At 42.8% G+C, this 144,179-nt stretch overlaps 2 protein-coding genes and 1 pseudogene across 10 annotated transcripts; all 3 read left to right on the forward strand.

Annotated features, from left to right (window-relative positions):
* The first annotated feature begins 937 nt into the window (after positions 1–937).
* On the forward strand, positions 938–119,484 carry SNCAIP (synuclein alpha interacting protein). Of its 9 annotated transcripts, none has more exons than XM_053407754.1 (13): positions 938–1,363; positions 27,661–27,746; positions 63,562–63,665; positions 70,723–70,795; positions 77,065–77,918; positions 81,019–81,198; positions 89,309–89,422; positions 94,969–95,094; positions 98,474–98,643; positions 104,763–104,855; positions 107,384–108,431; positions 111,221–111,291; positions 118,885–119,484. In XM_053407754.1, exons 3-13 carry the CDS (start codon positions 63,606–63,608, stop codon positions 118,967–118,969), a joined length of 2,874 nt encoding a protein of 957 aa, XP_053263729.1. In that variant the 5' UTR covers positions 938–1,363; positions 27,661–27,746; positions 63,562–63,605; the 3' UTR covers positions 118,970–119,484. The 9 variants fall into 9 exon arrangements, with proteins under 9 accessions (XP_053263729.1, XP_053263730.1, XP_053263733.1 ...); XM_053407755.1 differs by having other exon boundaries at positions 938–1,359; XM_053407757.1 differs by lacking the exon at positions 938–1,363 and adding an exon at positions 8,486–8,553.
* On the forward strand, positions 55,605–57,883 carry LOC128423056 (uncharacterized). Its single transcript, XM_053407764.1, has one exon. The coding sequence runs from the start codon at positions 56,048–56,050 to the stop codon at positions 57,089–57,091; it is 1,044 nt and encodes a 347-aa protein (XP_053263739.1). The 5' UTR covers positions 55,605–56,047; the 3' UTR covers positions 57,092–57,883.
* On the forward strand, positions 88,811–88,948 carry LOC128423792 (uncharacterized; annotated as a pseudogene).
* Positions 119,485–144,179: the final 24,695 nt, after the last annotated feature.

The raw sequence follows: 144,179 nt of genomic DNA on the forward strand, positions 1-144,179 counted from the left end.
CCGCCACAGCAGTATCTATTTATCTACTTGCACTTTGACGTGCTTTCGAACTGCTAGGTTGGCAGGAGCTGGGACCGAGCAACGGGAGCTCACCCCGTCGCGGGGATTTCAACCGCCGACCTTCTGATCGGCAAGTCCTAGGCTCTGTGGTTTAACCCACAGTGCCACCCGCGTCCTTAGTTCATATGTACTATAGCTCAATTTGTTGGAGCATGTGCTGATAATGCCAAGGTTACAGGTTCGATCCCCGTCTGGGACAGCTGCATATCCCTGCATTGCAGGACCTTGAGCTAGGTGATCCTCATGGTCCTTCCCGACTCTATGATTCTACGTTTTGCTATAACCAGGGTTTCCCAAACTTGGGTCTCCAGCTGTTTTCTTGGGACTACAAGTCCCATCATCCCTGACCACTGGCCCTGCTAGCCAGGGATGATGGGAGTTGTAATCCAACAACAGCTGGAGTACTAAGTTTGGGGTACCCTGCTATAACCTTTTAAGCTCCCCAAATATCATAAGTCCTAGCTACGGGCGTTGGAGAAAAGTCACCCCAAAGGTGAAGAAAGCCAAATTGCAGGGGGTGGCGGAAAAGAGGGATGGAGAGGCAGGAGTGTGAACAGAACAAGGGAGGATGGGGAAGAGCGGCGGCGACGAGAGAAAGTGTGTCGGATGGGCAAACATGGAAAGTGTTGCCAGAGGAAAATGACGGCGTGGGGGGGGGGCGTGAAGCAGAGAATCGGGAAAAGGAGAGCAAAGGAATGCGTGCCAAAGAACAGCAGAAGAACTGCGCGAAAGAGAGAGAGAAAGCTAACGTGTGTCGCGGAGGGGGGGGGTGGGGAGGCGACTGGGAGGGGGGGGGAGAAAAGCGAGCGCCAGACGAATGAGCAGGAGAGCCTGGGAGCGCGTGGCCGGCGAGGGGCGGCCGGGGGAGGGGGCTGCCAGGGGCTATTTCAGCATCCAGCGCCGGCCGAGCGGGGCAGCTCCAGACGCAGCGGCGAGCACGGCGGCAGCTTCCCATCCCGACCACCTTTCCCCACCTCGCCGTGCCTGCTCCTCTCCTTCTTCTTCTCCTTCTTCTTCCTCGTCCCCCCCCCCAGCTCAAGGCCTTCCTTTGAAGTCACGTGGAAACCCCCTCCCTCCCCCGCACCACGATCACAGCCCCCCGAATTCCCGGCGCGTAGGGGGGGACGGGGGACGGCCTCCGCTTCATTGTGACGCAAGCAGCCTGGAGAAGCCGGCGCTCGCGTCCCGCCAAGCCCGCGCGCTGCCGGAGCCAGACAGCGGCGAGGCGGGAGAGGAGAGGGAGCGAGCCGGAGTCCCCGGAGGCGTCGGCGGAGGGAGAGCCGAGAGCCGCGGACGGGGGTGGGTGAGTGCCAGCAGTTCCTCCTGCGCCCGAGGGGAGAAGAGCTGGAGGGTTGGAGAGGAGGGGAGCCACAAGTTTGCGCCCAGGGTCCCGCCCCTCTCCAAGCCGCTGGAGGCGCAGAAGGCGAGCCCGGCTGGCTCGGGACTCCCTCCGCCTTCGGGGGTCCGAGGGAGAGAGCTGCTCCTTCGCGGGGAGAGGAGCCACGGGCTCTCGGGACCCGGCGAGGTCCGAGCCAGAAGCGGCAAGAGCAGCAGGTCCCTCGTGCTGGCCGCCTCTCTGGCGCTTGTTCCGCCGCCTGCTCCCCGCCGAGCTCCTTGCGCGCACGAGGATCCCCGTCGCGGGACTGACACCCCACGCGCGTCAAGGAAGCGAGGGATGGAGAAGTGTGCAGGAGAGGGAGAGAGAGAGGACGGGGGATGCATAGGAGAGCCGATTCCTAGGGGGCCAAGGTCCTTTGGGCTCCCCCCCACCCCAATACAATATTGGCCAGGGCCACCCTGAAGTTGATGGGCATTGCCATTCAAATAGTGTCACGTGATCGACGGTATGGGGCGGGGGTTACCTGGAAAACACCCCCCCCCCCATTTTACTGAAGTTGACACACACACACACCTCCCGGAGAGAGATGTGACTGTGTCTGTAATCGCAAGCATCGCGCAGTCATCCGCTCGCTAAGGGTCTCGAGATGCTTTTGAATGCGCGTGGATCGGATGACATCAAGAACTAAGGGAGAGAGAGGGAGAGAGAGAGAGAGAGATCAATGGAGGGAGAGAAAACACACACAGAGAGAGAGAGGTGGAAGTGCTCACTTCTTCCCACCTCCGATTTATAAACTCTTGACATCTCCAAGGCACCATGATGTGGGGGGCAAGAGCTTCTCTGTTCCTGCAGCCTTTGCTGAAATCTCTCTCTCACTCACTCTCTCTCTCACACACACCCCTTTCTTCCCTGGTGGTGATTAAAAAAAAAATGTCTGCAAGGTGGTGAGCGGGGCAAACATTTCATTGTGGCCGTTGTAAAAGTGCCATGTTTCATTTTGCTTTTTGCCTTAAAAAATCATATAAAGGAAAAGCATCGGTGGCATGTCACCGGCAACAGCAGCGAAACTAGTTTCCACAGGAAATGCGAGCATTCTCTGCTGAACTCTTGTGTGCAGCGAAGAAGGGAGCCTTCAGAAATAACCATTGTTGACAATTTCCAATGTTACTTCGGCAAAACCCTCAGATATAATTGGTTTTTCCTGTTGTGCGTTTTGCTTGCATGAGGATAGCTGGTGAGAGGGGGCTGCCGTTGCCCTGATGTCGTTTTCTGCTTGCTGGGTTTCTGAAGTGAGCAACAAGGACCTAATCAGCCTGTGGTTGACAGGTATCCACAATAACAGGAGTGTTCAGGTTTCTAAAGAATAAAAGCCCAGTGTAGCATTTTTCATAAAGAGATCTGGACTGGATATGGATGGCTTTATTAGTAAAAAAAATTAACCACATGCATGATGTCAGATGTAAAGTGCCACTGCAAAATTCATTTCATTTCAATTTCTCTATGAAATATGAAGCCTAGCAAGTATCTTTCTGTTCTGAGCCAGGCATCCCATATGGGAAAATGACTTTACATGATGCATGAATTCAGCTTGCACATCTCAGAATTAAAAAGAGACTTGGAAATAGATTTCCTGTTGTCATTACTTGTAACAATATATTGGTGGAAAATCTCGGTTATAGTCTGGTGCCTAGTTCCTTATTGACTTCTGTGAGACAGTGTGTGTAACAGAGAGTACAGGATTGCAGCTATATCTCAGTGAAGCACTACTTTTTAGATTCCAGTTCAATCTATGACTTGTAATCTACATAGGAACTCAGTGTATTTCTGCTCATGTTTCCACTGGAGTGAAAAGTCCTACACATTAAGGAGTCAGCAGTGAATTCTCAAATGTCAGGAAGCAAAATGACACCTTTATGCCATTTGGAACAGAAATTGGATGTGTTCAGCAGGTTAGTTGTCATTTTAGACACTTCTACCCTCCTGTCATAAAGAGTATAGGCAAAGACCTTGGTCTTTCAGGTTATGTTTGATCCTATACTTGAGAAGTAATCTAATCTGTATTTGTTATCATCATCACAGAGCCGAAGAAGATAACTATTCCTAATTAATCCTGATTGAAAGAGTCTGAATTTGTGTATAAAGAGTTTAGTGCTTGCTTTGGATGGAGTTTTCTTCATGTTCAGGGTCTAAATTATTACTGGTTTTGGAATCAAGAGTTTTTAGACAAATCTGAGGGGCTTTCTTGTCTTCCTCCATTCTAGCATGCAGCATACATCACTTACATGAGTTACCTAGTTTAGTTATATACAGAATTACTTCTTGAATCATGAAGTACTGATATGTATCATGTTTCATCACTGATATTAGATGCATTTATTTTGTTCTTCTGCTAGCAGCACACTCTTGTCAGGCTAATGTTCAGCAGCTGTTGGCTGTAGGGAAGCTTTTCGTAGTATAGGGTACTGGGCTACATGATGTACAAATCCAATCTAGTATGACAATCCTTCATAATCAAATTGACAAGTCGTTGTTGTTTAGTCGTTTAGTCGTGTCCGACTCTTCGTGACCCCATGGACCAGAGCACGCCAGGCACGCCCGTCTTCCACTGCCTCCCGCAGTTTGGTCAAACTCATGTTCGTAGCTTGAAGAACACTGTCCAACCATCTCATGCTCTGTCGTCCCCTTCTCCTTGTGTCCTCAATCTTTCCCAACATCTGGGTCTTTTCCAGGGAGTCTTCTCTTCTCATGAGGTGGCCAAAGTATTGGAGCCTCAGCTTCATGATCTGTCCTTCCAGTGAGCACTCAGGGCTGATTTCCTTAAGAATGGAGAGGTTTGATCTTCTTGCAGTCCATGGGACTCTCAAGAGTCTCCTCCAACACCATAATTCAAAAGCATCAATTCTTCGACAAGTCACTATAGCCCTAAACCAAAGTTTCCCAAATTTGGATCTCCAGCTGTTTTTGGACTACAATTCCCATCATCCCTTGACACTGTTCCTGATAGCTAGGGAGTGTGGGAGTTGTAATCCAAAAACAGCTGGAGACCCAAGTTTGGGAAACTCTAAGTTTAGCAAGCTGAATAAAGTCACAGTCCAGTGGAGGGTGTTGGCCTTTCTCACTCCTGGACTCTATGGTAATAGAATCACATACTCATAGAGTTGGAAGGAATGCTGAGGGTCATCTGTTCCAACCACTGCGATGCAATGTTTTTGATGCAAGTTCCACACTGCATTTCTGCACATCAGGTTGTATGTGTTCACCCAGGGCAGTGTCCAGCTAAACAGTTCTGCTTGTGAAAACATTTTTGGCTGCCCTCTTCCTCTCCTCTCTCCGGGTGCCCCCTCATGCTTCCTAAATAGGTTCTGAGGGTTCCCCCAACCTCTGGAGCAGATCGATGTGGAGATGAACAGGAAGGGTAGAGGGAGGGAAAGGTTTGTTGTGCAGCCAAAAGTGCTTGTGCTAGCAGAATTGTTTAGTTGGATACCACCCTCAACCTTTACTCCTGATTTTGAACAACAAAATTCCTACAGAAGCAGCTTGCTGGATGGGGCAGAACTGCAACCTTAGCTTCCTGGAAGGTGGGTTGCTGTTGCTTGCTAGCAGGAAGACAAGCAAAGTGGTAGGGTGGTTGGTGCAACGCAAACACCATTAAGAGAACCAGGTTGGCTCTGCTGGTGAGTTTACACCATGCTGGCATCCCTGCCACCTTCCCCTTCCCCCTTTCTCCTCCAATAAACATCAATGATCCACCTGCTGCGGAGCTAGTGTATCTCTATGCAACACATCTATGTCTTACCAAAACTGTGAGGCGGTCAGGATGGGGGCACAATCCTAACTTGTCCCACCACCTGTTGATTCCCTGGCTTGCTGAAAGTGACCACAATCCTGAATGTGAGCTTAAGGATTATTTCTTAGTCTTAGGGTTATGTATTATTAAACAACATGCTGAGCTTCTTGGAAGAAAACAAGATACAGGTTTGCTGGAGAAGACTCTTGAGAGTCCCATGGACTGCAAGAAGATCAAACGCATCCATTCTTAAGGAAATCAGCCCTGAGTGCTCACTGGAAGGACAGATCGTGAAGCTGAGGCTCCAGTACTTTGGCCACCTCATGAGAAGAGAAGACTCCCTGGAGAAGACACTGATGCTGGGAAAGATGGAGGGCACAAGGAGAAGGGGGCGACAGAGGACGAGATGGTTGGATAGTGTTTTTGAGGTTACCAGCATGAGTTTGACCAAACTGCGGGAGGTAGTGGAGGACAGAGGTGCCTGGCGTGCTCTGGTCCATGGGGTCACGAAGAGTCGGACACGACTAAACGACTAAACAACAACAACAAAGTGTGACTTATTCAATGAACATGACTTATGGCATCTCCATGTGGTCACTATGAAGGTGTCCCAGCTATGCTTTTTAACCCAGGGGTCAGCAACCTTTTTCAGCCATGGGCTGGTCCACCATCCATCAGACCATGTGGTGGGCCAGGGTTCATTTGGGGGGTGGGGAATGAACAAATTCCTATTCCCCACAAATAACCCAGAGTTTTAAATAAAAGTACACATTCTACTCATGTAAAAACACCAGGCAGGCCCCACAAATAACCCAGAGATGCATTTTAAATAAAAGAAAACATTCTACTCATGTAAAAACACGCTGACCATCTGCGGGCCGGATTGAGAAGGCAATTGGGCCGCATCTGGTCCACGGACTTTAGGTTGCCTACCCCTGCTTTAACCATTACATTATAATTTAGCAACAATAAGATGCTATTTTTAGATTGGGAAACACACACACACACATACACACACACAAAAATTCTGCCCAACACATTGACACTGCCCTAAATGCAGATCATGTAGTCCAGGTGGTAGCTATAACATGAAAAACTTGTACCACATTGAACAACCTGTCAACTCACTCCACCCTCTGTGCCAATCTTTCCTAGTGGCATGGAAACTCTGTGATCAGTGTTACTTAAATAATATTGTGACTCTTATACACCATAAGCCTGTTGACTTGATCCATTGCCACTCGGAAGCACTCAAGCAACTTCCACAGAGCCATTATAGAAGAACAAGGCCTGAGTTATACAGTTTAATAGTGCACAATGGAGTGACATGCTTGCTCTAAAAAAAAATATCACATGAATTGCACAGCAAGGTACATGCAGTACTCAAAAATAATATTAAAACCCAAAATAGAAATGATTGAAATATTTCAGACTTGGCATGGCAAACCATCAAGTAATTAAAACAGGTAACAGGAACTTAAGTTCTGTCCAGTCTTGTTAATGATATAATAAAGATATATCCAGTAGGGTATACATACTTGTCTTAAATCTACAGTACATTCCACCAACAAATGTTTTATCTGAAGGAAATACCATATTTCCTGGTGTAAGATAGAATGTACTGACTGTTCAAAAAATGCAGATACTCCTCAGCACTATCAGCAAAAGCACTTTTATCGTAGAGCCACAAATATGCCTGCCAATTCACATCTTTTAGTCTTACAAGAACCCCAGCCCTTTCCCAAAGCCAGCAGAAGGGTGGGGCCTTTCCTTGATCTTGCCTGGACTTCAAAAAGGCTTGGGAAACTATGAGATGCCTTGCTATTTTATTTTCAGAACCTTTCTGAGGTTCAACACAACAGGAAACCACCCAAATCTCTGGAGAAGGATGAGCCTTACTGCCTCAGTTGTGCTAGGCTTTGAAGGGGCTTGGGTCAGTGATACGTCACAGTGTCAATGATATGTCACAATGTCAGTGATATGTCACAGTCAAGGCCTCACCTTTCCCCTTGGGAAACAGGCAGCACTGATGGCAAACAAAGGCCAACCAAAATTCATAGACCCTGATAATTACAAGGAAAGTTGTGCAGATTGCATATGTAGAATAGGAAACAGATATTTATTTATTTATTTATACATACATACATACATACATACATACCCTGCCCATCTGGCTGGGCTTCCCCAGCCACTCTGGGCAGCTCGCAGCAGAATATTAAAAATTGAATCAAACATTAAAAATTTCCCTAAACAGGGCTGCCTTCAGATGTCTTCTAAAAGCCAGTTGTTTATTTCCTTGACATCTGATGGGAGGGGGTTCCACAGGGTAGGCACCACTGCCAAGAAGGCTCCCTGCCTGGTTTCCTGTAACCTCACTTCTTGCAGTGAGAGAACTGCCAGAAGGCCCTCGGAGCTGGACCTCAGTGTCTGGGCTGAACTGTGGGGGTGGAGACACTCCTTCAGGTATACTGGGTCAAGGCCCTTTAGGGCTTGAAAGGTCAGCACCAACACTTTGAATTGTGATTGGAAATGTACTGGGAGCCAATTTAGGTCTTTCAGGACCAGTGTTATATGATCTCGGTGGCCACTCCCAGTCACCAGTCTTGCTGCCTCATTCTGCATTAGTTGTAGTTTCCAAATCACCTTCAAAGGTAGCCCCACATAGAGCACATTGCAGTAGTCCAAGTGGGAGATAACTACTAGAGCATGCACCACTCTGGCAAGACAGTCTGTGGGCAGGTAGGGTCTCAGCCTGTGTACCAGATGGAGCTGGTAGACAGCTGCCATGGACACAGAATTAACCTGTGCCTCCATGGACAGCTGTGAGTCCAAAATGACTCCCAGGCTGCGCACCTGGTCCTTCAGGGGCACAATTACCCCATTCAGGACCAGGGAGTCCTCCACACCAGCCCGCACCCTACTCCCCCAAAAAATTACTTCTGTCTTGTCAGAATTCAATCTCAATCTGTTAGCTGCCATCCACCCTCCAACCGCTTCCTGACACTCACACAGGACCTTCACCGCCTTCACTGGTTCTGATTTAAAAGAAAGGTAGATACAATCAGAAATTCCTTGGCAGCTTGTGGTATCAAGTGTTACTTGGAGGAGTCTTATTTCCAGAAACAGTTGTACCTTGGTTCTTGAAAGGAATCCATTTCGGAAGTCCGTTTGACTTCAAAAAACATTCAAAAACCAACCCACAGCTTCTGATTGGCTGCAGGAGCTTCCTGCACTCAATCGGAAGCTGAAGGCACGTTGGCTGTTTGGGTTCCAAAGAACGTTCGCAAAACAAACCAGAACACTAACTTCAGGGTTTATGGCATTCGGGAGCCAAAACGTTTGAGTCGCAAGGAGTTCAACAACCAAGGTATGACTGTGTATAGAGGTTGAGTGCTTAGGAATCAGCTAAGCACTGTTAAGATGAATTCAAATTCTCCTCCTACTAACTCTCATTCCAATTGGGCTTTATAGCCTTTTTTCATCCTTCAGGTGAGTGTGAACTGTTGTTGTTTAGTCGTTTAGTCATGTCCGACTCTTCGTGACCCCATGGACCAGAGCATGCCAGGCACTCCTGTCTTCCACTGCCTGCTGCAGTTTGGTCAAACTCATACTGGTAGCTTTGAGAACACTGTCCAACCATCTCGTCCTCGGTCATCCCCTTCTCCTTGTGCCCTCAATCTTTCCCAACATCAGGGTCTTTTCCAGGGAGTCTTCTCTTCTCGTGAGATGGTCAAAGTATTGGAGCCTCAGCTTAATGATCTGTCTTTCCAGTGAGCACTCAGGGCTGATTTCCTTCATAATGGATAGGTTTGATTTTCTTGTAGTCCATGGGACTCCAGCACGATAATTCAAAAGCATCAATTCTTTGGCGATCAGCCTTCTTTATGGTCCAACTCTCACTTCTATACATCACTACTGGGAAAACCATAGCTTTAACTATATGGACATTTGTCAGCAAGGTGATGTCTCTGCTTTTTTTGTGTGTGAACTAGCCATCCATTATTTAACATACAAAGTGTTGATAACCACACCGTGCCAAAGCTAAGGAGAGATTTTGCATAAGAGCCCTTTTCAGTTAGCTTTTCTGCATCAGCAGTTGATGGGTAGAAGAATCTGTTCTCAAGGCCATCAGTGAGAGCTAATGTATTACTTTTGGGCCCCTTATTTTGTACACACACACCCTCCACTGTGTGTAGGATTTACATCCTAAGTGACCTAGCTGTGTTTGAAGTGTAAATATGTGATATCAAAACATGCAGTCCCCTTGCAGCAACAACTTCTGGATAACAAAGGCACTCGCAAGTTTCCATAATCAGGAAAGTGACTGCAATGGAATTCTAAAGGTTCCTGGCTTACACATCACACTGCTATCATGAATAAGCAATTTGCTTGACAAAAGAAAAAGCTGTAAGCTGCTAATGTAATGTGCTAATCTGTCTTTCATAAGAAATAGTTAAACACTATATTAACTGATTTAGTGGTAGTCAGACAAAACAAAGTAACAAGGTGAATAGGTACATGGGTAAAATTGCATAAATCCTATATGTGTATTATAAGAAAATAAGATTCCAGTGGTCAAAAGAAGAGGGACAAACCAATAGCCAGGAGGAATAAAAATTTATCTTAAAACCCAATACAGTGGTACCTCGGGTTACATACACTTCAGGTTACATATGCTTCAGGTTACACACTCCACTAAGCCAGGAATAATACAGTAGACAATTATGTACAAAGTTTAGTGAGAAAGATACAGCTTGGTGTTGATGGGGCCAAATAAATTCATCTCCTTTACAGTTGATAGCTATCTCAGCTATATAATTTTTTCTCCTGTATTTGCATGTATATTCCTCCACTAAAGTCCTGTGGGGAACTGAGTTCATATTGGGAAAGACTTGACCAGCTACTCTTTTGCCCAACCCTCTGTTTGTCTTGGGGGGAGACGTCAATGCCTGCAGTATATTCCTGCAGTAAAGTCCTGTGGGGAACTGAGTTCCTTTTGGGAAAGACTTGACCAACTACTCAAAAGTACAGTGGTACCTCGGGTTGCATATGCTTCAGGTTACATACACTTCAGGTTTCAGATGCTTCTAACCCAGAAATAGTACCTCGGGTTAAGAACTTTGCTTCAGGATAAGAACAGAAATCAGGCTCCGGCGGCGTGGCGGCAGCAGGAGGCCCCATTAGCTAAAGTGGTGCTTCAGGTTAAGAACAGTTTCAGGTAAAGAACGGACCTCCGGAATGAATTAAGTACTTAACCCGAGGAACCACTGTAGTGTGAAAGCTTACATCTTTTTAATGAGATGCAGGCCCTTGCTTGGAGAGAAAAAAAAGAGCTGGAGTTGTGTTGCAAACTGCGCTGGCTCCTTGTACAAATACCAGCAGCAGATTGCATGAAAAATGGCTTGCTTAGATACACCCTAAGGTTGAATAAACTGATATCCTTTGGGTGTGGGTGTGCGATATTCATTCTCTGTTCTTGGAGAAAGCTGTTACACTCTTTCACTTGGAATGGGAAGGAGAAAGGCAGCCATCCACTCATCCATGGCTGTGATTTAGTTTATCTCCCATGACCAATTATTCCCAGAATGAAATTAATGCCCATCAGGTGACAGTCATGAAGACAAAATGAAGCTGCTTTGGAATCATTATCTTAATTTCTACGTGTGTGAGCTCTGTGTTAGGGTTGGTCGGAGTCTAGCTCTTTGATGTTAACTTTGGCTTGGAATTGTTGATTAATTGTTTTAATAACGTTTTAGAAAGAGCCAGGTTTTCCAGCTTTTATCCAACTATATCTTATGCAAGATAATTATGCTGAAATTCTTGGGTTTCAGCCATATTAGGAGTAAAAATCCAAGGGCATAATCCAGCCAGAGTTAATCAGTTTTAAGTCCCATTGATTCCACTGAAAGTATGTGCATAACTCTTCCATGGAAAGTAAAGGGACTTAGGCCAATTCAGATGTTTTGAATTCTTCCACACAGTACCGCCTGAATCCATTGGCAGCCGTCTGCCTTGAGAGACAATGGAAGAGTGTGCCATTGGTGATAAAGTCAAACCATTGGAGAGGTACAACACCTGCTGTGGCTCTAGAGACCAATACAGGAGAGTCATGTTTAATTGCAGCTGGGGCAAATGGTGGCGTCCTGTTTCTTTGCTACAGGTGCACTATGGAGTTTCTTCTCTTTGCACTCCTCCCAGCGGTCCTTTATCATCTGGTCACTGCTGTGGGTACACAACCTGACAGTCTGCCTCCAGGCACTGCGGTCATCTGCAAAGGATTCCCACAGGGCAGGGTTAATTTTGCCAGCCTTCATGTCATGTTTACAGACATTTTTGCAGACGTGTTCACCACATTGTGACTTGGGATAAGCACTGTCAGCAAGGGACTGTAATCTGTTGAGAACTACTTGCGTGAGGTCTTTTCCTGGTACCAAAGTGGCCCCTGTAGTTGCCCCATGTGTGATGATCGTCCCCAACTCTGGAACTGGACTCTTTCAGCAGTAATAGATGTTTTCAGGCTGGAACCCTTCTGACAGCCTGGTTTAGTTCCTTGCAGAACTAGTCTTCAATCTGCATGCCAGAGGTACTGCTTTACCAGAGGTACTGCCCCTCCCTTAGCATGACATACACCCCTGAATACAGGAGGAACATAAAAGGTAAAGGGACCCCTGACCCCTGGCCCAGTCGTGATCGACTCTGGGGTTGCGGCGCTCATCTCGCTTTATTGGCCGAGGGAGCCGGCGTACAGCTTCTGGGTCATGTGGCCAGCATGACTAAGCCGCTTCTGGTGAACCAGAGCAGCGCACGGAAACGGCGTTTACCTCCCCGCCGGAGCGGTACCTATTTATCTACTTGCATTTTGACATGCTTTTGAACTGCTAGGTTGGCAGGAGCAGGGACCGAGCAACAGGAGCTCACCCCGTCGCAGGGATTCGAACCGCCAACCTTCTGATCAACAAGTCCTAGGCTCTGTGGTTTAACATACACCCCTGAATACAGGAGGAACATTTTTAGGTGCTATTTTCTGGTGGACATTCATGCAAGCATGGTGTTTGTAAAATGTATTACAGTGGTACCTCGGGTTATGTACTTAATTCGTTCCTGAGGTCCGTTCTTAACCTGAAACTGTTCTTAACCTGAAGCACCACTTTAGCTAATGGGGCCTCCTGCTGCCGCCGTGCCGCCGGAGCACGATTTCTGTTCTCATCCTGAAGCAAAGTTCTTAACCTGAAGCAATATTTCTGAGTTAGCGGAGTCTGTAACCTGAAACGTATGTAACCTGAAGCGTATGTAACCCAAGGTACCACTGTACCATGCTTCCACAATGCCCCCTCACCAGGTCCGACGGCGGGCGAGGTTTGCAGCCCGGCACGCGGCCCTCCGCCCTCCCGAAGCCACGCCGCTCTGTGGGCCATTGTTGTCCCCCCCCCCTTGGTTGCCATGATGTCTTCTGGGTTCCTGCCAAACCTAATTTCAAATTGTCCAATCCGCTGCAGCCTGGGGGGCAGGGCCAGAGGAGCAGACCGTGACTGAGCAGGCTTCGCTCCGGTCCACTCCAAAGGTTGAAAACGGGGCCAGAGCTGATGCTTACAGCGAAGTCGGCCTGGAAGTGGTGCCTCTAATCATGGACAAAGGGCCAAGTTGTGTATTCTACATATCTTTGTTCTTCAGGCTACTTCTCCATATAGCGGGATCTCAAGTGCTAAACCTGTGCATTCGGCTCCATGTTAGGTTAAATGCATGTGTCTGAGATGCATGCCACACATGCACAGAAAAAGCAATCATTGTTGGATGAAGAAATGATTCCTATCTTCATATCTTGCAGATTCCTACCTTCCAGACAAATGCACTCTTACACCTTTTTGGTATTATGGTTGTTAATATTTGGCAATATTGACAATCCCTTTGTCATACCTCGTGTTGCGTTCCGCTCTTCTTACGGACTTTCAGCTTACGGATGCGGCAAACTCGTAAGTGTTTACTTCCGGGTTCGCTGCATGTGCAGATGCGATCTGCACTCTCTGTGCAAGCGCAGAAGTGCTCGATCGCGCCGCGCACACAGAAGAGGCGCTCTAGTTGTGGACTTTTCAGGGTGCAAAGACACCCACGAAACGGATTAAGTCTGCAACTAGAGGTACCACTGTACATAGAGGACTGGAAGCTAAGAACAGAATCAAATTGTTGAATAAATTAACATGAGCAGCTCATTTACTGACAGCTGTACATCAGGAGGCCCATTATAACTATTGCACTTGAGTAATGCAAGCCCATTGATTTCAATAGGTCAACTCCAAATCCAACTTAGTTGGGTGTAAACCTATGCATTATTATTAAATTAAATGTGTATATCGCCTTTCATTCAAAGATCTCAGGATGGTTCACAACAGTCTATGCATAACATATACTTCTGATTTAGAATTACAAAGAAACCTAATGTAACAGAGAAGTACAAACAATAAAATGTTTGCTGGTCATTTATCAAGTTGCTCACCTCTCAAAAGTAGCGCATTGTGATTTCACCATAACACTAGTTACACTTCCAACAACATATGGCTAAAATTACCCAAAAGCCAGTCACTTTGTATTTAGCCCATCATGGGTTTGCTACAGATATTCTTGTGGTGTTCACAACATACTGTTTCCTTGTTTTGATGACAATAGTAACAAGTTGTTTTGAATATTCCTTTGAGCGTAGTGTGAAGAGCATGATGACAATTTTTATATTGCACTTGGCAGTTTTTAATTTCAAACAATGAAAAAAAGAATTGTAAGTTTACCAGTTGTATCCCCCAAAGCACGCATGTAAATCTGTTGTTTTTGTATGCATGCTGGGCTGCTGGCATCTGCGGAACAATAAGGGTTCTACTGCTTTATAAATGGAACTCAAGTGAATTACATGGACATTTAAAATTCATGGACCGAAACACAGTTCTGTTTTGTTCTTTTTTAAAAAGACAACCACACTCTTAACATTTAGGGTTAAAATATTTTGAAAATTTTACATTGCAATTCTGTACATGCATATTCAGAAGGAATTCAACAGGACTTATTCCTAATAAATATGTGTATGAAAAGTTCCCTGTCTCCACCCAAGGTCCCTAAGTTTTTCAGAGACCTAGAGTGCGTCTCCATTCGCTGGTGAGTCTCTTACTCGGAAAGTTTGTGTTCTCTTTTCATCACTGGATCCTGTGTTTGTAATGCTTTCTCTTGAACATAGTTTTCCCTCTCCTGCACCTTGCATAGTTCAGCACCAGGCTTGCAAGCCTCAGATCCTGTTCTCTGTCTTTTGCCCGCTTCAAGCCACCATCTCCTTTATGCTACAGCTGTTTTCATTACCTCCTCTCCCTATCTTCTATCTTCCACAGCTCCAGACTCCCAGACCCTTTGTGCACAACCTGTGTCAGCAGTTTCCCTTTTATTCTGCCGACTTCCTCTTCTTGAGTCTGCACCTCTCATGTCACACCACTCTACTGCGTGTGATTTGTGCTGCAATCTCTTGACAGTGTGTATAGCATGAGTAGGCAAACTAAGGCCTGGGGGCCGGATCCGGCCAATCGCCTTCTAAATCCGGCCCCCAGACGGCCTGGGAATCAGCGTGTTTTTACATGAGTAGAATGTGTGCTTTTATTTAAAATGCATCTCTGGGTTATTTGTGGGGCATAGGAATTTGTTGATTCCCCCCCAAAAAAAATATAGTCTGCCCCCCCACAAGGTCTGAGGGACAGTGGACCGGCCCCCTGCTGAAAAAGTTTGCTGACCCCTGGTGTATAGGATTTGAGGCTTAGGGTGTATTATCAGTGTAAATAGGTACCGCTCCGGCAGGAAGGTAAACGCCGTTTCCGTGTGCTGCTTTGGTTCTCCAGAAGCGGCTTAGTCATGCTGGCCACATGTCCTGGAAGCTATAGGCTGGCTCCCTCGGCCAATAAAGTGAGATGAGCGCCGCAACCCCAGAATCGGTCACGACTGGACCTAATGCTCAGGGGTCACTTTACCTTTACCTTTTAATGCTATGGTTATTTTTTTCAGTCATGAGCTCAACCTCTAGGACTCCCCCATTTCTTTTGTAACCATTAGCTGGTCTTTCCTTAGTGGAATCTACACACATATTTTAAAAAATGCTGTGAAAGTGCTTTTTTTAAAAAAAAGTTTTGAAAAATACATTAAATTTGGCATAGCTCGCTATCACCATCCAGTGTCACATTTGTATATTGCACTGTACAACACATTTAAAACGTTTTATTTGCAGCTGTATAGATGAGTCCCTGACATTGTAGTGGAGCGTGTAGGTCAAGTGGGTTGATGGCCACCTTGGAAGCCAATAACTGGCTGCTCTGTTATCACAGTGGGGCCTGTGCAGTTTTTTGAAGGCCAGCCAGTTGAAAAAAAAACTAGACGCCTCCATCTTTGTGTAGACAAGGAAGTTTCAGCAGGTGGAGCTTGTAATGGGATGAATTGATGCTTAAGGACAGATGAACCCAATATTGCCATAAGCGGAGAAGCTTTGTTGGGAGTCCCACATGTGCATCAGATCGCTTTTTTTGAGCTTTGATGCAGGTCACATACTATTTCAGAGTATTAATCTTTCCATACAAAATGGAGCATGTCTTCACAAATAGTGGCACATTTTTGTAGAAGGTAGAGTCATACTCAAAAACCTAGTGTAACATGAAAGTGAGATCCCAGTGAGAATTACTTTTGGAGTGGCTCTGGATGTCCAAGATTAATTTGTCAGCATGATGAAAGTGCTAATGGAATTTATAGAAATGTTGTTGCCTTTCCCATTTTTTTAACCTTTAGAAACAGGGCAGTTCAAAATTAAAATAACTGCGCAGTGCTGTCACTCGGGTGACTAAGGTAACCTCAAATGAATTGCATTCATTTTGGCATATGTTCATAAGCAGGTTTAGGGTACAAGCGCCAGGCATATGTGCTGCTGATGCCCTTATTCCAATTTGCACTACACAAAACAGCAGCAAGAAGTTTAGAAACAGCAACTCTCATTCCAGTGGAATGAGTGGGATTTATATGCCTTAACATCTCTTTACGATTAGGGCTCAAGGCTGTAAAACACACAAAAAAGTGCTTGAGTAGGCAGCATCACGTTGAAGGATTAGACCGAATGTAAGCAAATGTGCATTACGGAACCCTCCAGTTCAAGCACAGCATAAACTCAGCGCAGTGGAATCTTTGTTGGTATCCACAATATATACTTGAATTAATGAGAGTTGAGCAATCAGAAGTCATCAAAGCAAGAAGGATTCCCAGTGGAAAACAAGAGCTTTTCAAGTGGTCGCTATCCTCACTCTTTCCATATTATTACATATATATATATATATATATATGCCATTTGCATGTGTGAAGGCTAGGCCAGGAATAGCCGGGTGGCATTACCAGGAACTGAGACTGGGATAAGCCGCTGTTGACTCAGAGCCACTAAGAGAGGAAAAGCTAGATCTAGTTGAGGGAAATAATCCACAGAGCACAGCATTGACTAGAAGAGGAGGCAGGCTCAAAAACCCCTCAGAAACAGGTCTTAGCTAGGAGGACAATCTGAAGTCTCTGAAGAAGAGGGGTGCAGCACAGAACAAGAACATGGACTGAAGAGACTGGAGCGGCTGAAGTAAGTGGTAAATTAGCAACACAGCCATTTGAGCTTGAAGGAGACTCTGGTCCTAAACACATTACTTCAAGATAACTTAACAAGCTAAATTCCAACCAGTCTTCTGCCTCTTTTCTCCCCAGACAATTTTGAGATTCAGGATTTGAAGAAATCCAATTCTCAGGGACGTTATACTAAGTTAGCTCAAGAAGGATGTGGAGATCTTTTAAGATGCAAATTACGATATAGGAATTTTACATTTGTCAGAAGAAGAGAACAAGTTCATGGAAGATGAATAATCTTGCCGTATTATTGTCCCAAAACTGTCAAATATTTTAATTAATAGGCTGTAGGTATGATGTGCTATTAAAAGGTGGATTAAAAGGTTAAGCCTGCTGAGCTGGGAGGTCGTGTGCATGTTTTAGCAATTTATACTGCTCTGTGAAAGATTTTTTTGATAGCTGGTGTTTTAGTCACTTCTCAACATGATCCATAGAGAACTATGCCCAGAGATGAGGCCAACCTGTTTTTATGATGGCCTTATCTTGTGTTGTGCTTAAAACATGATAGCCTTAGAGCTGATGTGTGCTATGCCTTTAAATATTATCATTTCCCACAGATCTCATGCTGTAGGAATATGCTAGTCTGAATCTACTTGGGAAGGGAAGAATCTGAAATTGGGGGTGTATGCAGATATAAAATTAACATATTATTTATTTTGGTTTTTTGACAAATTTATGCACCACTTGATGGTAAAAAAAAAACCCTCTCAAAGAGGTTTACAAAAGATAAAACAGTAAAATGAAGAAATAATCACAATCATACTTGAAACCAACAGGAAAAGCACTGTGCATTTATCTGCACGGTGTCACATGTGAGCCCAAATATTTCCTATAGTTTAGGACTTCACATGTGACAAGCTTTCATAAACTAGGAGCCAAACTAAATGTTACACCTCAGAAGTGTATAATGATAGCTGTTGGACTCTTGCAGGAGAGGAAAATCTCTATAGGATGCAGGGAAGGGAGTGCTTTAGTTAGCATTTATTAAGAATATTTTTAAACCCGTCTGCCATTACAGTGGATCCCAGAATGGGGGTGCAATGCATAATTACAATACACCTATTACATAAAAATCAATTACAGTTAGAATTGGAGGAGGGGTCTAGTGGCTTCTCCCGCCCAGGCTCAGAAATTCCTTGCCTAGGAAGGTCCATCTTGACTCCACTCTAATGACCTTCCCTTGAAAGGCAAATACTAGTTTTTCAAGAAAGATCTGTCAAGCTGACTTGGTAGGTGGGTGATTTTTTTCTGTGAATACAGTGAGTTGACCAGCTGGCTATTGTATTTGTTTATTGCTGTGTGCAGTGCCTTTTTTTCCTAAAAAAAATGTTTAGAGGTACTCTCATTTTGACTCAAGAAAAGAACCATTTTATAGTTCAAATCGGGGAAAATAAATACAGTAAATGGTCAAAAGTACAAAGATTAACAAGATGTTTAGGGGTATCCGTACCCCTGGGTCACCCCAGAAAAAAGCACTAAAGGTAAAGGGACCCCTGACAGTTAAGTCCAGTCGCAAATGACTCTGGGGTTGCGGCGCTCATCTCGCTTTACAGACCAAGGGAGCCGGCATTTGTCCACTTCCACAGACAGTTTTTCTGGGTCATGTGGCCAGCATGACTAAGCTGCTTCTGGCGAAGCCAGAGCAGTGCACGGAAACACCATTTACCTTCCCGTCGGAGTGGTACCTGTTTATCTACTTGCACTGCGTGCTTTTGAACTGCTAGGTTGGCAGAAGCTGGGACTGAACAACAGGAGCTTACCCCATCCCGGGGCCTTGAACCAGCGACCTTCCGATCAGCAAGTCCAAGCGGCACAGTGGTTTAAACCACAGCACCACCCGTGTCTCCCCAGAAAAAAAGCACAGGCTGTGTGTTATCTTCTGGGGGTTTTATATTGTTTTGATTATCTGTATTTAGTTCAGAATTTGACTTTACTGTTGTTAGTCACCATGGGCACTGTTTAACAGAAGGGTTAACTTTTTAGTAATAAATAGAAAGAGCCACAAGTTCAAAGACTCTGTGGGTATAGGGCCAAGTTGTATGATTCTTTGGATCCTCCATCCAGTACTGACTGTGAGTTATTTCAGCATCAATTTTTAATTAACATTTATGATGATGCTATCGTGCTGTTTTACCAAGTGGAAGTTGAAACGTAGCGCCATTCCTAAACCTAAGCTTGTGTAAGAGAGCATTTATGCAAATGCTCCATATGCTCTTCAAATATATTATGTGACAATTGTTAGCATAAATTTCAAAAATAAGCACTCAGATGCACCAAAGCATGCAGTTTTATGAAATAACACATGATTTAAAGGAGGGAAGTCGAATACAGTTTTGCAGCCATTGAAGCCCCATACTGCTGTTTTGTTCCAAGACAGGAGTTCAAAACTGTATTTTTTTTAATACCTGAATACTAGGAAATGAACAAATTGAGGATAATATGGGTGTGTCTCAGAATCCCTTGTCACCAAAAACTATTGTTGGGGTGGGAAGAGTGGATTGGTGGGGGGTGATTTTACTAATCTTTGGAGAGGTCAGTGCTGAAGGAAATGTACTTCTATATACGTTGCGATTTAGCTAGATATGCAGAATCATCCAAATCGATTGGCGCAGGGCCACTGACTATACTATTAGAGGATATGGCGATGATATAATTTAACTCTGTAAAGGAGAAGTGGTGGAAGCCAGGTATGATGACTCTGATCTAAGGATCCATCTGTTTAGAAGTGGGATTGTCTGTCACAATCTGTGAGTGGATACTGGCTAAATAATCAGGTCTCTACTCTCTGTTTTGACAGTACAGTACTAATCATCTTCTCATGGAGGAGGGCTGGTCTCAGGTGCCGTATTCCCTCCGACTCATACAAATGATTAACCATGCCAGAACTTTGATTCTCCATATGGCACACACATGTGGTCCAAATCCTGCAATCAGTGCTACACCCAGATTTAGCACATGCATTTCTTGCTTCTGTTCGGATATCGTCAATACTAAGTACATACAGTGGTACCTCGGGTTAAGAACTTAATTCGTTCTGGAGGTCCATTCTTAACCTGAAACTATTGTTAACCTGAGGTACCACTTTAGCTAATCGGGCCTGCCACTGCACCACCACCGCACAATTTCTGTTCTCATCCTGAAGCAAAGTTCTTAACCCAAGGTACTACTTCCGGGTTAGCGGAGTCTGTAACCTGAAGCGTCTGTAACCTGAGGTACCACTGTATATCCAAGTGTCATAACATCTTCCTAGGACAGTGAGGACCTGCTCCTGGTTCCATCCCCAAATTTGCACAGCTCCTCTGCCATAGTGCTGATGTTCACATGTAGACAGGGTTACCACCTATTCCTGGAAAAAACTTGATCCCTGTCGGACTTCAAATGGGACACCTTTTTCACGTATTCAAACTCCTCCTCAAAAATGCATAGGCAGAAGGTGGCTCTGGTTGAGGAGGAGAGCGAGAGCCTGAGTGGGAGTTTGTGCAGGCAGAGGTTGGGTCACGGAGAGTGAAGGAGCCTGGTCCATCCAGTGGAGGGTGGGTGGGAGGGAGAGCATTTTTGCATGGGCAGAGGCGGATGTGGGCAAGAGCACATTGCACTTTGGACAGGCCTAGGCCATCCGGTCTGGTGGAGAGGTTGCACAGGTGTTGAGGAGGAAGAACAGCCGGCTAAAGAGCAATATCAGAAGAAAAAGAAATCACAGCATAGCAGCTAAAATGCCAGGGCACTTGCCCCCCATAACTTACTCTACGTGGGGCTGCCCTTGAGACCGACCCAGAAACTCTAGCGGGTGCAGAATGCCGCGGCGAGACTCCTTATGGGGTCCTTGCCGCGGGATCGCATTCACCTGGTGCTATACTAGCTGCTCTGGCTCCCAGTGGAGCATAGGATCAGGTTTAAGGTGCTGGTTTTAACCTTTAAAGCCCTAGGACCCTCATACCTATGGGACCTCCTCTCCTGGTATGTCCCATGGAGGACCTTACGGTCTTCAAGCAAAAACTTCTTGGAGGTCCTGGACCACAGGGAGGTTAGGCTGGCCTCAACCAGAGCCAGGGCTTTTTCGGCTGTGGCCCCAAACTGGTGGAACGCTCTGTCACAAGAGACTAGGGCCCTGCGGGACTTGATGTCTTTCCGCAGGGCCTGCAAGACAGAGCTGTTCCACCAGGCCTTTGGCCAAGACACAGTCTGACCCCCTCCTCTGGTAATCCTCATAGAACTCTAGCCCAATGCTTGCCATTAATTTGATTCTGAATTGATTTTAGAATGAATTGATTTTGGAATGCTGTGTTACTTTTACTGTTGCTAGCCGCTCTGAGCCTGGCTTCAGCTGGGGAGAGCGGGATATAAATAAATTATTATTATTATTATTATTATTATTATTATTATTATTCCTCTTATGCAAAGGCGGTGGTGAGTCGGCTCAAATTCTTGCTCTCTGGTTGTATTTATGATATATATTTTGGAAAATGAGGTTTATGTAGGGGCATAATAGTTTCATTTCCAACCTGGCAATGTTTTTAAGTGCACTCTCAAAGTGCGCTTCCCCCCCCCCCATAGGGCTTTTGGGGTTTTTTGTTTCATATTGACTAAAGCACTGGAAACCATGTTTGCCATTGCAATGCATTTCTTTGAAGTCATTTCTGCACCAGGTAAAGTAAATTTTAACACACACATCCAATTGACCCCCCCCCAAAAAAAAACCTGTTCTGTATTTTGCCTGACCTGTCCCTTATTTTGCCTGACCAAAGGTGGCAAACCTACATGTAGAGAGAACAGAGATGTCTGCAAGCCGAAGCATGCAGATTTCTCTTGAATTGGGAACCACTGTTGGATGATTCTCCCAGCATGTTCATTTGGAGGTCCATATTTATTGCACCAATGACATATTTGGACGAGAGGACAGAAAGAACTTGGAGGCAGGTCCAAGCTATGATGCCTTATGATCCTACAAGACCCCTTCACATGGTTGATGCCTGAAGCGGGAGCATATGTTTGTTTGCTCTATTGGTGCACAAGTCTTCTGTGGTTCCGTGATATGACATATAAAATGTTTTACACACAAGAGATAGGAAGTGCTGCACATTTTAAACATTAAGCAGATAAAATTTGAGAGACATTGTAACAGTTGGAACACACATTATTACTTTTTTCATAATTAGGGATAATATGAAGCAAAGAGTGTCTTCACATTAAACGCAGGATATTCTTGTTGGCAAGCAGTCTTAGACCAATTACGCTAAATAAATTAAAGTGACTACCATCTGGCATTAGTCTCAAAGTGTTTTACAATAAGAAAGTAACTACACAATGCTCTGAGAGATTACAAAAGCACTGAAATTCTAATGGGCGATGATTTCATTTGAGCTGGGGAATATAACACAGAAGATCTACGCACCAAATTTCAGGAAACAGAAGCCAGGGATCCAAAGAACAGTGAAACTAGTTCTGTGGACCCAAGAGAGCTTAGATTTGTGGGGTTTTCCCCCACCTCAAGCATCAGCATCCTGTGCCACATGGCAAACTACTTTTGAAACGGAGGTAGCGATAGGTGGACTTCCTTCGGCTTAATTCAGAGTTGGGTCAGCAATTACAACCACCTTTGGAAAATCCTCTGCACACATGCCTGCCAACACTTCTAAACTGACTTGTGATGCTGGATGCATTGCATCATATATTGCTCTAACATTTCATCCACATTTTGTCAGAGCACTTGGCAGTCATTGCTACTCAGATAGAGCTATGCAGATCCCTCCAAAGGGGGATTTTTAATAGCTACAGTTCACTGTAGAAAGCCTAGAAAGATGCTCAAAGGCGGGAAGTAGCTACTCAGTCTCTATAGTGAAACATAGTGCAAGTTTATGGGTGTGGGAAATATTGCATTAAGCTTTCCTGATTATATTGCTAGCTCTTCTGCTCCATTTTCTAATGTTCCTTTCACACTGCAGTACCTGTTGCGTTCTGGAACTGTAGCTTTTTGACTGCTACACCAGCATATTGTACCAAATTTCATTCACACAAACGTTGTTTGACAATGTAACTGCTCCCTCACCCGTTCCACACAGATGTGCTTCTGTTCCCCCCGATTCCTGCATGAAAACAGGAGAAAAGAACTGTATGTCAGTATATGACCACAAACTTTGCCACTTTACTCTTGCAATTTTATGGGTTAAAAAAAAAAAGGTAAAGGACCCCTGACAGTAAAGTCCAGTCACGAATGACTCTGGGGTTGCAGAGGTCGTCTTGCTTTACTGGCCGAGGGAGCTGGCGCTTGTCCGCAGTTTTTCCGGGTCATGTGGCCAGCATGACTAAGCCACTTCTGGTGAACCAAAGCAGCGCACGGAAACGCCGTTTACCTTCCCGCCGGAGTGGGACCTACTTGCACTTTGATGTGCTTTCGAACTGCTAGGTTGGCAGGAGCTGGAACCAAGCAACGGGAACTCAGCTCGTCGCAGGGATTCAAACCGCCGACCTTCCGATCGGCAAGCCCAAGAGGCTCAGTGTTTTGCAAATGGTTGAAAGCTAAGTGCAAAATGTGCTTGGCGCTTGCCTAATTTCGAACAGTGCAATGCAACCTAGCACTCATTTCCAAATTATTTGGAAACAGGGTTTTTTCTGGAAGCAAACAACATAGAAATGAGTAGTAAACTTGTACTATATTGCAGCAGAGTTCCAGAAGTGGCTTTTATGTTGTGTGAAAGCTTAAATTATGGTTTCCATACGTCAGGAATTCCCTGGACATAGTCCATATTTTCACTATTTGACATATGGCATATGGCAACCCTAGCTTAAATATAATGCAGCCTCAGGCATACTAGAGCAGGGGTCCGCAAACTTTTTCAGCAGGGGGCCGGTCCACTGTCTCTCAGACCTTGTGGGGGGCCAGACTATATTTTGAAGAAAAAAAACTGAACGAATTCCTATTCCTCACAAATAACCCAGAGATGCATTTTAAATCAAAGGACACATTCTATTCATGTAAAAACACGCTGATTCCCGGACTGTCTATGGGCCGGATTTAGAAGCCAATTGGGCCGGATCCAACCCCCGGGCCTTAGTTTGCCTACCCCTGTACTAGAGTATTGCAGAATAATTGGGAACTTTATGGTTGTTGTTTTATTTTCAATTCATAACTAGCTTTGTTTTGAATTAGATATGAGGTTATTTGACAGTAACTGGTCTCCTCTGAATTGTGAAGTGAATCATCAATTATATCTTTCGATAAAGTAAGATATGCAGAGACATATATGGTCATAAAAGTTCATAAGTAATAGCTCCTGCGAGATTTCTTACAAGTGGTTTCAGTGCTGAGGTCAGAGCAGACACACACACACACACACACACACACACACAACTGTCTTTGAGGATTTGGCTTTGGAGCCCATGTAATTTTTGTTGAGAAGCAATTCATAAATGCCACATTTCCATGAACAAAATGTTTCCAAACTGGCTTACTGTTGAAGATGGAGATTTTCAAATTATCGTGAATAATTCACTGGGAATGTGGTAGAGTTCTTTAAAATAACGACAAAAAACTTGCACAGTCTTTTCTATCATAAATGCTGTAAATATAATATTAAAGGTGCATACTTCTTTCTGCCCCTGTTTTTAATATTTGTGCAGTACAATGATAATTTTACAGAACACTGACATGTAATCTGTGGATTTCTCTAATCTTAGTAAAGAACATTATTACAGGGAGCTCCCTCCCACCCCCAGGAACTGAAGTTTCTTATTCAGCATATTTAATCCCTACAAGCCACAGACCCCTTATAGGAAGAAACACTGGTCCCTTCCCCCACATTTCACTTACATGGCAGATAGTGACAAATTCTAGAAGAATAGCCATGTTAGCTTGTTTTTAGCAAAAGCATCATGGTGAACTGCGGCGCCGTAAACCAACAAATTTATCATAGCATAAGCGTCTAACAAAATAGACCTTAGTTCTTCTCAAGAGCTTTTTGTCAAAATAAATTATTCCACCAGGATTGCTCTCATGTTTTGGTAGGTGAGGAAATAGCTGCAAGGGACAGAGGTTAGATATGTGTCGTCTTGTCATTGAGCCATGCTTTCATCAGGCAGGCTGTAAAAAAGAGGTCATACATAATCGGGACTTAACTATCTATTACTATCCTGCTGTGACAGCTCTCTGGAATTATTTTGACAGTTGATTTAAGAGGCTGCACAGGGTTATCTTATTACCTTGTTTACATTAACAGGGTACTTCACATTTAAGGGACATTATAAGCTGATCTTGCTGTCATCTATTACTATAGTGTTGAGGAATACGCACACAAGTGGTAGCTGTATAATCTGGCCCACAGCCTGCTTTAAAACTGGGGTGGTGAACCATTTTTTGTCTGATGATATTTTTTAGGGCCATATGGCAGTGGTGGTTGTGGCCAATGTATACATGCAGACACACTCCACACACATAAGTAGTTTCAGCCCACACATGTGGTCTCCACACATAGGGACCACGCCTGCACACTCAACACAAATAGAGCACACACAGAGACACACATACAACACACACTCACTCACTGAATTTGCAGGTACGCAGACCTCTCTTTTTCTCCTGCATGTGTACGCATGCACGCGCATGCACGCACACACAGAGTTGTATATCCATGCATACACCATGCTGTCCGTCATTTCTCCAATGAAAATAAGGATGTCCTGTTCAACAACAAAAACGATCTTATTATTTATTCCCTGAGCATCTGACTGCGCTGCCCCAGCCATTTCTGGCGGCTTCCAACATATATAAAAAACATAATAGGCAGTCAGTCGGTCAAGTTTATTGCTTATAGCCAAAGGCTGCTGCAATGTATACAATGTCATTCAATAAAATATATACTAGTTTGATACAAAAACTTAAAACATTTACATTGTCAAAACATGACCTAATCTGCACAAAGCTATAGAAACTCCTTAATATACAAATTGACACATTAGACAATAAAATTTATAAGCTAAAATCACCGCGGGGCCACAAATATATTAAATAATATTAAATAATACAATAGACAATTATGTACAAAGTTTAGTGAGAAAGATACAGCTTGGTGTTGATGGGGTCAAAAAAATTCATCTCCTTTACAGTTGATAGCTATCTCGGCTATATAATTTTTTCTCCTGTATTTGCATGTATATTCCTCCACTAAAGTCCTGTGGGGGACTGAGTTCATATTGGGAAAGACTTGACCAGCTACTCGAAAGTATAGACTCTTTGTTGCCCAACCCTCTGTTTGTCTTGGGGGGAGACGTCAATGCCTGGATTGGCCTTGTCTCCCCACAAAATACAATATTATCTGGACTAAACTTGGAGGATGAATCCGAAATCTGCCAGAGGACACCACCTCTAACTACGCTGGGAAATACCTCTGAGAACTTATATAAAAAACTTAATAACACATTAAACATTTAAAAAACCTCCCTTCACAGGGCTGCCTTCAGATGTCTTCTAATGGTTACATATCTCCTTGGCTTGGGGGTTGCATAACTCCATACCATCCATCGTTTCTCCGATAAAAATAGGGACGTCCTAAGGAAAAGCAGGTCATTCTGGGATCAAATCAGAAACCAGGATTGCTTCTGTAAATCTGGAACTGTCCATGGAAAATAGGGACACTTGGAGGGTCTGGATATATTCTCTTGCCCAAGGCAGGCTGAGGGTTCTTACAAAATCATCCCCGATCCAGTGCTGGGGTGCAGGGAAATGCTGCCTTTTTGTTTTCACAGAACTATCTACAAAGAATAAAAGGCAGCCAGCTCAGGAACCCCTGTCACAGAAAGAAAAGGGGGGTGCTGCCTAACAGCGTAAACAGTACCCATGTATGCCAGATTGAGGTGGCAGCCATCCCACCACAGAGCTCTCCCAACTGAACTGGTCACCTACTACGGTTGTATCCCTGCTGCAAAGCACAAGCAGAGCGCTTTATCATCCAATCTCAGTGCAGAGCACCCCAGTTCTGAAACTGGAAAATAAAACTGGGAGGGGGCTGGGGGTTCCCTCCTATGTCTGGCCAGACTGAATCAAGGCTATGGGTTAGCCCCCTGTGCTTTAAAATAATGAAGGGAGCCGCAGGTAATTTCAGTGAGAACTTGTATGATATAATTCTTTCTGAGTTCCAGCTTGTAATCATGACATCCATATGTCTTTGGTACAGTCTCACATGTAATTATTTTATGGCCAATTCACAGAATTGTTGGACTGTACAAGTATATGTGTGTGTTTGGTGCAGTGTTCACTATATATTGCATATTTCTGCATTACAAATTGTTTTGGGTGTTTTAGTATTAAAAACAGATGACAGCACATATTTCAAGCATTCAGGCACATATGTTCAGAAGAGTAGAGTTACATCCAAAAGGGTGCATGTTCCAGGTCTCTGTATGCACCAGTTTCCCCCCTCACGGGTATTTCTTCCTTTAGCATCTTCTCTGACACACCCTTCTCTCCCTATCCCTGCCAAATTGGTATTTTCAACTCACCAAATGTAAAACCATCACAGGGAGTTACTAAAGAGGAACAGCTGGTAAAATCTGAATGTTTATTGCTCGCACGCACACAAATCACATCGCTGGATTATGGCCACATAGTATATATGCGTGTGAATACTAACTCTCACTCCAAGCTTCCTTTAACACTTCGAACTGCTCTTCCAAAGTAACAGCAGCGAGAATAATGGAAAAATATGTGCACTCAGCCAAATGTGTGCATGCATAATAAGTCAGCATCCTTCAGCATGTGTGTAACCATTAATTTTGTTCCTCTCAGCGTGGCTTGTAAATGTCTCTGAATTCTTCTTTGCAGATCTGGTGTTGTGGTGCTGCCTGTGTTAGACGAACGAATGTAGAACGCGACTTTGTGGAGGCTTGCAAAGACGTTGGAAGAATTAGGTAAATCAAATGGCAAGATCCACCTTCCTTCCTTCCTTCCTTCCTTCCTTTCTTTCTTTCTATCTTTCTTTCTATCTTTCTTTCTCCCCCCAGTTACATCTGCACACACATGGGCTTTCAGGATAAAACTCATTGGGAACCCTTCGTTCCTCCTCCGCAGCTTGCCCTTGGCTATGTGTACTGCAGCAGCTGGTCATTACTTTCAACAGGAAGCCTGCACGTGCCTCCCATATACACATCCAGCTGTCCCTCTCCTCCCCAGGGACCTTGCCTGCAAGTTTCTTAGGATTGCCTAGCCAAGGGCTAGCTGAGGGGAAGGAGGCAGGAAACGAAAGATCAGGCTCCAATGAGCCCTGTCCTGATCCTTCTGCTGCACGTGCAGCTGTGGTTACTGGGAGGAGGGGAGCACCTTGGTGTCCACAGTTTTTGTGGTTTAATTTGAGAACATTCATGTCACTTCCTTGGAAGCGTATAAACAAGAGGGTGAAATATGGGGTCGGTTTCAAACATTTTGGCATTTTGCAATATGCTGTTCTTACCGTTCTTGTTTGTTGTGCGATGGGAAATTGGTTTATCTTCTGTCACTGTCTAGAGGGGTCTCCGTACCAGATGGCTGGGTGAAATTGATAATAAAATAAACCAGGGGTCAGCAGTCTAAGGCCCATGGGCCATAAGTGGCCTACGGGGGTCATTTAACTGGCCCACAAGCCACCCCCAAACCAAGCCACCCGCTTGGTGAGTCCCCGCGAGCTGTGCTAAACTGGCACGGCGTGGGCACTCGCTTCCGTGGCGCCAAAAATTGCATCTGTGCATGTGCAGACGCTGGAAATTGCATCTGCGCAGACATAGACAATGGAAATCACGGGCACAATCCAGCCCACGAAGGGATCTCCGCTGCAGTGAACCGGCCCAGGCAAGGTAAAGCTTGCCGACCCCTGAAATAAACATTTAAGTTTTAGTCTTTGCAGTCCCTAAAGTAAGTTATTTTAGCAGCATGACCCAATGGCTGCTGTACCAGCCGTTGCAGCCGCGTGTGTTAACCACCATCGTATTCTTCCATTGCCATCCTTTCTGTGAGCTAGCTGTTCAGAGATGTATAGAAGCAGGCTTCTGCATGTATAGTCTTAGCTATACATACATACATACATACATACATACATACATACATACAGTTGCTGGGCACCCAGTCCCTCATCCCACTTCAGCAGCTGGTGCTGTGTTTGCCCATCCCACTTGCATATTCAGCGTTAGTTAGAAACAATTCCTATTGAAAGCAATGGGCCTTACTTCCAGGTAAGTGGTGTTAGGATTGCAGGCTTAGTAACTGAAGAAAGCGATGCAGGGAGCTGACAAATAGACACCTTCTATTTCTGTTAATCACAGATTGGGACTTCTATAGGCATAGCTGGATCAAAGTTCTCATTTTCACCAAATGGGCCCTTTGTTTTGTTAATGCACTCTCTGCTCGCCATCTTTTATTTGTTCCTTTCCCTTTGTAGAGAATGTGGACATGTCAATAGGGGTTAAGTTCCACCTGTTGCCACAGTTCATCGCTTGGTCAGTATGGGGCATAGAGTTGTCACGGTGTTCCTGCCCACGTTCTGTGGGAGGAGCTCGCACTTGGTATGAACTAGATGCCCTCACACGTCATATGGATGAAGAATTCCTGGATTCATGTTCTGCAGTTGCTGTGATATAGGGCGGCAAAGGGATGTCTCCCTGGTCTTGATAGGATTGCTTTTAGTGTTACTGCATTGCTGTCCTAATACTGCCCTGTCTGTCTAAGTACCATATCATGGGTTCCCTCGTGGTCTCCCATCTGAGCACCTCAGCAGACCCGCCAAGTGTCCCTATTTTCTAGGGACAACCCCAGATTTGCAGAAGCCATTGTGACACCTCCTTCTGCTGGCTCACTGGTCTCCAGAGTGCAAAAAGGCCTGGTGAGCTCCTATGGTTGGATCATTTCATGTTTGTTACAGAAAGAAGATAGACATGTAAGTAGTAGACATTCTGTGATGATAGTGAATTCCTCTTGAGCTTAGATGCTTGAATGCCAAAACCAGTTTAGGGACCTGGATCGGGAGATTACTAACTGTGGGCCCCATTTTTCTCTTTCTTTTCTAGGCTTTCTAAGCAACAGAGACACCCCATGCTTTGCAGCACCATTGCCCCAACACAGATGCCTTTGCATCTGATCCCATCCATTCTCCAAAGCAATTTTAAGCCTGCAGTTGTACACATAATCATATCTATATAATTCCCATTTAAATTCATAAGAATTATGCACGAGTTGCTCTGTATAATATTGCAGTTTTGGCATTGGGTAGCAGGCATAGAAAAGGTTCTTAACCGTTTGAAGCCTGCCTAGTTTTGCAGTTCTTACCTTTTCCTTTTGAAGTTCAGCCTCATATATGTTTACTCAAAAGTAAGTTCTACTATGTTCAGTAGGGTTTAATCCCTAGGTTCCTGTGTTTAATCCTAACCCCATGTTTAGGATTGCAGCCTTAAATGCCCTGATTAAAGAAATGTTTATTGTACATTTTTCCCAGCCTCACACATTTCTAGGGAACAATTCGTCATACGGTTTTTTCCCTTCTGATTTCAGTATAGATTTGTTATTTTAACTGAGGTTTAATGTTGTAATTAAATTACCAGTGTTTAAAACAAATGTATTCAGAAATGTCTTTGGACAGGTTTGTTTAAGGAAACATTTTCTTGGTCTGAAAAGTACGATGAAGTATTAGTTGTCAAGTTAAATATGAAGTATTATGTATTAATCAACTCAGAATATATGTAACCTCATTCCCATTACAGTATGCATGCCATACTTCATAACTGATTGATCCTGGTCTTCTTTCTTATCCAGTTTATTTCCATTTTTTAAAATCTTAGTGGCTCTGTTATCTTCTTAATTGGTTTAGAGTTGGATTTTAAATGATTTCAGGTTTCTATGATAACTTTGATAGCTTTTTTCATAATATTTAAAGCAGAAAACTGTGTCACACAGATGTTTATGATTAGCCTTTTGTATTGGAGGTGAAATGCTTTATCTAAGATAAAATAAGAACATAGGAATAGCCTGTTGGGTCAGGTCAATGACCCTCCTAGTCTAGGGTTGACATATTTCAAAAGGTGAAGATCTGGAAAGTTGTTGAGTTTGTTTGTTTCTTGGCCTAAGTTGTTGAGCAAAATCTAGACTTCCGACATGGTTTGCTATACATCTGGATTTTTCCAGACATTCCAGTGCTTTCCGCCCTGACACTGCTTCCAACTGCTGCTATATCTGGGAAATTCTGGACATTTGGCAACCCTATAGTCCAGCATCCTGTTCTCACAGTGCTAACAAGATGTCTGTGGGACCTGAGCTCTGAGTGCTCTGTCTTCCTGAGGTTTCCAGCTACTGGTACAGTGGTACCTCAGGTTAAGTACTTAATTTGTTCCAGAGGTCCGTACTTAACCTGAAACTGTTCCTAACCTGAAGCACCACTTTAGCTAATGTGGCCTCCCACTGCTGCTGCGCCGCCGGAGCACAATTTCTGTTCTTATCCTGAAGCAAAGTTCTTAACCTGAAGCACTATTTCTGGGTTAGCGTATGTAACCTGAAGCGTATGTAACCCGAGGTACCACTGTATTCAGAAACATTACTGCCTCCAAATCATATGGATCTTACATCTTGCAAGAACTTAGCCAGATTTATTTATTTTTTAATTTGGTTTGGTTTAGTTTAGTTTAGTAGTAAGGTGTTAAACTGGGACATGGGTGGTGCTGTGGGTTAAACCACAGAGCCTAGGACTTGCCGATCAGAAGGTCAGCGGTTTGAATCCCTGCGACGGGGTGAGCTCCTGTTGTTCAGTCCCTGCTCCTGCCAACCTAGCAGTTCGAAAGCACGTCAAAGTGCAAGTAGATAAATAGGTACTGCTCCGGCGGGAAGGTAAACGGCGTTTCCATGCGCTGCTCCGGTTCACCAGAAGCGGCTTAGTCATGCTGGCCACATGACCCGGAAACTGTCTGCAGACAAACACCAGCTCCCTCAGCCTATAGAGTGAGATTAGCGCTGCAACCCCAGAGTCGTCCGTGACTGGACCTAACGGTCAGGGGTACCTTTACCTTTTACAGTGAATGAATGTACAAAATGTACCACATCTTTCTCATAATTAAACCTAAGCTGAGCATCGCTACCATTCTGGAATTCCAGAGGATGCAGAGAACAATTTGGATGGTATAGACTCATTAAAATTACATGCACTTGGAAGGACAAATGTAATATAGTTCCTAATTATAAGGAAACAACTTTATGATATTGGAGGTACCTTTGAGAGATTATCTTCTATGTCTTTGTAATCTTATATGACAGGTAGGAGCCTTAACCTCAAGAACCCTTGAGAAAGATCTTATGTAGTGCTTAACAATGTAAAACCGAACGCTTAGTTTTAGCAAACATTTAATAGATTTAACCAAAGAAGGAAAGAAATGCTGTGATATGAAACACAAGTCTAAAGCAGGAAAATAAACTAATGTTTCCTTTTATTTGTTCCTCTTATTAGAAGGACAAATTTGGTTCTAAGCCTTTCATTTAACTTTAAAGGAACAAAGTAGATCATTTGTTTTCTGCTGTTGTAATGTGAATAGCTGGTATCTTAAAAAAAGAAGAAGCATTCTCCATTCATATGTTGTGGGCCATTCTGGAGTGCTGAGCTTGGCTGAGAGAGAAGGTAATTTGAAGCCAGTGTCGTGAATGCCAGAACTACTAGTTCATTCCTTGGCTAAAGTGCAGAGACACTCAGCACCTTGTCTCTTTTAAAGTCAGGGCTCGCTTTGAACTGAGATGCGCACAGATCTCATGGCTTGTGTCGTCTGGGTTCTTTGGCTTTTGAACTTTACTGTTTGAATTGGCAGCGAAGCACCAGAAGGTCTGTTAAGTAAATCTCAGCTGCATTAGCAGCCAATCTTTTGTAACTGCCGTTTAGTGCAAATCTGCCATTCAGACTCTGAGGAGAGAAACTTCTATATGATATTTATTAATGGATTGCTCATTCTGTGCACCGAGATTTCCTTTACCAACGTGGAACAATCTATTTTCCAGACAACGAGGCCTATTAGTTGTTACTCATAGAACAAAAGAATACTGTACATGTATCTTAAGTTCAGCCCAGTGGCCATTTTCATCCACTCTGGATGGTTTTGACACAAGCATTATTACTACACTCTTTAGCTTCTTTTGGATAAAAGAGCACTTCGGTGTCTTCCTAATAAATGCTTTATGTCCGTTCTGCCTGGACACTGAAGTCCGGCTCCGAGGGCCTTCTGGCAGTTCCCTCACTGCAAGAAGCAAAGCTACAGGGTACCAGGCAGAGGGCCTTCTCGGTAGTGGTGCCTGCCCTGTGGAATGCCCTCCCATCAGATGTCAAAGAGATAAACAACTACCTGACATTTAGAAGACATCTGAAGGCCGCTTAAAAACTTAGGGAAGTTTTTAATGGGTGGCATTTTAATGTATTTTTAATCTTTGTTGGAAGCCGCCCAGAGTGGCTGGGGAAACCCAGCCAGATGGGCAGGGTACAAATAATAAATTATTATTAATAATAATAATATTATTATTATTATTTATATGAAAATATAAAAGCAGCAAATCTAGACCTCTGTAGCAGGTTCTCCCACTCCAAAGATAATGCCCAGTTGCCACTAAGTCTAGCAAGAACTCTTAGCTTTCAGTCTATATGCCTCTGCCCCTTCAGAATTGCAACTACTGTTTCTCACATACCTATGCAGAGCACCCATTTCAGACCTCCAGCACTGCAAGTGAATTGCCTATTCTGGAAATGTTTGTACCCATAAAAAACACATCAAGGTGCTTTTTGTCAAATCCCTGGCTCCTGTCAGACAGCTCTTCAGGCAAAACCATAGTGACAGACGGTTTCACAGCAATCAGATGGTGAAACTCTCAATGCCGTTTAACTCCTTTCTTTACTTCATCATAACAACTAATAGATATGGCAGAGTCTCACACATTAATGACTGTTGTTGGCATCTGTCAAGAGACAATGGAGTGTGCCCCTCCAAACCACTGCATTAGGAGTACCAAAGTGACTTAGATTCATAGAATTTATAGAATCATAGGGTTGTAAGGGACCCTGAGGATCATCCCGTCCAACCCAAACATCCAGCTTCCCCATACGGGGATCAAACCTGCGACCTTGGCATTATCAGTACCACACTCTAACCAACTGAGCTATCCATGTGTTCGGAACTTACTCCTGGAGCACAAGCCTGGGCAGTGTGTATGGAGGGCCTGGGCTGCCCAAATAACAAGATCTCACTGATGTGGTGCAAAGGAAAGCAGAACAATATGTTTGGCACCAGCTTGGCTGCAGGGAGGAGACATACAAGGTGCCATCCAACTGTCTTAGGGACTCTGCTCTGGAATTGTGTAGGGTTTACTCCCTAGCCTTTTCTTCTCCCAAAGATTTCCCACAAGGAAGTGGAGGTTTAGGAGCAGAGTTTTCCCTAGATAGGTTATCTTCTCAGGTTGACGTGCCCCATCTGCCCCTCACTTCCCCCTACAGCACGTGCAGAAACTGCCTCCTTGACCGTTGGACCCACTATTGGTCTTGTCCGCCCATTCTGCTGGAGCCTATCTTCACATGCAGGGGAAAGTCCCTAATTCACTGTGGGTTTGAGACCCATCAACTACCCTTACCTAGTTTAACCGGCCAGTCAAAACCGTTCCTGGTGTGTGGCCACTGTCACATGCTGACAGCTTCTAGGAGCCACAAGTGAGAGCTTAATGTAGGGTAAGGACCAAAAATGGACAAGCTACCCCAGAAGGAACACAATGTGTCCCCCACCAGAGATCCTGTTGTTGTTTAGTCGTTTAGTCGTGTCCGACTCTTCGTGACCCCATGGACCAGAGCATGCCAGGCACTCCTGTCTTCCACTGCCTCCCGCAGTTTGGTCAAACTCCATGTTGGTAGCTTTGAGAACACTGTCCAACCATCCCGTCCTCTGTCATCCCCTTCTTCTTGTGCCCTCCATCTTTCCCAACATCAGGGACTTTTCCAGGGAGTCTTCTCTTCTCATGAGGTGGCCTAAGTATTGGAGCCTCAGCTTCAGGATCTGTGCTTCCAGTGAGCACTCAGGGCTGATTTCCTTAAGAATGGATACGTTTGATCTTCTTGCAATCCATGGGACTCTCAAGAGTCTCCTCCAGCACCATAATTCAAAATTATCAATTCTTCGGCGATCAGCCTTCTTTATGGTCCAGCTCTCACTTCCATACATCACTGCTGGGAAAACCATAGCTTTAACTATACGGACCTTTGTTGGCAAGGTGATGTCTCTGCTTTTTAAGATGCTGTCTAGGTTTGTCATCACAGAGATCCTACCCCTACCCTAATGCTTCATACACTCCACATTAATGACTACTGTTATGAAATATATGGATAACATACAGATCCTAAGCCTTAATCATACTCATTTATTTATTTTTTTATTATAAAACAGGGATTGCCATTTTTTTTCTTTATCCTTCCAAGCTCAGATTTGATAAAACCATCAATGGCTATTAGCTATGATTAGCTATGATAGGTAAATGGAACCTTCGGAGGCAATACATGTCTTTTTATCAGATGCTAGGGAGCAAGTGATGTGGGCAGTGGCTTTTTCAATCGGGTTTGAGCTTCTTGGGAGCAGCTGGTTGTCCACTGGTGGAGACATAATGCTGGTCTCCATGGACCGTTGATCAACACTAGACAGGCACACTTTGCAGGCACACATGGTCCCTTAAACCGCTATGTCAAAGCCTCTTAGCTACAAATGTGCAAAAGGATTCAGAAACCAGTTAAACTGGAATTGATTGGATTGAGCCAGTTTAGACTTAGCTGACTTCAATAGAACTAATGCATACTGGCTTTTATTGAAGTGTCTCAGTCACCTAGTTTGTACATTAGTTGAGTATAAACTGTAATCCTCAAAATACTTTCTTTTGGTTCAGGCCTTTGCTCCCGAATCCCAGATTCTGAATATATATATGTCCCAGTAATGCATTTAAGAACAACTTCCCTTTAATTAGACTGTTGATTGGACACCAGAGCTATTTTAGATATACCTGTTATCCTTAGTTACATGAGATATATAATATTTTGCTTTCACTTACCTGAGAGATAGCTTGGCTTGCTTGCTTGAATCCTCTCGATTTATCTCCTATCCTAGCATTTTCTACATTGAATCTTTTCTGACGGTGACTAAACTTTTGATTACTTGCTTCGCTTGACTGCTGGATGGCTGATCAGCAACGCTTTGTATTGGGTTTCTTTTGACTGGGTCCTTTTGCTGGTTCTTCTGACTTCTCAGAGCTAGGGTAGTATAGTGGTTTGAATGTTGAATTAGGACCCAGGAGACCAGAGTTGAAGTCCTCACTCAGCCATGAAACTCACTGGGCTACTTACTGTCTCTTAGCCTAGTTGGGTTGCCATATTTTGAAGTATAAAAAAGGGCACAAAAAGAGAAGGGGGGGAGGAGAGATCTCATGAGAAATGAGCACTATGGAAACTGTTCCATTAACTTTCACAAAATATTCTTCCTTTAATGGTGAAATATTCTGGAGCAGGTTATATATGCCAAGAGTGGATATACACTATCTAGTATAACTCTTTCCCATCTTTGAACTTATCCCATTTTAATGATTATTTTCTCTGCTCTAAGATCCCTCTCCATAAAAATGTTTCCAATTCTCACAGTTTTATGGGGAGTCTCGTGGCATTTCATATGAATACCCTGGTTCCATACTGCGTAGGTCTTTTTATTATCTGGTACTTTCAATGAGATTATCAGTTTAAAGTCAGTGGGGACTCTTACAGCTAGAGAACCCTATGGATCTGGACTTGAGCTAATGCAGGAAGGCCTTATAAAGGATGTGAGTCTGTGTTAACAAATTAGCATCCAGAATGTAGATAAAATGTTCCAAACGTCTCGCCATAGCCAGACTTTACAAGGATCTGAAACCAAGGATGAAACATGTATCTGTAGTCTGCTGAAGGCATACAGCTTTGTTTTATTTGAACACAGCTGCTGGCATAAAAGATTGAAAATGACATGAACAAAGCCTGGTGTGTCAGAGAACCTGAATCACAGCTGATGCCATTGGCAACTGAGCTTCTGCAATTCTTTCCAGCAGAGTTGGAATTACACTTTCATTTGTTCACTTGCCAGGCCTGATGCTGGGTTTCATAGATGCAGAAAATGATGTTCATAAAAGTTCAAAATATGCAGCTACTTGTATATGAAAATCAAACTTTTCTGTGATGCTCTTGTTTACTTGGAAGCTAAACACGATTAGGTTAGAACAATGCTGTGTGCTCAGCTTTTAAATGGAGGGCCAAACTAGATGTGATGTTTATATGTGTCTCTGCATATGGTGAGGAAAATGTCTGATTTTAAATGCAAACAGCATCAGCTGCGAGGGGCTGATAATTGTGGAGATCTCAGCAGGCATGGAGGGGGAATGTAACTCTTTGCTACCCTGCTGCCGCCCAGAGGAAAATCCATTGCTTGAAGCTGCTATTTGCATTGGGAGGATATCCCCCGTTGGCACCAGTGAGGAATTTCCTCCTGAGTACAAGCAGTAGTTTCAGTGGAGGCACTTTCCTCAGGACCACAGAAGGGGAGGATAGGGTTAAATTTCCCTCCCATCCCTTTCATTACTAGCCTTCCAACTGATGCTACTTGCATTACAAAACAAAAACCTGCATGTTCAATGAAGATACAGTGGTACCTCAGGTTACAGACGCTTCAGGTTACAGACTCCGCTAACCCAGAAATAGTACCTCGGGTTAAGAACTTTACTTCAGGATGAGAAAATAAATCGTGTGGCAGTGGCACGGCGGCAGTGGGAGGCCCCATTAGCTAAAGTGGTACCTCAGGTTAAGAACAATTTCAGGTTAAGAACAGACCTCCAGAACGAATTAAGTTCTTAACCCAAGGTACCACTGTATACATTTAATATCTAATGTCTAGTTTGATCTTTAGTCAATCACTCTACGTTTTTTGGGTTTTTGCCCCCTAAAGATAGCTAAATATTTCTCCATGGTACAAGACTGCTGAACACCACACACATTTGTTAAACAGATTTAGAAGCAACTCCCTTATTCTCCTTTCCACTAAAGTTAGAAAGGTGCTTTTTCTGTGATGAATATGCTTACTTCAGCAAGCTGTGTGTACCACCTCATATCAGACTAAACACATTTCCATGACCCCAGCCTCTATAAGAGGATTAATGTGTTACGATACAATATTGCTTTTCTTTCTGTCAGGACTTGAGCCCTTAGTGAATGTTGACCTGCAGACCTGAGGGCATGCAGTCAAGAATTCAGCTTATTGAGTACTACTTGCTTCTGCCTTAAGAGGGATGCCACTCAAGGAAGCCTCCTTACCTCAATAATAGACCACACTGAGTCAAGTGATACTCTCTATCACTTCTACAAAGAAACAAAAAAACACCAAACCAAACAAACTCGATTGTGCTTGCTTCTCCGCCTGAACATCTAGGAGACCCCTTTTTGGTTACAGATTGTTGAGCAGGGGAATCCCAGCCGCGTCGTCCGCTCAGCCAGCCAATTGGGGCCGGCGCGGCCGGGGCTCGCCCTCTTTTGCCAGCTAGCCCCCACGTTTTCCCACCCTCCCTCCCTTTAGGTAGGCTTCTGACTTTGCTATGGACTTCGGTCTGTCGCCGCAAGGGGCATGGTAGGATTTTTTCCCAATTGGCAATTTGCGGCCATTTGGTTTGTCGCCTACCTCGTAGCAACTCGTCACAACTCCTCGGCATTGGCGGTTAGGCATTGGTAAGAAGGGGTTAAGAGGATGGGGGGGAGGAACGCCATCACCTCCCCCCAGAGAGCGAAGGGTGGTCCGATAAAGGACTCCAGGGGGCGTGGCCCTGTCCGAAGCCTATGGAGGTATGGGCCTAAGGCATGCCCCCCGAGCGGTGACCCGGGGGAGCTCCTAGTTGACGTGCCTCAGCAGGAGACTCCCCCTCTATTGTGTTAACCGTTCCCGGTCTTCATCAAATGGGCTGGAGCCGGATAGTCAATAGGACCAATGCCTAAGCCAATGCCTCTCATTCCTGAATTCAATAAAGTTGTGGCCTAATTCACCCATTTAACCTTAATTCTGGTGTCCGGTGTCTTTATTTATCCTTGGTGGGGGCGGGAACTCGCCACGCAAGTGCTTTGCAAAGGGAAACTGAATACAGGGACATTTTGCTTTAAAAAGTTGCTTTTATCAATCGTTCACTTTTGGAAGAACACCTTTGTATACACTGGACTTCCGCACCAATGGAGCAGAGGCCTCTGGGACATGCAGTCAATTTGTCCATTAGGCATGCCCATCTCTCCTTGCCTTGCCTCTTCACTGTGATCCAAAGCTATGATCATCTGCCTCTTCCACACAAGTCCCAACTTAACCATTCGAATCAATTTTAGCCCTCCGTCAATTCATCTGATTTCGTCAGGCACTTCCTGTGATGTACCGTATTTTTCGCTCTATAAGACGCACCAGACCACAAGACACACCTAGTTTTTGGAGGAGGAAAGCAAGAAAAAAAATATTCTGAATCTCAGAAGCTAGAACAGCAAGAGGGATTGCTGCGCAGTGACAGCAGCAATCCCTCTTGCTGTTCTGGCTTCTGTGATAGCTGCGCAGCCTGCATTCGTTCCATAAGAAGCACACACATTTCCCCTTACTTTTTAGGAGGGAAAAAGTGAGTCTTATAGAGCAAAAAATACGGTACTTCCTTGTGAGCCTGCCTTAGGCTAGTCTTGGGCTCAGGTGAATTTCTCTCTCACACTCACTGCCAGACCTTCTTCCTCTGTGGAGTGTGAAAAAAGAATTGGTTAGAAACAGCTCCCCTTGCTGCTTCACCCTCTTCTAAATGTACCCAGGGGCGTGCTCATTGTGGCAAACATAGCTTACAACTACAGAAGAGAAAATAAAAGTATGTCTATTAGTTTTAATAATTTATATTGTAGGAGCTTTCAATTCATGTACCGTGATGAATTTAGCAGCTGGACATCTGTGGTCTGTTCCTTCATTGTAATAGGAAAACACGGTGTCTGGCAAAAACTCAAAAGTCCAGCGTAACGATAGAACATTTATTTTATGATGGGAAGAATAAGAAATGAAATATCTGGCTAACTGTTGTATCTTGGAAGAGAAGGTAAAAGCAGAAGTCTTATGACTCAGTCACACGTGCACAAATCTGAGTCTGTGTACTACTGTTCTACACCTGGAGTAGCAATTTTATATAATCATCAGAGTGGGAGCACTTGGCTATTCAGACCTATTGTGCATGTGTACCACTGGGGGTATATAATTGTTAATCTGGATCTGATCATACTGAACCCTTTTGATGATGAAGATGTAGAGAAATACATGTGTAACAGGGCTAGTGGAAGCTGACTTTCAGATGTCTCTTGCCTCCAGCAGGCTCTTCAGACACACCTCCCCCTCCCCAAAGGAACATCCTATTCCATTTCAGCCTTCTTTCCCAGCATGTTCACACTTCTGTCTCAGTGACATCTAGGCTGGCTTGGTCATGTACACAGAATGGAAAATGGCGGGGTCCGCAAAGATGTGCTTTAAGGCTTCAGGCACCAGGCCTGTTGGCAGACCAACTCTGCTTTATAAAAGATGTCTGCAAACGTGACATGGAGCCTGGCAACATTAATCCTAACATGTGGGAATTGCTTGCGCACGACTGTCTGGAGACAGATGGTCAGGTCATGTATCCACAACAGTGACCAGAGCAGAAATGACTGCTGGGAAGTGTGGAGAGGGAGAAACGCCATGGTGCATCTGTACAGTGGTACCTCAGGTTACATACGCTTCAGGTTACAGACTCCACTAACCCAGAAATATTACCTTGGGTTAAGAACTTTGCTTCAGGATGACAACAGAAATTGTGCTCCGGCAGCGCGGTGGCAGCAGGAGGCCCCATTAGCTAAAGTGGTGCTTCAGGTTAAGAACAGTTTCAGGTTAAGAACGGACCTCCGGAACGAATTAAGTACTTAACCCGAGGTACCACTGTAATAGCGAAACCAGATGCCTTCATCTGCCCCACTTGCAATAACCCATGTCTCTCCCATACAGTGGTACCTCGGGTTAAGAACTTAATTCATTCTGGAGGTCTGTTCTTAACCTGAAACTGTTCTTAACCTGAAGCACCACTTTAGCTAATGGGGCTTCCTGCCGCTGCTGCGCCACTGCTGCATGATTTCTGTTCTCATCCTGAAGCAAAGTTCTTAACCCGAGGTAATATTTCTGGGTTAGCAGAGTCTGCAACCTGAAGCATATGTCCCCTGAAGCGTATGTAACCCGAGGTACCGCTGTATTGTTTTCTACAGCCACAGCAGGCACTGTAACTCTCCCAACAGTTTGACTTAACCCCTGAAGGTTCACTCTTCCATTGTCTCCCGAGACAGATGGATGCCAACAGCAAGAATAATTTCAGCCTTTTACACTACATTCCATTCCATCCCATTCAGTAGGGTTCTCTGATCTTGGGAGAGCCTTTCAGGGGGAGAAAGTAGTCAGTTTCTGCTAGCTCTTTTACACAGGCTTTTCTCTAACCCATGCTTTCACATTAAGAAAAACCCATTTCAGAAATGTATGTATTAGAAAAAGGAGAAAAAACATGCTTTCATTCATTGGAATGACCATAGATTCCCAGAATCTTTTGTGGTTTGCATTCCAAAGCAACCGCACACACATCCATACACATACAAGTAAGAAAAAATAAAAAATGCAGTGTATGGTTGCTGAATCAACCGGGCTGGTTAGTTAGTAAACTGGATTTGTAGGACCTGTGATATATAATTGAAAACTTAATTGCAGCTGGACATAGGTAGGGAATCTCATTTTGGCAACCAGAATTCTGCATTCTGCATAAAAATCTAAATATTATAATTGGAATGTGCAACTCTTGCAAATATATAAATAAGTTATTGAGTGGATATTGAAAAAATATGTTGGCATAACATACTGTGGCAGAAGGAAATTGGTACAGATGGAGTCAATATGTGGTGAGAACCTATGAAGGAGAGGCTTTGAACCATAGAAAGGGACAAAACAATATTCAGAGTACAGATGTCCTGTCTGCAGTGACTGGAAACTCTACTCCATTGAGTCTAGGTTGGGGAAGAAATTCAATTTTGTTTCCCTTTCTAATGAGAAACTATCCAAGTTCACTTCCTAAATCAATAGGCAAACCTGAAATGCAACTAACCTTCAAAATTCGCATTTCTTGAAATATTGATACAGTTCTCCACATAATCTGCCCCGCAAAATGTGGGCATTTGTGTATAAAAATGCGTCTGTTAGTGAAAATGGTGAACAAAAATGTTAGATAAAATTCCTTGCAAAAATGTGCATCTCAGTCAAAATTGCACACAAAAATAGGTTTATTAGGAGAGATTCACATGAAAAAAAGCTGACAAATTTCCATGAAGAAAAGCTTGTGAATTGCTACAGGAGTGTGTAGGACTGAACTGAAGATTGAAAAAAATGAGAAACTGTGAGAAACCAAAATAGATAGAATTGCCCGTCCCAACATGAGCTCCTTAAAAAAACAGTTCTCAGTTGTTTTGAAGCTTTTCAGTGCAGAAAAGTAAAAACTTCGACACACTACTTTGCCTGAATGTGACTACTTGAAGCTGCATCCATTTGGCAGCTCGTCATATGGAAAACGCCATGCAAATCAGCCCCTTAACCCCTTTTTAACAGGCTCCCATCAGCTGCTGACAGCATTGTTTTGGCTCAACATGGAGGGAACAGCAAGCAAAGGCGCTCTGCCTGGCCACCATGTTGATGCAGCCTTTACATCACTCGTTGGTCGCATGAAACAGGCTTTTCTTTCTGGATGAAAACAGAAATGTTATCTATGACATACATGTCACAATATAGATCCAAACAGAAGTGTACATTGGTGCTGCACCAGCAGCTCCCCAACAGCACCATGGCTGTGTCTTCCTGGGGTGGGGGGCAAACAGTGGGGTGCTGAGGTTGGCGCTATGGAGGTGTTCCTACTATAGAGGTGTGCTGTCATGAGGGCAGCTAGCTGAACTTTATTGTTAAATAACTGAGTGGCCATTAATAAGGGAAGAATGTTTATGTACCTTGCTTTTGGCACGTGAGTTGATAGTAATAAAAAAAAGCTGGGAGGTCAATTATTTGTAGACACATCAAAAGTTACTGCATTGACTCTACTCATAATTGCATTTGATGGTCAGTGGAAAACACCTGAATGACCAAAATACAAATAAAGCATTTGTGAGTGTGTTTGTATAGCCTTTAGGGGCACCTTTTGTTTTACGACCACTGTAAGGAATTCCAGCAGATTACCAGAAATTCATTCCCAGATGTACACCCAGATGCACAGGATGAACATAATCTAAGTAGCTCAGATAAGACAGTCAGCGCTGTAGTGTGGTTAGATCACATGGAAAACTATTAGTGTGTTGTTTCTTATGAAAACTAGCGAGTTGAAAGGGCAAATTTCCTATCTGCCAAATGTATGCTAAATGCCTTTAGGAAAGATACTACGAGAAACATCTTGCACAGCAATATCATGAAGATTAGGGTATCTTTACTAGAAAGAACATCTGTTTGCCAGCATCAGCTTCCTTTTGAAGGACGTGTAATGACTGCTTTCAAGAATTATTTTGCTTGGAGACTAAGGGAGGGAGGGCAGATCAAAACGATATCTATAATGCTGCAAAGCATATTGCAATGATAAGCCTTTTCTAATTACGACTTATTTAAACAACAACTCTGCAAAGATAGTATCTTTCATGTACACTCACCCATTCAAAGAGGAAACGGGGGAAAGGAGGGGATTCCCAAAAAACAATATTCCCATGCTTTCCTTCCTTTGTTAATTAAATACTTGTAATGCGTATCATTGTATCACTTTTGACTTGAAAGGATCGAAAATGCAGCAACTATGAAAACCTGTGGTTACTTTTGGTTTATTTCATCCAAACATACATAACACACAGCTGATTCACACAAAACTTTTTTGTACACCGGAGTAGCCATGACTGCTCTCAGGCATGCTTTCGTGATCTCTTAGTAAATGTGGGACGATGCCACACACCAAAGCATTTCTTTGTTCTGTGAGCATTACTGTGTTAGCTGAACCCTTTTGTGTGTAAATTTACTTCCTTTGTCTGAAAGCACAAAGGGGTTTGTAACAGGAGGAGGTCAGGGAACAAGTCCTTGGTAGGGGCAGAATTAAATTTCAGGCCCTCAAGAGTTCCCAGGCTTGCACTCCATCACAGGTGATGATTCATATTACAAAGGTACTCTTACCTGCCCAAGTGTCTGATAATACAAGCAATAGTTCTCCTTGGAATTAACTGTTGATCTGCCTATTTTCTGCTTTGTACCTGGGGGCTGAGGGGTTCCTGGCACCTTGTTCTTAGACCTTTTTCCTTACCTTTGAATAATTCATTGAATTGGTTATTAAAACCATTTCTCATATAACTTCCCTGACCTGCGTGCCCTATTGGACTACCATAATTTCAAAACATTTGTTTTTTTTTTTTGAAAGCCAATAAAAATGGTGGTAGCTTACAGCCCTTTTCTAAGCATATTTGCTTGGGAGTTAAATCCCATCAAGTTAAATGGGACTTACTTCCTAGGGAGCAGAATTTAGGGTTTGCGTCTCTCTTTTTTGCCGCATTTGTAGATTTAGCTGTGAGAATGGGTCTGAACTGAGGGGGGGGGGTTACTGTCTGAAACCACAAAGGGGCTCGTAATAGGAAGAAGTCAGGGAAGAAGTCCATGGGAGAATTAAATATCAAGCCCTCATTGTTCCCAGACTGGAGCTCCATAATAGTTGATGATTCATAGTACAATGGTACACTTAGCTTTGCTTCACACATTAGTTATTACATTTATATTCCAGCTTTCCCTCAGAGAACCATACATGGTTCTCCCCTCCTGATTTTATGCTCAGAACAACCCTATGAGTTAGGGTTGGACCATTGTTTCCCAAACTTTAGGCTCCAGCTGTTTTTGGACTGCAGTCCCCATCATCCTTGACCACTGATCATGCTAGAGAGGGATGATGGGAATTGTGGTCCAACAACAGCTGGAGACCCAAGTTTGGGAAACCCTGGCTTAGATTAAAAGAAAGTGACTGGTACATGGTCACCCCATAGCCATGCTGCAGTGAGGAGACACACTTGGTGCATGTGGGGGAGGGGGTCCATCGAGGATTTCTTGCTCCAGAATCTGGAGTTGATACTACTCTGCATCAGACCAAAGCACCACATGATTCAACTTTCTGTCTCCCCATTGGCCAACCATATACCTATGGAAAGCCCACAAGCAGGACATGAGTACAGCAGCACTTTCCCACTTGTGTTCCCAAGCAACTAGTATTCAGAGGCAAGTATCCTCTGATACAAAGGGTGGCGCTGTGGTCTAAACCACTAAGCCTCTTGGGCTTGTCGATCAGAAGGTTGGCCGTTTGAATCCCCGCAATGGGGCAAGCTCCCGTTGCTCTGTCCCAGCTCATGCCAACCTAGCAGTTTGAAAGCACACCAGCGCAAGTAGATAAATAGGTACTGCAGCGGCGGGAAGATAAACAGCATTTCCGTGTGCTTTGGTTTGGTGTTCCGTTGCGCCAGAAGTGGTTTAGTCCTGCTGGCCACATGACCTGGAAAGCTGTCTGTGGACAAACGCTGGCTCCCTCAGCCTGAAAGCAAGATGATTGTCTTTGACTGGATTTAACCATCCAAGGGGTCCTTTACCTAGGAATATATAGTCATCGTAACTAATAGCCATTGATATAGCCTTCTCCTCCTTGAATTTGTCTAATCCTCTTTTAAACCCCACCAGCTGGGCAGCTACCACTATATCTTGTAGTAGCAAATTCCAGAGTTTAACTATGTCCTCTGTGACAGAGTGCCGTCTGTCCTGAGTTTCACACTGTTCAGCTTCATTGGATAGCCCTGGTTTCTAGTATTATGCGAAAGGGAGAAAAACTTCTCCTTTCTCCACACCATGCATAATTATAGCACACCTCCACCATGCCCCTGCCCTTACTCTAAGCTTCAAAGTTTGTATCCTTTCCTCCTAGGGGAGTTGTTCCAGACCCTTGATCACTTTTTCAGATGGAACAGTGCTATTAACATGCACTAAAGATATATACACTCAACAGCAGCGCAACATCTTGAAGTGTTTGCATATGAGATACATGTGGTTGCAGTATAAAATATTGTTCCTGGCTTTCTTTTGTTATGACAGTGGGAAATAAGAAGGTTGAAACAAAATATAGAAATAAGGTTGAAGTGCTTAGTTGCTCTCTGTTTCAATATGGCTCCTTTAACTGTTCCTTTCGCCTTCGATATCACGCACGTCATATGGAGAATGGATTTTTCCATATAATTTGGCTCCTGTCTGCATAACAATAAGGCCTAGAAGCTATGGAAAGCTGGTTCGAAATGCTCATAAGTTTTCTGCAAACTACAATTCATATGAAAATTGTTCTTCCCGAAAGGAAGGGTATTTGAGCTGGGCCACATGAAATAAGTGTGTTAATCTTGCATGACAGAAAGATATTTTATATTATCAGTGAATAGCCTTGTCGGAATTCCAAGTGAATACCAGCATATATTAATCAAACAAAACAAATCATATACAACGGTTTAAACAAATAAGCTGACCTCTAATTTGTTTGGGCATTTTCAGAAAGATTAAACTTAACAGTACATTAGCTTTTGCAGAAAGCATGAACTGTGTGTATTGTTTAAATTTTAAAATAACAAATACTAATTTTCGGCTCTCTGATTGGCCCTTCGAGTTAAATTGGGGGGGAGATAATGCTTGTTTTTCTAAGCAGCCTTTCAGAATGTGCAAGTGTATGCAAAACAAGTTTTTGTGCTCTGATACTTTAAAAACTATTAGGGAGATAGCACGGGTCTATAAAAGAATCATAGGTATTACTATCAAATGCAAGTATGGAATTTCCTTGCAAGTGCATTGCTTCAGTGATTGAAATGAACCATTGTCCACCAATGCCAATAACTATTTATTTATTTAATGTTTATCCCATCCATCATCATAAAAACTATCTTAGGGTAGGCCTACAACATGGAATCACAGAAAATCAAGTCCTCAATGTGCAGTATAAATTCAGAAGACCATCCCTCCATCTGGTTGCCAAAGGCATGGGTTACTAGGCTATTACTGTTCAGGAACAGCCATTGATGGTGTACTACTTGGGCCTCCAGTGACAAGGAAGAATAAAGGAGTACCCCAGACCATCTATGTGATCCTTCATGGGGAGTGCAACCTCACTCAGAGTAGGCCATTAACCTGATTCTGGGAGGTGGGAACCACCAATCCCCATAGTATCTCCATCTTGTTGGAATTAGGTTTAGGTTTATTCGGGTTTATTTGATTTATATATCGCTTCCCACTTTTAAAAAAAGTCCTGAAGCAATTTACAGCCAAAGTTAAAATCACATTCACATCATTAAAAACAGATTAACTGTAAAAGTACAATATCAAATGCCCAGAAAAACAAATATGTCTAAAATGATAACTGTCAGGCTTCAGGGAATCGGATCCCTCCCCCTATGGCAGTAAATAAGCAGATCAAACAAAAGGAACGTTCTTACCAGATAGCTTATTTAATAATCATAGCAAGAGAGAAAGGAATACATATCTCTCTAGAAATGGCATTGCTCCCAGTAAAGGTTCACCCGCTCCGTCCCCATTAATCTATCTCATTCCTACGTTGGGTAATCTGAGCTTGTTGCCGCTGCGCTTTCTGTTCTATCACTCTCAAAGCCCGCCTAGTCTTAGGCGAAGGGGGGGGGGTCTGGAATGCTTTCCAAGGACACTGAATCTGCCAGCTGTCTCTCTCCTGGTCTTTCTTCTTCTAGCTGTTCCTCGCCCAATATCTCCCAGCTTTTCCCCTCTGGACTATGCCCCTCTGCAAACCACTGTTCTAAATCAATACTGTCCTGTCCTTGGGAAGGTTCAGGAAAAGGGGGTGCCTCCCACCATTCCTCCACAGTCCAGCCCCTGACAATAACAAGGTTGGCAGCAGGTCACACTCCTTGGAGGGAGCATGCTGTAAATGAGAATGGGCAGGTACTACAGACACAAACACACACAGAGAGAGACACAGAAATGGCATAAAGATTCATTTTCAGTCCTCATCCATTACATGACAGCCTCCAGGCACCAGTTAAATACCTGCACAGTGTCACTCGCCTCCGATGGGAAGGAGAGGTAGAGCTGTATGTCACCTTCCAATGGTGGTACTGAATCTCCCGTTCAAGCATTTGTGCAGTATACGATCTCTTTGCAGTGTTGCTGGAGCAGCATGACTCTTGCACTGTGTCAAGAATTCTGAATCCTTCCAGGTGCCAGGATGCCAGCATTGGTTCAGTGGCACTGCTGGTGTGCACAAGTTGGGTCTGTGATCTGATATCAGCACCCACCTCCACTGATGCAGAGACAGCCTTGGAAAAGGAAGCATATACAGTGGTACCTCTGGTTGCGAACGGAATCCATTCCAGAGGCCTGTTCGCAAGATGAGCAGAACGCAACCCGCGTGTGCGGGTCGCGATTCGCCGCTTCTGCGCATGCATGTGATGTCATTTTGCACGTCTGCACATGCGGAGCGGCAAAACCCGGAAGTAACCCTTTCCGGTACTTCCAGGTCACCACGGGACGCAACCTGAAAACACTCAACCTGAAGCAAACGTAACATGGGGTATGACTGTATGTAGAATTGAGGTCAGGCAGCACGGCTCACCTTTTTTTTTGGGGGGGGGATGTTTCACTCCCTCTTGCCACAACAAGATCAGCACTGTAAGAGCTGGCCTTTTTCTCTCATCTGCCCCCTGAGGCTGATGAATCCATTTGACTTCCTGACTGTGCTTACATAGTTCCCTGCCGATGTCCTTGTCAGTCCTGTTGACTCTGTCTGGGCTCTGGAATAAGTGGGTGTCATGGGGAGAGATCTAAATTACTCCCTCTAATACAAAATCCTGTAGCTTCTCCATACATTTGCAACAAGACCCCTCTTTGCTCTGTTTAAACAGACCCTGAATACTGAAATTTGTTTCACTTAGGCATTTCCTGAATGTTTTTATAATGGCCTTTTAGTTATTTTGTACACTGTTCTCTTTTTTTAAATAACTTTGTTTCGTTGCTTGTTTTAAAACTTGTATTGTTTTTTAATTTTGTTTTAAGCTGTCTTGTGGTCTTGAAAGGCAAGGTACAAATGTTGTTAGGCAAGTAAATAAAAAATTGCATCTCCAGGGCTTACGACGCAGCAGTGACAAAGGATGTTTAGAGCAAAGGAGGAAGATTCAGACCACACTGACTGGACATGGGCTGGACATTTTAAAGCCTACTTCATGGCAGTGAAAGGCAGTACTGGTGGTGAAAAAGGTTTACATTATTTCTGTGGAGTTTCATCCAGCAGAGCTGTTTCTGGTGGTTGGGGGTCATTTACAATCAGAGTTCCAGAGTACAGTGGTACCTTGGCTCTCAAACTTAATCCGTTCTGGAAGTCCATTCCAAAACCAAAGCGTTCCAAAACCAAGACGCGCTTTCCCATAGAAAGTAATGCAAATAGATTAATCCATCCCAGACTTTTAGAAACAACCCCTAAAACAGCAATGTAACATGAATTTTACTATCTAATGAGACCATTGATCCATAAAATGAAAGCAATAAACAATGTACCGCAGTCACACAATCAATCAGTAGCTGAACTGCATTCCACACAATCAAATGAAAACGCTAAATAAATAGCAAAAACAGACAGACCTCAGCGTAACACTCAAAACAGAAGTGTGGCACTCAAAATGGAATTGTGGCACTCAGAACGGAAGTGTGGCACTCAACCCAGAAGCATAATACTCAAAACGGAGCACGTTTGGCTTCTGAAAAAAGTTCACAAACCAGAACACTTACTTCTGGTTTGCAGTGTTTGGGTTCCAAGTTGTTTGAGTACCAAGGCGTTTGAGAACCAAGGTACCACTGTAGTCATTGTGGTTTGCAAGGCACTTTGCAGATAACACCACTTACATCCATGCCAGTGAAAGTTCTGTTTTTGTGTGTGCTTCAACCCAGACGATTAGTGTTTAAATCTGCAAAGAAAGAAAGAAAGAAAGAAAGAAAGAAAGAAAGAAAGAAAGAAAGAAAGAGGACTGATCTGCTGTATCAGAGCAATTGTAAAGTGCTTTCCAGGGAGAGGGAACAGGCCCTACAGTATAGAAGGAGGCAGTGGTGAAACCACTTCTGAAAAATATTCTTGTATGCTGAGGAACCATCAAACTGCAGGCCAGACCTCATCTTACTGTCTCTTGCTGAGGTGTTGCAGCATATAATGGTAATCCTACTCCAAGCATTCCTGGAAGGAATAGACTATCTCTATCCTTATCAGTCACTTTATAAGTGTTCTGTGTGGTGTGTTTTTTAAAAGCAATCTAGAAGGTGATCTGTTATCACTTGTGCAGTGTGTTTTATGATAGCTGTTGTGTGCTGACTGAAACCATGACTTTCATTCTGGCTTGCTTCAGAAGTACCAGATCATTATATGCATGCAGCTATGAACTTTTGAACTTAAGGAAACTTCTGAATAAACATGATAAGGGATAAGGTAATCCCAGTCCCAGAATTCACTCCTCCACTGAAATCAATCACACTATTTTAGCGGCCCCGCTGCTAGCTTTTTGTTTTTCTTAGACAAAAGTGCTGCTTCAGATTCATGCATGGACAGTGAAAATCCATCTAACCCTTTCCTTTAAATTTTATACGAGTTGACTGAGCAGATAACTCATCCTGTACCATATGTTTTTCTTGGCATACATGGTTAACAAGAAGGGGGAAAATGAATAAAATAAGTTGGTGCTACAGAGATGCTTAGTCAATGAGAGAAAAGCCAGACAATGCAGATGACATCTAATAAAAACAACACTATTTTACATCATTTTGACGGGGTGTGTGTGTGGGGAGGGATTGTGCAAAGGGAGCTCTAGAAGACAAAATAATCAATGCTCCAGAGACTGCATTACATATCCTTATCTAGCATATTACTGTCAAAATAGTGTCGCAGTATGTCAGGTTGTCACTTTGTTTGAATATGTGAAACTCTAGCAAAACACATTTAATAGCAAATCATCTCTGCAAATGGGCAAACAGACATCTCCGTTTTTTTTTCTTGGGTCTGCTCATTGAAACACTCTTGCTGTTTTCCATAAATATGACTATAAACAAAAGTAAATATATAACCGTGGCTTGTTGGGAGAAGGCCTTTTTGAAGAATATCTTGAAACATGTTCAAGCATCTGGCAAAAAAGAATCAGGGCAGATCTGAAACGTGAGCCGTGGTATTCCTTTACACCTGAAGTTAAAAGCTTGTTGAATGGTAGCTGGATAGATTCAAAATTTTATGCTTGGAAATGGATTTTAAATAACAACAAAGCTACGTGCAGCCCCAAACTGGAAAATTGCCTAGTCTCTTACATAACGGGGTTGTAAACTCTGGGACCTTATAATTATGCAAAAATTAACATGTCTTATGCAAATGGCTCAAGTCCTCTGGGAAAGAATGCATTTCTGAAAAATATGGCTCTTTATCTCGGTCATTGAGTATTACAACCAAACTTGAGTATTACAAAGTCACTTATATTGTGATTGGGGGGGGGTCCATTGTTGAAGTAGCCAGGCAAGGGCCCTAATGACCCCTAAGTATAGGTCTTTAGCATAAGAAAAGAATCTGCTCTGTTGTTGTTTAGTCGTGTCCGACCCTTCGTGACCCCATGGACCAGAGCGCACCAGGCACTCCTGTCTTCCACTGCCTCCCGCAGTTTGGTAAAACTCATGCTGGTAGCTTTGAGAACACTATCCAACCATCTCGTCCTCTGTCATCCCCTTCTCCTTGTGCCCTCCATCTTTCCCAACATCAGGGTCTTTTCCAGGGAGTCTTCTCTTCTCATGAGGTGGCCAAAGTATTGGAGCCTCAGCTTCAGGATCTGTCCTTCCAGTGAGCACTCAGGGCTGTTTTCCTTCAGAATGGATAGGTTTGATCTTCTTGCAGTCCATGGGACTCTCAAGAGTCTCCTCCAGCACCATAATTCAAAATTATCAATTCTTTGGCGATCAGCCTTCTTTATGGTCCTGCTCTCACTTCCATACATCACTACTGGGAAAACCATAGCTTTAACTATACGGACCTTTGTTGGCAAGGTGATGTCTCTCCTTTTTAAGATGCTGTCTAGGTTTGTCATTGCTTCCATGGACAAAGACAACAGGCATCTGCTCTGTGCCAGAGGCCAAATGAGTGTGCTGGCTTAGAAGTGAGGACAATAGCCAGAGGTTATGTGTGTGAGAACTGGGCCGGAAGCAGGCTGCAAGCAAAAGCGTGAGAAGGAGAGCCATGCTTGATTTCTGCTTCACAGCAAGGCTGTGGCTATAGAAGAGGCAATACCTTTTGGGATGTTAATGCTGTGAGCCCCTCCATCGTAGGCTCAGTGGTACCTCGGGTTACATACGCTTTAGGTTACATATGCTTCAGGTTACAGACTCCGCTAACCCAGAAATAGTACCTCGGGTTAAGAACTTTGCTTCAGGATGAGAACAGAAATGGTGCTCCGGCGGCGCGGCAGCAGCAGGAGGCCCCATTAGCTAAAGTGGTGCTTCAGGTTAAGAACAGACCTCCAGAACGAATTAAATACTTAACCTGAGGTACCACTGTATGTGTAAATAAATCATATAAGGACACCATAGTCTCCACTGTCCCTCACTCCGAGGAAACCAAACCCTGGGAAGTGCCTGGAAATTTCGCACCACTCAGAGATTGGGGTGGCATGCAATATGTTTATTTTGAATGAAATATTTGATATTGCCTTACACTTTGGGGGTTGGATCTAGAAATACATGAGCAGCACTACTGCTTGCACAATAGAGATCTACTAGCACCTCCACCCCAGTCTCTCCTATTATCTCTTGCTCTCTGAAAAACTGCACCTGGCAGCCGACAGACATTTTGAAATGGTGTGTAATGGGGCATGGCAGAGGGGAAACTGGAAGAATTTGGCAGGACTGCCTTGCATGGGCAGAATAGTGTTTCTGCTCCTGCAAGACACTTTGGAACTAGAAAATTTAATGCAGCTCTTTCTCGTTGTCATAATGTTTATAAGCATGTTCTTTTTTTCCTTTTCTTCTTAAAAAAAGGCAGTAGCATTTTAAGTTTATCACGCACACATTTCGAGAACACTAGACTGAGCCAGAAAGGTTTGCTTTCTATGAGCTGTGGAGACGGTGAAAAGCTATATCATTGTGTTGGTTGCCGTTTTGAAAAATGAAGCCACAGCCCTCATCGGAAAACACATATTCATCTTTAATCTTTGTTCAAAGCTTCAAGGGGAGCTTTCGATATGGCATACGTTGGATAAGACTGACACTTACCAAAGGAAAATAATTCACTGCAAAACCTTATCAAAAAGCCGCTCACGGCTGATAAATACTTGAAGGATTTCTCTCCCAGGCATTCACTAGAGCCAAAGAATTAACATTAGATTTGTGCCTTCTGAAATACACTGAAAATCATCCTTCCTGAACTGCTATAGACTGGGAACAGATGATCTGAACAATACAAGCTGCACTTCTGTGTTGGTTAACCTCTCAGGAGACACAATTGCTTCCCCCCTCCTCACCACTTACTGTGACGATAGGGTAACAAAGGAACTCAAGTTCTGTAAGAGAAAATCTCTTTCTATTATATGTTGTCGTTTAGTCGTGTCCGACTCTTCGTGACCCCATGGACCAGAGCACGCCAGGCACCTCTGTCCTCCACTGCTTCCCGCAGTTTGGTCAAACTCATGCTGGTAACCTCGAAAACACTATCCAACCATCTCGTCCTCTGTCGCCCCCTTCTCCTTGTGCCCTCCATCTTTCCCAGCATCAGTGTCTTCTCCAGGGAGTCTTCTCTTCTCATGAGGTGGCCAAAGTTTTGTCCTAATGGAAGGCCTTTTCTCGGTCTCTCAAGCTTGTTTATCTCAGAGCTTTTGTTCTTCTCATACTTCTGATGTACAATTGTATGGGGAAAAAGAACTCTAATTAAAAAGCGTCTGTCATGATGCTACTGGACTGTAGTAAGGCTCCCGTCCCAGAGTTATTTATGAGCACTTCATATCTCCTTGAATGTATACAATATTCTAAGCCGTGATACTGTGCAGTTTCCATTCATTTCATTAGATAAGCTTCACAAATGCCATTGACAAGAACAACTGCTGCTGTTGGCTGAACAGCGGTAGAGCTTGTTGGGCTGAGACATCATAATAATAATAATAATAATAATAATAATAATAATAATACTTTTATTATTTGTATCCCATCCATCTGACCGGATTGCCCCAGCCACTCTGGGCAGCTTCCAACACAAATAAAATATCAAACATTAAAAACCTCCCGATTTGTGTGGATAGGTAAATTGTTTTACTCACTGCAGAAACTTCAAATTAATCCCCGGCAGCCATAATGAAATCCTGAGATACTTAGCATTTACCACATTAAAATGCAGGCTCTATATCATCATTGTACCTCATTACACAAGGCAGTAAAAAGCAATACCGCTTATTTCACTCTTCTAATCCAGTACATATGTATATATAATTTCATAGACACACAAAATACAATCAGTGCTGTTGTTAGCACTTACCACATCCTGAAGGTAGCATTTTGATCTTCATAAAATATTGGTGCTGTATTTTTTAGATGTTCTGATGCTTTCAGAGTATTGGGTTGTGCATACCTAACATTTTGTCTGAGGAGACCCATTGAAATTCATGAACCTAAGTTACCCATGGGTCTACTTTGAGTAAAAGTTACAACCCACAGTGTAGAAAGTCAAGGAGCGTCGCTGCCCTTATACAAGCACCACTGTTGATTCTTAAATATTCCACTCAGCGTTGGCAGAGGTTTTCATTGTAGTGGAGTCACCTGGAGAAAAAAATGTGAAAATGGATATTGAAATATATCTCACTAAACTATGTACTTTGAGTTTAAAAGCCTACAAAATGCAGATTTTAGAATAAAACCTCGGGTTAAGAACTTAATTCGTTCTGAAGGTCCATTCTTAACCTGAAACTGTTCTTAACCTGAGGTACCTCTTTAGCTAATGGGGCCTCCCATTGCCGCCGCACCACTGTGTGATTCTGTTCTCATCTTGAAGCAAAGTTCTTAACCCGAGGTACTATTTCTGGGTTAGTGGAGTCTGTAACCTGAAGTGTCTGTAACCCGAGGTACCACTGTACATAAAAAGGCATATTTCCTGAAGAAATATATTCCAAAAATGCAAAAAAATAATAATCGTGTATGTTTTAAAAAATCACAGATGCTGAAATGAGACAGAATGAACATAAGAATTAACTCGTGTAAATCTGACTGGGACTCCAAACAGGCTGATCTGTTCTTCCCCACCTTACACCCATTGTGTCTTTTGTCAATGGCAAAATCAGTGCTGTTTTTCTAGAAAAAGAGGTGCCTGAACTTACCATGAATGCCTCCCTCACTCTCTTATAATGGCAATGGCGCCCACCTGAGAGGTGCTGGAACTGAGTTGCGGTGAGTTCCAGATGAAAAAAAAACTCCTGGGTAAAATTATGTTTCCAAGGAAATGGAAAGAATTACAAGTTTGGCTTCTGCAATAGTTAAGCTTTTGTCAGTCCCCCCCCCCTTTTAATGTATTCAGTGGTTATTTAATAAGTAAGCTTTATTTCCCCTGACAAGATTTTCAGTTGGCAGAGACTAAAATATAACTTTTGTACATGTGTGTGTGTGTATATATATGGCCTGTATTTCAGAATAAAGATAGTAAAAAGCAACTTTTTAAAGAAATATCTATAAACTTTCAATTTGTTTTCATAGGGCTTTCTAGATTTCTTTTACCTTATGTCTGGGAGATTTGTTGTATTATTCGCTGGAAAGATCTGCATCTTGAGATATGTTTTTAAGCCAGCAGGCTTCCAGGTTGTTGCCATATTTCTGTACCCTTTCATTAAATGCTGCTTATGTGATGGTTCGTAACGATGGCACCACATGAGACAAATAAAGGTCACTTGAGTGCATGTGCTTAAACAACATTGGCTTGACTTTGTTTTTCAGTTTTGCGCACTGTGAAGAGACTGATTGCTGTATATGCCTTTCTCCGGCATGATACATAATGTGAACATTCACCAGGAGGGGAAAAGCCTTTGAACTTGGGAATCATTTCTATGAGGCTTTGTCCAAAAGCTTTGTGGATCAGATTAGTTATGGAGAAACTTAATTGGCTAAGGGACACGGACCTGTGTGTCGGCACATTGGAGATTGTCGCCTGTGCTATTGTGATTGCTGTCAGTGTTCCTGGAAATATATTGTTGATTTTCTGCACAAGGAGATGCATCGATGACCAGTTGCGAACCTCATTCACACTTATTTTCAGTCTTGCATGGGTAAATCTTATACACAACTTGGCGGTGAATGTATTGAAGATTGTTTATGCCTCTGCTGTGGCGTTGGATTCAGCCGGCTGCAAAGTTCTCATATTCCTAACAAATTTTACTACTTCTGAAGCCATATGGTTCACGTTATATATTGCTTTGCTCTACTGTTTTAAATTGTGTCGAGTGGTGCATCCACCAGTTGAGGCTGCATGCAGAAAGCATCTGACGTGTCACATGGTGCTGATTTCTACTCTCTGGGTTGCTGGCGCTGCAGCATCCTGTCCACTGTTACTGTATACAGGGAGGACTGAAAAGCTGTATACAGAAAATGAAACTAACCAGCAACTTAGCAATGTGATATATGCTGAATGTAAGACGGAATACAGAAATGACCTGATGGAGATTTTGTATGGGAAAATCTTCCTAGTGGCTATTGATCTTCTTCCACTGCTAATTATGCTCCTCGCTGGATTCCGAATAGTATACCTCCTTTGGAAACACAAGATGGCAACATGTGGAGGCATATGGATTGGGGGCGATGCTATTGAACTTGAGGTCGTCAGGGCATGTAAACTCATTCTGTTATTAATATTGCTTATTATTTCTCTCTGGGTATCTTACTTCAGCCTGGTTTACTGCCTGAAGAAATTTAGATCTTATTACTTTGGTCCACCAGTCCTGACAGTCCTGTCTTCAGGATACTCAGTTATCAGCCCTTATGTGCTTATGTTGCTTAACTACAAACTGATAGTGAGGATAAGGTGCTTCTGTTGCAAGAGCGAGAAGAAACAGGTAACTGTGTCAGCTATCGCTCCTGTGTCTCCATATGCCTAGCAGCCAGAATTCTTTTGCAAAAGGACTCTGAAAAAAGAATGTGGGAATTGGAAACAAAGACAATGTCTATCTTTATTGTATAATGATATACATATATTTTATTATGAGCTCATTCCCCAACCCTCAATCCAATGGATTAGGCATGGCGTCAATTCCAGCAGGTGTTCTGGTATCTCTCAGGTTGGTGCCATTGCAATTCTAAGAGAATGAGAGAAGTGTTCATAGTGAGTTCTGGAGCACCCCTTAAAAAAAATAAAAAATAGCACTGGTTTCCAAGGCATACATGACTATGACCAAGTCAGATCTCACCATAACGTTCTACTCAGGAACACTTCAGATGCAGAGATACTCTGCCCCTAGTTTGGCACACAGGATCAGTTGATGTATGTGCTGGTTGTGGAGGCAATTAACATGTCTGGGCATCACCTAGCAGATCTTCTTCTCTCTGGCATTCCTCAGTTGCTGTTTGGTGTCAGCACCCTGGAGCTGCATTCTCCTGCTCAGCCATGATTGACAAGTGGCATGGAGCCTGGTGCCATTGCCCAATCTCTGCAGAGGTGTGCAGTCGTTGTGCCCATGATTTACGATCAAAACGTATCCTTAAATGCGCTTTATAATGTGCAAGGCATGGATTATGTATAGAATGGATTATGATAGCCGCATCTGTTTCATTCTATTTTAGAATGTAAGTAATGTGATTTTCCCCCAAAGCCTTAAACGCCTATTTAAGTGGCTATATATTTTATGCTGTAATGTGTTGCACAAGCAATAAAGTATTTTATATTACATTGATATATTTTTTGCTCTTTTTTTAAAGTGGAAATACATTTTTTATCGCAAATTTAGATAAAATAATATGAGTACATAAATAATTAATAAAGTAATAAAGGGCTGCAATTTCCTTCCCAGAGAAGTTCTGTAAGCTATTGATTATAGCATTCTTTTCATAACTCGGGCACTATAGCATATATTTGTGATTGACCTTTGTTCAGTAAATTACCCCCTACCCCCCCCCAACAGAAATATTCTGCTTGATTTCTAACAATTGCGGTGTCGTTCACAAGGAACCAGAGTTTCCACAAGCAAATTCCCTCTGTGGGTTCAGATGATAACAGGGATACCAGTATTCTGTCTCAGGAGATTGCAGTACAAACAGGCTAAGTGTGTGCAGGAGGGATGGGCAAGAGTTCTGGTTCTGGCAGAGTAAGCCAGGCAAGGCAAGTTCCATTCCCAGCAAAACAATTACAGGCAAAGCTCAGTTTCCAACACAGAAAAGCTATGCAAAGTTCAAGTTTGAGGCAGTACCTTGGATAGCTCTGTGTGGAACTCAGACAAAAGAGGCCTGCATGTTGCTTCATAAACAGACAACACTAGACTTTAACAGGACTTCAGCTCAGACTGGATGGTAGAGCAAGGGGCTCCTAGTGAGTAGGGGTTTCTGGGAAATCAGGGCTTGGTACTGAGAGCAATTCCTGCTCCAACTCTGACACGTCCACTAATTCCGTTGCTTCATCCTTTGATCTTGGGATGTAAGACCGTAGGTTCATAGCAGCCATTTAGGAAGGCTGATGAAAGAACGGCTTTTCCAAACCAAATGTGAATTGCCATCCAAAGCATCTATTTCTCTGTTTGTAGTATAGGGTATGAAACAGTAACCTGAACAAATGCTCTTCAAATATATGATCTTTTTCTGCTTTGCAGTTTAATTTTTAAATGCACAGGAAAAACCAAGCCCTGGAGCCTTGCTTTGAATATTGCTTCTGCTACTGAAATCCCTTTTGCTCTCCTTGAAACCCCCACCCCACCCCATCTGGGTGAAAAGATTTCAACTCAAGAGAATGTTCTTAATCTTTGGGCAAACTCAGTGCCAGCAATGCTCCTTCCCTTCTATCTAGGACCAAAAAACAACAACAACAAAAGTCTTCCTCCTGCAGTTGCTGGATCAAATGAGTTATTTGCCAGTCGAGGAAGTGTCTGCTGTCATGATGGAACCTTGGCTGAGGGCCAAACAAACATATTGATTATTCCCACATATGATGTGGGAATTACAAAACAGATACAGTGGTACCTTGGGTTAAGTACTTAATTCGTTCCGGAGCTCCATTCTTAACCTGAAACTGTTCTTAACCTGAAGCACCACTTTAGCTAATGGGGCCTCCTGCTGCTGCCGCACCGCTGGAGCACGATTTCTGTTCTCATCCTGAAGCAAAGTTCTTAACCTGAAGCACTATTTCTGGGTTAGCGGAGTCTGTAACCTGAAGTGTATGTAACCCGAGGTACCACTGTATCCTTTAATCTTTTTTCACTCTTTCAAAACAGCTACAGGGTGCTGCTAATTTGATTTGGTATGAGCAGAGTATTTTTTTAAAAAATCAATTCCCCAGTCTAAATCGTCCCCATGGAAGTTGCTGTGTGGATCGTTCAAGCAAAGTGGTGAATAGATGTGCCAGACACGTCATTGTTTTTGCCCCCACTAGGGCAGGGAGGATGATTCTAGATTTGGGAAATGGTGTTAAGTGAAAGGATTCATGTCCCCCGCTGGTGACAGACCTCCTGTGCCACAGGAACCTAGGAAGCAGCCTTATAACAAGTCATGCCATTGGCCTGTCTAGCTCAGTATTGCCTGGGCCAAATGGCAGTATTGCCCCAGCCCTGCCAGCAGATGCCAGGGATCAAATCTCAGACCTTGAGAATACAAAGCATGCACTCTACATTTGAGCTGCAGCTGTTATTAATACAGTGGTACCTCAGGTTAAGTACTTAATTCGTTCCAGAGGTCCGTTCTTAACCTGAAACCGTTCTTAACCTGAAGCACCACTTTAGCTAATGGGACCTCCTGCTGCTGCCACACCGCCGGAGCACAATTTCTGTTCTCATCCTGAAGCAAAGTTCTTAACCCGAGGTACTATTTCTGGGTTAGCGGAGTCTGTAACCTGAAGCGTATGTAGCCTGAAGCGAGGTACCACTGTAGTTTAACCATAACCCATTTTACTGTCAACTCCTCATCTGCATATCCTGACCCTCAGACCTAACTGTTCACAACATTTAAATTGGCCAAATCTCCACTCATTTCCCTTGCATTGTGATTAAGCACACGCACAAAGGTTACAGAGACTCGTAGCTGTTCTTTTACCATTGTTAGATGTGATTGTTTAGTTCCTTGAACATACTTCCTGTTGCCTTGTAACTGCAAAGGATACACAATTGCAGGACAAAAAAACACCCTTAAGGCTGATTATACTTGTCCCAACAAGCTTTCTTCTTAGCCATGTCTTTTAGATTAATAGTAAATTTCATTCACATTGTTGATGTAAATTTAGTCCTTTGAAAATGAGAGTCAGTTCACCCGGTTGGTGGGTGGAAATCCTGTGTATGTTGTGGAGCAGCTGGCTTGAATTCCTGCGGGCAGTTTTCCCACAGAGATCTGGTCGGCCACTGTGAGAATGGGATGCTGGAATAGATGGCCCATTGGCCTGATCCAACAGGCTTTTCTTATGCTCTTAACTCTGTGTATGTTGTGAATCAGCAAACCTGTAGTGATGAGAAGTTTGTGCGCGTATGCCCAAATCCCCATGGCAGCTTAACAACATTTTAGTGTTGCTTGCGCAAGCCTCAAGGCCTGGGTGCTTCTCTTCCCTTCTCATCTGGTGCATGAGGAAGAAGAAAGTTTTCACTTCCATTTTCAATTAACCAGGGTTACTTGTTACAAGGGATGTGGGTGGCGCTGTGAGTTAAACCACAGAGCCTAGGACTTGCCGATCAGAAGGCCGGCGGTTTAAATCCCCGCAACGGGGTGAGCTCCCGTTGCTCGGTCCCTGCTCCTGCCAACCTAGCAGTTCAAAAGCACGTCAAAGTGCAAGTAGATAAATAGGTACCGCTCCAGCGGGAAGCTAAACAGCGTTTCCATGTGCGGCTCTGGTTCGCCAGAAGCGGCTTAGTCATGCTGGCCACATGACCCGGAAGCTGTACGCCGGCTCCCTTAGCCAATAAAGCGAGATGAGCGCCGCAACCCCAGAGTCGGCCACAACTGGACCTAATGGTCAGGGGTCCCTTTACCTTAACCTTACTTGTTACAGCCAAGCCTAGACACTCTGGTTTAGGGAAACAATCCAAGATCATAAGCCATGGTTTAAAGATAGTCAAGGTCAAACTCAGTTTGGGTTTGGATATAATGAGTAGCCATGGTTAGTTCAAAATAGAACCAAAGCTTTCAGTATTCTCACAGCCATGTGAGAGGAGCAGAGGAAAGCGGGGAGCCCACAAGCCGAAGACTCATACACTTAATAGTAAATAATAATTTACTATTGTGTCTGAACAGCAACAGTGGTTCTTATTCTGTGCCATCACCTTTCATGTCTTCATTAGACTTTTTGGCCAATTCAGTTTTAGGTAGGCTCTTAAAAGTTGGTTTCCTAGCTAACCTTACTGACCCAATTATACTTTAATTGGTACAGCCTGAGTCAAAGCTTACGAGCAAGTATTTCAGAATGTACCTATTGAGTTCAAATAGGGTTGCCACAACACTGAAAAACCAAGGAAAATGGAAATGGAAGGAAAGGTCATGTAGTCCCGAAACACCACTTTCACTCTTGATTAAAATCCGTGCTTAGAGTGCAGAAGTGAGGTTTATAAGAGTTGTGATGTTAGTCCCGTCCCCCTTCTAAGCTGAAAAAGAGCCCTGGAATGGCCATTTAAAAACAGAGAAGATGAGCAATCAACTGGGCACACTTGGGTGATATGCTTCTTCACGGAAGAAATCAGCTTTGAGGGTGCCTAATGTGCTGCCACCATTGGAACTTCTGAAAAGCAGAATTGTGCAAGGACCACTTCACTTAAGACTTCCAAAGAATAGTGTCCGCTACATGTCTTCCTTAATGAAGCATGGAGGACACTTTGGAAAATAAATCACCAAGCCATATGCAAGGCTCTTGTAAGCAAGAACCATGATGCTTGAATGCCATTTTTAATAAAAAGTCTTGTGCCTGTGTACTTTGGGGCGAGGGGAGGTTAAGTCTCACACTTATGTTGCCAAAGTTTGCGACTGGTGCATGGTGTGTATTTGTTAAGTTTATAACACTCCCATGCAGCATTTTCTCCAGATGTTTTTCTCTGACTTCAAATGTAAAACAAGACCATTTACGTGCATGTTCAGCATTCAAACTGACTTGGCCATGTTGTGGAGACATACACAAAAAGTTCTTTTGTGTCAAACCATTACTTTTAGTGAAATTGTTACTGATGCAAACCTTTGCAAACTATCTGGCCAAGCAGCCTATTTTTTGTCCAAACCCTGGATCCTAATCCAGACAGATCTCTGTTCAAAAGCCCCTAAATATTTAACACTCTGGTTAATTGTGCAGCTACGAAGCTGGGCTGCAGGGGAGAGATTAGGACATTTCTAGGCCTTGAGAAAAATTTTGCTGTGCAGTCTCTTGAGTTAAATTCCCTGAGTTGAATGCTTACACTTGAAGCTTAGAAAGAGGTTTTTTAATGTATTATCTGTAAGCCAAGAGTGTGCATCAAGAATCGTTGAAAACCTAGCTGATCCTGAATAGAACTGAGGCAAATCCAGACATTCTTCAATAGGCAGATGGCATCTAGTTCTGTTTCTCTGTGTTATCTGCATCAGATGAAGCTGTGCAGATGCTTGATCAGTATCTGGTGATGGTAATGGGCTGGATGAGGTTCAATAAACCAAACTGACAAGTTGGAGGCGCTGTGACTTTGTGGTTCCTGGGACCGGAAAATATGAAGGTGACATGTTTTGGATGTGGTTTCACTCCCCCTAAAAGACTACAACTAGTGCAAAGTGCAGCAGCCAAAGTTTTGAGGGGCCTTTCTGCATGAAACAAAATCACAACAGTCTTTAAAGAACTGCCCTGGCTACCTATTTAGCACCTATTTACCATCTTTGAATGAGCTCAGAGGAACCAAGAGCCACCAGACGGCTTTGTTGGCATTAACACCCCAGTTTAGGAACACCCTTTCGCTTGAAGTTTGGTTGGTGTCCATACTTTCCATCTTCTGGTAGAAGCTGAAGACATCCCTCACACATGATTTTATTAGGCCTGTACTGGGACAGACAGATCTTGTGAGATCTCTCTTCCCAACCCCGTTTCAATTGAATTGTGGTTTATTTGCTTTTGTTGTATTATAATTTGTTTCTACAGACTCTGAAATCTCCCTTGATGAAGGAAGGAATAGAAATCTAGGGCGATATTACCTCTAGTACAATGGGACTTCTCTCTCTCCTCCATCTGTGTGCACCTTCATCCTCTGCAATTCTGTTCCACAGAATTAGGGCAACCCCTAAACACATTTAGGGGCTGCTCAGCGGAAGGAGAGAACAGGAAAGTCCCATTACACTTGCAGTAATTATTGCACTAACAGGACTTAGTGCTATGTTGAATACAACCCCTTAGTAAGTGTACAGTGTTAATTTTTGTCTTTCTTTTTTCTCTTTTAAATAGGACTTTTATTATCCAACGAAGCCAATGAAGATGTGCATAGCAGAATGATGGAAGCACCTGAATACCTTGATTTGGATGAAATAGATTTTAGTGATGATATATCTGTAAGTTATCAGGCTTTTCATTTTTCTTCTCTGCTGAATGAAAGACAGTCTTTCTGTTGTTTTGGTTTTCGGCTTAAATGTTCCATCAGTTTCACCAAATGAGTGGAAAACCTGAAAAAGAAAAAAGAGAGATGTGGCAGGATTTATTTATTTTTAATATATGATGGGGTGTCTTAGGGCACTTTTGTCCTTAATGCTAGTTTGCATCTATATGAAGCCATTGCGACAGCTACAACCATTCCTGGACCAAGATAGCTTGATCATTGTGGTCCTGGCAATAGTTACCTCAAGACGGGATTGCTCCAATGTGTTCTATGTGGGACTTAGAGCCCTTGGGCTTAGCCTGGAAGTCGCAGTTAGTGTGGAATGAAGATTGTTGACTGGGGGTATCCTTTTGATACCATGGTATCTACTGAAGGAGCTGCACTGACTAGCGATATGAGGTTCCAGAAGCATGCAGTGTTGTGTACGTCTTCATGACAGATTGTGGACAGCTTATATCACCGAAGCCATGCCACACGACATACCAATATTCTGTTTTTAGGGTTGAGTTCAATTAATGCAACAGGAGATTCAGTTGTGGTACTGATGGGTTGATAGAAACACACACACACACACACACACACACACAAACACAAACACATTGAAGACTTAAAGACCTACCTCACATATTATTTAAGGCCTGAGTGTGCTCTTCTGAAATACCTGGGTAAATCCAGTTGAAATATATCCACTTGGGCCCAGGCTAGTCTTGAAAAGTCATCAGCAGTACACACATTCAAATGTGCAAGAATCCAAAGACACTCCAAAAGCAGGGCTGCCACCCATTCCAAGAATAACTTTGCATTAAGCACAGGGTATGGATGACATATGACACCCTGGTTGTGAATCTGCTTAAAGTATGCAACATTTGTCTGGTGAAAATAGGGATGTCCTGTTCCATAATAATAATAAGAAGAAGCACTTTACTATTTATACCCTACCCATCTGACTGGGTTGCCACTCTGGGTGGCTTCCAACATATATAAAACATTCAAAATCATTTTTTAAAAACTTCCCTATAGAGGGCTGCCTTCAGATGGCTCAGGGGTCAGATAACTCCATGCCCTCCAACATTTCTCTGATGAAAATAGGGACATCCTAAGGAAAAACAGGACATTCTGGGATCAAATCAGAAACTGGGACAGCTTCTGTAAATCGGGGATGTCCCTGGAAAACAGGGACTCTTGGAGGCTCTGGAATGGATCAGTTTCATAACTTATAGTGTGATCCTAGCAGTGTCTACTCACAACAGGGCTGACTCCCAGGCAAATCAGGTTAGGATTGCAGCCTAAGCCTTGTGGTGTTTATATTGCGATTACTATAATTTCCAAATATGGAAAGCCTAGGGGATAAAATTGAACTTCACTCTGAATAAACAACACTTCCATATATTTCTGCTGCTGTTACATTTTCCTATTTTATACCCCCTATTTCACACTACTTCCTAGAATCTACAAAGGTTAACAATTCTGAGAGTGTATTATACCAATCTCTAAGGGACGTTAAGGATCTATTTAAGCCAGCAATATGCCTGGAGGATCTGAATACAGTAATCAATTGTGATGCCATTATTAAAATGCTATCATTCTATGGTGCACACTTTGCAGTTCTTACCGAAACTAATGATGCAGCTTATTCCAATGTCCCTAATGAGATCTTGACTATAGGTTATTCTATTTTATGAATACCAATAAAAGCTCCAAACCAAATATGTGTTAAATGCCTAATTAGCGAGGGAATTAGACATATGATTGCTGAATTTATGTTTTATTCTGGCCTTTATAGGGATATTGTTCATTTTTTAAAGTTTTAGCTGCTTTATTCAGAAGCCATTTTCTCCTAAATTGTATTTTAAACTTTGACTATCTCTATGTAGATTATTAATGAAGGCAGGCTAAGATTGCAAATTCATTAGACTGTGATCTAATCTCAAAAGAATAATTTATTTGAGGTAACTGTGCTTTTTATCACTGTGGGGTATAGGGACATGTCCCAGAGCATATTTCTAGGCTCAGTTTTATAGCAGCATAAAACAAAGAAGGTGTAACCTCTTCTTGACTTTCCCATTGTGCCTCAATAATTACCTTTAGTGTCAGTTTCAGAAATAGGTTAATAATGAATGCTGTGAAATGCTTTCTGATTTTTTTTTAATATGCTTAATACATAAGAACAGTATTATTCTTAATTTTCAGCTTCCACTATCACAGGCAAGATTAGCTTGTAATGAAAATACACGTCTCAATAATAAACTTCAGGCTGCTACCAGCCTGCTAGATTAAAGAACAGTGTCTGTTACTTTTGATAAAACATTGCACTCTCTCTAATGTGTCATCATTGAGTTCTGTAAATAAAATCTATACCATTTGCATTCTGGTCCCACTGAGTGGACTTCATTCTGGGGTATAGATATGTTCTGTCACGTTTATTCATGTTTTGTTCAAAAGTTGCAAATTCACAGTTTTGCAGGGAAATAACAGCAGAGCTGAAACCGACAGCAACATTCAATCACGACCCCCTCCAAAAACATTCCAATTACTTCCAAAAAAAATTCTTGTCTGGTTTTTGCTAATTTGTCATGTGCTACCTTACTGCGGCTAACCTATCTTCTTAAAGTTGCATACTGTTGAATTGTAAGGATACAAGCTTGATTTCCGTGGGTTCTGGGCAGCATTGAAATTCATTAATTTTAAAGCACTTACCTTTGGTTAGAGTCTGTCAAATGTTTGTTTCAACATCTAGTGCACTATTGGAAATAGTAATAAATAGTAGCTGAACAACCGAAATAATAACCTAAAAAGTTTAGCTCAGAGTAAACCAACTGAAATTAATGAGCATGACTAAGTTAGGTCCGGGGACGCGGGTGGCGCTGTGGGTTAAACACAGAGCCTAGGACTTGCTGATCAGAAGGTTGGTGGTTCGAATCCTCGCAACAGGGTGAGTTCCCGTTGCTCGGTCCCTGCTCCTGCCAACCTAGCAGTTTGAAAGCACATCAAAATGCAAGTAGATAAATAGGTACTGCTCCGGCGGGAAGGTAAACAGCATTTCCATGCGCTGCTCTGATTCGCCAGAAGCGGCTTAGTCATGCTGGCCACATGACCCAGAAGCTGTACGCCGGCTCCCTTGGCCAGTAAAGTGAGATGAGTGCTGCAATCCCAGAGTCGGCCATGACTGGACCTAATGGCCTGGGGTCCCTTTACCTTTACCTTAAGTTAACTCCATTCAACTGAATAGGTCTACCTTGTGTAAAACTTTATTCAATGTCTGCTTGCCTAGACATTGTCTATACTAGACCTGCTGTTTCTTCCTTTGATGATGAGATACCAAGCTTCACCCAAATGTTCAGTTAAATAAAATTGTAGTGCAGACATAGCCAATGTGGTGCCTTATACGTGTTTTTATAAGAAGGTAAGAGGAGCCTGTTGGTTTAAGCCAGTACCCCACCTAGTCCAGTATCCTGTCTCACAGAGGCAAACCAGATGCCTGCAGAGAAACCAAAAGCGGGACCTGAACACAATAGCACTTTCCCTTCCTGCCGTTTCCAGAAGCATACCATCACCCACTGCAAAGGTAGAATGTATTCATCAGAATTAGTCACCATTGGATAATAATAATAATAATAATAATAATAATAATAATAATAATAATAATTATTTATTATTATTTATACCCTGCCCCTCTGGCTGGGTTTCCCCAGCCACTGTGGGCCGCTTCCAACAGAATATTAAAATACAATAGTATATTAAACATTCAAAGCTTCCCTCATTAAAAGCTGCCATCATCCCTGACAATTGGCTTAGCTTGGTTGGAGCTGATGGGAGCTGTTGTCTATCAACATCTGGGAAGGTACCATGTTGGCTAGAGTGTGTCTCAATAATAAGATGAAGCAGGTACAGAAAAAGTAATATTTAAAACTCAATGGCAAGACTGATCAGTAGCCACTCTCCGTGGAACAAAGACAGGAGCCAAGGAAAGAAGTGTTCCCTGTTAGTAGCCTGGGAAAGAAGTGAGTAATGTTCTCTCTTGGCACTTTAACAGTTTTTCTCAGCTGAAAATCCTGTTCATCGTATTGATAGAAAAGGCAGAAATTTCAAGCGTTCATATTTTGTTTTGGGACAGGAGCTGAGCAGGAGGAAATCTGCTAGTGCAATCAAACACACACCATTAAAAGCACAATCAAATTTATAGCATGTTTAATAGATTTTTCATAGGGAACTGAATATATTTTAATGCTGTTAAAAATGGAATGGTTTGCCATTCCAAGAGAGAGGGGAAATAATATATAGAGAAAAACACTGGACTAACAAAACACATTTCAATGGGGTATAAAAAGCCTGCTTGTAATTGATTTGCCAATTGTGTAGCAGTTCAACATGTACCCCCTGGCTTCAAGAAGTTAGCGTTTCCCTTGGAGACCTGATGCTTCTCTTTCTCCTGGTACCTTTTCACTGCTGAAATACAAAAATACATTGCTCAATATGTGCATGAACATGTGACGACATTTTTATTTCTTTAGTTCTAAGGTTTGTGAAATTTCTGGTACTGTTGTAAACATTGGTGTTTTGAACTCATCCTCGGTTGCTAGCTTCTGTTGTGTAACATTTTATGGTTAGCTTTTTACAGTAAGCCACCCATTTAACTTTTGGATGTTGGGTGATCCATAGAATAAGGATTTTTCTCAAGTGTTTCTACAGCCTGGGTGTCAGGCCAAAGACTATTTCCCAACCTTCTTAGGAAAGAGAACTGGGATTTTATCATCAAAAAGTGGACTTGCCCCACTGTTGTTGTTTTTTTAATCTTGCCTCCCCGGTATGGCATGGCCCATGATTCAGCCCAGCTTAGGGTCTGAAGACCCTAAGAGAGCCAGTGTGGTGTAGTGGTTAAGAGCGGTCGACTCGTAATCTGGGGAACCGGGTTCGCGTCTCCGCTCCTCCACATGCAGCTGCTGGGTGACCTTGGGCCAGTCACACTTCTCTGAAGACTATCAGCCCCACTCACCTCACAAGGGTTTGTTATTGGGGAGGAAGGGATAGGAGAATGTTAGCCGCTTTGAGACTCCTTAAGGGTAGTGATAAAGCGGGATATCAAATCCAAACACGTCTAAGAAAGGTTGCCTAGGCTTGCAGTCCTAAACACCAGGAATGGGGAACCTGTGCCCCTTCAGTTGTTGCTAAACTACAACTCGCATCATTCCTAATCAGTGGCTATGCCGCTGCTTCACTACGCATATAAAACATCTAGTAAATGGACTCTGTTCTCAGATTCTTAGAGCTAAAAGTCCCATAGACTTAGCAGTAGGCTCAGTCAGAGTCAGGTCAACAGAACCCAAGAACAAAAAAGGAAAGAAATCTAATGAAATATGGGTGTCCTCGGTAAAATCTGTGGAGTGACAGGCTAATTCAGCTTCATTTGAATCGGCCAAGTAAGTTATTTCTGTAACTGGTCACCCGAGACTGACTGAATCATTTGATTTTGACATATAATTGGCAAATTATCAGTTCCAACAGCAAAGCCACGCATAGAACAGTTTGGCTATTATGTGGGAAGCTACTGGAGTTTTCCAAGTAATTCAGTTTTCTTTGCCATGTCTAAATATATCCCTAAATTTAAGAACATTATATCACCATATAATCTCAAAAATATTATTTTTTTTTCTTTCCTACCTATGTCTTTTGGCTTTGCAGACTGCTGTTACTAATGTGCAGAAAGGTATTTATTGTCAAAGGTATAATGAGCACCTTTGGCACCGAGAACAGTGTTGGCATGAATTAACATTTTTGTGATGTGTAGCATTCAGTTTTGAAAGGGACCACGGGGATCAATATTAAATTACCTACAGAATTTTGTTTGTGGGAAAATTCTTTTTACAGTGCTGGATCATATGGGTGAATGAAGGCATTCCACAAGTTTATGAAGAAATTATTGCTGCTTACTCAGACATTTGACATTGCTTTAAGAGTGAATCCAATGAATAGCTTGCTGATTAACATCAGGTGTGCCCCTTGCAGCAAATGTATGTATGCTGTGATAATACTCTTTGAGAAACTGGTTTCTCCCCTGTATACATTTACTGTATAAGGAATAATTTCTGTAGGATCCTAACATTTCAGAGAATTACATATAGATAGAAATTTGAGTCTAAGCATATGTTAGGCAAACTATACACACACAGAGAGAGAGAGAACGAGAGAGAGAGAGAGAGTGGTACCTCGGGTTAAGTACTTAATTCATTCCGCAGAGGACCTTAAGGTCCACAGATGACGACACTTTGGAGATCCCGAACCTCAAAGAGGTTACATTGGTCTCAACTAGGGCCAGGGCCTTTTCAGTACTGGCCCCGACTTGGTGGAACACTCTGCCACAAGAGACTAGGGCCCTGCAGGACTTGACATCTTTCTGCAGGGCATGCAAGACAGAGCTGTTCCACCTGGCCTTTGGTTTGGACTCAGTCTGACCCTTATGTTTCCCTCCCCTTATGGTTTTGATCTATGGGCTACTATTAAAATGAGGCTGCATTTTAAATTGTATTTTAACCCGTATTTTAATAAACTGGGTTTGTTTGTTTGTTTTCCCCTGTTGGGTTTTATTGTAATTTTATTGGTGTTAGCCGCCCTGAGCCCAGCTCTGGCTGGGGAGGGCGGGGTATAAATAAAAATTTATTATTATTATTATTATTATTTAAATTCTATGATTCTATGTTTCTGTGACATACCACAGCTAGGGAGGCTTTGCTTCCATGATAGGAAAACTAGATGACTGATCTGCCAGGCTTTGTGGGTCAGATTGTTCTAAAAGACCCTTTGTTCACTATCTTCCTCTGGCAGCAGAGTGCAAATGTCCTTAAGTAGCACTTTTATGTTGTGCTGAAATGGGGGGGGGGTGTACCACCTTTGTTCTAAGCCTCCAGCAGAGCACTGGGTAATACACAACATCATTAAAATGAGGCATCCACTTTACTCAAAATGTGGTTAGATTTCGTAACAAAATTACTGAGCAAACATGATTTTTTGTTTTTCAGTATTCAGTAACATCCCTCAAGACTATCCCAGAATTACGTAGGAAGTGTGACTCACAAAATGAAGACAGAACAGGTATGCTGCTCATTTCTGTTCTGCAATCGTCATTTTTATAGGGGGATTTTTGTTCAAGTAAAGACTGTGACAGACTGTCTTCTTCTTCTAAACTTTGGTATTTGTGTGATAGCTGTCTGGTAACAATGAGTTTCTTTCTCCCCTGTTGCTTTTTCTCTGAATTTCTTCTCTCTTAAGATGTTAGGTTATTAGCAACAGCAGCAATAACAACAAAAGTTCCATAAAAGGATTTGGCGGCACACAGATAAACGCAGGGTTTAACCTCAGCAGCTCCAAACCACAGTATATGCAACAATTTACTGAAAAAAACCGAGAAACCATTAGTGACAAGACATAATGATGTAGGCGCCAATGAAAAAATGTTGGATACATTTACTACCCATATGGTCATGACCAGTTTGAGGCATGATGTTTTGCCAAATTCTGAAACTCTATCAAGGATGCTACAAGATAGAATCTACTCTCAGGCATACTGTAACAGTTAAGATGAAAGCAAAGTTTTTGCGTTTAATAGTGTAAACTAAATGAAGAGCCATGGCACACAGATGAGAACCAGCTGGAGACCTTTTCTCCCCTACTGACAAAAAAAAAAGTGCATTCAGTGTTGTTTTTCACTTTGTAAATCGGATTAAGGCTCTTTTGTTTCTGTCTTCAGCACGGAGCAAAAGTATACTGGTGAGAGTAACATCTCTGCATTGCCCTCTGAAAATTTCATTGTGCTTACATCAAATGGTAATTTCATTAATATATTTGAAACTAAAATGCCAATTGTAGAAACCCGGGGCCTCGGGGTTTTTTGAAGACCCAGGCGTTGGCAAGTATTTTATTTATGTATTGTGTTTCACAAAGGAGAAAATTGCCATTGCTTGTAGCGTAGGTGTAGAATTTCTCTGCCACAACCATTAATGGCTAAATTGCCACACCTCCTTACTGAGTCACATGTGAGAACAAACCGAAAACAGAATCTTTCTCTCTTCTCACTTCTGCCTTGAGCCCTCACTCCCAATACTTTACTTCCAGCAATGGTGAGGAAAGCATTGGTTTCCCTGAGGCAAGGGAATAGGCAAGGTGCTGCGGCAAAGTGGAAACAGCCCCTCCTCCCCTTCTACAACTTTCCGTATGCTAGTCAGGATTCCTGAGTAAATGAAAGAGTTAAACCGATTCAGAAGAAGAAAAAGAAATTACTGTATTTTTCGCTCTATAACACGCACCTGACCATAACACACACGTAGTTTTTATGCGTCCCTCCATAACACGCACAGACATTTCCCCTTACTTTTTAGGAGGAAAAAAGTGAGTGTTATGGTGCAAAAAATACGGTATGTAAAAATGGCTCAAAATCATATTAAAAATTATACTCAGTAGAGACATACATTTATGATTGCAATCCTGTGCATAGTCATTTCTAAAAGGTATTTAAAGATAGGCAAGAACACAGTGGATTGTGTCTAAGGGGTGCAGATTAGATCTGATTAAGACACCAGTCGTGTTCATTGGATTGACTTAGAAGCAACGCAAGCCACTTCCCAAATTTTCTGGAAATAGCTCGTTTAGTTTCTGAGTCAATTCACATTCAGCCTAGCCTGCTCCCATACCCCCACCAAAAGTCCCCAAACCATCTTCACTGTCCAGACTAGATCTTCAAATTCCTTTCCTTTCTCTTGCCAGGCTGGCACTTCTGGGGGTTCCACTCTGGTAGCAGCAATAGGCTGCGGGGAAAGGAAAGAGAAGTGTCTCTCTCCTCCCAGACACTTGGTGCACTGTATATCAGCAGTCCTAGAAGACACAAGTTCACAATAGACCATGTCACATGGCAGTAGCCCTTGAAAAGCTACACTTTCCCAAACACTGCTGAGCCCTTGGGTCCTGTCGTGCTTCCATACAGCACACCAGGCATTGGAGAGGAGAGAGAGAAAAATAACATGCTCCAAGCCTGAAGGAGCATCTCCACACCCATCGTTCAGCCTGAACACTGAGGTCCAGTGCCGAGGGCCTTCTGGCGGGTCCCTCCCTGCGAGAAGCAAGGTTACAGGGAACCAGGCAGAGGGCCTTCTCGGTAGTGGCACCCGCCCTGTGGAACGCCCTCCTATCTGATGTCAAGGAAATAAGCAACTATCTTACTTTTAAAAAACATCTAAAGGCAGCCCTGTTTAGGGAAGTTTTTAATGTTTAATGCTGTATTGTGTTTTTAACATTCGGTTGGGAGCCGAATGTTATTTATACCCCGCCCATCTGGCGAGGTTTTCCCAGCTACTCTGGGCAGCTCCCAACAGAATATTAAAAACACTATAAAACATCAAACTTAAAAACCTTCCCTAAACAGGACTGCCTTCAGTTGTCTGCTGAAAGTCAGATAGTTGTTTATTTCCTTGACATCTGATGTGAGGGCATTCCACAGGGTTGGCACCACCACCAAGAAGGCCCTTTGCCTGGTTCCCTGTAACCTCACTTCTTGCAGTGAGGGAACTGCCAGAAGTCCCTCGGAAGTGGACCTCAGTGTCTGGGCTGAACGATGGGGGTGGAGACGCTCCCTCAAGGTCGTGGGTTTGAGCCCTATGTTGGGCAAAAGATTCCTGCATTGCAGGGAGTTGAACTAGGTAATCCTCATGTCCCTTCCAGCGCGACAATTCTATGATTCTGTGATCTTGTTGCTGTTTTGAAGTTGGGCTCTGTGGTTTATTTACTGGTGTATCTACTGAATTTTCTCTGCCATTTCACCGCCACCAAACAGTTTCAGGCTTCTTTCCCTTTCAGGAATGATTGGAATTAATCAGGGCTCATGTAGCGACCATGATTAGCAGCACAGCACTATGTACCCAGTCAGATTTCATTATGCACTAGCATCTCTGAAAATGCTTCCTTAATAGCATTTTGCCTTTTTTTCTCTTTGAAGGACGCCTCAAAAATTGCCAGACTGGAATGCTGTTGAAATCACACCACATTTTCAGCTTAGTTCTAATATGAATAAATCACAGAATCATAGAACAGGGATGATGAAGATATTGTGGCAGGCCAGGCAGCTTGGTCTCACTCGCCCCTTTATACCTTTATTGCTTAAATAAGAGGAAACACCTGGAAGAATCTATATACAGTCATACCTCAGGTTGATGTTCCTTCAGGTTGAGCGCTTTTGGGTTGTGCTCCGCGGCGACCTGGAAGTAACGGAACGCGTTACTTCTGGGTTTTGCCGCTTGCGCATGTGCGGACAGTCAAAATGACGTTACACGCATGTGCAGAAGCGGCGAATCATGACGCGCAAACGCATGTTGCGTTTACTTCAGGATGGGAACGGAGCTCCGGAACGGATCCCGTTCGTATCCAGAGGTACCACTGTACCCAGATGAAAAGGTGCCTGAGGTTGTTGAATTTTGTCTGTGTGCGCTGATACTTTGTGTTCAGCATATTTTGGGAAGAAGACTTGGGAAAGGAGAATTGAAACGAAGAATGTAGTAAGCTGGAGAGCTATGCCTAAGATAAATATTTTGGTTAAGGGCCAAGTGATCTCAGAATTAAAACTATCTAGCGTCCTAATAACATTATCTGTGACATTTAAGTTTGAGATTTGCATCTCTCTCTCTCTCTCTCTCTAGAATAGCATGTGCAAGTTTGTGTCTATGGGCCTGTGCCCCAAATCTTTTAAGTAAGTAGCAATGATCCTGGATATATTGTAGCTCCTCATCCTTAGTGTTGGCTAAGAAATGAAATCCAAATAAAGGAGGAGGATAGATAACCCAAATGCATTAATTTTCCAACCCTAAATGCTTGAGTTTCTTTTGTCTGAACAGATCAATTTTATATATTAAGTCTGAACCTAACTCATAGAGCCATAGCTTCAAATTGATAGCTAAGTCAATACTGAAAATATTACAATTCTTCTCCACGTTACCATTTTGTCCTCCAGGAAAACAACACAGGGAGAAAGTGGATTCTCTGAAAACTTTGTATTTTTCAGCTATGGCACAGCCATTCACATGCTGGGTCTTTATCTCAGCCCAGAAGCTATTTGCTTAGATCCGCCATATATTTTGGATTTACACTAGAAAGCTCATTCAACCTTAAAAGGCAAATAATCATCTCTGTGCAAAGAAGGTGATGACTAACAAAACGTTAATGCCTTGTTGCTGTCTAGACCCCTTTTGTCAAAAAGGAAAAAAAAAGTATTTTCCTTGAGGCTAGGACAAAATTTGCTTTCTGTGTAAAGTCTTGGTCCCTGTTAGAATGAAACAGCTGGGAAACATGTGGTATCCATTTCCCTCTATCACTTATGGGGGGGGGGTTCACATGTAAATAAAACCAGCATTAAACGGTCACCCTTTGAACTCAGGATCGTATACAATATATAAATAAATCTGTGCAATGGGATTTTTGTATTGAACATCTTAAGCTGCATGTTGTTGTTGGAATAATAAATAATTAGCCGAATAATACCATTCCAAAAGCTTCTGAAGATATCCAGGTAATAAGTCAAACCTTATTCTGTTCCTTTCAAAATGTACTTTTTTGCTGTTTTGATAACAATGTTAGCACAGCTGCTTCTTGAAACAGAGTGTTTCTTAGAAGCTCAACTTGAGTGCAAGATAGATGCAACTGAAGCACTGCATTTAGTAGACACAGTAAATCGAAGTGTGGCTCTGCGAAGAAACACTTTTACGAAGTCCAGTCCTACACATTAAAAGGTGACCGTCAGACAGTTTTGTGAGGCCTTCCATACTAAATGAAGTGAACTTTGATCAAATCAGCTAATACTTAGGATAGCAAGAATCCATTTGAATTCTGAAGAACGTGTGATAGGGAGAGATGATAGGAGGATTGCAGGAGATCTCTGACCACATCTCCCAACTTTTGTTTTAAAAATGAAAAGTGGCATTGGCAGGTTGTGAACAGTGCCGGATTTACGTACAGTGCTACCTTGGGTTAAGTACTTAATTCGTTCCGGTGGTCTGTTCTTAACCTGAAACTGTTCTTAACCTGAAGCACCACTTTAGCTAATGGGGCCTCCTGCTGCCACCACGCTGCCGGAGCATGATTTCTGTTCTCATCCTGAAGCAAAGTTCTTAACCCGAGGTAATATTTCTGGGTTAGCAGAGTCTGTAAACTGAAGCGTATGTAACCCGAGATACCACAGTATAAGCTAAACAAGCTATAGCATAGGGCCCCACTCTCTTGGGGGCCCCCCAAAAAAATTAAAAGAAAAAAGAGCTGGGTGTACATTTCCAAAATATGAGATAAAAAAATAAAACCTACATACAGCAACAGTGTTTTGTGTTGTGTAGGCTCCTTTGATGTAAGTAATGGGCCCCACCTGCTAGCCTGCTCCCTAAAATATCACTGGTTTGCTCATTTCAATATCAATTACTTTGATAAAATATATATTTTGTTATGTGCAAATGGCTTTAGATACCTATTAGGTCCATAAATTACCATATAGCATATATACAACACAAAAAGCAGTGACAATTTGTTGTTGAACAAGGACAGCTGGACATATAGGTTGAGTCTTTTAAAAGGGGCCCCATGGAACATGTGTACTCTGTTTCCACGGGGCCTCTTGTAATGGACTCACCCTGTATAAAGGGCCCCGTTACTGTCAGTAGGTTTGGGCCTCATCAAACTGAAATCCGGCCCTGGTTGTGAATGTGGACATAGCAGCAGGGAGGAGGCACTTAATCTTCTTTCATCCTTCTGCTTAGGATTGTGCCCCATTCTGCTATTTGTCCCCTGGAGAGCAATATCTGGATCCCTCTTTCTGTAAGACAGGTAGCCTGGGGGAGATTTTGATCAAGAGGACTGCATGAGAAAGAGCTAAACACCCCTTCCTGCCCTCCACCACGACGGAAAGCACATTCACAACCTTCTCCTCTGCTGCCTCTGTAGCTTCATTTCAGAATCACAAAAAACCGCTATTTGACCTTCAGGTTCAAAACTAGAATACAAGGCTGTGAATATTTTCTGATCATTCTCTATGAGCCAAAATTACGATCTAAATTTAATGTGGCTTCCACAGTTTTTCACGTTTCACCCTCCTGCCATGAATAGTGCTCTGTATTTCTGTCGCTTAATTTTTAGCAACCGAAACCTTGCGGTGTGCAAGGTGGTCATTAAAACACAAGGTATAGTTTCCCCCACGGTATTTTCACAGTACTTTAATTATGGGTAATTATGTTTCCAAGGTATCCTCTTTTCAAAGTATACAAGATAGGAAGAATGCATGCACGGCTGATGATGAAATCGAATTCATTTGAGGTTGCGTTTCTTGTGCTTTTTTTTAGTTCCCAGCACGAATTGGAGTTCAGGAGTTTCGACGGTCCTTGGAAATGCACAAAAACCAACAGGCATTGCGGATATGTACAGTAAATTCAGACCAGTGAAGAGGGTTTCTCCCCTTAAGCACCAACCAGAGAGCTCAGAAAATAATGAAAGTGATGACCAAAAGAACCAGAAGATGGAGTGCCAGAAAGGCAGTGACTCTCCACCTGCACCTCAGAATGGGGATCAACTTCCAGGTAGTGGAGAGAGCCTTAAAACAAAATGCATTGAGCCTGGAGTTCTGCTTGGTGAGTTGGAGCACTACGACCTAGACATGGATGAAATTTTGGATGTGCCTTACATTAAATCAAGCCAGCAGCTCGCTGCTTTTGCCAAGGCTGCTCCAGAGAAACGGATTTTGAGTGTGTACTCAACGCTGAATGGTCTCAGTGGCAAGTCATGCCCAGCAGGGAACACAGAGAAGGCACCGACAGGGACAACACAGTTCTGCATTCTGTCCCCTGTGAAAAGCTCCCAGCTGAGAAAAGGGCAGCCCATTGTCCCCGATCAGCACAAGCATTTAGCTGAAGAATTGGAGTCCCCCCAGCCGCTAGTTAAATGTGGTTCGGTCCATGAACCCGAAGCCCAGACCAAGGGCTTCCTCAACAGGACGTTGGCTGATAAAATGGAGAAGACAGTGCCCCACTGTCAGTTAAAGACTTTTCATCTGCAGGCAGCAGCGCCAGAAAGCAAACAGGATGAACTAAACCTCAGTATGAACTGGAGCAGCCCCGGAGGTCCAGAAGAAAGGAGCGAGGACGTGAAGAAAAACAAGAGCATCTTAAATATTGTGAAAGAAGGGCAGATATCTCTACTGGTAAGTTTTTTAATCGTTCAATTATTCATTCGTAAGGCACACAGAGCAGGAGGGAAAAGTTGCCGTTGAGATTTTCCCTGGAGAATACCACACATTTTAATTTGCAAAAGGGACATTTGTTGAAGGCAAGTTGCATGGGAATATAAAAACTCAAGATTATAAAAACTCAAGGATGGTTGATTTTAATGCAACTACTTAGCAGGGCGGGTATACGTTGCATCCTCCATTGTTGTTTTAAATCTTTTTGGAATGGTGGGGCTCCACTTGTTCATTTATTAGTAGATTAACTCTGTTTCTACTCAGAGGCCAATAATAGTAACAGAGAGGCTTCTGTTGTGTGTTCTGATTAATATTCAAGAGTGTTTACCCCCTCCTATTGCAACAGCTTTCATGAACAGGAGCTCACACAGAAGCCCCAATTGGCCTCTGACCCACATGGAGATTTTAGCTAGTTACAGCTTTGTGATTAAACATCATTAAACGGCGTTTCCAGAGCAACTAGATGTAAGCTAACAAGGTTGGGGGGAAGCAAGCCTTATCTGCATTCATATTCATTACTTTGTGCCTACTTTTGTTTATGTTTTACCTACAGCTTTTACCTAAAGCAGGACAGAGACAGATCATGAATGCAGCAGCAAACACAAAAACAGAGAGCTTAAAAAAAAGGAGCTAGTATTCAATTGCACAATAATAATAAAAATAATCAATTGTGAGACCAAAAAACCTTTGCTTTTTTTCCTTTAAACCCTTAAAGGAAAAATAAGAACAGTCCCTTCTTTTCTCTATATGAAAGTACTAAGTAGAAACTCAGATTGTAATGTATCCAAATATTCTCATCACAGTTTATTTTGCTTTTCCCTCTCAATTTGTTTCTTCAGCTATTTGTAATCTCTTGCTTTTTTTCCCTTATAATAATTATCAGGCATGATATTTTCAGTCTAGTGCAACGCTTGGCCCAGTGGGATTCTCATAGTTAATGCTTTATAAGATTTCTTGCTCCTTGAGATGAGCTGAGGTTTTCATATTCTAGTAAAGTGAAAAGCTGAAAGACATGTTGGTTCTGGAATGTAATATAGAAGATGCCATGCAAATAAAAAAATATGTTTGGGTCTTCTTTCTAATGTCAAATATGAAGAGCAATCCTGTGGTAGACCTAGCTTGCATTTTCCTTTATCTGGCGGATTAGTACACAAAGAGCAGTACAATATAATGTAACCTTATATTGTTTTATGGGCATTCCCTTAGGAACATAGGAATTGTCTTACTGCAGCGGATCAATATTCGTTCATGCCTATTCCAGATCTGCCTTCATAAAACTGAGTGACATTATACAATTAATTCAATCCAATGCTTCACCAGTCTGGAAGGAAACTCTAGGGTTGAGGTTTTTTTCTTAATCCTCCGGGGCATTCCAATTATTTTCTTTCCTTTGTTTGAAACATTATAGATGTCTACTCCTTGACTTAGGATATTAGACAGCATGTCTCAAGCTCTAAATCATTATTTCCAATCTTTTGATTGTGCTCACATATTAAAGTTAGAAGGAGCTGAGGGAACTCACAAAGAATCTATCAGAATAACTCCGCTATTGGAGGAAAGCTTAGAACACTATAAATTCTAACTAGTGCCTTTTCAAAAGCACACTGTTGTGGGTGCCTTTTAAAGGACTATATTATATTTATCATAATTTAATTAGGAGTTTTAGGTACATACAGGAAGATAGGATTAGATGATGTATCACATAAATATACTGTACAGAATCTATGTAGATCCACTTCTATTTTTTTGTTATTTTGCTAAGAATTCTTATAACCATGGCGGTACACAGCCAGGTTCTTGACTCCCAGCAGGGATGTGTATATGGCCAATTACTACAGCAGTTATTTGTATCAGTTAATGACTGTAATGCTTGGAAAACTTTTAAAATGGGCTGTAATGAAACAGCACTCTATGCAAATCCGAGTAGTTCTGATATTGCCTATCACAAAAGAGAGACTCAATAAACAAAGCCTCTAATCACCCCTGGAGCCAAGGCTCAGAAAGAGTTGCTCCCATATAGCAAAGAACTCTTAAATCCATACAAGAGTAGGGTGGAGGTGGAAGAATACAGCAATGGAAGTGATACAGGACACGGTTCTGAGAGTCTCTTCCAATGGATCTTAGTCAAAAAGATATGCAAAGTCAGAATGGTGCTCAGTGATTTAGCATTATTAGTGCATCCCTAATGGGTTATTTGGCCCCATGCACAACAAATAAAGACACCCAAATAGCACTTGTATTTGGGTGTGTTTGTTTGTTGTGTAGACAGTGGCACCACTAAGGCTGGACTAATGGGCGCATGTCTAGGGCGCCATGCAGCCCAGAGGTCCCTCAGACACCCCAGCAGCCCCATGGTTATAAGGGGTCTTTATTTTTCTTTAAATGCTGTGTAATAAAAATTCTGCCTGCATCATACCCATCGTTGCAGCAGCACAGAAGTCTCATGCTGGCTTCTAGCCTGGCAGGCACGGGGCAAAAAGCACCTTTTCCAGGGCCACTGCAAACTTGTCCGTATATCTGTCTGTTGATTATTTTTATGAAACGCTCATAGTCTGTATCTTTATCTTTGTCTGTAAATTAAATGTGATCAATGAAATAAAACTGAGACTGGTGCATTTCCTTTGTCAATGGTTGTACTCAAGTCTCTCTCTCTATATATATAGACATATACACCATAGATGATAGATAGATAGATAAATAGATAGATAGATAGATCGACAGATAGAGTGAGTTTGCTAACTTGATGACCTCCATATGTTGCTCCCATAATCTCCAACCATTGGCCATGCTGGTTGAGGCTGATGGGAGCTATAGTTAAAAATATCTGGAAGGGACCACCTTGGCCTACCCCTGGTCTATGTGATGTGCTGGTCCTTCTAGCAACCTTAAAAAAAAGTAAATATAGGTCTCCTAGAATGGGCAGTTGTACAAGCCAACTAGGTAGACAACAAGCCATTCAATCAGTATTTTATTTATTTGCAGAGACATAAACCTTAGTAGCTGCTAAAATGGGCTCACATGGAATTAAATTACTAACTCTCCCATGTCGTCTTTTGCACAGCCCCACCTCGCAGCTGACAACCTGGACAAGATCCACGATGAAAATGGCAACAACCTTTTGCATGTTGCCGCATCACAGGGCCATGCAGAATGCCTACAGCATCTCACCTCTCTGATGGGCGAAGACTGCTTGAATGAGCGGAACAGCGAGCAGCTAACCCCTGCTGGCTTAGCAATAAAGGTAGAGTGACTTCCTACAGTGTCTAAAGGCCAAACTCGAAATTGGCCTGGGAACCCAGTTTCTTTCCAAACTTTTAAAAAGCAGTGTCGGGGGGAAGAGAGGAAGTGTTGTTTAAACTTGTTGTAGAACACACACCAGCACGCAGACACACGCCGCCCTACGCTCTGCAGAAGCTTTCTGTCAGGGGTAGGGAAAGCGAGCCTGACATGGTCAAAATGGCATCACAGGCCATTATGCAGAACTGGCTAAATTGACATACAAACTGTGAGAAAAGGACAACTGTGACTTTAAAGAAGAATGGGAACTTTTCACAAATTACTTAAAAAGACAACAAAATGAACTGGACTCCTTGGCAGGTTTTGAATAAACATACACAAATTTATTGATTGATAACATGGTAGAATAGAATAGAATAGAATAGAATAGAATAGAATAGAATAGAATAGAATTATTATTTATACCCTGCCCATCTGGCTGGGTTTCCCCAGCCACTCTGGGCGGCTTCCAACAAAGTATTTAAATACAGTGGTCTGTTAAACATTAAAAGCTTCCCTAAAGAGGCCTGCCTTCAGATGTCTTCTAAAAGTCTGGTAGTTGTTCTTCTCTTTGACATCTGGTGGGAGGGCGTTCCACAGGGCGGGTGCCACTACCGAAAAGGCCCTCTGCCTGGTTCCCTGTAAGAAGACAGATAATGTAAGGATTCATATAATTTTATAACATGCAGAGAATAATACGTGTTGAGAAATCAGAGAGAGGAGCTGAGGGAAGTCTCTGGGTGAGGGGAGTGGGGTTGACGGGGGTGGGGGGCAGGGGAAAAATAATGAATATGATATGTTTTGGTATGTTGTTATGTTGAAATTATTAATAAAAATATTTAAAAAACATAAATAAAATGGCATCACAGGCCAATTGGCCCATTGGGCTAGTTAGACCTGCAGGCCAGAGATTCCCTACCACTGTAAATGATGGCATGTCGTTTGAAGTAAACAATGGAGTGCCATTGTAGGGATAACGAAGATGGGCGATGATCTAGCAGCAGTAAATAGTGATCACCTCTGAGTGGAAAGTGAGGCAGGCAGCGAGGGACGGTACACTCTTCCTGGCGGATGTTGCTAAGGGGCAGCAGAGTCAAAGTCAGGATGATCAGCATTCTGCAGGCATGCAGCTGGCCAGCAATGCCCCTGTGCAGGTTTGGAGCAATTCCAGAACAGCGCTGAACGCACCACCCACCTCCTTCTACTGCTGCTGTGTAGCACCCACTGTTTCTACTATTTATTTATATCCTGCGTGCCCACTAGTAAAAGTTTTCAGCCCATAAAAACATACATAAGATGGGACTACAGTAGCAAGAATGTTACTTGCCCAAAGATTGAAAGAAGAAGAAGTCCCAGCAAAGGAAGAATGGATACAAAAACTTATGGAATATGCAGAAATGGCGAAACTTACCGGAAGAATAAGAAATCAAGATAACAAACTTTTTATAAAAGAATGGAAATGGTTTGTTGTTGGTTTTTTGACGTTATATCATAAAAACTTTATTAGGGCCAAAATTCACAATGTTGTATGTGGTTACAAAGAACCGTTCCTCCGGTTGCCATATTTTGAACTAGGGGCTTTGTAGCTATAACTCTAACAGTAGTCTGATCTCCAGTAATGAGTACATGAGGGACGCAGGTGGTGCTGTGGTCTAAACCACTGAGCCTCTTGGGCTTGCCGATCAGAAGGTCGGCGGTTCGAATCCCCGCGGCAGGGTGAGCTCCCGTTGCTCGGTCCCTGTTCCTGCCAACCTAGCAGTTTGAAAGCACACCAAAAAGTGCAAGTAGATAAATAGGTACCACTCCAGCGGGAAGGTAAACGGTGTTTCCATGTGCTGCTCTGGTCACATAACCCGGACAAACGCTGCGGACAGACGCTGGCTCCCTCGGCCTGTAAAGCGAGATGACCACCGCAACCCCAGAGTCATCTACAACTGGACTTAACTGTCAGGGGTCCTTTACCTTTTTTTTTTAAAATGAGTACATGATCATGTTTAAATCCATGCAAATAACATATTTCACTGGTAGATCTCGACAGGCTGGTCCTTTTTGAAAGGCGGAAAAGGAGGCTAAAATACGGTCAGTTGGTAACATGGACTCTTTTTCAAACTACAATTTCTGCTGGCTCTCCCAAGCAGCAGATGTTGAGATATGAATATACAATGACTCAACAGAACCCATCTATGACATCACCATCTACTCAGCCAATCACCTTTCTTCTCTCTGTCCCCTTATGGTTTGAAGCTTGCTCAACAGATGACAACCGACAGTTGATTACTGGTGCTTGAGTGTACCAAATCATCAAAATGATTCTCGATTTGATTATTTTTATCTATTCTCTGCTCAAATCCCGGTTTAAGGTAAGAGACAAATAAAAGGAAGCACTCCTGAATATAAGCTGCACCTTTTCCCCCAATTTCAGGCCCTGAAAAGTTAAAGTGCAGCCTATATCCGTGACTCTTTAGCATATGCTGCTGAAAGCTGCTGTGGAGCGTGGGCCACCAACCAGCTGGCCTCTTACGATTTGAAGCTTGCTCGACAGACGACAACCGTCCCTAGAGTGCACTAGAGTGATCTCTGCAAAATGATTGTAGGTTTAATTACTTCAATCTATTATCGGGTCAAAGCCCTCTTTAAGGTAAGAGGTGGTAGCTGGGGGAGCCACACATCTGCCAACCAGCTCCTGAGTTCCTTTCCACCGGCAAGACCCAGAAGCCAAGGTTCCTCAATACCACTGACCAAGGACCTGCCCCAGCTGCCTGGCAGTCAACCATTTCTAGTTAGTTTAGGTCCAGGACCCCAGCCCCAACGAAATGATTGTAGGTTTAATTAATTATCTGGTGAAAGCCCTCTTTAAGGTAAGAGACAAATAAAAAGGAAGTACTTCCTGTGGCGTTCGTGCGGAGCCCCCGGTCATCTCACAGACTATTGACCCGTACACCACTAAACTGCTACCACCAACCAGGTCCTCCCCGGTAAAATCACTTCAGCAAAGTGCAAATGGCTGTGAACTTGTGCTTGTTTGTGAAATTATCACACTAGCTCCTTCTACCAAGCCCGGGTGGTAGAAATAAAGCTCTTTCTCTGAAATTATCCCATGAGTGTCTGTTTTGACTCCCATTTCCCTCTCCCCGGGTGCAATGCTCTTCCCACCCGAGGGCAAAGCCTGAAAAGGCTGCATAATAAAGAAGAGTGTATTTTATTTCAGACACAAACAAACTTTTACGGCATTCCAAACATTGTTACTCTTTACTTTCTTAGTCTTCTTTTCCTCTCTCTATCTCTTCTTCCTCCCCTCACTCAAGAACCCACTGCCCTGTCTCTCTATTTCCAACTGCCTGCCAACTGCTTCTCCAACTGCCTTTCCCAACCAGCCAACCTACTAAAGCCAACCAACTACCCACCAACAACTCTAACAAACCTCGGGCTAAGCCCTTTTATACACAGGTAGGCTCCGCCTCCAGCTTTCCTATTGCTCTACATTTTTAACCCTTTCTTTTCCCTCTGCACAGACAGGCTCTAAACAAACGGGCAAACGCCACACTTCCTTATGCAGCGCATGGTTAAACTATGGAATTTGCTTCCACGGGAGGCAGAGATGGCCACTGACTGGGATGGCTTGAAAAAGAGAATAACACAAATTCACGGAGAAGGGGGTCTCCTACTGTATTGGCCCTAATATAAGCCACACCTTTTTTTTCCCAACTTCGGACCCTGAAAAGCTAAAGTGCGGCCCTTATTCGCAACCTTTTACCATATGCTGCTGAAAGTGGCTGGGGAGAGCAGGCCACCAACCAGCCGGGAGGCAGGCACACAGGGCCCTCCCCGCAGCCATGGCCAAGCAGCCAGGGAGCCGCACGCCCACCCCCCAGCTGGCCTGTCGTGCACGCAGCTCCCCAACCACTTGGTGGGAGGGAGCGCACAGGCCAATTCCTTGGGGCAGCAAGGCATCTCTGGATAGAACATCTCTAGATAGAACACTTCTCTTTTCTTTCCTCCTTGGTTTGTCACAGTCCCTGTGACATCAAAGTTCTCCGTGGCCTCAGGCTCTGTAACCAATTCTTCCAGCGCTTGTAATTCTGTGGAGCAGCCAGGCATCTCTGGATAGAATATGCAGCATTCTTCTCTTTTGTTTCCTTTGCCATGGATTCTCTCCATTAATTCCTGGTTGAAGATCTTTTTTTAAAAAAAAATAATATTCATTTTTCTGTTTCATTCATTAAAGGTAAAGGGACCCCTGACCATTAGGTCCAGTCATGACCGACTTTGGGGTTGCGGCGCTCATCTCGCTTTATTGGCTGAGGGAGCTGGCGTACAGCTTCCGGGTCATGTGGCCAGCATGGCTAAGCCGCTTCTGGCGAACCAGAACAGCGCACAGAAATGCTGTTTACCTTCCCGCCGGAGCAGTACCTATTTATCTACTTGCACTTTGACGTGCTTTCAAACTGCTAGGTTGGCAGGAGCTGGGACTGAGCAACGGGAGCTTACCCCGCCACGGGGATTTGAACCGCCGACCTTCTGATCGACAAGCCCTACATCTCAAATTCTTAACATTTACTATATATTCCTCCCTCCCTCTCCTCCAAGACTTCCCCCAACTTGCGCTTCTGGTTTGTTTCTATTTTCACCCACTTTGCTTTCTCTCAACAGAAAAAGTTATTAATAACATAGCATCAAACCTAAAAACATAAAAATTAAATACACCTATTTCACCAACTTCTAAACATTTTCTGATATTGAAAATGTGAATGTTTATTTAAATGCTGCCATCACATCTATTGACTTTCTTTGTTTCTGCAAATATAATATGAATGGTTCCCAATCTTTTTCAAAGTCTCTGTTGTCTTTTTCTCTTAGTCTATCTGTCATTTTTGCCAGTTCTGCGTAGTTCATCAACTTCTCTTGCCATTGTTCTTTAGTTGGTATTTCTCCAGTCTTCCAATTTTGTGCAATCAACATTCTTGCTGCTGTAGTGGCATACATAAATAAAGTCCTCATTTCTTTTGGTATGTCTTGACCTAAAATACCTAATAAAAAGACTTCTGGGTTTTTTACAAAAGTTATTTTTAACATTTTCTTCAATTCATTGTATATCATTTCCCAGTAGGATTTTACTTTCTTACACTCCCACCACATATGATAGAACGTACCTTCTGTTTCACATCTCCAACACTCTTTATTTTCGTTTTTATACATTTTGCCAATTTAACCAGTGATAAATACCATTCCTGGTTGAAGATCTTAATGCAACTGGGAATTCTTTTAAAACCCTATTTGTTGATCTTTCCTATGGGCAAGACTGAGTTTGTGCCAGAGCCAAGAGGGATTTTCTTTCCAATACCAGAACCGAGTCATTAAATCAAATAGGCGTTTGCCACGCTCTTGGGACACTCCAGACCAGCCTTGTTTGAGGAGAGCCACCCCGCTTTAACCCAGCAGCAGGAGAAGTTTTGCTTGGCCATTGGGCAAAGCTGGGCAAACCATTGGCAGGCCCAAGAGAAGCCGGCGGATTCCATGGAAATGGTTTATTGAATATTTACAGACAAATTGTAAACAGATAAAAACACTGGCAGGATTATTGTAATAACCTGCAGCTATATAAGAGTATCTGAAGCTGAGGCTCCAATACTTTGGCCACCTCATGAGAAGAGAAGACTCCCTGGAAAAGACCCTGATGTTGGGAAAGATTGAGGGCACAAGGAGAAGGGGATGACGGAGGACGAGATGGTTGGACAGTGTTCTCGAAGCTACCAGCATGAGTTTGACCAAACCGGGAGGCAGTGGAAGACAGGAGTGCCTGGCGTGCTCTCGTCCATGGAGTCACGAAGAGTTGGACACGACTAAACTACTAAACAACAACAACAATATAAGAATATATAGTTAAAGAGGTTAAATAAATGAGTAAGTTATGTTAATATGGATATGCAGAAGATATTAAAAATAAATTTAAGGAACTGCAGAAAGAGGGGGAAGGAAGTCAAGTTTCAAAAGGTTAAAATGACTGTAAAATCAGTGAACTGTATATATCTGGAAAGTATAAATAAAAATTCATAAATAACAAGAAGAAGAAGAACCTGCTGGATCAGGCCAATGGCCCATCTAGTCCAGCATCATGTTTTTTACGGATGCCTGTGGGAAACCAGGAAGCAGGATTCAAGCTCAAGGGCCCCCACCTCTCCTGTGAGTTTGTTGGTGACCATTCGTTGCTTGGTTGGTTGCCATTGAGCGGGGTCCAATGCCATCACTGGCTGGTGCTTTTTATTTTTGGTTTTGGGAGAGTTTTCTAAGCAAACCGTTGTGAGATCCAGCTATGTTCCAAGCAACATTCTTTAGAAGCAGGTCATTCAAGCAGCTTCAGTGAAAGATCAACTGCAACCACAGATCATCAGTTTTATATCACATACCTGTGACAATTTGCCATCCACACATTAGGGAGTTCCACTATGATTCCACGGTGCAACAATATGCTAACTGACTCAGGTTTGTTTTGTTTTTTTTGAAAACCCTTATTTCCAGAATCAGACCTGAGGCACAAGTTGATTATGCTGTAATAATATGAGTATATTAAGGAAGATAAATGAGATGAAAGGTACATATGTGAAGGCTGCTGATACTCCTGGGTTTTTCTTATGCAGCGTCTACTTTAATGTGCCACATCCAGAGCTGAAACGTCTTAGATATCAAAACCACTTTGGAATATCACATGAAGGTAAACATTTACCTCTTGTGGAGAACAGCAGGCAACCTGTCAGAAACAAAAATAATTAATGTCATCTGGAAGAAAGTTCAGACTACAGGAAAATCTGTAATACAAGAAAACACTACATTTTATAGCACTGCTGTGCCCTTGTAAAATACAGTGGTGTGCACAGGAAGGACAACGATGGAGTTAAACTTCTCTTGGGATATTCTGCAAATGAAGCAAAATAAATGAAGCAAAATACTGGGGCCACTTTCGCAGGGTAAAACCAAGAGGTTCTGGAAAAAGCACAAAATAGGAATGGCGGGATCCTTAAATTTTATCTCCCTTTTAGGAAAAGTTTGGAAGTATGTTCAGGTCTGATCTCTGGTGGAATCCAAGGCTGTGGCCATGAGAGAAGCAAGACCCACTTGGGGTGTTAATGCTGTGAACCCTTCCATTGTAGGCTCAGGTTGTCTATATGTGTAACTAAGCCATATATCATAAAGACACCACAGTCTCCGCTGTTCCTCATTCCCAGGAAACTGAACCCTGGGTAAGGAATCCCTGGAATCTCACACAGCTCAGAGATTGGGGTGGTGTGCAAGAGTATACTTACTCAAAAGTTACTCCTGGTTACTTGTGTTTAGGATTATAAATGAAGGATGCCAATCTATATTCACTTACCTAGGAGTAAGCCTGATTGAATTTCTAAGTGGAGGTGTATTTGATTGCACCATGTTGTTAATTATGTTATTCAAATTTATAATATCAATGCATCTGCCTCTCTACTCTGTGTTCTGTTGTCTTCTGTTCTCTCATCTACATTTTTAAAACTATGTGAGCATTTTGACACATAAAACTATGTGTCAAGGATTTTTATGTATTATGGTGTTCTATCGCTTCTCGGCCTTTTGGCTAAGATCAAGTGTAGTATTATGGTGTTCTATAAGCCATTCTGACTCCGTCCTGAAAGGCAACTTTTTAATAAAAAATACTAAAATAGCGATTTTTAAATAAAAAAAAGAAATCTCATGAAATTGAAATGAGATAACAGATGGCAATAGATTATGAATAGGGTGAATTTGAAATAAACAGGTATTTGCAAAGGGGTATATGCAGGATTTATAGGAATTTCAGAAGGGACATCATTAAGCAAACACTGCTGCTGTATCCAAGACTGTTTTTATGTTTAAGCCCCATAGAACTAAATAAAAATTGTGCTTCAGAAATGACCTGTGAATTGCAGCGCCTGTAAATAGGCCTACCCTACAATCACTGCTATTACAATGTTTAATAGAAAATATGTTTCCCACACACATACTGCACACACAAAAAGTTTCAAAATTAAGTATAAATGTACAAAAAAATTACATCTTCATTTTCTTCTCTTTAGAATGGTCAGCTGGAGTGTGTGAGATGGATGGTGAGTGAAACAGAAGCCATTGCAGAATTAAGTTGCTCAAAAGACCACCCAAGCCTTATACACTATGCAGGTTGCTATGGGCAGGTACAGTTACATTTTGAATTCTTGTTTTAATTTAATGCAATGTGTGTTAGTCTGACCATTGAGATCCCTGGAAGGAACATTTCTTACAGCCTTCAGGCAATGTCAGAGGGGTGATGATGATCCAAACTGGGGCCTTCTTGGTTGTGGCACCCTCTTTGTCTCTAGCGATGCATTGTCTTTATTTTCCCCATTTCGCCAATTACTTAACATGTACCTTTTCATCCAAACCTTCACAGAAATGGCCAATGTTGTTTTAAGGTCCTCTTTGAGACCTATGATTTGCTGAATAATGTATTATCCCATTGAGGCCAAAATTATGGATTTCATTAGTCTTGTTCTTTTATTAGTTGTTTGTGATTATGTATTTTATATTGCCTTTTTATGAAAAGCAGTGAATGAATGAATAAAAGATAAATCACACAGGTTGCCCATGCAGTGAGTTATTTTTTACCCTTATCCATAAAAAAGTGAAATTTTGAAATGTAGTCTGTGCCAGTCATAGAGGGGGTTTTTTAATACACTGAGAGGAATTGCATTTTCCCCCCAATTTTTTTTTCAAGTATTGGGAACTATAGAAACAAATATTGAGTAATTTTAACATACATGCATTTGCTAGACACTTTCCAACTTATGCAAAGTTGCTCAAGCAAAAGATAGCCCATGTAAACACCAGACTTGGCTGCAACGCAAGGGAAATATTTTTATAAAGAAGAAGTGTTTTTGAATGGATTCAACGTACAATTATTTCCTCTAGCACTTGGCACATATGGTACCTGTTTTTTAAGTAAATACTTCCTCTGATGGGGAAGGCATGAGAAAAAAGGCAGCCAAAGAATAGGCCCATTGATGTCGGTGTTGTCCTGCAATGCTCGTACAGGATGTTTTATTCTTGAGAAAAACTTGCCCTGCCTCAGTTCCAAGTCTGTCTTCAGAAATATCCTTGAACCAAAAAAATGGTAAATGAGCCAACTGAGTTGTTGCCAAGTGTGAGATCAGGAAGAGATGGGGATCAAGCATATCTCCAAGAATGTGTCTATCTCTAGACTCTGAATTCAGTTAATACTTTTTAAAGCAAAAACAAAAAAACCAGCCCTATATATTTTCTACTTGAACTTTCTGCCAAACAAGCAGACTTTCAAAACGCATCTTGACCCCAGCAGGGCAAAGTTTGTCATGTTCGGAACTTGAGTATTTTTCGTATACAACTCAAACCTACAGCAAAATGTTGCAATGCAGCCTCACCTTTCCAACATTTCTCCATTGGAAACAGAGATGTCCTAAGAAAAAGTGGGACATTCTGGGATCAAATAAGAAACCAGGAAAGATTCTGTAAATCCAGGACTGTCCCTGAAAAATAGGGACACTTGGAGGGTCTGCTTCTAACAGATGTGTTCCTGTTCAGAGTTCTAGGCAATGAACCATGTTCTCCTCCAGGACACTAAATTCTCCTATCTCCCCAGCCTTCCCTTTCTCAATTAGCATAGAACATATAGTGGGAGTAGATCTCAGTTGGATACGCCTGGCCTAGAACATCCTTTGATGTTCAGTCTTTGTTGACTGTGGGAAAACTACCCCCCACCCTTTTGGGGTTTTAACAAGGCTTTTTTTAAATGACTGCTGTTCTCTTTGGGCTTCCTCTGAACATGCTGATACCTCCCTCTCGTTTCTCTGTCTCTCTTTAGATGCCATATGTGTTAGCAGGAACCACCTGACTTCTTTGTGAGATGGAGTGATTAATTCAAAATCCCCAGGGAGTGTTGGTTTTATATATTTTAGACATGCCATTCAGTTAAAGATGGTTGATTCATCATAAGAGTTTTAGTCAATAAATTCATCAATAAATCAATTAAGGCTGGAATCCTAGAAGCACTTGCCCTGGAATTTAACAGGGCTTACTTCTGAGTAGACATGTTTAAAATTGCATTGTAAATTGGCCTGTGGAGGGAGGTGCACACATTTTTAAAAGGTATATTATTTTCCTTTGTTTTAGATAATGCAAGACTGCATTGCAGTTGATAACATCTTAGAAGAGGCATTGTACTTTCTTTCTCACACAGGAGAAAAAGAATCTCCTGAAATGGCACTTAGCAGTTGTGCTAATATGGGATGCGGGTGGCGCTGTGGTCTAAACCACTGAGCCTCTTGGGCTTGCCAATCAGAAGGTCAGCGGTTCGAATCCCCACAACGGGGTGAGCTCCCGTTGCTCGGTCCCAGCTCCTGCCAACCTAGCAGTTCGAAAGCACACCCAAAAGTGCAAGTAGATAAATCGGTACCGCTCCCCACTCAGGTAGCAATGTAAACACCGTTTCTGTGCACTGCTCTGGTTTCGGTGTTATGTTGCGCCAGAAGTGGCTTAGTCATGCTGGCCACATGACCCGGAAAATTGTCTGTTGACAAATACCAGCTCTCTCGGCCTGTAAAGTGAGATGAGTGGTGCAACCCCAGAGTCGTCTGTGACTGGACTTAACTGTCAGGGGTCCTTTACCTGTACCTTTTAGTTACAGAAAGGTAGCCGTGTTGGTCTGCCATAGTCAAAACAAAAAAATTTTTTCCTTCCAGTAGCACCTTAAAGACCAACTAAGTTAGTTCTTGGTATGAGCTTTCGTGTGCATGCACACTTCTTCAGATACACTTGAAACAGAAGTTGCCAGATCCCTCTATATAGTGAGAAGGTGGGGAGGGGTATTAACACCATTACTGGCCCCAACAACATCACACATACCATCTCGGGACTATTTAATTGCTCATCGTCCAACATTGTATATGCCATCAAATGCCAACAGTGTCCTTCAGCTCTCTATATTGGACAAACAGGCCAAACCTTACACCAAAGAATAAACGGACATAAATCGGACATCAAGAATCACAAGACAGAGAAACCAGTAGGAGAACACTTCAATCTCCCAGGACATTCTATACAAGATCTCAAAGTAGCTGTTTTACTACAAAGGAATTTCAGAAATAGACTGGAAAGAGAAGCTGCTGAATTGCAACTCATTACCAAACTTAAAACCATGGAGAGACCTGGTCTGAACAAAGACATTGGATTCTTATCTCATTATACATGACAAAGCCATTTTTCACCTTCTCACCCCTTGCTTTTTCCTGTAAGACCTATTGCAGTCGTTAAGAGTCGTCAACAGGCTCATCACAGCTATCTGCCAATCACCCATTCCCACCACCCTTCTGAGTAATACCCCTCCCCACCTTCTCACTATATAGAGGGATCTGGCAACTTCTGTTTCAAGTGTATCTGAAGAAGTGTGCATGCACACGAAAGCTCATACCAAGTTGGTCTTTAAGGTGCTACTGGAAGGAAAAAATTTTTTTGTTCTGTACCTTTTAGTTGTGCTAATAAAATATTACAAAAATAGAAAGAAATCTGCCTGAATGAGGATACATTTTTAGTTTATAAAATGTTTTAAATCAATTAACCAACTAAATGTTGCAGTCAGTCTTACATTTGTAGCTATTTTCATTTCTTCCCCATAGCAGTTGTTGCCTTTAGTTTAACTGCCATAATGATGACAACATTAACCAAGTTCCTTTCATAGCATTCATGCAGAGGGGTTAGGTTGAGGTGTCTGCGCATTTTACACCATAACATTTTTTCGTTCCCATTAATGTGCATCTCATGTTAAGGAGGAACAAAACAGTTGCCCTGTAAAGGTAAAGGTAAAGGTACCCCTGACCATTAAGTCCAGTTGCGGACAACTCTGGGGTTGCGCGCTCATCTCGCTCTATACGCCGAGGGAGCTGGCGTTTGTCTACAGACAGCTTCCGGGTCATGTGGCTAGCATGACTAAGCCGCTTCTGGCAAACCAGAGCAGTGCATGGAAACGCCGTTTACCTTCCCGCCGGAGCAGTACCTATTTATCTACTTGCACTTTGACGTGCTTTCAAACTGCTAGGTGGGCAGGAGCTGGGACCGAACAACAGGAGCTCACCCCATCACGGGGATTCGAACTGCCAACCTGCTGATCGGCAAGTCCTAGGCTCTGTGGTTTAGACCACAGTGCTACCCGCGTCCCTTAAGCCCCATAAGGCTGTCCAAATAGCTCCCTTGGTTTCATCTGCTTCACTGATTGCTTTTGCCAATGTGTGGCTTATGCGAGAATGGCCCATTTTGTGTATGTTAAACCATGGTTTTGAAGTTGACTTTTCCCAACTCATCATCATTAACAATGGCCACAGTTTAGAGCTTGGGCAACACACTAAACTTTGGTTAATCTCCTTACAGTCATGCCAAGGGAGTGGGGAAAGCAAGACTGAGACTTGCTGAGGCTCATTCTTGCAACAGAAAGGCTGCTAGCCTAACCCCTCTTACCTGGTCCAGGTCATCCCAATGAAAAATAAGTAGCTTAAAGTATATTTCTAGCATATTGAAACCAATTGAGAATCTATACTTTTCTGCATTTGACATTTTTGGAGTTTAAGAGCTGCCTGAGAACTTGTGGTGTGTGATATAACATGTTTGTTTTAAATTTAAATTTAATATTAAAATGCAAATTGTAGAATTCTTCCGGAACCAAAATTGAACAAAATAAACCGTGGTGGAAGTAGGGATCAAAAATACAGAAAATTCAATACAGTAAATGTATAGAAGACACAGTAAGGGGAGAATACTGAGTGACAAAGTATTGGAATAGCTTATGGGAGAGCTGCAGAATTTTGAGGACTCCCTATTGAAAAAATGACCAATTTTCCTTTGAGAAGTCAATATCTAAGAGCTGCTCCATGAGGTAGCCCTCAAAAACTGCAGCTCTCCAATACATTGTGGTGATCTTTTGTCACCCAGCTCTTCACCAGTCACTTATTCATCACTTGCCCTGGCACATTCAATCAATTCATTTGCTCTCCCAAATGCTGAACAAAAAGGGAAGGAAGGAAGGAAGGAAGGAAGGAAGGAAGGAAGGGAGGACGGAAGGATATTTCAACCAGCAATTTTTATCCATAAATATTGCCTACCTGTACCAATATTTTGTGTATACTTAATACAGTGGTACCTCAGGTTAAGTACTTAATTCATTCCAGAGGTCCGTTCTTAACCTGAAACTGTTCTTAACCTGAAGCACCACTTTAGCTAATGGGGCCTCCTGCTGCCGCCACGCCGCTGGAGCACAATTTCTGTTCTCATCCTGAAGCAAAGTTCTTAACCTGAAGCACTATTTCTGGGTTAGCGGAGTCAGTAACCTGAAGCGTATGTAACCTGAGGTACCACTGTATATGAAGCCCAAACCTTTGCATGTTCACTTCTAATTCAGTGGGGCTTACTCCTAACTAATTGAGTTTACAATTGCAGAATGAGAATGTTTAAGGATCTTACTAAAGCTCAACGTGATCTGAGCAGCATCTAAGATGGGATAAGTAAGGATACCTAAGGCAGTTCCTCAGTTAGATTCTGCAGTGCAACTGCTATGTAAATATATCTTAAGACTTGGAACATATTCCATAATTATAAATACCTTCAACACAGAAGAAGATGGCAGCCACCTTTCAATTTATTTATTTTTTAAAAATCCTTTTCTCTCTTTCTGTGTGTGTAGGAGAAAATCCTTCTGTGGCTACTTCAGTTTATGCAAGAACAAGGGATTTCTTTAGATGAAGTTGATCAGGATGGCAACAGCGCAGTCCATGTAGCTGCCCAGCATGGTTATCTGGGATGTATACAGGTAAAAAATAATAATCTACATTTATTTCAGACGGTTGTTCTAAGTGAAAAATCCATAGTAGCCATTACACAACACAGAGTACTAACCACTATACGACACGACGTATGCTGGAGATGCAACAATGGGGCTGGCACTGTCTTTAAAGAATAGCTTAAAAACTATGTGGAGAAGGCAGATCTCCTGACAGACAGTGAATGAATCTGGAAAATAAAGAAAATATAACAAACTTAGCTTGGAAGATATTTGGAAGAATAGAACATCCAAAATGAAATGCGTACAGGTTAAATAAATGTAAACTAGCACAACAAGAATGGTTGGAAGCCAATTCACTGTGGGTGCGTTCACGTTAGGTATGTATATAGGTAATGTATGTTTTATAGATATGTATTGTATTGTTTGATATATGTATTGTATTGTATGTTTATAGATTCTGATGTACAATAGAGGTATTTAAAACAAAAAAAACCCCAAAACATAGTAGTATGTTACATGGAAACAGAAGATCAGTTATATCAGAAGACGCTGGCCCCATTCACACATACCGTACTTTTAAAATGGTTTAGTGCTACGTGCATGAGCAAAACCTCAGACTCATGTGCTTTCCCTTCTTCTCACCTGCACCCATGTAAGCAGTGTTTAGCTTCACTTTCCACAGTTCCTGGCTTGCTGTTGAACACAAACCGGGGTCATACTTCACTGCCTGCCTGCCCTTACAGGGGGGAACCCAGCCGCCCAACACAGCCCTTGGCAGATGTATCCCGCCCCCCAACACTGCCCAAGCGGCCATTCAGCAAGGGTACCAGGGGTGCAGCAGCAAGGCCAGGCAGGAACAGCATGTGCTCTGCTGAGCTGCAACCCCTCCCCTGCCTGAAGGTGGCTTGTCTTGAAACTGACTGGAGTTTGTGATAAATCACGTCCTCCCTCAAAGAGGGCACGTGTTGCGGTGAGACCTGGCAGCCAAACCCTGTGTTATGGGTGGGTATGATTGGTTAGCCACAACACCCTATTGGTAGGTCCCTCGATGCTGGGTTTAATCAGGCCAATGGGACGCTAGCCAAACGGATCAAGGGGCCTATATAAACCCATGCACGTGACCCTGAGCTTTTTTGGGCTAGTGCATCGGAACACCCACCCACTTCTCCCTATATTTAGGGCTTGTGCGCTTGACCTTGCTAGTGTGTCATCTGTCGTTGGGACAGGGGCACAGCAGGAATTTCCCCCACTTGGCTGATTGGCTGTTGCATTTGGGTTTTGCCTGCCACGTAGCAAATCGTCACAACTTGTAAGGTTGCAGATAGGCTCTGGTTCAGGAGATAGGGATGGGGGAACGCTCTTGCCATCCCTATGTGAAGGGTATTCCGTTAAAGGAGTCCAGGGACTCGATGGTTTGGTCAACCCTGAGAGGGGGTTGTGCCCGTGCCTGAGTCCAGCTGTTCCAGGTGTTCACTGTAGGCTGACCTATGCTGGTGCCCTGGGTCAGTGCTACCTGCAAGGGTGCCTTGTCTGAATTTATTTAAGGGGGAGGTTAAAAGGTCTGAACACGCAAACTGCAGCTTCTGCAGCAACAACAATCCAGGATTTTGAGGGAAGTGAAACTTAACACTGCAGAAGTTTATCTCCCGGCTGTGTGGGATGAGAAGGAGGAGTGTGAGCTGGAGGCTTTGCTTGGGGTCTTGCCCATAGCACTAAAGCGTGATTTAGCATCGTTGTCGATGTCATTCATTGTACTTTTAAGAGATGCATACATCATATGAGCACATTGAATGGGGGGGCATGATTTTCACTGATTCCTCCTTCTACCTGTAGCCCCCCTGTCATTTGGAGATGCACACAGACCTCCACCCAGGCATGAAGAGGCGTAATCACAATTCAGAGACACATTCCACCAAGACACATTCCACCAAACAAATAAGGAGGGCATAGAGCAGGGCCTGCAAAATGCGTAGTCTCTGAAGAGGGGATGTGGCTTGGAGAGAGTCCAGGGGTATGGAGCTTTCCAGTCCCTGCTCTAGATGCAGGGAGAACTCACCCATTTCTCTACAGGGGAAATATGAGTGTGGCTTCGTACTTCGGACAGTTTTACAGGATATATGAGAGAGACACTTTTGCATATTCTCTCCCCTCTGCATTTGGGAGGATCCAAAAATGTTCCAGGAATGTGGTGGCATGTGAGATCTTTAATTTCGTCTTAACCACCTACCCATTGTTTATTCTGCAATTCTGTAATCCATAATAATAGTGGCACCAGACAAACACGGCAGCAAAACCTTAGTCATCTAATTATGAACAGAAATTGCAAAGCAGAGGAGGGAAAATATAATATATTTTTGTCGATTGACTATCTGCACTGCTCAGTCATGCAGGCAGCTCAGAGTCTATTACACTTTAAGAAAACAAACACCTTCAAGTGATCAAGTTTCCATGGATCCCAAATTCTTAAAGATTATGTTTTTGGAATTTTTAAAGCTACCCACAGAGCAGATTGCACTCCAAATATTTCATTGCATAATTAATAATTTAGTTTCAGTATCTACAGTGGCACCAAATTTATCGAGTCCTGAGCTTATCACATGAGCAAACCATCTGAACTAGCACAGAATCAAAATCTGATATGACTGCTAATTAGGATAGCATAATTTCAGCCCATTTGTACACTACATTAAGTAAGGGTTTGTGGTGGTGGAGAAATGAAATGTAGGAATCAGTCCAGCCCTCTGGCTGGCAGTATCAGGATTTGACTGCTGCTCTCACAGTAACTGCCATGTCCCCAAAATAGCTTTTCCTCATCAATTAATTTGTATAATCCTAAAAAATATATTAATTGATTTGAAATGTAGACATATAGACAGTCATATAATCAATAACATTTCAGTACAGGTCCATATTTTCCTTAAAAAATTGATTTAATAACTATAAATGTTATCCATAAATGTAAGTGTACAAAATTTGCAAGTTCACAATCAGACCAACAATATATTTACAACAAACTACTCACTGCTTGTAAAATAGGAAAAGGGTTGCCAGTTTTAGTACTCGGTTTTGCGTGTGAAAAAGACTTCTATTCTTCCTCAAATCTATTTATATTTCTTTTTCCTTATATACGAGGTAATTTGATTCAGCTTCTCTCAGTCCCAAAGCTTAATATACCATTCTTTTAATCAGAGCATCTCGTCTTCCCCAGTATTTCACATGTCTTGGCTGCCAGTGTTATGCATAGCCCTTTTTAAAACCCATCTAGTCTGGTCCCTGTTACCGTATATCATGGGAGTGGGATCCATTTGTTCTTAGCTTTGAGGAATTTCCCTTCTGCTTATGATGAACCTAGTGCCTCTGAAGGTAACTGTTCCTACTAATAGACCTATACATGTATATATTTTAGACTCTGGTTGAATATGGAGCAAATGTCACTATGCAAAACCATGCTGGAGAAAAACCTTCCCAAAGTGCTGAGCGCCAGGGACACACCATGTGCTCACGTTACCTGGTTGTGGTGGAGACGTGCATGTCGTTGGCATCCCAGGTTGTGAAGTTAACGAAACAGCTGAAAGAGTAAGTTTTCATTCATAATAGTAGGATTCTAGCTGTTTGGTTTTTTTAAAAAAAAAAAGTTCTGTCAACATGTCCAGGTGCTGGTAAATGTAACATTTGAATAGAACAGGGTTTCCAAAATTTGGGTTTCTAATTGTCTACAACTCCCATCCTCCCTGGCTAGCAGCACCAGTGGTCAGGCATAATGGAACCCCAAGGTTTGGGAAACCCTGGAAAAGAAGGTGCACCCCATTAAAATAAACTGTGGACACACAGTGAGAACCATTAGCCAACTGCATGTCTGCTGTGCGTTGCATATTCCCCTTTAAACTTGACCTTACGTTCACCTTGTGACACCTGGGGGGGCATAATGAAAGTAAATTCCTTGTATAAACGGTAAAATGGATCTTGAGTTCAATGGGGCTTTCTCACAGGTAAGTGGTACGATTGGCAGCCTCATTTTATTTCCCCCATTTTATCCATTCATACATCAAGCGTCTGCGGTTCGCCTTTCATCTGCCATCCCGCTGCCTGTGTGCAAAATTAAAGTGTAAAACATTTACATGTTCATGACTAACCACTTGCCTATTGTTCTGATTGTAAAAGCTTTTTTCTCGAGGGTCTGGCATCGCACTCCCAACATTCAGACGGAACAGTAGCTAAGTGCTAAATGTAAGAGACCCAGAGGTTCTTTTCTCACACACTGAATTGGCATGGGCTGGTTTTCACATGTCCAGCTGTGCTCTTTTCTAAAGAAGCAGTTTAGACCAGCAGGCACTTCCAACGGCTAATGTAGCAGCTTCAACTAGGAAAACAAGAAGCAGAGGCATCCCAGCCGGAGCAAAAAGGCTGCTGTCAAAAAGGAGAATAGCGCTGGTCCTGGATAAATTATTTACTTATTTATCAAATGTCCACGCCACCCTTCCTCTGAAAATCACAGGGTGCTTTGCAATATAGAAAAACAACAACACAATAACACATACCATAATAGCAAGAACAACAACCCCCTGCTCACAATATAAAAGGCCGTGGATTGTTTAATTAGCTAGAGGCCTGGGAGGAGGGAAATGTTTTTGCCTGGGACCTAATGGTATGTATGATGGTCCTGAGCTGTTTAAGACTTTATGGGTCAAAAAAAGCACAGCACTTTGAATTGGGCCCAGAAACTAATTGGCAGCCAGTGCAGTCAGACCAGGATTGGCATTACAGAAAGGTAGCTGTGTTGGTCTGCCATAGTCAAAACAAAAAAAATTTTTTTCCTTCCAGTAGCACCTTAAAGACCAACTAAGTTAGTTCTTGGTATGAGCTTTCATGTGCATGCACACTTCTTCAGATACACTGAAACAGAAGTTGCCAGATCCCTCTATATAGTGAGAAGGTGGGGAGGGGTATTACTCAGAAGGGTGGTGGGAATGGGTGATTGGCAGATAGCTGTGATGAGCCTGTTGACGACTCTTAACGACTGCAATAGGTCTTACAGGAAAAAGCAAGGGGTGAGAAGGTGAAAAATGGCTTTGTCATGTATAATGAGATAAGATTATCTCAGGATTGGCATTGTAAACTCAAACCATCTTGCCCCTTTGAGCAATCTGGCCACTGAATTCAGCACCAGCTGAAGTTTCTGAACCATCTTCAAGATAGCCCTACAGAGAACGCATTGCAATAATCTAACCTAGAGGTTTCCAAAGCATAAACAACAGAAGTTAAGCTATCCCTGTCCAGATAGGGGTGCAGCTGGGCTGATGGAAGGCAATCCATGCTACTGAGGCCACCTGAGTCTCAAGCAACAGCAGGGGATCCAAAAGTATCCTCAAGCTGCATACCCACTCCTTCAGAAGGAGTGTAATCCCATCAAGAGCACGCAGCCTCCTATCCAACTGGTCTGGGGAACCGCCCACTACTGGTGCCTCAATCTTCTCTGGATTGAGCTTCAGTTTATTGGCTCTCATTCAGTCCATTACTAAGGAAAGACAATGGTCCACCACATCCACTTTCTCACCTGTAGATGTAAAGGATGTGTGTCATCAGCATACTGCTGACAACATACTCCACAACTCTGGATGACCCCACTCAGCTGTTCCCAGTAGATGTTAAACAGCATGGGGTATAAAACTGAGGAACCCCACACTGAATGCTCCACAGAGCCAAAGAGCACTTTTTAAGCACCACCCTCCAGAAACGGCTATCCAAGTAGGACCTGAACTACCACAAAATGGTGCCACCCACCCCTAACTCCGGAAGGATATTATGGTCAATGGCATTGAAAGCCACTGAGAAGTCAAGGAGAATTAACAAGGTCACATTCCCCCCAGTTTCTGTCCCAACATAGGTCAACATACAGGGTGACCAAAGCAGTTTCTGTGCGAAAATAGGGCCTAAACTCTGGTTGATATGAATCGAGAAAACCAGTTTCCTCTAAAAGCACCTGGATCTTATTTATGACCACCCACTCAAGAACCTTGCCCAGGAAGACGAGATTGGCAACTGGCTGGTTCTGAAAGAGCCTAATTATATATAGTTGTACATATGTACTGATATTGGGAGTACATAGACAAACAGCGTAACTTTCCTCCCTCCGCTTAATAATCCAACTTTAAGACAGCACTGACATTTTGATGACTGTTCGTATTAATACAAGAAAAATAATCTTTACAGTAGTACCTCGGAAGTCGAACAGAATCCATTCCGGAAGTCCGTTCGACTTCCAAAATGTTCAGAAACCAAGGCGCAGCTTCCGATTGGCTGCAGGAAGCTCCTGCAGCCAATCGGAAGCCCTGGAAGCCCCACTGGACGTTTGGGTTTCAAATAACGTTCGCAAACCGGAACACTCACTTCCAGGTTTGCGGGATTCAGGAGCCAAAACGTTCAGGTCGCAAAGTGTTCGTCAACAAAGGTACAACTGTGTTTCTAACATTGTTACAAATGCAATCCCCGAACATTGTTCAAATCCAGGGTGCGATGTTTTCTGTGTGATTTGTGTGTCACTCGGTGTAAAGGTACATGCAGCTGTTTCGTATAAATGAACTTTATGGAGTACCGATTTGCATTAGAGGCAGCTCTGGTTCCTAGCCAAGGCACTAAGTATGAGAAGGAAAATGATGAAGGGAAAGTGAAACAGGTAGACCAGCAACAGTCAGGAATAACAAATGGAAATAAGTGGTCTGAATCTGCAAAATCTTGGAACTTTGCATTACACGCCAATGCTGACAGAAGGTGGGAGTGATTTTTAAAATAGTGTAAGGAAACATGTAGGCGGGAGGAAGGAAGAGGGAAAATTGAAGGAAGGGAAGATCTTTATAAAGTGCATCTGGTTTCTACAAAATAGCATATTGGTGTCCCACCTAAAATACTTTTGCATTTTCCAGATCCTTTACTGTGCCAATATGAGCATTTGCTTTTTGTGAATACAGCAAATACAGCCTTGCAAATAGGCTGAAGTCATGTGGATGGTTTCTGGCTCCGACTTTGTCAGTTCCAAAGCTCTAGAATTGAGAAGTGAGTTAATAATCTAATGTCCTTTGAGCCAGGAAATTATCCGCTTAAATACCCCACAGTTGGACTTGCGCTGTCAGTTTTGTTCTGTTATATTTTTTTTAAGGAAGTCGTTCTGAAAGTGAAAGCAACAATGCGTTTTTACATGCTTGCTAGCATTGCTACATGGTTTTAAATGGAGAAATAAATCACTGCTGGGGAAATTTAGAAATTTACTCTTACAAAAGTAAACATTAGCTAGGGTTTAACGGAGAGGGAAGACACAGAATTCATGGTGGGAAAGAGCTGTTGATTGCTTGCCCTCTGCTGATGTAGAGACAGCTGTGTCCCTCATGACATTTTCCCTACATGGAGATGATAATATCAGTGTTGGGGGAAATGTGTGTACTGTAACTTGTTAGGAGAAACCCAATAAATATTTTTTTTCTGTGAGTTACACAGCACAGAAAGCTGATGAGAGCAGAGGCTTTCCAAAACCCTGAACTTGCAACAGACTGAATTTATCACAATTCACAAGTGGCAACATACATGTTTGTTTTCCACCGATACAGAGATAAACTAATAAGACGAGATCTGCTGACTTAAACCCAGTCCAACTTCTGGGGAAGCACATAATCAGACAACAGCCTTCTCCTAGTTTTTTTGTTTTGTCTTTTTTGCCCCCTAGAATTATCTCTGCAAGCAAAGCTTATACATCATACCCATTCTGTGCCGCAGGATCTGGTGGTCAAAAGAGCTTTTGCCAAAGGCTTCCCTGGTGCAGATGTTGTCCTGCATGTGTGGAAGCCAAGAAGTGGGGCAAGCTACAATGGATGGTGTCAGGGCAGAGCTAGTCAGCATGGCCTCTTTACTTTGTATCAATGCCTGAGTGGTATTTCTGAATGGGGCTGTGGTGTTTTTTAAATAATAATAATAATAATAATAATAATAATAATAATAATAATAATTTATTATTTTTACCCCACCCATCTGGCTGAGTTTCCCCAGCCACTCTGGGCGGCTTCCAATGAAGTGTTAAAAACAATACAGCATTTAATATTAAAAACTTCCCTAAACAGGGCTGCCTTCAGATGTCTTTTAAAGAGAAGATAGCTGCTTATTTCCTTCACATCTGAAGGGAGGGCATTCCACAGGGTGAGTGCCACTACCGAGAAGGCCCTGGTTCCCTGTAACCTCACTTCTCACAATGAGGGAACCACCAGAAGGCCCTCGGAGCTGGATCTCTGTGTCCGGGCTGAACGATGGGGGTGGAGATGCTCCTTCAGGTCTACTGGGCAGAGGCCGTTTAGGGCTTTAAAGGTCAGCACCAACACTTTGAATTGTCCTCGGAAACGTACTGGGAGCCAATGCATTTGCGTTGAGTTATTGCAATCAACCACCTTATTTACTACCTGTCCAACTAAACTATAGTTCAGGAGGCCAATGTGGTGCCCTCAAGATGTTGCTGGACTCTCTGGTGCAGTTAAAACGGGTAGAGAGAGGTGAGATAAAGCAGACAAGTAAGCAGAGGTTGGCTTCTGTTTAGATGGCTTTCCATCTGCCAGGATGAAAACCCAGGCAATTTGTCTTTGTCTTCACTGCTCTGTCTCCTCAAGTGGCGGTGACTGAACTAGATCTACACTGGGACTCACCGAAGCTTGAGAGAACCATCTAAACCACCAAATGAAAATCTAGCCTCAGGACACATTAGTTTTTTAACAGATATTATTTTTAATTGATTGTTTTTATTATTTAAGAAAGTATGAATGAGTCATTGCAAACATTAATCAAGTGGAGTAATAGCAGAGAACACATGTAAAAGTGCATATGCATTCTACACAATCATAGAATTACAGAGTTGGCAGGAACCCTGTGGATCATCTAGTCCAGGGCTTCCCAAACTTGGGTCTCCAGCTGTTTTTGGACTACAATTCCCATCATCCCTGACCCCTGGGGGCCCTGCTGAGCTGGGGAATGATGGGAGTTGTAGTCCAACAGCAGTTGGAGATCCAAGTTTGGAATAGCCTGATATGCAGCTGTCTCTTACAGGGATCGAACCTGCAACCTTAGTGGTATCTGTGCACCCCATCCTCCATTATAAAATATACTGCTCTGCTCCATTTAGCTCTGATCCACAACCCTCAGCTATCCTTAACTTTTGTATGGTGTCACTTGCTCTACCAAGCAGCTAGCGCTTTTCAGGAGAAACTTTGGGAGGTAACTTGAGCCAATTTTCCTCCCCAGTCACAGGCAAGATTGAACTAATTTCAAGTTTGCTGAGAGTTCAGTTTTAATTGGACACAGGTAAGCTAATTGTTGTGGGTCCCACAGCTCCGGCAACCGCTTCTTAGGATTCTAATCTTGCCACTTACACCAGATTCACTACCAGCAATAAATAATGTATACAAGGCAGGCAGCTTTCAGAAGGTACAATAGAGTGATCACAGCGTTTCCACAGGGATTAGAAGCAATTTGCGGAACAGAGACCTCCTTTGTGCATTTTAGTATTTGTATGCACTCTGTGTGTGCAACTCTTAAATTATAAATGTACAGAGGCTTTCGCCTCAAAGTGATGTTGAGTGAAAACTATCATTTCTCTCTTGCCGCATCCACTAACAGCTTTTCTTTCAAGGAAGAAGTGGGCTTAACAATTTAATATTTCCTTATAGGCAGACGGTAGAACGTGTGACATTACAGAACCAACTCCAGCAGCTTCTAGAAACACAGAGATCAGAGGGCAAGTCACTGCCAACATCCCCAAGGTAACTAGGCGTACGGGAATAGAATTCCAATGTACTTCGAACTGGACTCTTTTCACGGTTATTGCATGAGAAGGTCATGTTCCAGCTAAAGATCCAATCGTTCATTCTGTGAAAGAATAAAAAGCAAAATGTCACATGATGGGAATTCATACCTTTTTAATTTGGCAGGTGTGAATACTGGACTCTGCGAGTTTAAATGGAATTAACTTTCCTACATTTTTCAGTTTGATTTATTATGGAACTTTTAGATGACTCATAGACATCACAGGAAACATCTTGTGAACTTCCACAACCTCATCTTATGGTGGCTTACAGTAATCTTACACTCCCAGTAATTCATAAAAAGGCTTTTTTTTTTTTTGCTGGCAAAATAGGCAGGCTGCTGTTCATGTGCTGTAAAGGCGATTTGTCTTCACTGTCTTAATGTAAATGGACAGCACCAGAAGCATAGATAGAATTGTACATTTCAATGTTTTAACCGCAGTTACTTGACTTCAGCTGAATGAACATTGCTGCAGGCTCCCCATGTGTGAGTTGGGCCAGACCATTAGGAGCATTATTGGGCAAAGGCATAAATATAACTTACTGATAAAAAGCATGGAAGTAAATTTAGTTAATGAGCACCCCTTAAGCACCTCCATTTAGATGGAAGTTAGCCTGAAATAATAGGGTTAGAATGGGAGCATCAGAGTTCTGCCTTGAACAAAATTCCTTAAGTGTATATAAAATTGTGTCATCTACTTGTGCATTTAAAACTTCTGATGAAACCTGTGATCCTGTCACCATGCAGTCCATTCAGTTTTTTAAACCTTTTTTTTTTTTTGCCAGCTTATAAACAGTAAGCCATTTGATCTGCAAGGCCATGTTTCAGCAATACCAGTGGAATTGTTGTTGTTGTTGTTGTTTAGTCGTTTAGTCGTGTCCGACTCTTCGTGACCCCATGGACCAGAGCACACCAGGCACTCCTGTCTTCCACTGCCTCCCGCAGTTTGGTCAAACTCATGCTGGTAGCTTCCAGAACACTGTCCAACCATCTCGTCCTCTGTCGTCCCCTTCTCCTTGTGCCCTCCATCTTTCCCAACATCAGGGTCTTTTCCAGGGAGTCTTCTCTTCTCATGAGGTGGCCAAAGTATTGGAGCCTCAGCTTCACGAACTGTCCTTGCAGTGAGCACTCAGGGCTGATTTCCTTCAGAATAGATAGGATTGATCTTCTTGCAGTCCATGGGACTCTCAAGAGTCTCCTCCAGCACCATAATTCAAAAGCATCAATTCTTCCAGTGGAATTACTCCTGAGCAAACCACGCTAGATTGCTATTGCTCTTATTCAGGGGTCGGCAGCCTAAGGCCCATGGGCCACAAGCAGCCCATGGGGGCCATTTAACCAGCTCATGGACCCCCACCACCTGCTCGGTCGGCTCCCGTGCTCCGCACTAAACTGGCACAGAGCAGAGCGGGGACTGCCTTCCGCGACACTGGCCAGCTTCCCATTGGCTGCAGGAAGCTGTGCACACCTCCTCCGCGCTAGAAGGAGTGCCCGAAATAGCGTTTGCACGTGCGTGCGTTTGCATGCACACACTCCAGCCCACTGTGGCATCTGCGGAACCATGAATCAGTGGAAGCCACAAAAACTTTGCCAACCCCTGCTCTTATTCCTCTCGAATGCTCTTCCACTTCATCATTGTTTAGATAACGTTCTTAGATAACCATTTTGGTTAAACAGCTTTCATACTTCTTACCCTTTACCCTACAGCCACCAGTGACATCTTTGCACACTGTTGCAACTCTCTGAAGCAGATTTTATGGGAGGAAGGAAGGATATATGACATTGACCTCTTCTGTCCCTCCCACACTTGCTCCATTGGAGTGTTGCATGGCAGAAACTCTGCTTGTTGCAAGTCTGGATCCAACCCAAACAGTTTCTGTAAACTGACTACAGAATCCTACTTCCACAGTAATTCTTTTCTCTTCATCTCTCCTTCTTCCACTTCCCTCTCTCTGTTCCCCAAATCTCAAAATTTGCATTAAAAGCTCTTGTGGCAGGGACCTAAGAATTCTTTATCATTACCATGAAGTCAAAATTCCCATTGATTTTAATGAAGCAGAATTTCATATTTAAATTTTGGAACATGCCAAAACAGGACTTGGTGGTTTTTATGTAAAAGATCTGAGTACATTTTAGTATTCCAGTTTTCCCCAAGCTATTCTCAGAAATTCTGCTGAGCAATATCTAATGCAACTCTTTAATCAGAAATCTTTTCGGTAGAGATTAGCAAAGAAAGGAAATAATGGATCAAGCCTGAAGTTGATCTTAGCCTGGAAACAGATTTACATTCTTAACAATGGAGTCAATAGTGTGACTCCATAATACATTCCACGTGGGTAAAGGTCAAGAAAAAAGCAGAAGGGTGGTTTGGAAAACATATGCAATGGGAATGTCAGGGTTGCACTGTATGTATGTATAACTTTGGTTGTGGTTGCCTGTACTGAACGGTGTCTTTGTTTTTGTTTTCAATTTATCCCGATTGAAGTTCGCCATCGTCACCTACTTCTGGCAAGCTTCAATGGAAACCATCTGACGCAGATGACTCGATTCTGCCGAAAAGTAAATTGAACACCCATGATGGGATGCAGATTCTTGGCAGTGTGGGGACTCCACACCACAACCGTCCCAAGATGAAAGATGAAGACTCAGATAAAATACTGCGCCAGCTGCTGGGGAAAGAAATCTCTGAAAATGTCTGCATGCAAGAAAAGCTGTCCCTGGAATTTCAGGATGTTCATGCCTCCAAGAGTACAAAGAAGCTTCCCCCGGAAAGAAAGGAGTTGAAGTTAGCAAGACTGAAGCATCTCATGCAGCGATCTCTCAGTGAGTCTGATACAGATTCAAATAACTCAGAGGATCAGAAGAATACGCCCGTGAACAGAGTGGACAAGCCAAGGCCACAGCCCATAGTAGAAAACATTGAAAGCACCGAGAATTTGCACCTGATGATTAAGAGGCACACTTTATCATCTGGGCGCCGGTTCCCTTTTGGGATGAGAGCCTCAAAATCTTTGGATGGCAACAGCCCTTCTCCCACTTCGGAAAATAGTGATCCTGATAATGAGTCCCAGTACCAGACTGGGGCTATATCTCAGAGCCAGGCCATGGGAGATACCTGCCAGCCGAGCTCTGATGCCACCACGACTCACAAAGTGGCCACAAGTCCCAAGAGTGCCCTCAAATCTCCATCTTCCAAGCGCAGAACTGCCCAGAATTTAAAACTCAGAGTGACCTTTGAGGAGCCTGTGGCACAGGTGGAACAAACGGAGGCTGGTTTAAATGGGGAGAGGGACAAAGAGCGAAGTAAGGTCCTTCAGCGGCCTTCGTCCAACGCCGAATCTGGAGACCAGCAGAAAAGGCCCTTTGGAACCTTCCGCTCCATAATGGAGACACTGAGCGGGAACCAGAACAATAATAATAACTATCAGACTTCAAGCCTAATCAAGACCTCATCACCCTTTACCTCATTAGGAAGGAAAGCCACAGATAGCAAGGGAAATTCAGCAACTTCTGCAAAAGGAAAAAATAAGCCAGTGAGTGATGAATGGGGCAGAGGGAATGTTTTTGTATGTTAATGAATGAAGAAGTCTAGAATGGTTTTTCCCCCCTCAACTGCGTTGAACAAATGTTAACACATCACCACTGGAAGGGCTTTAGGCAGGGAAGAGGTAATGTGGGCATATCTGGAAAGAGATAGTAAACTTACTGAAGGTGTCTGATAGAGATTTTCAGGGATCAGGTGCTGTTTGTTCTGTGCAGCCAGTCTCTGCAAGCAAGACATGAGAGCCCTGAGGTGAAGTTGATCTCGTGTGGATTGTAGGGATAGTGTCAAAGCCCACGTGCTCTGCTATACACGTAAATAATGTTAGCTCAGAGTTCTCCTATGCCATTTTGTACTTAACTCTTTTGAGGAATATCTGAATTCAGAAAAAGAGCAGTTCCCATGCAAATACTTTCTAAAATACAAAAAAGTAGAAGACAAGGGGGATGTTGTTGTTGTTATTATTAAATTTTATATTCCATCCATCATCAAAATTCAGTTTACAACATAGAACACAGATGTCAATACATAACATGTTATCTATACAACATAAAAATCAAAACAGTGATATAAATATAACGGTTATAATAATAAAAAAAACATAATAGAATACAGTTTCCCATAAAAGACAGATTCACAAAGCAGCTACAGCATAAAAAAACAAGGGAGGAGAAAAATCAGCATCAATAAATGAATTGGAGACATCCAAACATAGGAACAGAGCCAAACAATGAGATAAGAATCTATGAGAACATAAGTGCTTCTTTCTAAAACCATACAAGGATCCAAGCAAGGTGTTAAGTTCAGACCTCCTTAGCAAAATGCTTCACCTGGCAGCTATTATTATGTGGTTAAACTATTCATGCAGACTGCCTTACCACAGGTCTGGGGTCATTTCCTCCATGCCATTACAAACCTTTCTCTTTCAGCGTCTGTGCTGGAAAGGAGAAAATTGTCCTTCGCGTGCCGTGAGTCACTCTGCACAAAAGCCTCGCATGGAGTGCTTTAAACTGGCCTCCCTCTGGCGGCTGTAAAGGAGCAAGACTCCAGAGCTCAGCACCTTTGCTCATGATAAGAGAGATGGCTGTAGAAATACTGGGCCTTGTGGAACTGGACAGTCGTGTTGGATTATTAGCTTCTCTTGATCTGAAGAAAGGCAATGGTAGCACACACCCAAGCAGATTTCTGTCTTGGGACTGGGGAAAAAATGAGCATAAGGCTGGGAACAGGTTGCAACAAAGGGTTCTTAAGTACTTCTGTGCAGGAACACAGTGGTGTCCAAAGGCCAGTTAGATAGTGGGAATAAAGCAGATTAAAACAGGGCCCTGGAAGCAGAGTTTTATACAATAAACAAGAGGTTTGTATTTCAATACATTATTCAAACAAGGGGTTAACATTTACAGAAAGGGAAATCCAAGTAAAGGCAGACAATTCAGTTTGCTTTTAGCTGCCCAGCACCAAAGATTTGAACCTAAAGATTATTTCTGCTGCTGTTGTTATTGTTATTAATTCACCGTCTTAATTAAAAAAGTGACCCAATGCAGCTTACGACGCAGGATAAACACTAAAACCAATTACAGCATACAACTAACAAAACCCTGAAAACACAGCTATACATATAAAAGGTTTTTACAGAACCTGCCCCACTAAAAGAGGGCAGAAGTATTTGAAGTCCTTAAAATTAAGGGCCAAAGGTGCAGGCAAAGAGCAAAGTTTTTGCCGGGCACCGAAAATGAGTTCCTATAATGTTTAACTGAACTGTGCCATTTAAAAGGCAAGCATCCTATTTCCTAGCCAAGCTCCCTTAATACAGTGGTACCATACGCTTCAGGTTACATACGCTTCAGGTTACAGACTCCGCTAACCCAGAAATAGTGCTTCAGGTTAGGAACTTTGCTTCAGGATGAGAACAGAAATCGTGCTCCAGCGGCACAGCGGCAGCAGGAGGCCCCATTAGCTAAAGTAGTGCTTCAGGTTAAGAACAGTTTCAGGTTAAGAACGGACCTCCGGAACAAATTAAGTACTTAACCCGAGGTACCACTGTAAAGACTTGTGTTGAAAGAACACCTGTAGTGTTCTACAACGAAGTGTAACAAAAGAAGGAGAAATATTTATGTTTGTCCATAGTACTTAGCAGAATTCCTATATGGAGACTGAACAACTGGGAAGAAATTCAAAAAGCATCACTCACAGCCAGTGATGAAGCGTGGAAACATGTTTTTAACATTTTACCCCCCAAAATAAAAAATGCTAAAATCAGTGATGGATGAAAATTACATTTCCCCCTCATATTGTTCCATATTGTTTTTCTGGCACTCCATGCCTGTCTTGTTCCTGCCTCCTTTTACCCGTCGCGTGGGTGGAGCATTACCACTTGCCAAAATTTGCATGCTTTCAGATGGCACGTTCGGTCAGAAATGCATAGTTTCATAACGCTTCACAGATGTGAGCTAGCGCCAAACCCTCCGTGCCATTTCCCTTTTACCTGAAGAGGCTTATGGGCACGATCGAAAGAGCTGCAGTCTTCCTTCTAGGGGAAAAGAATGCTTGCTATGAATGGCGGAAGCATTCTGTAGCTCCTAGAAGCCAATGAAAGCAGCCCTAGCACATGCCAAGCTCTGCGTAGGCATCTGAGATCCAGCGAGGAGCTAGATTGTGGCATGTGGGTTTCTCAAAGCTTCCGCTAATACACTGTGACTTTTAATCACTGCCTTTCTACTATGCATGTGAGAAGCTTGTTGCATGATCTTTCGACTGATTAATGCATTGCACTCCCCCCAGGCTCCCTACCCTGGCTGCATCAGTTTTTCCACTGGCATGCTGATTGAACGCCGCCTGTGTAACTATGCTTGGTATGTGCTGATGCAGAGTGAAAATGTTGGCTTTCCTATTACTGTGTTTTTTATTATTATTATCCCCTCATTGCATGTGCAGCTTATAATTGTTCGCAGCTTAAACTAATGAAACGATTGACGACAACTGTAAAAGAAAATGAAATTTTGATCTCCAAAAAAAAAGAAGTAAACAAGTCCCTGTTACAGTCCTTCGCTAATAACCATTGCTGAGCTCATTTAATGTCTTCGGCACAAAGTAATGCATAAAAATCGCTAGCGCTCATAAATCCAAAAATGCGTTTTAGTTCGGCTTGGCATTACAGATTTTCTTGAATGAAAGTCAAACACCAAATGAGAATGGAAATTAAATTTCCTCTTAGGAGCAGGCCAAGGCAAACTCCATTTACGGTCAGAAGAGACAGTGCGCTCCAGTCTCCATTATCCCATCTCTTTCTCACACTTGATTTAGTTTTCTAATTTAAATGTAGTGCCAGGTAAACCAAAACCAACGTATTTTTAACCCTTGCAGGAATAGAAACATGCCAGGTGATTTCCAGCTAAGTCATATTCAAGAGTAGACCCATTGATATTAATTGGTTTCAGTTACTTAAGACCATTGATTGTATTAGGTCTACTCTGAATAGGACTAACACTGGATATTATTATTATTATTATTATTATTATTATTATTATTAATTGAATTTATATACCGCCCTGGCTTCACAGAATTGGGATATCACCCAATGTTTCTAACACAGAAGTGCAGCTTTTGCTAAGCGCTTGTCAAATGGGGGGGGGATTAAGGTTTGGGTGTTCATATTTCATAATCAACTGGCAACTTTGTAATTAAGGGTGAATTCAAATATCTGCGTTAATGGGATTTTCCTTCCCAAAAAAAATATGGAAAATGAATATTGACCACAATAGTAATGATGCATCTCAAGTGCCTGCTGACCTATATCTTGTTAGTTTAAAGTTAACTGCCTTCACTTGTTTGGGATATTTTATTTCTCATGTAGAAATGCATATTGTGCTCTAGGGTCCAGTTCAGATCTGTGAGGAAACCATGCAACCTTCATGCTTCCACCTCCCATTCAAGTACAAAAGGAAGAAATTTAAAGTTTCCATTCCTAGTTTGGGGGGAAAAATCTGTGCTTTGGTGCTGTGTTTGAAGTCCACAGAAGATGGTTGGTTCAGACCACTGTTTGTTAACAGGCCCGAATATCCTGGCTTTTTAACAAACTGTGGTTTGGCCACACCACTATTCTCCACGATACAGTTGCACCAAATATCCTCTTCCCCACTTTCACAGGGCCTGCAGCTACCTGCACACATAACCATAAATCATAGTTTGATGTTGGTCTGAAATGGACCTCTGTCTCCAATCTCTTAAGTATCCAACATGGAAATATTTTAGGAGTGGAGGTTGGAGAATTCATGGCACTTTCAGGAACACACAACGTATATAATTTAATCGTTTCATTATCCAACTATGCTAGAACCGAATTCTGAGTTTGCATATGCTCACATAAATTAAGTCAGACATTTGTACGCTGATTAAGAACTAGGTATTTGTGAGGAAATGGTGGATTTGTCATGCTTGGCAATGCATGTTGCACACACCCACTAATTCATTGGTTTCCCCGATTCTTTTTTTTTAATAAAATATTTATTGAGATTTTACAAAAACATAGGTTTAGAAAATACAGAGAGAAACATAGTAAAAGAAAAAGATAAAAAAACAAAAACATACAAAAGTTCATAAAAAAGAAAAAATAGGAATAAAAATACAAGATACAAAAAAAACCCAGATAGATAAAAAAGACTTAAAAACAAATCCATTTTTTATAACTTTAAATTCGTTAGCTTGTTTCCTTGACCTCCTCACACCTCCCCTTTTTGTATTCCCATTTAAGTAATCAAGTCAGCAAATCCTTACCCTCTTTCGTTTATCTTAACTCTATATCTTAACATATTGTACCTCTATATTTTCATCCTTTATCAATTCATTTTTGCATATTCTCATAACTTTGTTGCTAATGCCACTTATTTTCAATCCAACATCATTTTTAACATTCATTAATTTTACAGTGTTTCTGAAGATAGTCTTTAAATGTCTTCCAGTCTTCTTCCACCAACTCTTCTCCCAGGTCACGGATTCTGCCAGTCATTTCCGCTAATTCCATATAGTCCATCACCTTCATCTGCCACTCTTCCAGGGGGGGGTATGGTTTCCCCGATTCTTGTCCATTGGAAACACATATATTTATTGGGACATTTTGGCACCGACTGTGGCAAAGCAGCAGGCCATGATAGGACAAGACTAGTAATGAGGTTAAGAATTAAGTCCTTTTAGGCAGCTGGTTTCAATGGAAATCCCTTTATCAATATATAGTGCAGTCTTGGTGGCTAAAATGCTTCTCAGATCCATACAACAGACGTCAGACCCCACTCTAGTATTAATCATTTGTTAAGTATGGATTCTGCATACATCATGGCTTTGGCTTTACAGCAGTTTCCCATGGGTAATTTAGTTTTGTCCTGGTAGCTGCCATATGTCCTGTAACCAGCGGACCACATCCAGCTACAGTTAAAGAGAATCACTTGCTAGAGCCATGTGGTAAATGTGTTAACTCTCTGTACACCAACCGAGGGGACAAAATGTATCACATGTAAACGGCCACAGGGTTGTTTTTTTAATCAGCCAGTGTTTCTTCTTGTATTTTTAATTTATTATTATATTTTGGCAACAGCCTTAAAATCTCAGCCACCTCCAAAAGCCCTGATTATTATTTGTTTCCTAATCAGCTACAGCTTGATGTTGGTAAAACAATTAACATTCCTTGGCGCCCTGTTAAAATTCACTAGATTTCTTTGTGCAAGCATACGATCTGTTTCATTTGCTCGGTACTTTTCTTCCCCTTTCTTTTAAAAAAATGTGGGCCCGTTTTTATCCCTGACAGTGCCAAGCAAATGTTTGCAATTACATTAGCCATGTATTGCCAGTGAAATATTTGCTTCCCATGGATTAAGTTATTGTGAAGCATGTAGTGCATTAAAGTGAGAACATATTTATCTTATCTGCAGGAATCACTCCAGTAACTCGTTCACATCGGTGGTAGTTATCTCTGTCCCCACGAAAGCTATTTTATTACTAGGATTGTATTCAGATGACAAGCGCCCAGAGATTTTTGTAAGCGCCATACCGTGGAAGACACATGGAGCTCAGATGTCTCTCCATGTTGCTCTCATACCCAAAGTATTTTGGGAAACTACAAAAGTCTAGACTTCTAGAAGTGAGTGGACAACAGAATGCATCTTGCAGTAGACATCTCCATTCAACAGAGCGCCATGGGAATCCTGCTTTTATTATCTGCAAATAAAATCAGTGCTTTAAGAGGTAGGGCAGAGAGGCTAGTTTGCGTGTAAAAACACACACACACAAACCTAGAATCTGGAGTAGGACACAGTGTCAAAAGACATCCCAACAGTGGAGCCAGAATCCAGCATCAGAGGCAACTGCCTTCCAAGTTTTCTATTTCCCATAGAATGCAATGGCAGCATTTAAGCATATATAGGAATCTTCCAATTTTATGGCAAAATTAAATGCAATGGAGGCCGGGGCTCCCACTGGTGATCCCAATATCCAGCAGGAAGCAGGTTTTGCATCCTTCTCAGCTTTGTCTCAGATTGCAGCCTGCTCAGTTTGCCCTTTTAAAGTTTAATGGTACCCAATGAGAGCCAAGCCTGCTAGGACAGTTCATCTGAAAATATCCTGGGTTTTCACAAAGGAAAAAGTAGGTGTTTGTCTGCCTTTTGACAGGGAACGTATTCAGTTCAAATAATAATAATCACGTCTCGCCTTAACTTAGCTCTGGGAACTTAAAACTTAGGAGAGAGTCATAGAGGAGATGTTATTTTCATCTGAAGTCAGTGGAAATACTTCTATTTGCTTGGACACAAAAAAGGTCTCAACGTAGCTATTACGATCACAAATATGCTTGCAAATGTTATTCCATAACTGCGGTATGTGAGTGAGTTCACTGGTATGGTTTAGAATTGCAGCAAGCAAAAGCTTTGGCAAGCAGCACACATCCAAGCAGTGATACCCTCTCCGTTTGGCTGGCTTAGGTCACCATGATGAATCAGCAACTGAAATACCACAATTTTTCTTAAATGTAGGATGGGCAATAACTGTGGTAACGGCAGTATTTTGTTGATGAAAGTCACTTTTCTGTGGGTGATTTCTTCCAATTGAGCAAACCAGCCAGTAAAAGGCTCTGAGCAATTCTAACCCTTCAACTGGTACTACATTTTGTACTACATTTTGGTTATAGTTTCCTTGGCTCCACTCAAAGCAGATCAACATATTCCAGAGATTTTTTTAAAAATGTTTTGTTTTGTTTTAGAAACCTCTTATGCAGCTTCCAATAGTTTTAGGCACTTTTAAGGCACTTTTTCTGACCTTTCGATCACATTGTAGAGTTCTCCGATCCTCTGCTGGGTCTCTAATAATATATTATTTTGTAGATAATAAATGCATACAAATGCAACAGTAAGCACCCAAAGTCATCTTGCTAAAGATTTCTCCTTGCACAGTCTCTTCTGTCCCTGCATCACCCCCGACCCCCAGCATTCAGTTCTGGGGGTTGCACTGAATCTTTGAAGCCAATTTAGGGAGCTCACAGGGAGAAGAGGGAGAGGGGAAGTTCCACGGTCCCAGTGGAAGTCCTTGCACTAACAGGGCAACTTCACTGGATGCCTCCCATATGGTCCTCAGGACAGCAACTCAAGGCACTGAGTTCTTCATTTAGCATGTCTGGGTTTTTTACATTTAAAGATAACAGCCTCAGGTGCAGCACAAAGATTGCATGAAGGATTGCTTAACCCTCTCTGGCCTATGGTCCTGGGGAAAACACATCCCTAAGCTATTGTTCATACTGCAAAAAAGTCAGCATTAACGCTGGTTTTCAAAGAAAAAACAGACACGTTAAATGCAGCCATGTATCTAATGTATCTTCTCTTCTAACATATCCTTGACCCCCTTTTCTGCAAAGTATAGGAGTCTGCACCAGTGCTAACCTAATACCCCCAAAAAGAAAGGTATAACCATCAGTGACACACTAGTGAAGTAATATGTGGTACTATGCACATCATCCTATGTATTTATTGGCTCGACTAGGAAATGTAAAGACTGCTGGGTATGTATAGTGGTCCTTGGGATCAGGCAGCCCATGACCCTGAGGCAGTGTTTCTCAACTTGTGGGTTCCCAAATGTTGTTGGACTACAACTCCCATCATTCCTAGCCAGCATGACCAGTGGTCAGGAATGATGGGAGTTGTAGTCCAACAACATCTGGGATCCACAGGTTGAGGCATTTTTTAGAGGAGGGGTGAAGCCCTGCTTTGTAACGCATGGTGGATTTGTTACATAATTTGAGCTCTGTAATGGTGGATTTTGCTTAATAGGAAATCCAGCCCCTTTTATGTGTTGCTGCCCGGCTGGTCCTGACTGTGTCCAATGCCCAGCTGGCCAGCAAAGGGAATTCCCCAAGACCTGGACCCTGATTGGGCCATTTGAACATGGCTACTGGCTGGGAGGTAACCCCCATGTGTGTGATGGCCAAGGCAAACTCCCTATTGTTCAGCGACCACATGGGTCCAGCTGGCTGGGAAGAAGCCAAAAAGGTGCAAAACTGATGCCCACCAGAGAAGCAGTGAGCATCCATTCTGAATATATGTCCCTTTTACTATTGTTATTTGGGAGAGAAAAGGAGAAGGGGACCATTGTCTGTACCCAAGACATACAGAAAGTCAGTGGTATTTCACAGATCCTGCACCCATAGCCATATGTAGCCTCCAACTCTCTGGCCGTCTTGGTGAATGTCTTGCTATTCAGGATATAGGTTGACTTTTGCCAACCTGATGTCCTCCATCCAGATGTCTAGGCAAAAACATCTGGATGGCACCAGGTAGGCAAAGGCTGATGGCTTTTTTTATAATCTCGCTTAATTACAAATGTCTCTAAACAGACAGTGATAGATGGGCTTTAAGAGCACAAATATACAAGACCTTGGTAGCTAGGAGCAAAGAGAATCATTAGAGCTCTTACTTAGGCTGACTGCTCCTATGGAAAATAATTTCCTGTTTACATTGACTTTGAAGAACAAAACAACTGCCATATGCAAGCACACACAGCCCTGCTTTCTATTTAATACACAGAGCAGTTAGCACAGCTACTATTAAAAATAAGAAATACACAAACTGCATCTGGCTTTCTTTTATCATACCGATATATTTACATTTAATAGGAGAATATGGGCAGTTTATTGGGGAGGGAAAGGTTTGCTGGAGATTGTGCGATATTGCTGCATTTTCAGTACATCAATACGTTCCTTTCTGCTGAAGCAAATAAGCACATGTTGGAAGTTGTCTGCTATGGTACAGAGTCAATCTGACAGGTCCCTGTCCAAATTTACGGTTGTTCTGTGGTTTTAGTTCCGGGGCGGTGGGGGGGAGATCATAAAAGAGCCAAAATGTTGCAATCCATTTTTGAAATTCCCAAACAAAGGAGTTCAGACAAGCCTAAAATATTTCATTTTCTTCACTTCACAAAAAAGAGATATGAACGCCATTCAAAAGTAGTTGTAGCTGGAGACATAGGATTAAATATGTGTTCATAATCTTCACCTTAGTGTTTTTAAACAGGTTCTGTAAAAGGTTCTTTCACAAATCAAAGGCTGATTTTGACTAATCCAGTCTTTATGTTCTGTACATTCTGATATGGGAACTGAATCCATATTTTTACAATTAGCATGTGCACAAGGAGACCAAAAAAAAAAAGTATGATAAATGACTATATATTATCAGCAGTTTGTTTTTATTATCTACACATGTGTGACAAAAAATTCTCATGCTCGGTTTTACTTCACCAGCGGAAGGTCTGTTTGCAATACAGTACAATCCTAGGCATATCTTCTCAGAAGTAAATGCCATTGAGTTCAGCGGAGGTTTACTCTCAGAAAAGTGGGTATAGGATTTCAACCTTGGTTGGTAATTTTGTATTTTACGATATGAAGAAAGGAGTCTTAGTTTGACTTCCAGGTTTGTTTTAACTTCTCACTTTTACATTTTGATCCCTAGCTGTTTTGATGGAAGTAAATTCTTCTTATAATAATCCACACACACACCCAAGCAGGGCATTTCCTAGATGGCAGAAGAGTACAAATTTCACACATGCGATTTCTTCTGTGTAACAGAGCATGCTTTTATATGTCTACTCAGAAGGAATTTCCATTGAGTTCAATGGGCTTTACTTACAATGCAAACAGGGAATATGACCTTTTTGCCAGACTTGGGATTGTTTGCTAGGCATGGGATTAAAATTTAGCACCAATAGCACATTATTGGTGTTGTCAGTCCATGAGATTGGAATTCCTTTTCAATCATCTTCAAACAGCTGTGGCAGTTTAAGCCCAACTCAATTCAGAAGGGACTGTGTTGGCACTGCTGTTGAATTAAGGCAGTCCTTTCATGGTGAAATAAATCAAATTACTGGGCATCTTTTGAATGACCAGGGGTGATTTTTTTTGTTTCTGTTTTTCCTTGCAGGCATAACAATATCAACAGGAAAATCCAGCGATCTTACAGCAAAGATTTTTCCGAAGAACCAGAGCTGCAAGAATTCTTCCTTTGACTCGCATCTCACGGGATTTCAGTCTTCCTCCAAACATGGCCCAAAATCTTCCCACTTGAAAACTTAACTATGAGACGTAACTTTCACCAGCAGAATAACAGACTCTTAGGATGCCTTAAATTTGTAGCAGCTAGACCATATAAAAAAATTAATATGTGTCTATGTCACTTGTTTGTAAGGTGTACTGTTTTAAGGCAAAGGTGAGCAAAAGCCATGATTTGGAAACATAGCAATGCAAAGAGCCTCTGGAATGATCTTCTGACATCCATCATTTTGTGGCCATTACTTGTTGCATGGATATAATGTAACATGTCTTGTATTTCCTTTTCTCAGAACCTAACTGTGTCTGTAAAAATAAGGACTCTGATTAGCCAAATCCTCACTGAGCGCAGGACAAGCGCTCTTCCCACCCCACCCCCGGCCACCCTCTTGTTGAACTATGTTTTGTCGCTATTTCTAATTTTTTGTATAAAAGAAAATAAACCAGTGTTAACCAAAACACAGTGTGAACATAACCAGATGTCACTTCTGCTTCGTTTATTTATGTGATCCATTGTGACCCATTCCATTTGTTAGCAAATCCGATTATGAAACTTTTAAAGTATCAGAACTTGAGTCATTATTCGCAAAAAAGCAGACTATATTTAGGGGATCTATCCCATATTAAACTATTTCTTTATAATTATGTGGGGTATTTTGATCCCAGCACTTGCCCTTAAGAAAACTTTTTTTAAAAAAAAATAGGTGCATGTTGCTTTGCTTAAAGAATAGGTGCACATTGCTAAGAGAAATATACACGTGTTGCAATAATAATAATAATAATACCTGCAGATTGCCAAAACCAATGTGCACATTGCTTAATACACACACCCTCAAATAACACTAGCAGGAAGCTTTGGCAGATACAGGATACTAGTGTGGTTAACCAACAGAGTCAAGGAGGAGCAATTTCTTCCTTTGGAAAAAGAATCCAGGTGATCTGATCTGCAGCTTGATCATTATAATGAACAACAATAATACAACAAAGAGAAGAGTCTACACTTAGTCTTCCAGCTGCCATACATTCTTTAGAAATAAAAAGTCAGACATGCTTTCCGGTTATCCTGAGCGCTGACAGTTATCACCCAAATAACAAAGCAAACATCTCCAAACCATGTAACAAATTGAAGATTTGTGCTTTAGAAAGTGTGAAATAGGTGGACAGAAATTTGTATGAATGTGACCATCATGTGGTTTAGGAAAGACAAGTGAAGAGTCAGTTCTGAACTGTTCATGAATGTTAAAACGGTTTACCCTTCCACAGCTATTCTACTGTAACAATGTGCTGCAGAGATGACAGCTCTGAAATTCTGGCAGCCCAAAGCTTTGCATGAAGATATGATGGAGAAGAGATGCGAAGATAGTTGGAACCTGGGGAAATCTCTTTTTCATTCCTTTGTATTTCCAAAACAACAGCAAAAACAAAACCCACCAACGCTACAAAATAATAGAGATATGGGACAGGTACCATTCTTCCAATCATTCAGGGAAGCTGAAATTCCTTCAATTACCTTGTGTCATCGATCAACTTTTCTACTGTTGTTAATTTCTCTATAGTTGCAATATCCCCTAATTTAATATTTTTTTGTATCAACTATTTACAGGCTTGCTCTCAAGTACAAACAAAGCATGCAAGTACTGTACAGTATCACATCTGTAATACAAGAGCTGGATTGTTATTTTTCTGTCCATTTGGGTTTCTGTTGATATTCCTCTCCAAAACATGAAAAGCTGCCTTGTGCCCAATAGAGGCCAGTAAGATAGCATGGAGTGGGATCGCCCTGCTCTCCTGGCTTCGCAATGCCATGTGTGTTACCGAGAGGGACTTCTGGTGACCTTGCCCCTTGCCCTCTCAGTAACTCTGTGTATCCTGCCCTACTAGTCACTGCTGCTTAGACCAAGTCAGCTATTGGTCCTATAGCTCAATGTTGTCTTCAGTGGCTGGCAGTGACATTCCAGGATTTCATGCTGGTTCTCTCGCAGCCCTACCTGCAAATGCCAGGGAATAACCTTTTGCACTGAGCTATGATTATACAATCCTGCCAACCTTATACAATCCTGCCAACCTAGCAGTTCAAAAACATGCCAGTGCAAGTAGATAAATAGGTACCACTGTGGCGGGAAGTTAAACAGTGCTTCCATGAGCTCTGGTTTCTGTCACAGTGTCCTGTTGCACCAGAAGCAGTTTAGTCATTCTGGCCACATGACCAGGAAAGCTGTCTGTGGACAAATGCTGGCTCCCTCGGCCTGAAAGCGAGATGAGCGCTGCAACCCCATAGTCGCCTTTGACTAGACTTAACCGTCCAGGAGTCCTTTACCTTTTACCTTTAGTCACAATGTGCAGGTTGTTATTTTTTCATTTCCAAACCACTTCATATCTTTTTTGAGGGGGGGTCTCAAAGTGGCTTACAACAACATTAAAACATCAAGTAAAACATTACTGAAGAAAGTCAAGTAGACATTCAAGGCAACATAATTAACAGGAAAAGAAAATATTACCACAGAGATTTCAAAATGAAACATTACTAATGGAAGTCAAATATAAAATGATCATTTTATGCCATGGGGGAGTAGTCTACGTACGTGATAAATTGCAGGTTAGGAGCAATCTCCTAGATACCGGAAAGTGAGGTGTGGAAGACCCAGCGGCATCGCAAGGGGGGCGGAGGTGGCAGTGCGCCCCAGGTGCCATGTCTGGGGGGGGGTGACAAGAAGGCACTCCATGGGGTGCTCGCCCTGCTACCCCGGGCACGGCGGCGCAAGCAGCCATCGCACCGCCACAGCCGCATGTGGAGGATCCTCCACGGCTGCAGCCGCAAGCAGAGGATCCCGCCTCCGTCTGTATGGCGCTCAGGTGGCACCAGCGGCCAACCACTACATACAACGCATACGCAGTGTCTCACGCATGCACTGTATGAAGCGATGCCACACATGCGCCCTACATAGCTATGCCACGCATGCGTCATACGTAGCAGTGCAATGCATGCGCAGCCAGCGGTTTACCCCACCCCAGGTGTTGGTTAGCCTTCGTTCCCCCCTGGGAAGACTTCCAATTAGTTATTATGGCAGATCTGTACATTTAGGAGAGAATACATCATGTTGGTTATTTTTTCTATCTCGGAAACACCAGTAGAAAAAAAAAAGATTAAAATGTGAGTGGTAGAGTTTTTCCTTGAGTGATGCAATGGAAGAATAGCAGATTCTATGTAGCAGATTCTGGCAGGAAGAGGGTAGGGGGAGTGCTCCCTGCTTTGAGCAAAACGTTTGCATTAGAAGAAAGTGGTATTTTTTTGTCAAATGCAGGTGGAGCAGAATTGCATATTCTTTATGCTGTGACTTTAGAGAACATCTGTTGTCAGTTTGGTTCCAATTCATAGCAAAGCATGTTTGCATTTTATTCCTAGGAGAAAACAAACTGCAGTCTATGGTAAATCCAATTTACTACAGCTTGAACAGCTCCAAAGTAGAGGAAATCGCTAAACTAGATGTGATGTGTGTAGGATAAGGTGGCCAGGCATCATCATGAGAACTTCCAAGCAGTTCCCACAGAATAGGAGACCAAAGCCCATCATCAGCACCACAGGAAAATGCATGGGTATTACTACCAGTTCTCACACATAGATATCTCATGAGCTACTCAGTTGAAACAAGCCTGAAGGGTATTCCAGACATGCCATCCTAGCTTTCTACTGGCGGCTTCACCATTTCTACAGAAAGGTAATTTATGATCCAATAGAATAGAAACAATCAGGCTGGTGTTGACTAGGTTAGATCTAGGAAAATAGGGACATCCTAAGGAAAATCAGGACATTCCAGGATCAAATCGGAAACCAGGGCGGCTTCTGTAAATACGGGACTGTCCCTGGAAAATAGGGACACTTGGAGGGTCTGCTGAGGTTTGATTGGCTTTCGCTTCTTCTTCTTTGGTGATCACTTGTAGCTGAGTAAGATTGTCTTCCATGAGCACGGTCTTAACAGTGAGCCCATAAATGGCTGTAGAGGCCAATTCTGGATCCTCACATCCTTGCACAGTGGGGACACAGATTTCCAGGTGAGTTGATCATGGTGAGGGTTTGCCAAGTGTGCCTTCCTCTTAGCACGTTTCTTCCTTGAATCCTGAGTTCGAACATCCTCAAAGCCCATGACACCTTTGGTAAAGGCTGTTCTCCAACTGTAGCACTTGCAAGCCAGTGTTTCCCAGTTGTCGGTGTTTATACTACTTTTTTTTAGATTTGCCTTGAGAGAGTCTTTAAACCTCTTTTGTTGACCACCAGCATTATGCTTTCCATTTTTAAGTTCAGAATAGAGTAGTTGCTTTGGAAGATGGTAATCAGGCATCTGCACAACATGACCAGTCCAACCAAGTTGATGTTGAAGAATCATTGCTTTTACACAGGTGATCTTTGCTTCTTCCAGTACACTGGCCTTAGTTCGCCTGTCTTCCCAAGTGATGTGTAACAATTTTTGGAGACACCATTAATGGAATCTTCTGAGGAGTTGGAGATGGCGTTTAGAAGTTTATAAGTATACGCTAAGAACTAAGCTTTCAGCATGGCAGGCTCTGCCTACGAAACTCCCTGCTTGTAGAGGTTTGTCCGGAACCATCCCTGCCCTGTAGATGTCTTTTGCAAACTATACTCTTTAGTTTTTATTTTAACCAACCGGTATTTACTTATTTTTAAAAATGTTTTTCGTTATGTTGTATAGATATACACAGGCTGCATTTTATATGCTGTAAGCTGCCTTGAAATAGTTTGTGAAAATGTGGATTATAAAATATTCAAATAAATAAGCACTCGCCCTTTCTCTATCCAGTACTCAGGTACCGCTCTGAATTCTCCTAAAGCTGATGTGTGGATAGTGGAGGCTGCCGATTGATCCCATTTTCTGAAACCTCCAAACAGTCTCCTCTAGTCTCCCCATCTCATTCTCTTCTCCTTGTATGGGCTATTAATAGGGAGGCTGGCTTTGCTGATGAAACAGATGGCAAGACCTAGATTCAGACACACAAACATAGCCTGGCAGTTACTGGAAAAGGAGAACTGTTTTTATATTACAGACAATGGTTAGTTGCATCATATTTGAGAACAGTTGCCTACGCTGGTGAAAGAGAGGCAAACACTGGGCGGGGGATGTCAGTGAAATTGCTAAATAACAGAATCATAGAATTGTAGAGTTGGAAGGGATCCCAAGGGTCATCTAGTCCAACCCCCTGCAATGCAGGAATCTCAGCTAATAAACACACAAGACGTAACAGGCTGTACTTTTGAATAAATAAGGTATACTATTCATTGTATCAAATCATAGATTTAAAAAGAAGTCTCATAAAGTTCAATGAAAAAAGCAGAAGACCCAGTGGATCAGTTCATTCTCTAGTCAGTTCATGCATAAGGTCCATACATGTATAAGTGTCTATTCCACCTGTCTGTTCATAGAGTCCAATAATCCACATGAAGGGTTGTTACAGTTCCACAGAATCCCAGAATCTAAGACAAGGATTTTCGAAATATTGGCCTTGTTTCGCCATCCTAGGCTTCATCAGTAGAACAGGCTCTAGGTAATGCAAATAAATACAATATTGTAACCTCACACATTTTTACAGCAATATTAATATAAAAAACCATAAACAACTGTACCATTGCAGGATAGTGGATCTTATAGCATAATAGTGGTTGCAGTAAGCAGCAACTGTTACAAAGCAGGATTATATGGACAAGCACAATATTGGTTTGAGTAACAGGTGTTGGCAATCCACAGATACAAAATTTCTTTCTTAAAGAATCTCAGCTAAATCATCCATGACAGATGGCCACCCAACCTCTGCTTGAAAATCTCCAATGAAGGAGAGGCCACCACCTTCCAAGAAAGTGTGTTCCACTCTTGAACAGCTCTTACCATCAGAAAGCTATTCCCGATGTTTAGTCATAATCTCCTTCCTTGTAACTTGAAGCCATTGGTTCGAGTCCTACCCTCCAGAGCAGGAGTAAACAAACTTGCTCCATTAGAATCACAAAATGTGTGCTTCAAAATCAATTGCTTCAGATCAGTTAGAAGCAATGAGAAACTTTCTATGTTTAACAGGAGGATATTCTTACCAGAGGGCAAAGACCACCAAGAAGCTGCATCTTCTAGGAAGAACATCATGGCAAGAGGAAGACCAAATTGGATCCATCTATCAGCAGAAAGAGAGATGCTGCAGAGGGTTTGCTTCTCCCAGAGCTACCAGAAGGAACACCCATCTCTACCTGCAAGGGAAAGAACCCTCTGACTCCATCCCTCCACTAACGTAGGGTGAGGAGTGTCCTCCAGATATTGTTGGATTCCAGCTTCCATCAACCTCATCCAACATGGCCAGCGGTTAGGGATCATGGGAGCTGGAGTGCAATATCTGGAGGGTAACATGTTGACTACTCCTAGTGAAGAAACAAGAGCCACTGCTTGCTACCAAAGCAAAAACCCAGGCAGGGGGGAAATCAGGTCATCTCCAAATGGAAATGACAGGTTGATTTGGCCTTGAAAAAATGGATCTCCCTTTGAATAGCAAAAAAACAAACAAATAAAATATATATTTTTAAGAAATCAATGTGAACTGCTTCAGGAGAGAATATAAGAAATAACTAATAGAATCGATGCTCTAAAAGTGACTCTCCAACAAAGCTGGGGATAGGTAGGGTTTCAAACATCGCCCCCCATCATTCAGCCTGGACACTGAGGTTCTCCTCTGAAAGTCTTCTGCTGGTTCGCCCACTGTGAGAAGTGAGGTTACAAGGAACCAGGCAGAGGGCCTTCTCGGTAGTGGCACCCGCCCTGTGAAACGCCCTCCCTTCAGATGTCAAGGAGATAAAGAATTCCCCAACCTTTAGAAGACGCCTGAAGGCAGCCCTGTATTGGGAAGTTTTAATGTTTGATGTTTTAGTGTGTTCTGTTATATGCTGTGAGCCACCCAGAGTGGGAAACCCAGCCAGTTGGGTGGGGTATAAAAATTATTATTATTATGTCGGAGGGTATGAGATAGGCTGGGGTGGGGAATCCCGCAAGGAACTTTACAGGGGGTCGGGTCAATGGAGAAAGTGTGAAGAGCGACAGATGTGATCCTTACCTTTGTAAAGCAGGCTACATTCTAATACCACAAATATTAGTAAAATCCGAAGCTTGTGTGAATTTGTTCGTAGGTTGTGGTGGCTCCTAACTCCCAGCTGCACTTTCTGGTTGGTTGGGTGGGAAGAAGAACACTCTCTGGTTTAGTAAGGCCATCCTCAGTAAGTGGTACCTCAGGTTAAGTACTTAATTCGTTCCGGAGGTCCGTTCTTAACCTGAAACTGTTCTTAACCTGAAGCACCACTTTAGCTAATGGGGCCTCCTGCTGCTGCCGCGCCGCCGGAGCAAGATTTCTGTTCTCATCCTGAAGCAAAGTTCTTAACCTGAAGCACTATTTCTGGGTTAGCGGAGTCTGTAACCTGAAGCGTATGTAACCTGAAGCGTATGTAACCCAAGGTACCACTGTATAGCTTGAACAGGCTTGTTATTGAGGTTCCCATTTTAATGGTGCTATATCTAGCCTGTCTTTTTTTGAAAAAAAGTCTTCCTGGTAATACACCTAGGCAAACACCTGCCACTCAGACTGTTTTTTCTGGCCTTTACCAAAGAGAATGAAAACAGTTCCCAGCACTTCCTAAAATCAGGATGGGTTTTCAGCCGCAAAATCCTGCCACCTTTAGCATTTGCATATTTGTACTACCCAAGCATAGTGGCTGTGAGTGAGTGCAGCTAAACAGACCGTTCCAAAATAAACATGAATTGACCACATGAGCATTTCCTGAAGTTACTACATTCTCGGAAACTTCGCCCAGTCCAAAAAGGAACAGCAGCCAGATTGCTGGCTGGCGTTCCGTTTAGAAATCATGTTACCTCTGTTTTAAAGCAGCAATATTCTTTGCCAGTTCATTCCTGGGCGCTCACCTTAGCATTCAAAACTCTGAGCAACCTAGACCCTAAATATCCAAAAGACGGCAGCTGAAGACCCTTTCAGGTGTGAAGATCAAAAGAAGGAGCCATCCAGATAGTTCCATCACCCTCAAAAGTTTTGGGAATAGAAGCCCAGGAGAGGGCATTCCCTGCAACAACGTCCAGGTTGTGGCATTCCTTCCCCAAAGAGGTACACCTGGCACCTTCCTTGAATAGTTTCTATCATATGCTGAAGATTCACTTCTCATGTCCCTATTCTCCAGGAACACCCAAAGCCATCCCAGCTTCTGAGTTGACCCCGGAATGTCCCTGTTTCCCCTGCCAGTGCTGCTTCTGCCAAGCCCCAGGAGGATGAGCCAGCACCTATCCTGAGCGATGGCGGCAATAGTGGTGGGAAGGAAATATCCTGTTGCCTCTCGGCGGCCTCAGCCTACTCCCTTGAGCAGCTTGTAGCAGCTGCTGGAGGGCAGGCAAGGAGGAGGAGAACCTGCCGCCATGCCAGCTCTGAGGTGCAGGCAGGGGGCAGGGCCACCCTGGGAGGGAAGAAAAAAGGAGTGCAGCAAAGGGCAAGGAATCTTTATTTATTTTAGAAATTGCTTTGTGTGTCTGCATCTAATCTTGCTCCTTTCTAAAATGTATTTATTGGTGCACATTTTCCCTTTTGTAAATCTATCGAAGAATAAAATGAAATTGGGATGAAGGGTTTTTGTCAGGACTGTGCTGTGTCTCGTTGGCGTTCTGGTGGCGGCACTCGCCCTTCTTCTGACAGGAAATGCTCTGCAGGGCAGGGGGACAAAATGGAGGGGAGGCCAAGGAGGGTCAGTTGGAGAGGAGTGAGAAATGTCCCTATTTTCAGCTGAGGAATGTTGGAGGGTATGAACTCTTTACCCTTACCTTTGATACTGTGTGTGTGTGTGTGTGTGTGTGTGTGTGTGTGTGTCCCCCAATTTTATTTTATTTTTTTGAAAACTTGCTTTAATACTGAAGTTTTAAATTGCTGTAACCCCCGGGCACCTTGTGAAGGGAGGGTAAAAACAACCACCACTATTATTATTATTATTATTATTATTATTATTATTATTATTATTATTACAGTGGTACCTCAGGTTACAGGCGCTTCAGGTTACAGACTCCGCTCACCCAGAAATATTACCTCAGGTTAAGAACTTTGCTTCAGGATGAGAACAGAAATCGTGTGGCGGCAGTGGGAGGTCCCATTAGCTAAAGTGGTGCCTCAGGTTAAGAACAGTTTCAGGTTAAGAACAGACCTCCGGAATGAATTAAGCTCTTAACCCAAGGTACCACATTATTATTATTATTCAGATTCTGGTGTATGAAGGAGAATGCAAGGATGAAGGAACTGTGGCTCTCCAAGTGTTGCTGAACTACAACACCCATCATCCCTAGCTGTTGATCATGCATGCTTTAGCAGACGGGCACTGGAGTCCCTCAGAACATCTGCAGGGTCACAGCTTCCTCATCCCTCAGCTAGATAAGAGATTGCTCAGTGTTTATTGTGTCTACAGTGTTTAGCAATAAAAGAACTTGGTACGAAGAGGAAATTATGTCTGGAGCACCTTTGGCTTGTGGTCTTTCGTCAGGATGTGGGAAAAGGCACCGTACCGTTAACTGAAAGTGGCTCCGCAGCACAAATGCCTTCCTGCCCCTATTTTACGGCATCCTAGTTTGGTTGCAGACCAGTAAAAATGCTCATCACTCACTGCTCCATGCACCAAAGGTTTATGAACCATTTGTTTTACATGACTCTCTATAAATTCTTTCCTTCTACAGTAATACTTATTTTCCTGCCAACAACATGATATATCAAGGCTTTCCCCCCACCCGACTCCCCACTTCTCCTTTGCTTCAAAAAAGAGAACCTGAGGCCATATAGAAAGGCTTTGTGTTACAAAATCAGTTCAAACCTAAAAAGCAAATTAAACAAATGTTTATTACGGTTGAGATATTTGGTGAATGCTGTGGTGTGTGTGTGTGTTGGTTTTTTTTAATGAATTGTCAGTAATTTATAGCAAAATCAAAACAGATGCTTTGTTGGCTAATAAACAGTAGCAGCTGTGGCTGCAGGGAAGAGATGTGGGGAATGCGCTTCCTTTTTTTCCTCAGCTGCTTCCCCTTCTTTTCTTTCCTTGCCTTCCCTCCACCGTTATGTCCTGTGTTGTCCCTGGACTGATATATATCATCGGAGACATTTGTGGGCCTTCGCTGGGAAGGACTGAGTGTGTGTTGTGTGAAACGTTCTTTCAGCTCCCTCCTCACAGAAGGAAGGAAACACAAGGCGTCTGCAAGGGCCTAACATTGTGTGGCACTGGTGTGTCTACCAGTGCCACACAATCAGGACATTTATTTTTTGTTATGTATTGAAGTTCTCACCCTGGCCACCAGGAGTATCATGTCACACCACAGTCGCAGCCAGAATCGGAAGGCCACCCGGACCCTGGTACTGGCCCTCGGAGCTCCAGCAGGGTTTCCAAGCGCCCAGCATATTTAAAAGACTATGTTCACTGGACAAACTGCACATGTGAAATTGTATGGTGAATAGGGTCAATTAATATGCTTATGTGCCTTACTGAAACCAATAAGGGTATTGCTGTATGTAATGGAACCACTATGATTGTAACTAATGCCTTATCTCGGTTGGGAGGGGTGTTATGTATTGAAGTTCTCACCCTGGCCACCAGGAGTATCATGTATATAGTTTTCACTCAGGTCCACATCAGTTATTTTAGACAGGAAACCCTGGGTTGTTGTTGCTGCAATGTTGACAGACAGCTGCCTGTAAAAGCAGGCCGGACTGTGCTGTTTGCAGTTCAGTTCTGTTCCAGCTTACAAATAAAGAACTGTTTGAAGAATCGCTGTGTCGTCTGATATGCTCACACACAACTTAATATTTTTATTTTTCAAAAGTTAAGTACCAGGTACAGAAAGGCCAAAGTCACTGGCCCCACAGTACACGGGAAGGTTTAAGCCTTCCAGCCAAGGCCTCAGTAAAATTCCTCCCATTCTCACCATGTGCCAATTAGCATTGGGAAAGCCATCCCATTGGAATTCACTATTTTCCTAATGCTAATTGAAGCACAAGATGGTTTTTAACTGAGATCGCAGCTGGGGAGAGAAGGCTTAGCCCCCTACCCCGCTGCCAGCATTTAATCTTTGCTAATCACGTCGTTTGTAATTTGTGTAGTTAAGTTCTTCTGCATAACCTTGGAGTAAATTATGGTTCAGGCCTCCAGCTTTGTGTTCTTTTAAATATGTTAAATTAAAACCCTTCCATGCCAAAACGTATAATCCAGTTGTTGCGTTGATTGTGTTGAATCTCAGTACAGTCATACCTCAGGTTACAGGCGCTTCAGGTTGCATTTTTTCGGGTTACGGACACGCATGCGCAGAAGCACTAAATCGTCTTGCGCAGAAGCAGAAGCACAACCCGCGTGTGCGCAGACGTGGCGCTGCAAGTTGCGAACACTGCGGATTGCAAACGTGCCTCCCGCACGAATCATGTTTGCAACCCGAGCGTCCACTGTACAGTCGTACCTTGGATTCTGAACGCCTTGCGAGTCTAACGTTTTGGTTCCCAAACACTGCAAATCCAGGAGTGTTTTGGTTTGCGAACGTTCTTTGGAACCCAAACGTCTGACGGGGCTTCCGCAGCTTCCGATTGGCTGCAGGAGCTTCCGGAACGGATTCCGTTCGACTTCCAAAGTACCACTGTATTTTAGTGAAAACCCAGGGCAAATTTGCCCTGAAATGTGGGGCAAATTGTCTTGCTTATGTATAGCTCCCTCTAACTGCTACCGCAGGTGGTGAGTGCCAGCAAAATGGAGCAGAAAAAGAGTCACCAATGCTATGTACACACCTCTCAGGGTTATTTGAGGTGTGGATGTGCTTTAAAGATATGGGGCGGTATTCAACTTGGCCATCTGTTCAAAGATTACTGGTGCAACAAGATAATAATAATAATAATAATAATAATAATAATAATTATTATTATTATTATTATTATTATTTATTTATTTATTTATTTATTTATTTATACCCTGCCCATCTGGCTGGGTTTCCCCAGCCACTCTGGGTGGCTTCCAACAAAATATTAAAATACAGTAGTCTGTCAAACATTAAAAGCTTCCCTAAACAGGGCTGCCTTCAGATGTCTTCTACTGTAAAAGTCTGGTAGTTGTTTTTCTCTTTGACATCTGGTGGGAGAGCGTTCTGCAGGATTGGTGCCACTACAGAGAAGGCCTTCTGCCTGGTTCCCTGTAAAGTATGTTCTTTATAACTTTGCAAAACATAATCATTAAACACATGGAAGGTACTCCCTGATTTTTATTATTATTATTATTTAACTTTCTAGTTTTCAAATGACTGAAGATTTTGACAGATTTTACCGAGCACATGGGGTCCAAAAAAGAATGCGAGAAGGGGAGTACATTGGTGGTCCGAAGAAAGGGGAAAGGGAGATTATGAAACATAAATGATACCGATTAGTACTGATTTTTGTAAGCTGCTCTAGAGCCTTTTTAGCTAAAGGGTAGAGTATAAATGCCTGCCATTTGAACAACAGACTCCCACTCCTAATTCGTATATTAATAGCAAACGGGAGGAACTCAAAAAGGAGTTGAGATACGGTGGCGCTGGGAGAGGGAAAAGTAAGAAGGGGAATTCCAGGCAAAAGGAGAGTAATGTCTCAAATCTGTCTGCGCAGTCTTCATGGCGAGACACAGCATCAAGTCCCATCTTCATAAGAAATTACTATTGTGTAACTGCAGATCACTGTTTACCTGGGTGCAGTCATAGGTAAAGGGACCCCTGACCATTAGGTCCAGTCGTGACCGACTCTGGGGTTGCGGTGCTCATCTCGCTTTATTGGCCGAGGGAGCTGGCGTACAGCTCATGTGGCCAGCATGACTAAGCCACTTCTGGCGAACCAGAGCAGCGCACGGAAATGCCGTTTACCTTCCCGCTGGAGCGGTACCTATTTATCTACTTGCACTTTGACATGCTTTCGAACTGCTAGGTTGGCAGGAACAGGGACCAAGCAACGGGAGCTCACCCCGTCATGGGGATTCGAACTGCCAACCTTCTGATCAGCAAGTCCTAGGCTCTGTGGTTTAACCCACAGCGCCACCCGTGTCCCTTTTGGGTGCAGTCATAGTAAAGCTAATATTGTCAGGAAATCCTTAGCTAATGTTGTATCACAGAAGGTCCTTGTGAAGCCCAAATGTTAAAAACAAAATATTGCTGCGGATATAAAATTATGCGGTTTGTTATTGTTGTTTGTTTCTCGCCATCTGGGGTATTCTTAAAAGCACCCACCTCTTTTGGGTGGTTAGGAGGATATCAGATCTTCCACTGAAATATTTCCTTCTGTCTTGTCTGAGAGTATGTTTCTTGGTGGGGGACTAGATGAATTTTACAAGAAATGTACAAGGGTGGCCTCCTTCCCACGCTGGTAGGATAGGAGATTCATGAGACCTTTGGAAGTTTAATTCATAATCAGGAAGTAAATCAAAAATTTCATCCAATTAAGAAGACAACAAAAGTTGTGGGGTACCCATGTTCTCAGCTCTCTGATAGCCCAACCATTTGTATATTGTTTTGGCAAAAGTGTTTCTCCAAGTCTGAGGGTTTTTCATGCAGAACCATGTTATCAACCTGCAGGACTCATTAAGCATTTGTGTTGGAATCACCTTCCTTTACTTTTGTGCCAGCCTCGCTGCAACTTCTCCCAGATGGTGGTTTATCATATCCACCATATTCTTCAATGCATTCACTTTTATTTTTTTGTTTTAAATCTTCTGACATTGGGTTGTATTAAATGTAAGTACTCCTCTGAGTTAGACCCATTGAAATGAATTCCTCTTCTTCTTCTTCGGTGATCACTCGTAGCCAAATAAGATTGTCTTCCATAAACACAGTTTTAACAGTGAGTCCGTAAGGGTCTGTGGAGGCCAATTCTGGATCCACACGTCCTTCCACAGTGGGGACAGGTTTCCGGGTGGGAGTTGATCATGGTGAGGGTTTGCCAAACGTGCCTTCCTCTTGGCATGTTTCTCCCTTTCGTCCTGAGTCTGAGCATCTTCAAAGTCCATGACACCTTTGCTAAAGGCTGTTCTCCAACTGGAGCGATCGCAGGCCAGTGTTTCCCAGTTGTCAGTGTTTATACTATTTATTTATTTTTAGATTTGCCTTGAGAGAGTCTTTAAACCGTTTTTGTTGACCACCAGCATTACGCTTTCCATTTTTACATTGCTTTGGACGATGGTAATCAGGCATCTGAACAAAATGACCAGTACAACTATGTTGAAGAATAAGGATGACTCACTTAGAAGCCTTAATTTCAGTCGGTCTGTTCTGAGTAATTTTTAGTTCAATGCAACCCACTGCTTTGAATAGCGGAAGTATAATTCTCCTCAGCTGCATCTGAGGTAGAGGACAGATCACACTGCAGGTTGGCTGTGGTGTGGAGGAGGCCTCAGGCCCTTGAGGAGCTGCAGAATTACAGCTCATTAGCACAATTAATGAGGGAGCTTAAGCTGGAAATGGCAGCCCTCTGCCTTCCAATGGGGTCAATCAGATTCCTGAGAGGTTCTTTTTACCCTTAGGCACTCTGAAGCACAGCTTGAAATGTGGAAGCTCAGCAAAACATGCTTGGTCCCTCAGCTGTCTTACCACAGAAATCAGCCAATTAGGACTTTAAGGTTTATCTTAAGTACAGCCATATGAAACTGCCTGATGGGAGCCCTTGCTCTCTGGCCCATCTCTAGCAAAGATTTTGTTGGTATTTCCACATCCAAGGCCTTATTTGCCGTATAGAATACTTCCTCCAGGGAGATCAGACCAGCTCTTTGTATTAAGATGGCTGTTGAAACTCATTTTTAAATATTCCAGAAGGTGTTCAGTTCTTGAATTCTGCAGTTTTAAAGGTTTCCCCCTGTTTTCACTGGTTTTAATGCTGCTATGTTTTCATATTTGAAAACAAGCCTTGTTTAGAAGTGCCTTGCTATGCCTTACAATGTGCAATGTTTCTTGTATGTTTGTAGCTGATTTTTATGTGTAATGTTTAATTTAGTAGTACGTCTTTTATTTAGATGTTTTAACCTATGATGTAAACCACATAAATATGTGTTTAAATATATTAGTGGTATTTAAATTGTCCAAATAAAATCATTAATAAAGTCAAACTGTAGGGGGGGTTAACTGTCACATTATTATTATTATTATTATTATTATTATTATTATTATTATTATTATTATTATTATTGAAAATGCTTCTAGAATGGGACCATGACATACAGGAAGGGTTTTCCAATAAAAGTCACTTTCAGGAAAATTAGAATCTGTGGGGAGGGGTGACTTTTGGTAGGAGACAATGTGGCCAGCGCTATGCATGATTTTAGAATAATGTGCTTAGTATAATGTGGAGTTTGAGCCTGAATGTGATTCAAATGCTAATTCTGAGAAAAGAGGAGGAATTCAATGAAGCCCTAAGCAGATAATTCGGGCTCCATGATTACTGCAGATGGTGACAGCAGTCTCAAAATTAAAAGACGCCTGCTTCTTGAGAGAAAAGCGATGACAAACTTAGACAGCATCTTTAAAAGCAGAGACATCACCTTGCCGACAAAGGTCCGTATAGTTAAAGCTATGGTTTTCCCAGTAGTGATGTATGGAAGTGAGAGCTGGACCATCAAGAAGGCTGATCGCCAAAGAATTGATGCTTTTGAATTATGGTGCTGGAGGAGACTCTTGAGAGTCCCATGGACTGCAAGAAGATCAAACCTAGCCATTCTGAAGGAAATCAGCCCTGAGTGCTCACTGGAAGGACAGATCCTGAAGCTGAGGCTCCAATACTTTGGTCACCTCATGAGAAGACAAGACCCTCTGGAAAAGACCCTGATGTTGGGAAAGATGGAGGGCCCAAGGAGAAGGGGATGACAGAGGACAAGATGACTGGACAGTGTTCTGGAAGCGACTAACATGAGTTTGACCAAACTGCGAGAGGCAGTGGAAGACAGGAGTGCCTGGCATGCTCTGATCCATGGGGTCATGAAGAGTCGGACGCAACTAAACAAAACAACTAAACAACAAAAATGGATCAACCTGCCCTCTTCTGCCCCTGCACACTGTTCTGGGGAGTCTTCCAATCCACCTGTACCGATTTGGAGTTGTGCGGGGGGGGGGAGCCCTTTGCACATCTATAAGTGCCTCTGCTGGTGGGTTTCAGTAGCTGAATCCCACCCATAATGATAATGTTTAATATAATACCCTACCCATCTGACTGGGTTGCCCCAGCCACTCTGGGCTGCTTCCAAAATATATAAAAACATAATAAAATATTAAACATAAAAAACCCTTCCCTATACAGGGCTGCCTTTAGATGACTCGGTGGGAGGGTCAGATAATTACATACCCTCCAACATTTCTCCGATGAAAATAGGGACATCCTAAGGGACATTCTTCAGATACATTTGGAAGAGTAATATCTTCTCTCCAACTTCCTCAGGATCTTGGCTGGACTCAAAGAAAGAGTGCAAGTGAAATATTTAATTGTACGCATTTTACTGAACAACTGAGCTCTGACAAAGACATGACTTCACCCTCTAACCCGCCGGCATTACAGGTCCAGAGGATCCTGGTGGGTTTGGTGCATTTTGCTCATAGTTCTCAAGAGATTCCTTTAATGATTAGGGAAGGTAACTTAAAAAAATAAATAAATCTCCATGCAGAATCAAGCATATGGTATATTTATTGGCAAACGCACAGCCCCTCAGGAGAAAGCTCTGTCGTAACAAATGATGAATTATGTGGCTTCATAAGCACACATGTCATCAAATGCACCATTGACCTTTTTACATTTTCAGGGGGATTTTCTGCTTTGTGCAGTTTCTCTGGCTTGGAAGTGAAGCAGTTTAACAATGTGTCCCGGAGGAAACAGGTAATCAATAATTTCAGTTTTTGTTTCTGTAAAAGGTAAATGAGGCCTTTATATTTCTCAAACAAGTAAGCAAGCAAGCAAGCCGGTGTTTAGTGAAGCTTTAATAAGAGGCTAATAAAGCCGGCAAATACTTCCTCACTACCGCGAGAGGGGGAATAAGAGTCACTCAAACAGATGGTACGGTGCCAAGGAAGAAATTGTTTGTAATTAAAATGTGTGCTTGTCTTGCAAGTATCAAACATTCTGGAAAATGTCAGACTCCCCTGAGCAAATCCCTTGTGACTTGTAATAAAAGACATGCCCGCAACTTGTCTCCAGGAGGTTTGTATCTAGTTTAATAAGCCACTGGGAGGCGATGGGAACCCATTTTGAGAGTTCCCTGCAGATTTAAGAGGGTTTCTCAGTGAATCATACGGTCTGACTGTGCTTTCGCTGCAGGGGGAAGATAATAGTTCATTTTGCACCGGTGTTGCACCTAGCAAAGCATCCAAGTCATAGCACAGATAGCGAAAAGTTATCAAAAGGACTGCCTCTCTCCAAATGAACCTTACTGGACCCCGAGATCATCCTCTGAGGCCCTTCTTCATGTGTCTCCTCCACAAGAGGTCCAGAGGTTGGCAGCATGAGAATGGGCCTTTTCTACAGTGGCTCCCCATTTGTGGAATGCTCTCCTCAGGGAGGCCCACCTGGTGCCTTCATTATATACCTGTAGGCGCCAGGCCAAAACACTCCTCTTCAACCAGGTCTTCTAGCTGATTGATATCCTGGCGCTGTGGTCTAAGCCATTGAGCCTCTTGGGCTTGCCTATCAGAAGGTCAGCGGTTTGAATCCCCGTGATGGGGTGAGCTCCCGTTGCTCTGTCCCAGCTCCTGCCAACCTAGCAGTTCAAAAGCACACCAGCTCAAGTAGATAAATAGGTACCACTGCGGCAGGAAGGTAAACAGCATTTCCATGCACTCTGGTTTCCGTCACCGTGTTCCATTGTGCCAGAAGCAGTTCAGTCATGCAGGCCACAAGACCCGGAAAGCTGTCTGTGGACAAACGACTGCTCCCTCAGCTTGAAAGCGAGATGAGCGCCGCGACCTAATAGTTGCCTTTGACTGGACTTAACCATCCAGGGGTCCTTTACCTTATCCAATGCCCTTTTAAATGTGCTGGGGGAGGGCTAGTGGTCTGTTTTACTTATTATTTTTATTAGGTATTTTGTGCTTTTTATATTGTAATTTTATGTTGTGAACCACCCTGAGATCTACAGATGAATGGCAGTATAATAATAATAATAATAATAATAATAATAATAATAATAATGTAGCTCGTTCCTTTGAAATGACGTACTGTCCCCTAGTCTGGATGAACAGGGTGCAACATATCATCTACAGAACAAAAATAATATGTAACCCTGAGTCGGTAAGAAAGGGCTACTAGCAACCCTCTTCCTGATCTGCCTCCATCCCATACAAACGGACTTCCAGGACCAATGCATGGATACGGGCCACTCCATTAGCACAGATGCCAGCATCTCACTGCCCACCATAGGTGCCAACTCCCTAGGGCCTTGGGTGCCCGAGCACCCACAAAATTCCCCATGAAGTGGCTGGGCACCCACAAATTTCGGTGCCAGGGCCATGCATGCTGCATGGCACCCACAGCCCTGGGCACCCACGGTCGCGGGACCAAGCTGGCTCTCCTGCTGCCCACTCCTCTAAAGTGCTGCTGCATCAAAGGCCCCATTGGGCCATTAGCCGGATTCCAGACTGCTAGCATCCCTTATTTATAAAGGACCGGTCAACACATACAGTGCCTTGTAAAACAAATAGCAAGGGTTTGCATCGTGAGTGAGGATAGGCACAGTTGATCTTCTCCCATAATATGCACATGAATAATGTAATGTGTCATCTAACATCTAGTAACCAGCAAAATGTTATAATAGACAGGGTGTGTGGCTCTGGTGATTCCAGTCACTGAAGCTCAGGCTGGCTCTTATTTGCTTCTGTTTTCCAGACTATGATTTTAGACCACAATGGAAAATTGGCCACTGCTTCTGTATACAGATAGACAGGTGTCAGATAGACAGATATTAATAACACTCTGATGGGGTGAGGAAGCATTCCAATTGCTCTTTGCATTAGCAAACACTGGAAGAGAACAGGCTCAGTCTTTTCATGAAACAGGCTAAATACGATTAAACAACGAAACCAATTCCATCCAATCCATTTAATTTAATCAGAAGGTGGGAATTGCACTAAGCTAAATATCAGGGCAGCAATGACCCTTAAACTGCAATGCTACGGTGGAGAATCTCAGAAAAACTGCCAGATCCAGACCCAGAGAGGATTTCTATAAGTGTTGCACAGAAGATAAAATTCCTTCTGTGAGGGGATGCAGCTTTCCTCATCACAACGTTACAGTGACACCAGAAGACGCATGTGGTGGGATTTTGCTTTTTTGGTATTTTTTACAGATATAAGAAAGAGACTCGCGGCCACTTGAACAAATAAGGAATTCAATATGGCACAAGCTTTTGTGGGTTAGTGTAGTTATGGGCTGTAGCTCTCTCAGGGTCTAGATCAGCTCTCCCTAAATATCAACACTACCATGGTCCTCCATACAGCCTGGGTTCAACCCCCAATTTCTCCAGGTAGGGTTGAGAGAAAGATCCTGTCTGGAAGCCTGGAGAGAAGCTATGAGTCAGTAGGGATGATGCTGAGCATATGTGTAATGACTCATAAACTGAGGTGGGCTGAGGTCTATCTATCTCAGTATTGTCACCACTGGTTGGCAACTACCTTCCAGGGTCTTCCCACAATTTTTCAAAAGTGGGGGAATTGAGGGCATTGTGCATGTTGGTACATGCATGTTGCCAAGTGCATTTATCTGGACTTTCAGTGCCATATGCTGGAACTGGTGAGAAAGAGCTGCTCTTCCCCACCCCAGCTTTGTCTTTGGAGACTCCAGCAAATCTCTCCATCCCCTTTTCCTCAAAACCTGCAGCCATGGATCACCGTTCTTGAACAGGCAGCTCAGCAGCTCCTAGCGATAGGGATTAAACAGGGACAGCCCTACCGTTGGGCAGTGTGAGGTAATCACCTCAGGCAGCAGACACTGGGGAGTAAGGGAGAAGTTCCAAGATGTGAGAGGAACATGGGGCTCTGCCTTGTACTGAAGCAGATGAATGGTCCATCTGGCTTGATATTGTTTATTCTACGCTATCAGCAGCTTTCCAGATTTCAGACAGAACTCTCTCCTAGCCCTACTGGGAAATGTCAGGGATTGAATCTGGGACCTTCTGGAGATGTTCTGCTGCTGAGCTATGGAGCTCTGTATGTCATGTCCTCTACCCTGTACCCCCAAATCTAGCCTGCTTCCCTTAAGTATGACAGAGGACACTGCTCCATCACCAGCAATTGCCAATGCAATTTGTACTCCACCCTTCCTCCTGAAATAAGGCAAGGATAGTCAATACGGTGCCCTCCGGATGTTTTGGACTGCAACACCCATCAGCCCCAGCCACCATTGTCATTGGCCATGGATCATGGGAGTTGTGGTACATAACATCTGGAAGGTACCATGTCAGCTATCCCTGTCTTAAGAGGTTACAACTGCGTTAGAAGGCATTGTTTATCACAACGGCAACCCATGTCAAGCCTCCTAGCAGGAGATACCATACTTGAAGGAAGGGGGGAAGCACTTCCATATAAACAGCTGGTTTCCCCTTTCAGAATTGGTGTTATGCGCTCTCCCAAGCACTCACAAACTCATTTGTATATAAAGTCCCTATATATGATGGCAAAGAAACAGAGACTGGCTTGCATAGAGTGCCTTCCTCTGTTTGTCTCTACCCTTTGCATCTTGGAGTACAGAACTGGCTTCACACTGTACAACAACAGCGGGGTATATCCACTCTGACCAAACCATCTCACAATCTAGAAAGAAAATCTTATTAATAATACCGATGCCTGGGTGAGGTTGAGAACCAGCAAGCTGTGTCTGAAAGGCAATCCTTTAATTTCTATTTCTTTCCATTTCCCCAGAGGATATGATAAATGATTCCACTTGTTTACATCTAAGTTAACTAAAATCAGACCGGTTTTGAGTACTCTCAATTTGGAAGGAGATCTTTTCAGGACTGCAGCTGAGCTTTGAGGCAGTCCACTTGCTTGATGGAGAAGACCGAACAAATTACAACTCTGCTCCACAAAAGGCATTGTTTCCCCATCTTTCTTCAGAAGCAATCAACGTGTTGGCTCTAATACATGTTATTTAACACCTGGCTACCTTAGGGACTAGTTTCTTGGTCTCCAACCTCTGACTACAATCAGCTAATTAGCTGGAGCATTGCAATATGTAATGCCAGAGCAATGAGCAACTCAAAGATTAGCTTAATAACAAGAGAAGACTGTCACATCCTGTTTTCACGGCAAAGGAAATTCAAGAATAATAGTTCTGACTGGATTTTGGCCATTAGATTACTTGGGAACAGTGTAGAAAAAAACACACAAATGTTTCTATACACCAAGTCATTTTATGTTGCTTCATGACATCCAGAATCTGGCAACTCTTACGGCGCAATACATTGCAAATACTGTGGTAAAAATTGATTTGGAAATAAGAGGCATTCACAAAAATCATTTAGTATGGATTAGTTACTTCTTCCAACAAGCTGAGCCCTTTGTTGTTCTCTTAAGTGGACGCTCTGTTTAATGCTAAAGAATAATAAAAGGAGGGCTCCATAACTACAATAGTCATGGACTGCTTAATCTAGAATAAAATGTATTATAATAAATCAGCAGAATACTCCCAAACACAGACATTGCAGAAGATGGATACTAGCCATGGAAGAATTTCTGGGGATAAAACTGGGAGGAGAAGAAAAAATTACACCACCTTGAGCTCTTTAGAGAGAAGGTGGGGATATAAATGTGATACTGAATGAATGAATATAAAATAACATACCTCCCAGCATTTATCTGATGAAAATAGGGACGTCTTATTCAATAGTAGTAGTAACAGTAGTAGTAGTAGTAGTAGTAGTAGTTGTTGTTGTTGTTGTTGTTGTTAGCCCACTCATCTGACTGGGTAGCCCCAGCCACTCTGGGCGGCTACCAACAGATATAAAAACATGATAAAACATTAAACATTTTAAAACTTCCCTAAACAGGGCTGACTTCATGTGTCTTCTAAAGGTTGTATAGTTACTTATCTCCTTGGCTTGGGGGGCGGGGAGGTTCACATAACTCCATAACTTCCGACATTTCTCTGATGAAAATAGGGATGTCCTAAGAATCAGAAACAAAGGGACACGGTGGCGCTGTGGGTTAAACCACAGAGCCTAGGACTTGCCGATCAGAAGGTTGGCGGTTCGAATCCTTGCAACGGGGTGAGCTCCCATTGCTCGGTCCCTGCTCCTGCCAACCTAGCAGTTCGAAAGCACGTCAAAGTGCAAGTAGATAAATAGGTACCGCTCCGGCGGGAAGGTAGACGGTGTTTCCGTGCACAGCTCTGGTTCACCAGAAGCGGCTTAGTCATGCTAGCCACATGACCTGGAAGCTGTATGCCGGCTCCCTTGGCCAATAAAGCGAGATGAGCGCCACAACCCCAGAGTCGGCAACGACTGGACCTAATGGTCAGGGGTCCCTTTATCTTTTAAGAATCAGAAACCAGGATACCTTCTGTAAATCCAGGACTGTTCTTTGAAAATAGGGACACTTGGAGGGTCTGAAATGAGGCATGTTTAAATCGAGTCTGTCAAGACAATGAGTTACATTTTGTTATCTATACATAGTGTGGAGGCAAAAGATCAGGAGAAATTGGGTATCTCTCGCCATGCATTTGAAGCACATCCAATTCACATTTAAAGCGTATGACTTTCCTCAAAGAATGATGGGAACTGTAGTTTTCCCCTCACAGAAGAGGGAAGCACAGACCACAGCAGCCATTATTATAATAGTACTGAAATATTAGCATCCAGGACATCCATCCTATAACATTGTTGAAACGAAGCTTTGGAGACCAAAGCTTCAAAATGGCCAAACATGGGTTCTCAGTGATCTTTCATAAAGCGTCCTGCACAACTGCAACTACAACCCTTTTAAAATAAAACCCACAGCAGAGCTTACTGAGGAGAATGGGAAGTCTGCATTGTACAAATCATCCACACAGTCCCTTCCCACATGAAGCAAAGCACGCCCCATTGACTCATGCAGACAGTTTTGAAAACCAGAATAATGTGAGTGGATAAAAAAGGCTTACGGCTCAGTCTGCCAAGAGCAATTTCTGGACCCTGAGGAGATTTGTAAGCCCCAGACTCTGTTCTCTTCCCTCTATGCAGTCATGACTAATATTTCTAATTGTTAGGAACTGCCAAGGACTGGTTGCCAAAGAGAATATATAATTTATACAGAAAACCTGTTCATATTTATATGCTGGCAAAAATAATGCTCATTGTCCAAAACGGAGGGCTCAGAAAGCCAAAAAAGGAAAGCGTTTGGCAAATAAGGGTTTCTGCATTTGATGTAACATCAGCATTTCCCTACATATAAATTACAAATAATCATCTTGAATTACTACTGGGATAATTACTAATTTGTACTCATTAAGCAAGAGGAGGCATACAATTCTCTTGACACGAATCCCATTGAAATGGATGGGAATACGCAATCCCTATAGGCATCTGTGCCCCTTACAATATTTGGGGTGCTTTTCTCCTCCTCCTTCAGCCTTCAAAGCACTAACGTTTTGTTCTGAAGCGTGCATATAAAGCGATATACACACGATCTGTCTTCCAATACACATCGGCAAGGAGACTCACAAAGGACCCTTTCTCTCGCTCTCTCTTTCCTTTTCCTGTGAGCACTCGTCAGATAAACTAAGGGCTCATCCACACTTTCCCCTGGGAAAACCGGCTCTTTACTGCTCAATCGGAGCATACGTCCACCAGGTTTTCTGCAGATGGAAGTTTGCTCCAATTCCATGGTAAAGAGCAGGTTTTCCCAGGGCAAATGGAAAACCGCTCAGACCTGTGCTTAAGACAAGCGAAGGGTGGACAAGCCCACAGGTGATGGTGGTTGTTAATTAATTAATTAATTACCCACCCCTCAACTCTAAGCTACCAGAGTGGGTTACAACAATTAAAACACCATGTTCAAAACAGTTTTAAACAACTTAGAGTCACAGAAACAGGGTGCTCCTTGAAATATACAGCTCAGTTGTCAAAAGCCATAATGAGAGGCCTACATACACCTCAGACCAGGTGTTGCACAATCTGAAATCCCTACCCTGGCTTCCTGTCTGCTCCCTGATCCTGCACAAGCTTATTTTCCTTACCACCCAAACCCTTGCTGCCCTTTTCTCTCTGATCTGACACCTGCAACTTTCATTCATTCTGCTGTAGCACCTTTCACTGTCTAAAGGTCTTCTGCTGCCTTGAAACAACTCTATCCTTTCCCTCTTATTGCCACTTAGGCATGAAGCTGCTTCCCAGAATATCTGTGTCTCCTGCTTGCTTTAAATCTCTCCTCAAAGCCCGCAATTTCCATGACGCCATTGCAACCTTCATGGCCTACTGCAGGGACAGGGAAGCTGTAGCCCTCCAGATGTTGTTGGACTTCAACTACGGAGACCACAGGTTCCCTAACCCTGCTCTAGCATTAGTAAATCTAAACACACAGAATTGCAGCAAAAAGATATTCTTCCATTCTCTGTCTATACCTCTATTTCACACCCTTTCTTCTTCTGGCTCTCTTTAGTCTGTTTTCTATACTGAAGGGCACTTGGGGGCAGATGGCATTCTTTGTAAATTGCCATATACGCTGTTGGTGGTGGTGCTGCTGCTGTTGATAATGGGTCTGAAGGTTCATGGGGCCACCACTAAGCAGGTCATTCCTGGATGAATAACTGCTTGGGAGCCACATGTACACTACCTTGGGCAGTGCAGTCTTTAGCAAATGCACCGCTGGGGTGCAAAGATCCGCCCAGCACCACCCCAAATTTAGTTTAGCCCCCAAATTAGCTTTTATTATGATGTAAGAGTTAATTTCGCGTGCATGGCACCATTGTGAATGACAAGCGCCGCTGGCGCGGTGTGTCTTTGGTAAATGAGCACACAGAGTCAAAAGTCCTTTAGTGAAACAGTAGGTATACATTTCGGTAATACCTAGGTATATATGTATTTTGTTTTCAGCTTGATCAAAATTATTTATTTTTTCATAACAGGTAGATAGTCAAGAGATTAGACGGCTTCAGCAGTGGGTGCCT

Source organism: Podarcis raffonei, chromosome 11 (assembly GCF_027172205.1).
Source record: "Podarcis raffonei isolate rPodRaf1 chromosome 11, rPodRaf1.pri, whole genome shotgun sequence".
NCBI lineage: Eukaryota > Metazoa > Chordata > Lepidosauria > Squamata > Lacertidae > Podarcis > Podarcis raffonei.

Excerpts from the sequence above, each read along its gene's own strand:
- LOC128423056 (XM_053407764.1), top strand. The coding sequence starts at position 56,048 with ATGAGGCTTTGTCCAAAAGCTTTGTGGATCAGATTAGTTATGGAGAAA.
- SNCAIP (XM_053407754.1), top strand. The coding sequence starts at position 63,606 with ATGATGGAAGCACCTGAATACCTTGATTTGGATGAAATAGATTTTAGT. Across the intron at positions 89,423-94,968 it reads ATGCAGGTTGCTATGGGCAG|GAGAAAATCCTTCTGTGGCT; the intron begins GTACAGTTACAT and ends CTGTGTGTGTAG. Across the intron at positions 104,856-107,383 it reads TCACTGCCAACATCCCCAAG|TTCGCCATCGTCACCTACTT; the intron begins GTAACTAGGCGT and ends TCCCGATTGAAG.